Consider the following 116,362-nt stretch of genomic DNA (forward strand, 5'->3'; position numbering starts at 1 on the left):
CAACCATTATCCTAAGCTTTATATGTATATATGTGCCATAGTTTCTTCAAAGTTGTGTGAGTGGAGATAGTGAACGTATTGTCCACATTGCGTCATTACTGGTTAAAGACACTCATTCTCTCCTTCATTTAGTGAATGATCTCAGAATGATCCTGGACAGTAGTAATATGTGGCAGCATTAGTCCTACTCGACCTACGCTGCGCTTGACACGGTTGACCACAAGTGCCTGTTACACACATTGGAACATGAAGTTGGTGTCAAAGGACCAGCACTCAGCTGGTTTCTCCTCATATTTGGACCAGCGAACACAGGTTGTAAAAGTTCAGAATCATACATCTGGACAACGTAGAGTTAATACGTGGCGTGCCCCAGGGCTCGGTCCTTGGTCCCATTCTCTTCTTGCTATATGTAAACTTCTCTTCCCGCGATTATCGACTCTCATGACTGTGGGCATTATGCCTATGCTGATGACAATCAGGTTACCAGGATTCTTAATCTGCAATTCCAGTGACTGATCTACAGATCGTTTCCGATATAAAGACCCTGGATTAACACAAGGAAACTCCAACTGAATGCTGACAAAACGGAGTTGCTCGTCCTTGGAAATTCCAAACAGCTACAGAAAACCTCCATCTGCAATGTGAAGATTTCAACATCCTCACATTCAACCTTCCCCTGTCACTAAAGGATCTTGAGTATATCTTGATGCAAGTTTGTCTTTGGAACCGCAAGTCAACCATGTTTATAAGAACTGTCTCTATTATCTGCGAACCATCAGCTCCATCAGAAATCTCATCACAACAGAATGTGCTCATTCTTTGGTTCGATCCATTATACTCTCCCGACTCGACTATTGTAACAGTCTGCACTTTGGCCTCAGTTCAACTCTCATCTTCAGAAACTTAAAATTACAGAACTCAGCAGCCTGCATCGTCTGCCTCAAGTCCAAGAAAGATCATATCACACCCTTCACTGATGTCTCTACACTGGTTGCCTGTCAAATTCCGGATTAACTTCAAGATTCTATGTATCACTTTCAAAGCTCTACATGGACAAACACCTGAATACCTCTCCAATCTTCTGTGTCAGTACATCCCAACCCGACCATTACGATCCCAGAATCACCAGCTACTTGTCATTCCTAAAGTTCGACTCTCATCCTAAGGGAAAAGATCATTCCAACACGCAGCCGCCAGTCTCTGGAACAACTTGCCCACCACATCAAGAATGCTGAATCTTTGGACACATATAAATCATCTCTAAAACACACTTTTTTCGTCTTGTCTATTACTAGACTTCTATGTTCAATTGTCTCTCTGTAAATAGTTTTACCTATTTTCTTTTCTCCTATAGTATTTTAGCGTCATGAGCGGGTATTAGTACCTGGATGTAGCGCTATATAAATACCCACATTATTATTATTTATTATTATTATGTGATCTAGGGAAAATTACAACATGGCCTAGTCTCTAGAGAGTCTCTATTCCACAAATGGGTAAGGTTTTATCATATGTTGTTATATTTCCTTTGTTTAAATGTACAATTTTATTGTAAAATTACAGGGTTACAAAATACTTATCTAGTTGTATCATAGATTGCATCGTCTATTGTCAGGGCTCGTTTGACTAATTAACTATCTCAATAAACCGCACCTCACCTAAACAGAGTGTCATGTGTTGCTCGGCGCCTAAACAGCTGTAACCTACAGCTGTATGATTATCAACATGTCCTCAGCATGCACCATGTATTATTAAAATCGGAAATGATTTGATTTGGGGTTTATAGAAACTCTAGATATAGCAGATTTCAAGAATAGCTTGGGCACCAATATAAATAGACATTCTAAACATTGTCGAGAAGTTCACCATGTTTGTGTTGAAAACACATTGAGCGGCTTTACATCGGCAAGTCACGTTCGTCAAATTTTGTCTTTTTCAATGGAAGTTATTTTCAAATGCAAGGACACAAGACAGCGCTGTATTCAAAATGTCCTCGGTAAATCAGCCCTTAGCCTTGGTTGTCTTAAGGAAAACACATACATGGGACTCTTTTTATGGACTGATATAATATATAATATATATAATAATGATAGTAGCAAATACACCTTAAACTGAAAAGAAGCCCCAGTGAGAAAATCTAGCCTTGCTTCATTTAGGGTTTTAGGATTGCAGGGAGGGCTAGGTAGTAGGGAAATTAATGTGGTTCAGGGACAATGAGACAGGCTAGTACAGCCCCATGCAACACAATATCCCATCTCGCATCTACTGCACACAGCGAATGACGGAAAATCACGTTATTGTGTAGATGAACGCACGCAGATGAACGTAAACAAAGGAAAATGGCAGACACTCGCCGCTCCACTATCACGTCACAGCACGAAGCTATACTTTGTCTGGCCATATAAAACATGTTAAGAAGTTTATCTTCAATATGTCTCCTTTAACGAGCAAAAACATGAAACACTACTTTCAAGATATTAATAGCTGGTGTATATATATCCACATTACCAGTAGTATATACAATGATTGTCCGAGATCAAGTCCAACAAAAGCCTCTGCAAAGCCTTATTTCCCAAATAAGGCTTTGGTCGGACCCTTAGCTCTTGCTACCATTGTATCTACTACTTTTGAGCCCCCGTTGATTTCCCGCCCACACGTGGCACTACTGTGACACTATGTCACGTTGACATCGATGAAACAGTTTAATGTGAATCGCCTATGATCTCTTTGGTGTTCGTAATAAAGGCTTGCTGGGCTTTTTGTATCCCCTGTTCTATGTACTTTTTTTCTCGTCCTCGCTGATAGCAGACTTACGAGACTTGGATCGAATCTCTTGTTTCATTTTGTTATATTTTGTGAGTTCAGAGAGGATTGAACGAAACTCCTCCTCTGAGATCTTACTGTCAGTGAGTGCCGTGGAAATACGCTCACTTACCGTGTTCAGCTTTGCTTCGGCCAGAACCCTGATCTCGTCGTGTTTCAACGCCTTACGATGCAGTCTGCGGGATGCAAACTTAAGCACCAACCCTAACACCCCTGTCACCCCAGCTGTTATTTCAAGACCTAGCACTACAGGTGCAGCCACGATGGTAGCTAACAACCCAACACCTGCCGCCCCTAGTCCCATGCTGGTTGCCATAAGGGCAGTATCAGTCCCGTCCACGGCATTGAAAGCTCTATGGTACTTCTTATATAGTGCTTTCCGCGCGCGGTCTTGTTCTAGTTGGTGTTTTACATCACATAACTGCCTCAAGCGGAACCCGTCTACGGTTTCCAGGGTCTTCGCTACTTCCTCTACGACTGGGTACAGCCCCATCCTATAATATATATTACGAAAGATATTTTAATTGGGTTTCATTTAACCTTCGATTAATGTACTTAAAGCTGATAATACTTAGATTAGCGTGCGTGTAAAAAAGCAGGGTCTTAGCTCTACTTCCATTAAAGGAGACGAACTCCATCAAGGCTTGCTAAAGGTTCGTTTCCCGATACCTTAGTAATACGACAACGTTGGTTATTACACCTGGTCTTCCCAATTTATCATCATATCATCTATAATGTAAATATACTCACTAGCTATATCTCCGAGATAGACGTCTATGATGAATGTGTAGTTTTCCGCGACACTTCTATCTAATCGGTAACTGTGAAAAATGAGCTCTGTCTTTACCTCTCTCATTGAAAATAACATGTTACTCGAGAAGTCCGGTACTGGCGTGATTAGTAAAGAGAGTCCGGAACGAACGATCCTAGAAGCATGCCGTTGTTCTTAATCTCGGAGATAACATTATCTTTTCTTTCAAGGAGATATAAGGTGAGGTGAGGGTTGTTGACTAACCATTCAGGCTCTTTAAAATCTGATAACGGCATCCGCCTATACACGTTGTCTTTGAAGTGCAGGATGTATAAGGTGTCTTCCTCACCAGGCTGATCGAATCCCTCCGTGTCCCCTAGGTCGTTAAGCGTAGTGTTGGGGCGAAGCCAAGACATTGCTATAATACTATTACGAGATAATTTCCAACTGGTTTTCTGATAATAGTTCAGGGGTGCACTTCACCCCCATGAAGTGTATGTTGTCGGGTAGGAATATCTTGGTTAGTGATATCGTGTCTTCCACGATCACGGTGACACCCTGCAGACTGGTTTTGGAGTCGACACTCCACCCGCACGTAAACGTTGCAAACGTGATACTGGTGTTGTTTCCCCCACCGGAGTTTGACCCCCTTCACGATCTCGACATCATCCCGCGATGGTTCCCCTAGGTAGACTTGGATGACCAGTGTTGAGTTCGCCGGTAGACTCTCCAGGATCTTGACCACGCCTTCGAATTCAGACACCAACTGCAATACCACGTTTTGCATGCCCGGTTTACTCGATAGCATATGGGCTGCCATACTGGCGACTGGGCTGATGACTACGCTACGTCTCTGAGTCGGGACGTAAGCCACTAGCAGGGTTCCGTTGTTCACGACTTTGTTTAGGTAGTTGTCTTTGTTATCCGTGAACACGTAGGGGGAGCCGAGCCTAATATTGAGAAACCAGTCGTCTTTATCGGGTAACAACACCCACTTGTCATCATCGGTGAAGACGAGCGTATATGGTTTGTTTCGGGCGACGGTAGTGCTCTCAACATCGTCTAAGTCGAACAGTTTGCCCCCGAACGATGGGTATATCATCCATTTATCATCACCGGTGTTGACTAGGGTGTACTTAGTGTTGACGACCGCTCTTGAGGTATCTACTATATCACTTAGATTGCTAGTACCACCGATGGAGGGGACTTCAACGCGTTTGTAAATGTTGTTTTTCAGTTGCAAGGCGTACAATTTACCATCTACTCCGGGGTCGTCGAATCCGCGCGTGTCCCCGAGGTCGGAGATCCCCACATTGATGCATTTTTTCAACTTCATTCCAGGGCCTTGTGCGCTGGTCATTTTATGTGCAGCGTTATGCTGAGGTATCCTATATTCACGGGATTATGATTTATATCTAACACCGATATTATCAGCTCAGGGATGTTGCCCTGAGTCAACCTCTTATACTGCCGCGGTGAAAACGACTCAGTTCTACCGTCGTTGTATTTCTCCGTTTTCACCGGTATGGCTCTCAGTATAGTGGAAGGGTGACCCCCTTGAATGTTGTCCGTTGTGCTCACCTGGTTGAGATGAATGCACAGCTCTCGGTACGGTACTAGGTCGGGTAACTTCGTGCCTGTGACGGTAGTTGTTGGTTTTATCTCGTCAGGCTGCATACCGAAAGTGTCCTCGCCAATGGTCGGCTGAGCCTCAAGGGGTTTCTTCCGTTGTTGATTAACACCACTGTGCCGCTTTGAGTCGTTAATCTTGAGTTCGGCCCCAGGGGCTTGAAGACCTCGTCGCTTAGCGCAGCACACGCCTGTAGTAGCCGCGGAGTTATCTGGTTGCGAAAAGCCACCGACGATCAGCTTATTGTTGTTGGCGCTGATGTTAGTCCATCGCGTAGGTAGGTGATATCGCACAGTGCTACTTCGAGTTGACCCGACGTGTTATCGATCGCGTGCGTCAGCTGAACGGCCTCACCGCTCGTTATTCCTGGAAGTGTTATGTACATGTTAGAGTATATAAACTCATTATATAATAGTTTTAAAATGTACTCCCCTGGTGTGTTTTACCCTAAACTGGACGTAGATTTCCCCCACATGAAGATCGTGGTCGCTGCTGGGTTGTATTTCGACGCCCAGTTCATAGATGTGTTCGACCAGTATAAGTTTTCGGTGACTAACGCTAAGGTAGTTCACGCTTGGTTCAACAAACCGATGCAGTTCTGGCAGAATCAACTCAACTTCGCCGTGTGGTGTGCTACAACGGGGTGTGGTGTGACATTAACCGACACTCGGCGTGGACCGCTGAGTCAGTCTGTGTTCACGTTTCACGTGTACTACCAGGTCAGGCGTATCCTCAAAGAGATCAGCGCCCCGCTCCCACAGGAAAAGGCGTGGAACCCAGTAAACAACCAGTACGATAGACGGGCCTACGAACGTATTTGCAACGAATTCGAACTAAACACGAAGACGGATTGGCGTTTGCCGGGACCGAACCACGGGTTGGGTATCCCCATCGTTCACAACATGCCCCTCGTGGAAGCCAGCGAGAAGTTGAAAGAATGGGGATACAAGTCGTATCATCACCTAACAACCAACGAGTGGGATGACCGTTACATGGCTTTCGACAACAGCAAGGATTACCGAGTCTGGAGGTTCGAGCAGGGGGCAGCGGATGACTGGAAAAAGTTCATGCTGGACACGTCGAGAGGGTTCACTCGTGCCGGGTAATCAGGTTAAACGACTCGATTCGAACGTACGTGTGGGCGCTGTTGGGTGCGCAGACGCAAACGCGTTCCAATATCCTAGGTAAGGGACTGCTTTACGACGCTCAGAAACAGTTCGTTGTCAACGTTGAGGATGCTATCAATGCTCCAGTTGATCTCCCGAGTGCCATCAAACGCTACCAAGACGTGTTGGAATATGCCAGGTCGAAAGTCGACTACGTCTTCGACGTGGGGCTGTACATGGCTCCGAGCGATATGCAACTGAGAGTAAAAAAAGTGGTGGGCTACAACAACGAAATAGTCATAGCCACGGCGGGCCAAAAGTTGGGCGTCAACCTCGATGTTAACACCCCCACGTCCCACCACCCACGACCGGTGAAACGGGTATAGTGGCGCCACCCCCGGAGCCTAGGGTTCAACCAACACCCCCACAGCCCCAGCCTGCAGCAGGCATCCAATCAGCAGCACATCGATCGTAAAACAGCCCTGGTGGTTGGCGGGTCGCAGTCGGGTTGGGGCTCATTTGGTTAAAAATTCCTTAGCCGCTACGTACACCAAACCCGCCACGGCGACGATGGCTGCCCACAGGTTTTGACTGAGCCACGTGGCAGTTTTAGCCAGAGCGCTCAGCAGCCACAAGACGATGCTACCCAGGATGCCGGGCAGGGCTTCGGCAGCCTTACCAGCCAGTTTAGCCAGGGCTTCCCCGAGGGATTTCAGGTGTTTTTTTATCCAGTCTTTGACACCCCCACCACTTGGTGGTGTTGGTGTTGGTGCAGGCGTGGGGGTACCCCCACTCAATGACACCACCAGGGTTGATATGATGAAGCCCAATGCAGTCAGAATGCTGGCGATGGTGATCCCTTGCTCCCGGAACAGGATCCGAATCCTGTCAGCTAACGTGGTGTCTTGGTGGAGGACTCGATCAACGGTTTCCCGCACACGGCTGACCTGGGATCGAAGCTGGTCTCGGAAGGAGGATGCCGTTTCCAGCCGGGTCTTCCTTTCCTCTTCCAAATTACGTATTCGTTCCTCGATGGTGGCTTTCAGAGACTCGTCCTCCGTTTCACCGAGTTTGACCTTTTCATGGGCGATGTGGTCGTCTATCGCGTCCAGTTTGGCCGTGTTGTTCACGAGATGTCCGCGAATGGTTTGCATGGCCATGTCCAGCCCCCGCAGTTCCCGAGCGGTAAATTCGAACCCGGGTAAGGGTTTGTCATGGTAGGTGGCCAACAGCTTTTCAATGTTATCAGTCATGTCTTGATCCGATGTGGCGCCCCTGACGTCTTGCAGATCTTGAACTGCCTCCTGGGGAAGGGCTTTAGGTCGTGTGCCACCATAATCTATGAAACCTAGTTCATCGCTGATCAAGTCACCCCCATGGCGACTGCCTAGTGTTGATAAGGCAAGCCGTTCTCTTCCGCTTATTCATGAGATCGACCTCCGGGTGAGCCCTCAATCGCAGCGTGCCCTTGCCATCGACAAAAACTTGGAATAGTCTCGCCCCCACGGCTCTACGTGTAATTTTTATCCCTTTTAAACCATCATAAAACCTGTTGACGGCCTACTTCACAAGTTTGTTGTTTTGTGCGTGAAATCCCCGAACCCTGGGCAAATCATCCCACATATCCTCCATAGGGATGTACTCATAACCGCCTTCAGCCATTATTTAGTATTAAAACTTATATATTTCATTTATATAACAATGTATGGTAGAAAACTAGATCCTTTCAGAAGATCAAGAGAGCCTCTAGGTGTCAGAGCTGTGCGCCAGTCGGTGACCATCACCAACAATCCCAGCAAGATAGACCAGAATCAAACGCTGCTGGTTAGATTCCCAAACCTTGGCGAGAATGACCTCATTGTACCAGGCACGGTTCGACTGGCGTTCAACCTCACGCTGACCTCCGACAATGACAAACGCGAGCTAGTGCGGAACATAGGTCGAGCCATCATCAAGAAAACCACCATCAAGATCAGTGGTAACGAGGTGCTGAGCATCGACGACAGCGACGTCTTTCACTGCTACGGGGACCTCTGGAAAAGCGAGGGAGAACGCGTCAATGACGTGTACCAGGGCATCAGCAAATCGACCAGGTTGCGATGATTGGGTATGCCTTCACGGCAGACCAGTTAGCCAAGATATCGGACGGTGACAAAGCCATCGCCAAGCATACGGAACAGGTTCTGCGTGCCGCTCGACTTCGAAGTTGCTCACGCCACACGCCGCTTTACCAGGCCGCTTGGGAGATAGGCTTGAATATGAGCCAACGTTTAACGACTACAGCAAAGTAGCGCGACGCCGAACGGTGATGAGGCCAGTTACACCATAGACAACATCTCTCTGGAGTTCGACATGGTCACAAGCCCGGAGCTGGCCAGGCAGGTTCGAAGCCAGTACTCGGGGAAGGTGGCCATCCTGTACGATCGCATACTGAGGCATAGATCAGTCGTGCGGGATAAGAGCGACACTGTGTGGAATATCAACCTGAACATGCCGGCGCGATCGATGAAAGGCATCCTGGTCGTCCCCGTGGAGGATTACGAGCCATTCCAGAGGGACAGCGAGAAGTTTTTCAACCCCGAGATTGAAAAGGTGGAAGTGACCATCGAGGGCGTGCCCAACCAGCTGTTCAGTCATGGTATGAGGGCATACCAGCAGTGGGATGAGATAAAAAAGCTACCGGCCATCAAACAACACCCATACATAACCAAAGACCTGACCTATCCTCCGCGCAAATCGGGTGAATACCTGACCACCAAGGCACGCTGTGGTTGGACATGCGATCCACGGATGACGATAAACTCCACGGTAGCGGTCACCCGCCGATAGACAACGGCAGCGAGGGGATAACAATCCAGATTACCAAGAAGGCTCAACCCGCTGGCAAGTTGAAATTATATCTGTACGTTATTATGGACGCGCAACTTAATATAGACAATGGGAGATTCGTGCAAGCCATCTACTGATGGCGGCAAGCCATCTACTAGGCCACTGCCTGCTGATTTACCCCGCTGACCCACACTGCGCCATATAGTGTGTGGGCAGACTGGTTGTGGGAAGACCGTTTTTCGTGTTGGATATGTTGGAGGGTACTACAGGGATGTGTTCGACAACATCGTTATCATGTGCCCTACTCTGAGCATGAATAAAACGTACACGGAAAGACCTTTGAGTGATGACGGACCCGGACGTACACAAGAGTCGACCGGGAACACGCCTGCAGGACTGGTTGAAAGCTCTTCACGAGAAATTTAAAGGGGAGTCGACACTGTTCATACTGGACGACTGCAGCGCTAATCGCGAGATAACAAAAAAGAGAGACATGCTATCGTACCTGGCCTTCTCTGGCCGGCACGCAAATCACAGCGTCTGGGTGCTAACGCAGAAGTTCAACTCGGTGTTGAAAGACCTAAGGGAGCAGACGCGATGGGTGGCCTTATTTCACTGCAAGGACAGGGATTCGTTCGAGGAGTGTTTGAGAGAGAACGATGTGATGAGTAAATTAGAACGGGAACGGGTGAAGAAACAGCTCGCTGAAACTAAACACGCTAAGCTCGTGCTCAAGACCGACCAACCAGTGGCTTATAGGGTGTTTTAGCTTAGCAATGCTTAGCAATGCTTAGCAAAAGCTTAGCAAAGCTTAGCAATGCTTAGCAAATGCTTAGCATTTAGTTATAGCTATGGTATTTGAAGTGTTCGTCGTGTGCAACTTAACCTTCATTTCTCTGTGTTTTGCCTGCATAGGGTATTATATTGTTAAAACTAAAACTTACTTGTTACATTATAAGATGGAGTGTGAGGAATTGCTAGAGCAACTGTTGGTGCCAGTGGGTGATGATAAGCGAGGGGACGATGATAAGCGAGAGAAACTGGTGGCGTTATTGCTGGTGGCAAAGCCAAACATTACTTTGGGGAGTACACTCCCGATAAAATTCACAAAATGTCAGCCGAAGAAATCGATAAGCTGCACGCTAGATACGAAGCTAGACTCGGTGCCGAGATGGTGAAGACAATAGGATCGGCTATGACCCAGATATACACTGGTATTGCGTCATACTTCCTTCCCATCCCCCAGAGCGCCGACTTTACCTGTGGAGGACCTCGAGAAAGACCCTTTTATCGAACACGCCTTGAGCTCCATCAGCTGCGTGCTGTACCACAAATATGGTATGTTGTTAGCCCCGGTAACGGCGGCGATTATCACGGCAAAGCATTGCCAATTTAAGGAGGGGAAAAATAATAATAATAGTATACAGGATGGATGCTGCACAGGAGGAGACGGGGAGACCCCAACCCAGACCCCTTCAGAGGAGACCCCACAACTGGGGGGGGAACCCCAGACCCTTCAGAGGAGACCTCCCACAGTCACCAGGCAGAAGAATCCTAAGAGAGTAGCTGCCGGTAAAAAAAGGTGGTGTAACCAACATAAAATTATCACGGTGACTCACCCGACTCGACTCTTGTTGGCTGTAGGCGTAACTGCTGCCGTGGTTATCTCATGGTTATATACACGACACAGGGATCCCCCCGGAGAAAGCCCCACAATTAGAGGTCAACCCACATATCATGTTATAATTTAATATTTTTATATCATATACATAATGTCTGAGGGGAAAACGTTCGTCAACGACGCATACCACGCCACCGTGGTCGCCAGTCTAGCCGTAGGGTACGCTCGGTTGACCAAAATGGTGCTTAAACAACCGACTATCAAGCTAGATTTCAACCTGCAGGATATGGGTATGCTCATAATGAACCTTGGTATGGCGATGGCCACAAAGGACATCCTAGTAAAACAAGGGATACTACCTGAAAATATTATGAAGTAAATATAGGATGGCTACGATCGCCATGATGGTTGGTGGGGCGTTAGTAAATGCCCTAGCATTTTCCAGGAGTAATTTCCTCTTCTCGAAACTACGAGAGTCACACGCGGCTGAAATACAGGCAGAGAGAAAACGACACGACCTCGCTATTGAGAAATTACAAACAGCACAATCCGAGTACGCTAAAAAACGTCTCCAGAGGATCGATTACATTAACGAACAGCTCAGGCGTGAAAACCATGCCGTTCAAACATTCCACGATGTCGACGACGCAGCGAGAGAATACTACCTACTAACTGGTAAACAGTTGGAACCACTCAATAAACCCACACTCGCTCAGTACTACACACCATCCAAGGGGCAAATGGACCGTGAACTGGTCTTCATAGCGCTGGGTATAGCAGCGACTGCGTTGGTTGCAAAACAATTAGACTAAGTACTCATATAAGTATGCTAAACATGAGACCTGCTCCATACCGATGCGAATACATACTTATGGGGAAGAAAGAAGCCTGTGATAGGAGATGCAGGACTGAGGGGTACTGTTGTTTCAACATGGGAAGCCCTAACTACACGTGTTTCTGTGTGTGGTATAGGGTTAAAGGGCACTACTGCCTATGTAAAGCTCACGGGGCGAACGTAGTCAGACATCATCTCATCTACGAGAATAAAAAGGCCTACATAAAAGAACGTAGGCGACTTCTCAGGATAGCAGTGTGGAGGCTGGTCCCTTGCCAGTGGCCCAATTAGAGGCTGTGCACACCTAGGTATAGCTATGTTTGTGGAAATTGAGCCCAGGGAGATGGATGTGGGGAAAAGTATAGAGTAATACAAAACACCCTACTATGCTGTGGTGGGCCGATAAGGTGTATCTAGATATTTACTAATTTTTACCTTTACTGTGGTCCAATTAGAGATTGATCTTCTTAGGTGTGTAGGCAACTATGACTACTGTTAGTGAACTCAAACGGATCGCCAGGCAGAGAGGTGTGATCGGTTATTCTCGAATGAGGAAGCCAGCCTTGTTGAAATTACTAGGTTTAGAAGCCCTCCCACGGTAAAACAATTAAAAGTCCAAGCAAAACAGCTTGGGCTCACGGGTTATTCAAACCTGGGAGAGCCGGGTTAGTCGCATTGTTATCACATGACCCGTTCACCGTCAGCTCCCCACTGTAAAACAATTAAAAGCCGAGGTACGCAATTTGGGTTTAGGTGGATATTCCCGTATGAGGAAGCCACAGCTTGTAGAACTATTACGGCAGAATAGAGCTATTGACCTACAGTTCGTGCGCACTAATGCGCGCTGTAGGCAACTATTTGAGAGGCTGGTGCATGCATGTTGATAGGAATATAGACATCACAGATATCAAGCCTCTGATAGCTGATAAGGTCAACCAGGAACTAAACGATCTGGGAAGTATCAAATTTCAGATCACAGTGAAAATGTCACTCGATAAGCAGGTAGGGGAACCCCGCTGGGGTCACTGAGTACGTTCAGCCTTACTTCCGAGGTAAACAAGAAATCGTCACGCATACAGAGACCATAGACGCATCAATCGATACCAGTTTTCAGCAGATACGAGAATACCTAGAACGCTACACACACTTGGGGTCCGGGTGGGCTGTAGATAAAATCGATAATGTCTATCTAGACATAGCTAACTACGTGCCGTTCAGAGGCGGGTCATACCTAGACTTGCCCCCCTACTATAAGAAAAAACAGGCCATGGTAAACGTCAAGAATAGAGGAGACGATTGCCTGAGGGTAGCTATCAGGTCAGCCTTGTTTCCAGCTGACACTAATTCGAACAGGCTTTCTAGCTATCCCCAAGACAATGGGCTCAACTGGGATGGTATAGATGAACCCACCCCCATATCTCAGATCACTAAAATAGAAAAACAGAACGATATAGCCATAAACGTCTTTGGGCACGAAGGTAACACAACAATAGTGCACAGGGTCAGTCCAGTGTTGGGGAACCCCAACTGTTGGGGACAGGGGAACCCCTCGCGTTATCAATATATTCATGATCCAACGAGGTGAAAAGTATCACTACACGTGGATAAAACATCTCAGCCGGTTGTTGCACGATCAGTCGAAACACGTTGGTAAAAAACACTTTTGTGTGCGATGCCTGCACGGTTTCAGCCGAGCTGATTTATTAGAATCCCACCGGGAGGATTGTCAAGGTGTGGGGCAGACGGCCATACGAGTCGACATGCCTAAGGAAGGTGCCAATATCCTAAAATTCGACAACCACAAGAACCAAATGTCTGTGCCTTATGTCATCTACGCCGACTTTGAAGCCTTGGTCAAACCTGTTGAGGCTGCTGGGGGTATCCCCACAGGCGAGAGCTGCACACTCAAAACACAGGAGCATGAAGCCTGTGGGTTTGGATACGTGGTCGTCCGTTGTGATGGGGAAACGAAAGCTCCGGTAGTTTACAGGGGTCCCGACGCGGCTGAAAGGTTTCTAAAGTGTTTGCAGGAGGAAGAAAAAATTATTAGGAATGCACTGTATACAATCGCTCCCATGCGTATGACCAAAGCCGACCGGCTAGCTCACGCCTGTAGCACTAATTGTCACGTGTGTGACTCACCACTTAACGGTGATTCGGTGAGAGATCACTGTCACGTAACCGGTAAGTATAGAGGCGCCGCTCACAGCGCGTGTAACCTCAAGCTTAGAATCAACCCTAAGACAATAAACATCCCCGTGGTCTTTCACAACTTGAGAGGGTACGACTCTCACTTGATCATGCAGGCCATCGCGAAAGTCGACGGCAACCTAACGTGCATCCCCAACAACATGGAGAGATACATCTCCTTCAGCTTAAATGGCCTGAGGTTCATCGACTCGGTTCAGTTCCTCCTGTCGTCACTCGACAGTCTGGTCAAGGCCAACGATACCTTCCCTATTACCGATCGATACACAGACGCCGAGACTAGACCCCTGTTGATGAGGAAGGGTGTGTACCCCTATGAGTACATGGATGGTTGGGCCAAGTTCGCCGAGACCAGACTACCCCCCATCAGAGAATTTTACAGCAACCTGACCGACTCGGAAATATCCCAAGATGATTACTCACACGCTATTAATGTATGGAATAAACTGGGTTGTAAGAATCTGGGTGACTACCACGACCTGTACTTGAGGACAGATGTACTGCTGTTAGCCGACGTGTTTGAGACGTTTAGGCGGACATGTTTCAAGCAGTATAAACTCGACCCCGCATGGTATTACACCAGCCCAGGTCTGTCGTGGGATGCCTTGCTTAAAAAGACCGGAGTTAAGTTGGAATTGCTCACAGATTATGACATGCACCTATTCATTGAGAAAGGCTTGCGAGGTGGGATCTCCATGGCAACCAAACGATACGCGAAAGCAAATAATCAATACGTGAAGGGCTACGACCCAAGCAAGCCAACCAATCACATTCTCTACCTCGACGCCAACAACCTGTACGGCTGGGCTATGAGCCAGTATCTACCCACAGGGGGATTCGAATGGGCGTCACCCATTGATGTTATGAGCATCGCACCAGATTCGAACAAAGGTTATATCCTCGAGGTTGACTTAGAATACCCCAAGGCATTACACACATCACACAACAGTTACCCCCTGGCCCCCGAACGTATGAGGGTTAACCCAGACTGGATGTCTGAGTACCAACATAACTTGTTAGGTGGGCGGGTGGCAGACGTTGAAAAACTCGTGCCCAACTTAATGAATAAGACCAAGTACATCGTTCACTATCGCAACCTACAGCTGTACCTGTCGTTGGGTATGAGGCTGACCAAAATACACAGGGTGCTCATGTTCAACCAGAGCCCATGGATGGAGCCCTACATCAGAATGAACACAGACCTCCGAAAGCTTGCCACCAGTGACTTTGAGAAAAATCTCTATAAGCTCATGAACAACTCGGTGTTTGGTAAGACTATGGAGAACCTGAGGAAACGCGTGACCGTGAAGCTGGTTCGGTCGAATGAGGAAGACAAGCTCAGGAGACTGATAGCCAGTCCGGCATTCAACCGTAGCAAGATATTCACCGATGACCTAGTTGCCCTACACATGAAGAAAAGCCACATAAAATTCAACCGGCCTGTTTACGTGGGGATGAGCATCCTCGATTTATCCAAACACCTGATGTACGACTTTTTACTACAACAAGCTTAAGAAACAGTACGACGACAGGTGTGAAGTGCTGTACACTGACACGGATTCCCTGCTGATGGAGATTCAAACCGAGGACGTGTACGAGGACATGAAAAAACACCTCGATTTGTACGACACCAGCGACTACCCCAAGGACCATGCCATACACAGCACGGTAAATAAAAAGGTCCTAGGTAAGATGAAGGACGAGTGTGCTGGCACGCCCATAGCCGAGTACATAGGTTTGAGACCTAAGATGTACTCCATCCTGAAGGCCGACAATAGTGAGATCCGGAAGGCTAAGGGTGTTAAGAAGTACGTGGTTAAACAACACATCAAACACGCCAGATTCAAGGAAGCCCTGTTCAAGACCCGTACCTTTAGACATAAAATGAACACACTTAGAAGTGATGGGCATAGGATATACGGACTGACTATAAACAAGACGTCCCTGTCGCCGATGGACACTAAACGTTGGATAGCTATTGATGGGATAAACACGTACGCGTACGGGCATGAGAAAATTGAACCAAGAACATAGATATATATATGTCACGGAACCAGAGAAAGTTTGAGGCTATTTACTATAGCCCGCGTGGGTACTGGAAAGGAGCTAGCGCTGTAGATAAGCTGGCTAAAATGGCGCGAGTACCCCCGGAGGAGGCCAAAGCGTGGCTTGAAAAACAAGCCCTGTGGCAGATCTATTTACCGCCACCACGCTACGTGCCTAGAAGGAAGTTTGGTATTAACATACCTAATAGCGTTCACCAGGCAGACCTCCTATTCCTACCCCACGACAAGAGGTACAAGTATGCCTTAACCGTCGTGGACGTGGCCAGTCGCTACAAGGAAGCCGAACCCTTGACCGCGAAAGATTCTGCCCAGGTAGCCAGAGGATTCGAACGCATATACAAACGCAGTCCGCTGACGTGGCCAACAGAGCTGCAAGTTGACCCCGGGCGGGAGTTCATGGGTGTCGTGTCACAACTGCTAGCCAAACACGATACAAAGGTCAGGCGTGGCACGGCCGGAGCCCATCGCAGCCAAGCCATAGTTGAGAGATTTAATAGGACTTTGGCTGAGCGCTTATTCGGGCATCAGTATGCGAGGGAGATGGCCAACCCGGGGAAGCGATCGACTGAATGGGTCGCGAGGTTACCTAAGGTGGTGTCGGCAATCAACCATGAAGTCACCCGTCTCACCGGCAAGAAACCGGCAGACGCTATCAAACTAAAATCAATAGTGGCAGAGTCGGCTGCTCCATTGCGTGGGAAAGAGAAACAGATACCAGATAGGGCCCTAGTGAGGTATCTATACCAGCCGGGGGAACACGAGGGTGATAGCCGTAAGCGAGCCACCGATCCTATATGGTCAGTCAAAACTTACAACATAGATAAAGTGGACATGAAAGCAGACGAGCCTAACTTGTACTACTTGAGGGATGGGCCAGGGAGAGGGCTCGTTAGACAGGAATTATTGATCGTACCGTACGGCACAATGTTACCTCCTGTCAACACGGCATAGCGATGATGCAATGATGCAATCCCAGGATAGACCCGTTAAACCGAGATACTCCAGCTAAGTCCCCGGTAGCTCAATCGGTTGAGTGGTGCGGCCCATTATGTATAGTTTGCGCGAGCTATACATGTGGGTTCGTATCCCGCCGTTGCCTCAGGAGATTCCTTGCAACTTTGTGTGATGTGAGGTGTTTCGGTAAGGAATCAAGACCATATCAGTTGGGTCGCTGAAAAGGACTTAGCTGAGTGGGGCACTCTCATGGCGAGAGAAAGGCAGCCGACGCAATTCCCCTTGGGAGAAGCGCAACATCATCTTTCGATTTCACCCTTGGGGAATTGTGGCTGCCGGGGACTTTTACTACTTTTTAGAACCTTTCTATCTTTCTATAGGTATAGCAGTGTAGTGCCACGTGTGGGCGGGAAATCAACGGGGGATCAAAAGTAGTAGATACAATGGTAGCAAGAGCTAAGGGTCCGACCAAAGCCTTATTTGGGAAATAAGGCTTTGCAGAGGCTTTTGTTGGACTTGATCTCGGACAATCATTGTATATACTACTGCAGGGTTCCCGAGAACAGAGTGACATACTGCGTTAGCACATATTTCACCTGTTATAGATACTGACTGACTGAGTTTAGTTTTACGCCGCTTTTTAGCAATATTCCAGCAATATCACGGCGGGGACACCAGAAATGGCTGTTATAGATAACATACTATCATTCCCATTAAAATAGTGCTCAGATAAAAGGTTTTAGTCAATCAATCTGTCAATCAACCAACCAACCAATCAATCTTTTCTGTTGTTGGAGGCCATATTTTGAAACAACATATTTTATATGATTTAATGGACGTTAGCTTGCCAATATCATGTTGACGAGACTTGAGGAAGATCATAATGAAAGTATTAAATAATAAATAGCTAACAACCTGCAAGTAACAGAGACAAGTCCACCAATCCGCAGCTGCAGGTAATGTCCAAGCCCTCACACTTGCTGTACAGTTTTGTGGCTATGTTTTAGGTCACACTGAATGTTTAGACATTGGACCAAATATGAAGCAGTTAGCGTTCTAGCAGGTGGTTAAATCAGTGTTAGGGATTTGAATATTTAACGTCACTGGACCATACATGGGCACCATGATACGTGACAAATGCCCCAGGGGACAAGCACTGAAGTTTTGTCACACTGGGTCCTGGTGTACAAAATGGAAAAAATGTGATGTTTTACGTGCAATGTTCTGAGATTACAAACATCAAACAAGTCCAGCAAAAGGTGTATCCTACTCACAGTTGTAAATACAGGTGTACGAGACTATTCAATAGTACAGATGTAAACATGCGTATATAGTAAAGGACAAAATGGAGAGTGCCCTGGACAATGGACTGATTGATGTGATGACAAACAAAAGGGTAATTATGCATGTTCATGTACGGCGCACAGTTTGGATGTTTAAGTAGACATAAAGCATTATGGACATAATACTCGGGGTTCTTAAAGATATTGCTATACTGTTTGTGTAAGGCGTCAATAATAGTTGTATAAGATACGTACACAATGTGGTCATATACAGATACTACTATACTGGTTGTGTAAGGCGTCAATAATATACTGAGTCAAAAAAACTTCACAAAATGTAATTTTAAAAATAATGAATATTTTTTCTCTGATGATACATCTATGTATCCGAAATGGGATCCATATCTTTCGACTCTAGAAAACGTAAGCAAAACCCACTCAAACCCATCCATTTGTCGTGCAAATGACGTTAGTGCCAAATCAGGTTTTGCACGTGCAGTCGATCACGTGATCTTCGCATCAGAGTTTTCTTTCATATGCACGTGTTTGCATTGGCCTAAAGAATTGAAAAACACTTTTAAACCACAGTTCTAACGGTACTTTTAAATGATTGTCAAATGTGCAACGTGAACGTGCCGTTGGCATGTTGCAAGCTGGAAGATCAGTTATTGACGTCGCGAGAGCAATGGGATGCAGCCGTCGTACTGTGTATGACTTGCGAGGTCGTCTACAACAAACTGGCACCACTTCTGATCGCCCAAGGTCGGGTCGTACACGTGTGACGTCACGAGCAGAAGACCGTCAAATCGTCCTATGTCACCTACGTGACAGATTTCTGTCGGCTACACGAACCAGGGCTGAGATGTTTAGAGGTCGACTGTCCTCACAGACCATTCGAAATCAATCGGTTGCGGGCTGCCAATCTTCATTCTCGACGTCCATATCGTGGGCCAATATTGACGCCGTTTCATCAACGTCAACGTCTGCTGTGGGCCCAACGTCACCTCCGATGGACCCAGAGAGACTGGAATCGAGTCGTCTTTAGCGATGAATCCAGGTTTACCCTCAGATTCGCGGACGGTAGGCATAGAGTCTGGAGACAACGTCGTGAACGGTATGTACAGGAAGTCGACAGATTCAGGGGCGGAAGTTGCATGGTGTGGTTTGCTTTCTGTTCAAACAACCGTTCCCGACTTCTCGTCATCCGTGGAAACCTCACAGCTGCTGCTTACCGCAACCAGGTGCTCACCCTGAGCTCGTTCCTTTCATGGAGGCTCATGGCCCAGGTCTATAGTTCCAGCATGATAATGCTCGGCCGCATACCGCGATGTTGACATGAAATTTCCTTCAAAACGCTGGAATCAACGTCATGGACTGGCCATCGAGGTCCCCTGACCTTAATCCAATAGAGCACGTTTGGGATGCACTTGGGAGAAGGCTTCGTGGTCTTAGGAACCAACCTCACAATTTGCAGGAACTTGGCGCTGCCTTGCAAGAGCAATGGCGCAGAACCCCCAACCACGTGTTCACAAGCATCAGGCAGTCGATGAGGAGACGGTGTTTGGCAGTGGTGAATGCGCGGGGCGGCCATACACAATATTAAACTGAGAAATTTCGAATTTTTATTCTTGTGACTTGACATTCTGTATACCCATGTTTTGGAAGGGCGGTGTAGCCTAATGGAACTGATTATGGCACTGTCAGTGTATCGAGTACATCACACAGATCTCAGCAATGAAATAATAACATTTTAACCATCTTACCATCTCTTGTTCTTTTATAGTGCCCCGAAGAAAGAATGTGAAGTTTCTTTTTTGACTCAGTATAGTTGTATAAGGGAAGGTACACAATGTGGTCATATACAGATACTGCTATACTGTTTGTGTAAGGCGTCAATAATAGTTGTATAAGGAACGTACACAATGTGGTCATATACAGATACTGCTATACTGTTTGTGTAAGGCGTCAATAGTAGTTGTATAAGGAACGTACACCTTGTGGTCATATACAGATACTGCTATACTGTTTGTGTAAGGCGTAAATTGAAGTTGTATAAGGAACGTACACGATCTGGTCATATACAGATACTGCTATACTGTTTGTGTAAGGCGTCAATAGTAGTTGTATAAGGAACGTACACCATGTGGTCATGTACAGATACTGCTATACTGTTTGTGTAAGGCGTCAATAGTAGTTGTATAAGGAACGTACACAATGTGGTCATATACAGATACTGCTATACTGTTTGTGTAAGGCGTCAATAGTAGTTGTATAAGGAACGTACACAATGTGGTCATTTACAGATAATGTTGTCAGTAGAAGATTATTAACATTAGGCTTTTTGTGTATTTAACACACCTCACTTCCTGTGTTTCGGAAACTGTCCTTTATATCTCCCACTTTAATTCGAAGTAAGATCCGTGTATTTGATTTTAGAATACATCTTGTGGTATACGGTGCTTGCTGAACAAGTAAAGTGATTTGTTATTTTGGCAGTTGTGTAACCCTTCTTCAGAAGACATGCGATCTGGCTGGACGACATATCGACACTTGGTCTTCCGCGCATCCCTGAAAGAATGTATCAACACTTTCACATATATTCGTATCATACCATGATTGTATGAGTAATATGCCAAGACTAACTTAAAACGCTACAGTTTATAGTGTATGTATGTACATATATTCCCATACCTGGCGCCCAATAATAAAGGCCATTATGATGTAAATGAGAGCTGTAAAGGAAACTGTTTCATATACCTGTGTACGATATTTCAGTAGATGTGTTTTAATGTTTACTGTTCGTAAAGGGAGAACACATTTCCAAGTATTTCTGACTGTAGAGATGATCGAAATAACGTTCTTAGGCATTTAGGCATGCATGCTGAACAAACCCTCAAACAAACTGCACGACTCCATGAGATAAGACAGTAACAGTTTAGCTAGCTGCGTGTGGCCAGGGTATCTGTGTTCACAGATCAGACAAGTATATATATATATATCAGTTTATTGCATGAAGGCCAGATAGTCTAAGAGGCCCATATACAGAATAAATATGTATGATATGTACAACATATACAACATGCGACACACACGTTACATTGAATCTCTTCTCAATATAAGCGCGTGATAAATAAATAGAGCTACCTTATATTGTAATAGGGATGCTTTACATGAAAGTATTGAATACAGTTTTGTAGCATTAATATTTGATTGTAGCCATTGTGGAAAATACAGTTGCCTTAAATCATTATATGCAGGACAAAGAAATAGAAAGTGTAATTCATTCTCTACAGTATTACAAAATGGACAGAACCTTTGTGATTTTATAATAGATGAATATCTTCCTTGATTGATATATAAATCATTTAGGCCAAGTCTCAGGCGCATGAAAACATTACGAAGCTTTTACTACGTAAGTTGTATAGATAGTAAAGATTTAAACTCACGATAACATTCATATCTTGAACTTTCATATAAAGATGAATGCCAGTCTTGTTTAAAGATATCAATAGCCCTGGTACGAAAGAGTTTGATAAATGCATTAACGTCGCCCAGGGTTTGGGATAGCCAAACAAATCCAAAGCCGTATCTAAACAAAAGAATACGAATACGGGTTGCCCAAGTATTTTTACCAATATTATCAAGATGGACAATCATATTGTAGGTTTTTGGGCAGACGATGTTCTGGCATATTTATTACTTTACACCAGTACTTTAAACAGCGAGAGTAAGAAATTATGTACAAAGGAAATATCCCGCATTCACCGTACACCATATTATTAGGGGTAGACATCCCAACATTTAAAACCTTTTACATGCAAGAAGGGGAACCTTTTCAATGGCATAAACTTCCTTATTGCCCCAAATTTCAGACCCATAAAGAAAAATAGGCTGTACTTGGGAATCAAACAATTTGAAAAATATATTGGGACCAACAACCCCAACTTTGGTATAACAGAGAGCAATTGAAGTAGGGCCCTTTTCCCTCTAATTGCCAAATTAATAATGGATTTGTTCAGATTTAGTGTATGTGTAAACAGTATCCCTAGATATTTATATTCGTTAACAACAGTCATACGTTCACATTTAAAGTACCACTTTTCTGTAGCTGCCGTTGGACCACCCTTACGGAAAACAACAATTTTGGTCTTTTCAAGATTAACATCAAGTCGCCAGTTATCTGAATAAGATGAAAGTGTATCAATTTGTCTCTGAAGGCCAATAACAGTACTTGACATAAGGATCACATCGTCGGCAAAAGTAAAATAAAAAGTTCAACAAGATCAGGAAATAATTGGATGCCATGTCTGCCAGATTGTATAACGTCAAAATATAGTTCGTTGATAAAGAATGAGAAAAGTATGGGGCTTAGAACACAGCCTTGTCGTACACCAGTAGGACAATCAAAATAGTCACTGAAAGCATCATCACATCGAACACAAGACTTTACATTTGAATACATTGACCTGATAATATCAAACATTTTCCCTTTAAGACCCCTATTTCTAAGACATTTCTACATTTTATCTCTGTCAACAGAATCAAAAGCCTTTCTAAAATCAACAAAGGCTACATACAATTTTCTTTTACTAAAAGCTAAACATCGCTCAATTACTGAGTATACAGTAAAAATATGATCAAAGGTTGAGTATTCCTTTCTAAATCCAGCTTGTGAATCTGGGATCAAGTCCCTCATATTCGACCACTGTGTTAGCCTATTATTGATAATAGATACAAATGTTTTACCAACAACACTTGTCAGAGAAATCCCCGATAATTGTTAGGGTTATTTATGTTTCCATTCTTAAATAATGGAACAATTATTGATTTAGCCCATTCAGACGGAAAACATCTAGAATCAAATATCCGATTAAAGCTTTTAACTAGAAACGGCATTATCTCAGGCAAGGAAGTTTTGATCATCTCTGAAATAACACCATTCACACCAGCAGACTTTCCAACTTTAAGACGAGATACAGCATCAACTATTTCTAATTCTGTAATAGGAGACTCAAGTAGAAACTTATCAACATCACTAAACTCGTCACTTCCATTATCTGTATCTATTGTGTCATGTACATCATAGATAATATCGTCCTTGGAAAACAAGTCCCTGAAGTGGCAAAACCATTCTGTTTGTGATATACTTGATACGGGTGGGGAGCCTCTTTGTAGGGTGCGAATATTTTGCCAAAACAGCCTTGGACTGTGGAGGGTACTATTTAGTCGACATAGCCTTGAGTTTTGCACTCCACGCTTAAAAGCTCTACAAGTGATGTTTTCAGACCTGATATATTTACATTGATATCATCGAGACATTCTTGGCATTGATGACAAAGACATTTGTCATTTTCTTGTAAAATGTATGAGAAATTCGGGGATTCATGTAATGAAGCTGAGTTTGAATTATTCGTGATATAATAGGCGTAACATCGTTATATAATAGGCGTAACATAAAAGAAATAAGTGTAACGTGATTTTATAAACGTGAGTGAGTGAGTGCATGAGGAGTACGGAGTGATCATGAGTGAGTGAGTTTAGTTTACGCGGCACTTAGCAATAATCAAGCGATATGGCGGTGGTCTGTAAATAATCGAGTCAATCCAGCATCGATCTACGATTTTATAAACAGTATCTCATGGCGGAAAGTTCACTTTAGAGTTCGTTTTCCGCGATTCAGTGTCATCATACGACGCTTCTCAATAATCATTGGTGACTTGATACCAAACACGATGCCCGTGATCACTACTATTCTTGTTGGAACTTCAGTTCTTCAGTAAATGTTCTATATTGCCAACCATACCCTAAATAACACTGTGGATGACAAATGGTGAGAATTGCGGTGCTTTCAGTTGTCAGTGATTTTGCCTTCCTACAGTGCTTCATGTTCATGAAGTTGATCAATGTATTTGGTGTTTTGTTTCGACATCAAAGTATGAGCTTAAGGGGAAGCTATTGGTTTTACGATTAATGCAGAAAAATGGCAAACACAGAATCCCTGGAGATCTAGTGCGTGGGTTTGCTGAACGAAAATACTGATTGAAAGACAATCGACTAAAGATAAATGTTAAACAATTGGTTCTCATTGTATGCAGAATTAAAGACGTTGTTACAGTGTTTGAAAAATGACTATGTTTTTGAGTAACTGCACTCCGATGAATGTGAACAAATATCATTTAGCCACGCCCACCAATGCGGACTGCTTTCATAGCAACGGAATGTCGGTGGATCCGAATTACAGGCAAGGCGATGAGATACAGCCAAATCTATGCATGTGCCCAATGCCTGCAATGTGCAACACCGGTTGTCCATTGCATGTGGACACTGACGGGTATGAGTTTTAAAATCTTATTCCATACCAAGTTTTTTAAAAGATGCAATTTTATTTTAAAAGATACAAGTGCTGTAAAACACACAAAAATATGCAAGCAATGGGCAGTTTTACAGATGCACTACTCCGATGAAGCTAAAGCCATTTATATAAAAACATTCATTACAACTTCAAGTAGGACATAGTTGTGATTTTGTTTCACTTTCATTGATATTTTTGCTCTGTAAAGAAGTTCACTTGTACTTTTCTCCACATATTATCCAAATAAATATGTAACATGGACATAAATACAAATTCTTAGATACTTTTCGTGTTGTTTCAGATACTTTTGCAATTTATGTCTTCTAACCCCTAAGTATTATTGTGGAAACTGAGCTTCGGTATATGCCAGCAAAAGAATACTTTACATGTCAGACTTGGCCCTATGAGGTGGTGACAGCTAGCAGCTTTCAAGCTAGAGAGGAAAGATGATAGAGCTGTACAATAAATAAATCACATATTTCTGATGGCTGTGGAATATAATGTTTAACTGGTAATGACACTAGCAATGAATAGACCTGAAATAACGCTAAGTCTCTGAATATATATACTTTTGATTGTAACAAATAAACCCATTGAAATTGAAAAGGAGCCACAGGGTGTCCAGAGATTCAGAACGTGGGGAAATCTTGACTTGCTCCATTTATGGTTTTGGTATTGCATCGAGGGCTGGGCTGTATGGAAAATAATACGGTTCAGGGACTGTGAGACTAGAATATCCCTTGACTAATGCTTAGTCTCTGAATATATACAAGTTTAATAGTAACAAACAAGCCCATTTAAATTGAAAAGAGCCACTGGGAGACTCCTGAACCTGAGGAAATCTAACCTTGCTTTATTTATGGCTTTAGCACTGCAGAGAGGGCTAGGCAGTAGGGAAAATAATATGGTTCAGGGACTGTGAGACAGACTAGATGGCCTAAAAGTCGGGCCGGGCCGGGCCAAGGCGGCCAAATATATTACTGGCTTATAAACCCATTAACGAAAACCATGCCTCCAATTAATTAATGTAACATACACTCATAATAATAATGATCAATCGGACGCCACAAACGCGTACCATATTAACTTTATTACGAGTAAATCGGCTAAAACTCAGGAAGAGGAGAAGCCTGTGAACTGGCTGACCGAGGTTACGTCTATAAGTGGAATCGTTAAACGAAACAGGATTTAAAACGTATAAATAATTCAGTCAATTCCGATACACATTTCCGTGGGCCCGAAAATGTTTTACATCTATATCCAATCACATACCACCCCATAAATTCACTATTCCTCGTATTTAAAGCATGCCCACCTTTAAATGATACGATCTCTTCCCCACACTCTCAACATTGTCTCGGCCACAATTGTTCGGTCCGGCTTGGCTCGAGCCGTCAAAAGCATCTTAAACGTAACAAACGTATCTTGAAATGTGTTTAAATTCAAAGAGTGGTATTATATCTACCTAAATATCGCTTTGTAATGTTATAAAGAAAAGAAAACTGCTCCGTGAAAGTGAAGCCCTTGTCTCTCATTTTTCAATATAGCCTCAATCAAAAGTGTTTAGTGTCTGTTCAGCCCGGCTTGGCCCGTGCTGTCAAAAACAACCTAAACCTCACACATGTATCTTGAAATGTGTTTATACCCATAGATTAGTATTATATCTACCTACATATCACTCCACAGAGTCTCAAAGCGTAGTATTTGAAGCAAAACGCTGCTGAAAGTGAAGCTATCTTTTCTACATATTCTCAACAAAGACACTGTATCACAAGCGTTCGGTCCGCCTTGGCCCGGGCTCTCCAAAACAACTTAAACCCCACACATGTATTCTGATTTTGTGTTTAAATCCATAGATTAGTATTATATCTAACTAAATATCAATGTGTGATGTTACAAAATGGCACATGTAAAGATAACTGGTTCTTTTAAAGTGAAGCCCTTTTCTCTCTCCATTCACAGCATAGCCTCAATCAAAAGTGTTTAGTCTCTGTTCAGCCCGACTTGACTAAAGAATGCATACTTTATTTGATCCTTTATAACATATTACAAAATGTTGTGATTTCAAATATTTCTTTTTTAATATACATAATCATGTCATATTTGCCCATTGACACTCGCCGATATCCACGTCTCTTTAACATAAACATCCTGTGCTCATTCAGCATGAGACAATAAAGGTTAATTAGGGAACCCCAATATCTTAATTAAGGAAAGAAAAGCAGTCAAAACACTGTCACTTCCTGCCCAGGACCCAAGGATGTCACACGCTAAGAGAAGTAAGCAACCTTCCCTCATAGACATATCAATGAAAACACATAACAACAAGACGGTGTCTTTTCTACGGGAATCTCGGTATGTAGTCATTGTTGTTGTGTGGGTTTTTTCACCATTAACTATACATTTTCAATCAAACTATGCATTTGTGAAGAGGCAGGAGAGTATCGACCCAAATGTGCAGGTTTTCGTTTTAATATTCTGCAATCCATTTTTAGTATTACCCGGTGGCCCGGCCCGGCCCGACTTTCTTGGCCCGACTTTTAGGCCATCCCCTAGAATAGCCCCAATGCAGATGTTATTAGTCTCTGAATTTCCTTCTCATGCGGCACCCATGAAGAGCCACCTTCTCGTGGTGGGTGCTTGGTAACGCTAAGAGCAAATCTGGTGGTTGAGGGCACTGGAACCATGACCAGGTGTTCCTGTTGCCCAACACACCACTTCGGCCCTGACTTCACCTAGACGGGTGGAAGAATGGGTCCGGTTCTATCAATCGGCTGGTCATGTCTAGCCCTGTGCATTGCTTGTATCTGCACAAATTGAATTATGAACTATATTTTGGACTTTAGGTCTTGGCTCTTTGTGTTTGCAAACCATCATTAGATTTTCAAATATGTTCTGTTTATTCTTCCTAGAGTCTTCTGCCATGAAGGCGGTGGCTCATGGACAAATCTGGTACAGTGATTAATTGCTTAATCTTTCTGCTTGAGTATAACCATCCCAGTATCCTTGGCGCTGCCAGTGGGAGATCCACTTGTATATAGCATTGTCTTTATGATAGTCCATGGTTACAGTGTCTATCCACCGGACCCTCAAAGCAAAGGTATTGTCAGTGGTAGGGATCATCTTTTAGAAGACATGACAGAACTTGATATCATGCTAGAACTTAAAGATCAAGGTGTCACGTAAGTGAATCGATTTACTCGACGTCAAAAGTAAAACCAACGAATACATACCTGTTCTCATTTGTATCTCTGCACCAAAATCATTCAAAGCAGGGTATTGTAATCTGCAAGATGAACTGTACATCCCAAATCCGTTGAGGTGCTTTACATTTGGTCACGGAATCAATTCTTGCTTAAATCCTATAATCACACATGACAGAAGACTGTGAAAGCAACGATAAAAATGTGTCAACTGTTCTGGCAAGCATTCTCTATCATCAAAAGATTGCCCAGTATGGAAGAGGGAAGTGGAGGTAAGTAAATTAAAGCATACTCAAAACATTAGCTATGCTGATGCGGAGAAACTCGTACCACCCTTCAATCAAGTGAGTCTTATGCTTCAATTACCAAAAGAACATCTCCGACAACAGCCTCAGTTGAATGTCAGGCAGACTCTAACATGGACAAGATCAACCTCTCCGGAACTTGTCCCAAAAAAGAAGACCTTGTACAACGAGGAGGATCTGCTACACAGACTGACTTGTTACCAGCTACATTGATGTCATCTCAATCTCGATCTGTGTCTTCTTCACAGAGGGTTCGGCATACCTAAGACACAATCAGATAAAAGGAAAACTAACAGTGAAACTGCTCATGTAAAACATAAAACAGGTTCGTGTTCCTCCAAAACTGGAGATGACACTCCGGTTAAACAAACTGTAAAAGGAAATCAAAAGTTAAAACAAAATCAACCAAAGTGATAGACTTGCTAAGGGTTCAAAAAGATGAGATCCAGCTTTATAATAAGTTTGGATCCCTCGAGTGAGTGAGTGAGTTTAGTTTTACGCCGCACTCAGCAATATTCCAGCTATATGGCGGCGGTCTGTAAATAATCGAGTCTGGACCAGACAATCCAGTGATCAACAGCATGAGCATCGATCTGCGCAATTGGGAACCGATGACATGTGTCAACCAAGTCAGCGAAACTGACCACCTGATCCCGTTAGTCGCCTCTTACGACAAGCATAGTCGCCTTTTATGGCAAGCACATGGGTTGCTGAAGACCTAGTCTACCCCGGATCTTCACGGGTCTGATCCTCGAAGATATGGATGTATCTGAACACATCCATCATCGGACGGGGAGTTTATCGCCTACAAAGCTGAGACGTGGTAGGTCGCCAATAAATGCCCCAAGTCATGACTCATTCGCAAAATATAATACAGTGGAATTGTAGAGGACTTAGAAATAATGTTAATGAAATCCAATTGTTACTTCAGGATTTTATACCGTTGGCATTCTGTCTACAGGAGACCTATCTTAAAAACACACTGATACATTTGATTTAAGGCAGTACAAATGCCATCATTCATTTCTCCTCCAGGGATATAGCGACTCGAGGATCTACTATAATAGCAAGACAGAATATCATTCATAGTGGTGTTCATCTACATACTAATACCAAGCCGTTGCAATTCGGTTTACTTTGCACATTACTTTTACTTTGTGCTCTTTGTACATTCCGCCGTCATCTACTCTTCGGCAATCTGATCTTCAGATTCTGTATGATCAGCTACTTAAGCCCTGCATTATCATGGGCGATTTGAAAGGGAACAACCCTCTATGGGGAAGTACAAGTACAAGCAATAAAGGCAAGGTCATTGAGGATTTTATTTCTAATGATGATTTATGTGTGTTTAATGATGAATCAAGCACCTATTTACATCCTGCTACAGGAACCTATTCTTCCCTTCATCGGTCCCTTGTAGATTCGAATGTTTACAACGAATTTGAATGGTCTGTCATGATGACCTTTGTGGAAGTGATCACTTCCCTACTGTCCTAAAAGCTATCAAACCGGGTGATGATCCACCTTCATCACGATGGAATCTTTCGAAGGCCAACTGGTCCTTGTTTGAAACAATGTGTCTGGAAAAATTAATACCGGACAATTTTAAAATGTATCAGAACCCATACATTTCTTCTCCATTCAACTGAATGAAATTGCTGAACAAACAATACAGGCAAATATATCAACAGTGCCGAAATGCTACCACCTCTTTAATCATCTCCGCTTAAAGGAAATATTGTCTTCACAGTATAGAGAATAGTATGGGGAAACATGTTTCCCTTTACAGGTTTATGAATACCCTGCTTGGTAAAGGAGGTGATGGTGATAGAGTACCTCCCGGACAAAGTCACATGGGACTCGCAGATGCCTTCAACTCATCTTTCATTTCAAAGATTGATACCATTCGACAAGGACTTTCAGCCAACGAAGTTGATAGGTTTTTCAGTGAACCTCTCTTCACAGGCGATCCACTAACACAGTTTGCGCCCCTCACCCCCAAGGACATTGAATCAATTATCCGCTCTTCAAAGCCTACCACCTGCGACTCCGACCCCATACCAACTAAGCTTCTGTTTCAATATCTTGACTTGTTGCTGCCAAGCATTACCAAAATTGACAACTGAAGTTTGTAGAGTAGTGTGTTTCCAAACAGATTCAAGCATGCTGTAGTCAAACCTCTGCTAAAGAAACCTGATCTTGGCTCTCAGAATCTTCAGAACTTTCGACCTGTCTCAAATTTATCCTTCATTTCCAAGATAATTGAGAAGGCTGTGCATGTCAGACTCAAAGACCATCTCTCTAAAAATCTTCTGCTTGATGAATTCCAGTCAGCGTATCGGCAATACTATAGTACGGAGGCTGCCTTACTGCAAGTGACGAATGAGCTTCGTTGTGCTGTCGACGATGGTAGGATTGCTGCTCTAGTGTTGTTGGACCTCTCTGCAGCCTTCGACACAATCGATCAGCATAGACTCTTGTCCAGGCTCACACAACAGTACGGACTTGAAGGTCATGCCCTTCAATGGGTGACGTCTTATCTGTCTGCCGTTGGCACTGAGAGATCAAAAGGCACTGTAATCACATGTGGGGTGCCACAGGGATCAGTCCTTGGTCCAGTCCTGTTTGTGTTGTATACCGGATATGTCGGAAGGATTACTACAGACCACACAGTTTCTCACCATGCCTACGCTGATGACACCGAGCTCCTGAAAGCATTTCATCTGTCAGATCTCTTCACGTCTCTTCAATGCATCGCTGAATGTACGCAGGACATCAAGTGCTGGATGACAGGAAACATGCTTAAACTTAATGACACAAAAACAGAAGCAGTTCTCATTGGTACAAAGCAACAACTTAGCAAGGTCAAAACCGACTTCCTTACAGTCGCAGACGCTGACGTCAGATTCTCTGATGTTGTTAAGGATTTGGGTGTCCACATCGACTCTTCCTTGACTCTGGATGCTCACGTTAACCGTCTGAGCAGGACCTGCTACTTTCACCTGAGATCCATTGGTAACATTCGGCAATACCTGACAACCGCTGCAACTCAAGCCCTTGTTCGAGCTCTTGTTACATCTAGGCTTGACTACTGTAAGAGCATCCTTTCAGGCCTCAGTTCTAAACTCCTTGATAAGCTTCAGAAGATCCAAAACACTTCCGCCCGCATCATCAGCAAGACTTCTAAACGTTCCTATATAACACCGGTGTTGAAAGAACTGCATTGGCTACCATGGCCAGTTAGGGCCAGAATTGACTTTAAGATCCTCTGTCTGACATACAAGTGCCTCCATGGTTTGGCTCCCTCCTACTTGTCTGAACTCCTACATCCGTATGTCCCCGCACGCAACTTGCGCTCAAACACACACAATCGACAGGTCATCCCATCCTACAAACTGAAACTTTGGACACTGATCATCCTCTTTACTCTGCACCTGTACTTTGGAACTCTCTCCCATCTGCCCTTAAAAGCTCTGACACAATTGACATGTTTAAGTCCAGACTTAAAACCCACCTTTTCTCAGTATATTATGTATAACTTCATCTGTAAATACTCCAGTGTAAATATTCTGTAGGGCTTTGAACATGCCTTAGGTGTGGAAGAGGCGCATTATAAATATGCATTTATTATTATTATTATTATTATTATTATTATTATAAACCAATAACCTTATAACAAATATTCAATGTGGTTTCAGGAAAAATCGTAGTATTATTGATCGTTTGTTTTAAATTTACATAATTTTGGTTTAAGGGGACGTTTACCTCTTTTTATATCACAGTTTTGTGATTTTGTCTGTCACACTGTTTAGCATTTAGATCAACAGTTTATCCAAGGTTTTAACTGATTCAATCGATTGATCATTATTTGTGGATGATTTTAATATTTCTTGTCGTGGTAAAAATAAGCATACTATTGAACGGCAACTGCAATTGTATTAAAAACTAGAATAATATATGTGTCTTGAAAACGGCTTTACATTTTCTAAATCGAAAACTGATTATATACACTTCTGCCGTAAATACTAAACCGCATAAAGACCCTGAACTATTTCGAAATGGCACACCCATCAAAGTTGTCAAGGGGCTAAGTTCTTGGGTCTAATTTTCGATTCACATTTAACCTCTTTGCCACATATTATATTCCTTAAAGCTAAATGTCTGATTCACTCGATTGGTTAAAGGGGTTGTTTCTAATTCAAAGTGGGGAGGGATCAAACTACCCTTATTATATGGATTATTATAATAGATCATTGTTGCGATCTAAACTTGATTATGGCTCCATCGCATATGGTGGAGCCTGCAAAAGCAACCTAAAACTCCTTGATTCTGTTCACTACCAAGGCCTAAGACTTTGTCTTGGGTATTTTATAACTTCTCCTGTTGACAGTCTTTACGTCGACACCGATGAGCTATCTCTTAACCAACGCCGTATAAAATTATCCTTACAGTATGTAGCAAAACTATATTCTCAAGACTCTAACCCAACATTCAACTGCGTTTTCAACCCTCTTTATGACGATCTGTACAACAAAAGTCTCTCTTGTTCCGCCTCTGGGACTAAGAGTCAAACCTTTCCTTTCTGCTGCTGGCATTGAGCTAGAAAATATAGCTCCTGCCCGTCTTCTCTTCTTCTCCTCCTTGGCAATTGGTGAGGCCACAAGTTGACCTAACACTGACAAAGTTTAAAAAATCAGAAACTAATGAGTTACAATGTAAACAAGAATATAATCAATTAAAAAGTAAATATGAAACATACAAATCCTTATTTACAGATGGATCCAAGGACGGTGGTGCAGAAGCGTGTGCCACTGTCAATGGATCCAGAATATCACCTCGATTACCAGATTACAGCTCAATTTTCACTGCAGATGCAAACAGCCTTAAAATATATTTTAAAACAACCTCAATACAAACAATATATCATATTTTCCTGCCTTCAGGCTATTGAGAACATATCTTGTAAACATCCACTTTTAATTGAAATTATTGAGTTATATAATGATCTTCAACTGGCCAATACAACATCGTCCTCTGTTGGTTATCCAGCCATGTTGGCATTTCTGGTAACAAGATATCCGTGATTTGATGCAGAAGAAGTGGGACGCCCAAGTAGGTATTAACAAATTGCATGCAATAAAACCCTATATTGGTTACACCTACTTGGGTTGTCAGTCCAGATTTGAAGACCATATTGCATTGGCCATACAAGATATACTCATGAATATTTGTTAAAAGGCGAAGATCCTCCATTTTGCATCCCGTGTGATGAAGTAATCACGGTCAAGCATGTCCTGCTTGACTGTATAGATTTTTCCATCACAAGAGATAAATATTTTAATGTCAATACAGTGAAGGATCTTTCTTATAATGTTAAAATGATCATTTTATTATTGAATTTTTAAAAGAAATAGAATTACTTGATAAATTTTGATTGATGTGTTTTTTTTATAGATCTATGTTTTATTATGGGTAGTTTGAATTAGCAACTTCGATTGTTAGTGGCTGTATCCTCACAGGGGTTGAAGTATTGTAAAATGATTGTCCTCCTGTCCTCCACGTAATTCCCAAAACATTCAAGGTAAATTTTTACTTACCAGAATTATTAAGCGTAGTACGTTTGTAATTTTAAATTATGGCTAGATTTGACTACAATCGCTAGTGGCTGGAGGGATGGTGTAAATCCAGCTAGGGTCCATGTATAGGTAGCAAAGGCACTGTAAGTCCCCATGGTCCCAAGTATGGTGATCTACCTTCAGTTGCTGGTGATCTATAGCCCATGTTTATACTGTATTGTCCAAAAGTATTTTTCTACTTGAAAAGATATATGCTAGCTAGTTTTACCTCATTTTGTGATAATTTAGTAATTTTACTGTCCTTCGATGACAGGGTTTTATATATTATTTTTATGTATCATGAATTTAGAACTAGTTTTAGTCACGATATCGCTGAGATATTGCCAATGGGACTTTAAATCTTAACTCACTCACTCCCTTCTCATGCACTGGGGCTCCTTTTCAATTTAGTAGATCCATTCAGAGACTCGCCCGCCCGTGTTTCACAAATTTCATGTCTTTGATTTTTGTCGCATTTTTCCAACTGTACAGGTTCTTCAGGAAATCTTTGTTTGAATCCGCCGTTTCCCTGACATATTTGTTCCGGTTTGTTACAGTCTGTATGTTGTGTTTCTTATCGCATCGTGTCTTGATTGACAGGTGACATGAACGTTGTTTTGAAGCTGCTCCCAACTGATTGGCTTGTCTCGAAGAAGGGCATGAATCTTACTAAATGTTAATAGATTCTTACACAAGATCGAGTTACTTTTCCCATTAAACTGAAAACTAATATCCAATCTATTCATACACTTTGACGGCTATAATGTGTTAGGATGCAGAAACGTAATATATAAGCAAATATATTTAGTTCTCTAACAGACATTAAAGATAGATTTAGGGGAGAAAATATGAACAAACTCACGAATCACACTTTAGCTATATCCTATTGCATAATGCGCCACTCTCGTGGAATTCTTTGATTGTTGGTCATACTTGTTGCATTTGAAAGGGCTTCTCAACTTCTAATTTTTCGCCTAAAGTGAGCAGCTGCAGGACTGGCTGTTTGACGGACAAGTACTTCGGATTACCAATTGAAGGCGATATGCGATGTAAAGTGGATAAAGCAGTCTGGAGGAGTTGTTTAGCTGACGAAATACTGACACTTTCAGTCAACAAACGCTCTATGTCACCCACTGTGGAATGAATACGACCAAGAACCTGTTGAGAATCGTCAGGACCGCCCGCCATGATTATAAACATTACTCACAGCAGGGAGACTATATAACGTTGTTGTACATTATCCCTGCTCACAGAACCGGAAGTATTTACGGATATGTAGCCGGAAGTGTTTGAAGATGTCTTGAAATCATTTTGAATATCTCTATTCAAGATATCTTTATTAATTCATTTCAAAATATCTCCAATTCAATTAACGATAGCTCTAAAAAAAACTTACGATATCAGTAATTTCTCAATACATTATCTCTGTTTGAGATATCCTTAAATAATTCCATTTAGTATTATTTGGCTAAATGTCGTTATTGTACGCTCCATGCATTTCCAGAATTCCTACAATTATTCTCATTCTACTGACAATTACATGTAATTTCTTTACAGCAAACACAATAAATTCCTCGTGCTCATGTTTACAAACACCCAAAGATGTGCATTTCATCACATCCGCTTACATTACGTCATCACACAATTGGAGACGTCATCATAATATTTATATTACGTCACTTTCTTTCATTCCTCCGCCATTTTAGATAACCCTCATTTTATCAACCACTTGTTAGCAATTTCATTTTATCATCTTTTTCTCAGTTTCTTTTTCTCAGTGTAGTGTGGTGTAGTGCAGTACAGTGTTGTGTAGTGTAGTGTAGTCTAGTCTAGCGTAGTGTAAGTACACTGTAATCACAGTGTAAGCAGCATTTGTGCAACGATACCTCCTAAACGTAAAGCGTCGCTTAACCATAGACTGGTCGGACTCAGCCTGCGGCAAAGAAACAGAATGCGGGCAGGTCGAATACAACAAAGGCGCCACAAGATAATGCAGGTAATGTTACAGACAATGGCATCATTACTATTGATCCGGGGGTCATATTGCAATCAAATCAAAATATGAATCAGTCTCAATCTGCGATACCGCCGGGTAGTGACATGCACTGCGCTCTAGCCTGGTTATCACAGCTCGCATCTCAAGGTAATTTCCCATCTCCTCCACCCGCTGCTTCACGTACAAATATCTCCTCACCCTAATCTCTCCAAAGTCAGTTACCGCTCACATATCCCGTGGAAGCAATAGGCTCACACGTAAAGGAAGCCGTTCGGCAAAAAATCCTCAATGGCGAGTATGTTGACTTCCGTAATTTGCTCCCATCGGATAACCAACCTCTCGATGACCATGTCCCGCTTAGACTTGTTTCAGATAGCAATGGTCAGGTCTTGTTCAAGCCATATGAATCTCACACTGCACGTCCACTGACTATTAGCGCATGGACGACTGCTTTCCATATCTTCATGGGGATATACGTAAGCAAGCACGCAGACCGAGTGCAGGAATTACTGTCATACGCTGAAACAATCAGGGAGCAGCCTTCAAGCGCGGCGGAGATTCATGGGCGACCTACGATTATCACTTTCGTCACAAAATGGCACGTGACCCAGCCAGGTCATGGGGTAAGATTGACGGTGACCTTTGGTTAAAGTGTATGTTGCCAGGTAAGAAAACCCTGTCACCAAGCATTCCTTCTTTCTCCAAAACGTCAAAGGGTGATGATAATGTATGTTGGGATTTTAATCGTTCTCAGTGTACAAGATCCGTATGCAAGTTCCCACACAGGTGTTCCAAGTGTCTGAGTTTCAACCACGGGGCCGCTCTTGTCAGTCGTCACTTTTCGTTCCCGAAACGCACCAGGCACGACCCAGCAACACCACAAGTACCAAAATGCCAGCACAGCCGTCACAAGTACAGCGGGTAAAATAATTGGCTCAGGTACCAATAAATCTTACTAATCTCTCTCCCTGGCTATCTCTATGGTACTGTAAATATGTCGGATGCACAGTTGTTGTTTCAGGGTTTTTCTGAGGGTTTCAATTTGCAGTACACTGGGCCTAGTGGACCAAGGTTTGCACACAATCTCAAGTCAGCTACCCAACTTCCACACGTGACAGCTGAAAAACTCAACAAAGAAATCAAACTGGGGAGAATAAGTGGACCGTTTGAATCTCCTCCCTTTCCGGATTTGATTGTATCACCGATAGGTTTGGTAGGCAAAAAGGTTAGCAGTGAATCGGTGCCCACAGACGATCACTACAGGCTTATTCATCACTTATCTTACCCAGAAGGTAGGTCTATTAACGATTTTATCCCCCAGGAGCTTTCGTCGGTGACCTACACAAAATTCGACGAAGCAGTTACCATGGTACAAAAGTTGGGTAAAGGTGCCGAGTTGGCCAAATTTGATGTCAAATCTGCGTTCAGATTGATTCCGGTCCGCCCCAAAGACTTCTAGGAATGTGTTTTCAAGGTAAATATTACTTCGATAAATGTTTACCATTTGATGCTCGATTGCCTGTGCATTATTTGAAACGTTCAGCACATTTCTTGAATGGTGCATCATAAAGAAAAGCTCCTCGCATTCCTTAATTCATTACCTTGATGATTTCTTGTTAGGGGGCTATCCCTTTACAAACACATGTTCTGAATTACTTAAACTTTCTATGGACATGTTTCAGCAATTTGGTGTGCCGATTGCAAATGACAAAACTGTCGGACCCTCCACTACAATCCCCTTTTGGGCCTGACGATAGACACTGTAGCTATGGAGGTGACAATACCGGCGGAGAAGATAACAGAGGTCACCCGGCAGATACAAGCAATCCTCACGAGCAGTAAAAAGAAAATACGGGTAGTAGAGGTGCAATCATTGATCGGTAGACTCCAGTTCATTACACGTGCTATCCCAGCGGGCAGAGCTTTTGCAGGCGCCTGGACGACGCTATCAAGGGTCAGGTAAAACCATATCACCGAGTCAGGATTACCAGGGAGTGAAAGAAGATCTTAAAGTCTGGCAAACATTTCTCCTCAACCATAATGGTACATCTGTGTTTCAGAATGAAGAGTGGATCACGTCAACCCAAATAGAGCTTTTCACAGACGCTGCCAGTTCGTGCGGGTTCGGGGTATACTTCCATGGAGTTGGGAGTATGGTAAATGGCCAGGCGAATGGGTGAGAGCGGGTTACATGAAAGACATGACTTTCCTGGAATTGTTTCCCCGTCATCGTAGCAGTACGTTTGTGGGCACCTAAGTTTCTTACCAACAAGGTAATGTTTGTGTGTGACAACCAAGCTGTCGTGTCCATCATCAACAGACAAACATCCAAGAACCCCAAGGTGATGTCTCTCGTGCGTTTGCTAGTAGCTTCATGTCGGAATCATAATATTCTGTTCCGTTCCAGGTACATTTCTACCCATGATAATGTTATAGCTGATGCTATTTCGAGGTTTCAGTGGGATCGTTTCCGGGAAGCAGCACCACAAGCAGACTCACTACTACACCACTACCACCGGACATCTGGGACATCTAAGACTGGAGTCGGATCGTTTACTGGACCTGTCACTATCCAGAAACACTTGGAGGACCTATCATACAGCGTTACAGTCTTTCAACGAGTTCAGAGTGTCACATTGTCTCCCATCTACATGGCCGGCACCGCTTGATCATATTATGTATTACTTGTCAGCATTGTCATTGCAGGGTAAATCGTCTAGAACGGCCAACGCCTATATCTCAGCACTGGGAACCTGGCACAAGTGGCACGACATGCAGGATGCATCCCAACATTTCTTGGTGCGGAAGACGCTCTTAGGATTCAGCAAAGCAGCTAGGGCCAAAGACAGTCGACGCCCGATCACAGCAGAAATATTATTATCAATTTCCAACGTTCTTCATATTGTTTGTTCTTCTGTTTATGAATGCAATCTTTTAAAGCAGCATATACACTGGCCTTTTCGGTTTCTTCAGGATAAGTGAGTTGGTACCTACCTCCCTTTCTGACACGTCGCGTAGGTCTCTCACTATTCATGATGTAAAGATTACAGGTAACGCAGCGGCCATGCATGTCACCCTTCAATATTCTAAGACTGATCAAACAGGTAAAGGTACTTCTATCCACATCAAAGCTATTCCATATTCTCCGCTATGTCCCGTCGCTGCCATGGCAACATATTTAAAATCGCGACCGACTGCTTCCCCATATCTTTTCCTTCACTTTGATGGCAAACAACTAACTAGATTTCAGTTTCAGGCAGTGCTGCCGAAAGCCATCAGTCATCTTGACGTGGGGCATCTTAAATTCACTTCTCACTCTTTCAGAATCGGGGCTGCTACTACGGCAGCTACGAATGGTGTTGATGCAGGGGCCATTAAGAGATTTGGTCGATGGTCATCTGATTGTTATCTCCAATATATAAGAATGTAAACCGCTTCCATAATTATAATGACAAATTGCGTAATCGTTGTAGGTGTGTGGGTAGTTGGCGACAGCTACCTGGCCCGAGCGAGACCTGCGCTGGCGGACACCCTCGGCAGCATGGGCCCGGTGGAGTGGCGTGTCAAGGGGGGCTGGACATGGCGCCATTACAGGCCGGCAATAGATGATCTGATCGCCAACTCAGCCCGTCAACCCCGGATCCTAGTATTACACCTGGGCTCAAACGACCTCGGAGTCACCACCGGCCGGGAGCTCTTTGAGCAGATCATGGAGCAGCTACTCTACACTCGGTTGCGGCTTCCCCACACCAGGCTCCTGTGGTCCAATATGTTGCCGCGGTGTTGCTGGCGATATGCTAGAGATATTAAGTGTGTTGAACTTGGCCGTAAGAAGCTGAATAGGCGTGTTGCCAATCTTATGAGGACAATCGAGGGTGAAGTCATCCGCCACGACTTTATCTACCCAGGTGTAGATCACTACATCAGTGATGGGGTGCACTTGACTCCCGTCGGGTTGCACATTTTCTGTGATGACATTCGCTGCAGCATAAGTTCATCATAAGTTCAGTTATCTGGTACTTTCATTGGCAAACTTGGTGGAGTCCTCCTGTGTTTTTCCCTCCATAATTTTACATTATCAATTCTACCAAAACATAACATGACATAACACTTTCTACTTTATTTCGGTGTGGATGGCGCAGCACTTTCAGTGCTCGGTGGCGAGGTTCGGGGCGGACGCGGGACCAATCTCTCGCTCGATTTATACTTCGCTGCTGCTGCTAGGCTGTCTATTTTTCAATAGAGGCTACTTCCAACCTTCTGGTGGTCAAAATAGCATTTGAAACATCGCCGCTACCTATCTCGTCTGTTCAGGGTCCAACGGAGAGCAGGTAATTAAATCGCTTTGGCTTGGCCCTGCGTCCGCCTTCGCCTTCCACACCTGGCCTTTGTAAATCCAATTCTCTACTTTGTTATCAATGTGTTTTTACATAGTTTATAGGAGAGTCGGACAATAATTTCAAGATATCTCTAATTCAATTCAAGATGTCAGCGGGGCGGTGGGGTAGTCTAGTGGTTAAAGCGTTGGCTCGTCACGCCGAAGACCCGGGTTCGAATCCCCACATGGGTACAATGAGTGAATCCCATTTCTGGTGTCCCCTGCCGTGATATTGCTGGAATATTGCTAAAAGCGGCGTAAAACCAAACTGAGTCAGTCAAAATATCAGCAAATATTTTCAAGGTATCATAAATATGCATCAACATATCCTGAATTGATTTCGCGATATCATGAATTTTATTGGAGATATCTATAATTATCTCAATTCGAGATATCTTCAATTCAATTCAAGATATCTCTATTTTCATTCACGATATCTGTAAAACAATTGAAGATATCAGTATTTCTAAATAAATATGAAACTGGCTTGCCATATATCTAAACGACCTTGGCACTTTACCATATAGAGGAGTTCCGTCCCTTCTGTTGACAACACACTGATTACCGGAGAGATATTTTGGTAAAACTATGGATTAATAGAAATGTTACCTCAACTGTCGTTGGTAGTACAAGTTCATACTGACACAGGGAACACGTTCGGAGGGCAATATGGTGTCGATTGATGTTTACCGGGCGAGAATCGGCAGTTTCTCCCAGCCGAAGGGGACACGGCAAGTGACGCTACACAAAGAGTGTGAGTACTCGCCACTCGTATCAGGCTCAGATGTCCACTTCAGGATACTTATTTGTACATTGCTCATGTCTATACATCTGTCTTCATCATACGCCTTGTTCGGATGGATAGAAAATACTAACCCCGAACATATTTTGCCCAAAATATTTACATGTGTCAAACATGTGACGTCATTGCTGACCCAGTCTTGTCTATGTACATACACCATGCTCCATTTGCACGTGGGATGTGCTTTCTCGGTGGCGACGTGCCGCCCGTGAGTGTTGTTACTCAGGTTCTATTGTGTGCAAATGATATCGAGACCAACCCAGGACCTGTTTCTCTTGAGCAAGTGAGAGATGATATTTTAGCAGAAATTCGTGACGTCAAGTCGGATTTGTCTGCTCAAATTAGTGCCTTGAAAACTGAAGTGAGCACAATCGGTTCTAGATGTGATCTACTAGAAAATTCTATGACTAAGATTAAATCAGATATCGACAGAACAAATCAAAATTGTGATATCATACATGATGATGTTGACGCCGTCATGGAGAGAGTTGACGCTATCGATGAACGTCTGGTAACGGTGAATGATGAGTTGGACAAGCTTGAATCCTTCAGTCGTCGTGATAACGTTGTTATCCATGGCGTTCCGGAAGGAGAAAGGGAGAAATCTATCTCATGCAAGGATACTATTCTCTCTCTATTCTCCGCTCATTTGACGTTTAAAACCTGGCAACCATCTGACGTTGTCCGTGCCCACCGCCTTGGACGTAAGCGTCCAGACTCTGCCAAACCACGCCCGATCATTGTGAAAATGCAAGTGTCTGATGATAAGGTCCGAGCACTGAAAGCCAGGCCTATTCTGAAGGAAAACGGATATGGTATATCCAGTGATTTGACCTCACGCCAACGTCAGCAGCTGCAAGCTCTTAAAGGAACTGGCCAGTTTGGCTATTTCAAGAATGGAAAACTTATAACTATCCGTAGTGTGAACGTCCAAACGCCGTTACATCCCCTGACTAGATTTACGCAACCCAGACCAAATTCTGCAACTAAAGCTAACCAGGATATCTCACAAGCGCCGTCAAACAACGCCATTGCATAGGAACCCGGCCGAGGCCCGGAACATTTACCACAGGGTCACTGTTCGACTGACACCGGTAGTAAACATAATCGTCATGCACGGACTACCATTGACAATGAGACACTCACTTTTCTGAGCTGGAACATTAATGGTCTGAGAGATAAGGTTGATGACATCGATTTCTTAAAATACCTGCGCAATTTTAACATAATATGTTTATTTGAAACATTTGTGGAAAGCATGAATTATAATTGGCTTGAAGGTTATGATATATTTTATAGTCCTGCAATCAAGCTATCAGACTATGGCAGACATTCCGGTGGTGTTTGTATATGTATCCACCATGGTCTTAGAAACTTATGCGAACAAATAACAACTGATCTCGATAACTTTCTATGTCTCAAACTTGCTAAGGAATTGTTTTCTCTCGATAAAGATGTCAACCTGATATGTACATACATCCCTCCGACAGGATCAACTTACTATAAACATAAGACTTATAACTGTAATATTGAACAACTAGAACAATATCTTTTAGATAACCTTCAAGGCATGACTGAGTGTTATACTCTTATTTGTGGCGACTTCAACGCACGTACAGGTAAAGAAAATAACTTGACTTTGTCTAATGATGATGATGTGAATAATGTATTTCATGATGTTGATGATGATGACTACCCTATTGAAGATCGTAATTCCCATGATAATGTTATTAACGGTTTTGGTAGATTGTTGTTATACTTGTGTTATGCCTTCAAACTGTTCATAGTAGTAAAGAGTACACGGAGACGAACAAGGCGAATATACATACAATGGCCAGCAGGGTTCAAGTGTCAACGATTATTTTGTTTGCTCACCTGACTTTTTCCCATTTATACATATGTTAAATGTTGGCGAAAGGGTGGACTCTGATCATTTACCGTTGGAATTGACTTGCCAATTACCAGATATGATAAATATGAGTGACGGTTGTACAGATGTCTATTCCAAAGAAAGATATATCTGGAAGGAGTATTTTAGTAAAACATATTTAGATAATTTGCAGAGTAATATTAGTTCTTGTTACGAACATCTCCTGTCAAAACTTGATTGTGATCTGAACAGTGCTTTAGATGATTTTTTCCACGTTATACTAGAATCAGCAGAATGTATGAAGAAAACACTTAAGTCAAACAAACAGAGCAGTAAGCCAACAGTAGATAAAGAATCAGCAGAATGTATGAAGAAAACACTTAAGTCAAACAAACAGAGCAGTAAGCCAACAGTAGATAAAGAATCAGCAGAATGTATGAAGAAAACACTTAAGTCAAACAAACAGAGCAGTAAGCCAACAGTAGATAAAGAATCAGCAGAATGTATGAAGAAAACACTTAAGTCAAACAAACAGAGCAGTAAGCCAACAGTAGATAAAGACTGCAAGACTGCTAGACGAGATGCTCGCAAAGCACTGAGAAGTTTTCGGTTTAGACGCACTGAGAGTAACAGACAATATTTGCCAAAATGAGAAATAGATACAAAACTTCATGTAGAATATATAAAGGTAGGTTGCGTAATCAAAACCTAAGAAGACTTAATGAGTGTGTCCATAATCCCGCTAAATTCTGGAAACAAATCCGTTCCTTTAGAAATCGAACTATTCCTAAAATAAATATTTCCAAACCTGAGTGGTTGATTCATTTTAAGAGAGTGTTCTCAAATGATTCTATTCTTCAGAACGACAACATTGTTTTTGATGATGATGTTCGTGATTTCAATCTTGATATGGAATATGAAAGTATCGATAAATTGATTTTAGAAACACAAATTTCTGATGATGAAATTAAAAATGCGATTACTCATTTAAAGACGTTGTGATTGAAATGATAAAATGTTCTCAGGTCGAGTTAATGCCCTTCCTACGGAAATGTTTCAATTCTATATTTGACAAAGGTGTATTTCCAGATAACTGGTCTCGTTCAATTATTGTTCCATTACATAAAAAGGAGCTTTAGACAACCCGGATAACTATAGAGGTATATCGTTAATGAGTATTTTAGGCAAGGTATTTACAACCATATTAAATAACAGAATTTCAAATTGGTCAAATATGAGAAACCTGATTCCTGAATGCCAAGCCGGTTTTAGGAAAGAATATTCAACTGCAGATCATATTTTCACATTATATGCCATAATCCAAAAATGTCTTTCACGAAGTAAGCACAAATTATATGTTGCTTTTGTTGATTTCAAGAAAGCTTTTGACTCTGTAGATCGTTCCAAATTGTGGTATTGTTTAAAAAAATCTGGTTTACAAGGAAAAATGTATAATATTCTAAAGTCAATGTATTCTAACATAAAATCGTGTGTACGTTGTGGTGATGATGTAACCGACTTCTTTGATTGTCCCATAGGGTTACGACAGGGCTGTATCTTAAGTCCAATGTTGTTTTCTTTCTTTATAAGTGAACTGTATTACGATATTACAATCTCTGGTAAACACGGCGTTCAAATGTTTCCTGATATGCTTGAAATTTTGCTGATGATGTGATCTTGGTGTCCGATACTATTACTGGCTTACAAAATCAACTCAATATCTTAGAACGTTACACAAACGACTGGAAACTCTTTGTTAATTTCGAGAAAACAAATATTGTAATCTTCAGAAGAGGCGGTCCTGTCGCTTCAAAAGAGAAATGGTTTTTCAATGGCAAGTTACTGACTATCGCTAATCACTATACCTACCTTGGTCTTATGTTTTCTCACACGATGAATTTTAAAAAAGTGTTCTTTATTTGCAATCACGTGCAAAGAAGGCTTTCATAAATGTTATGTCTGTTTCTCAGAATATAGGTGCCTTCACTCCAAACATATTTTTCAAACTATTTGATTCACAAATTCAACCGATTATGCTTTATGGGTCAGAAGTTTGGGGGTTTCAGCGTCAAGAATGTCTTGAGAAACTTCATCTCTTAGCTTGTAAAAGATTTCTAAATGTTGGACAAGCAACGCCAAATTGTATGGTTTATGGGGAATGTGGGAGATATCCAGTTTATATAAATTCACAAATCAGATGTTTGAAGTATTGGCTTAAGATTCTGGAAATGCATGAACAACGAATACCTAAAATAGCTTATAATATGCTTGTTCATCTTGATAGCATGGGCAAGACAACTTGGGCTTCACATATTAGAAATCTTTTATTTTCTCATGGCCTTAGATTTGCCTGGTTAAATCAGACAGTGGGTAATGTAACTCTGTTTCTTAAACGTTTCCGAGAACAGTCAATTAATATGTTCCATCAAGAATGGCATTCGACTCTCGAAAATAGTTCAAGGTATGATCTATATAGGTCCTTTAAGAGCCTTATCCAACCAGAAATATATTTATCTGTATTGACATCAAGAAATATCAGACGCACATTTGTTCAGCTCCGACTAGGTTTATTAGATTTAAGTATTAATAAAGGTAGAAGATTGTCTATAGACAGAAATATGAGAATTTGTCCATTATGCACTTCATCTATTGAAGATGAAATTCATTTTATATTTGTATGTCCATATTATGATGACCTTAGAAGAGAATATATTTCAAGTAATTATCTATCAAAATATCCAACAATAGCCTTTGTCTCGATTCTCACTTCCAGAAATGAAACTGTTATCCGCAACCTTTCTCTATTTGTAAAACATGCTGTTGTCTTGAGAAATGATAGGATATCTAAGCAATAACCATTATAATTGCCATTGTCTTATGTACTGTAGTTATGTATATGTATGTAACTCCTTGTATATGGGCCGGAGGCCTTGAATACAATAAACTTGACCTGACTACCAGATTGCAGTGATACATTTATGAGATTAGTAATAAATGAAAGCAAAGGCTCAACACATTCCAGAAGAAGCGTTTTATTTATATTTTCTTACTTGTAATAAAAACTAATTCATAATGAGCTAGCGATGTGTAAAGGTGTGTGTTGTAAGTAAAGATTAATGCACATTATATTCGGTGATTTACCGATTGCTTGATTGAACATGTGATTGACTTAACAATATGGAATAAATGTTACCTCCATCCCGTGCCTGGTGGATTTTACACACGCACTACGCAATTCAAAGAAACGTGTGATTATAGATAAAATTTACCTTCAGCCAAGCAAGGCCAAAATTTCGTCTGCCTTCCAGGAGTAAACGTCAGGAGTACATTTAACGTATTTGGACCAATTCCAAGTTATGCCAAAATATAGTAAGCTATTGAGTGTTACATAATTTCCATTTTAAACTGAATTTATTATCAGATTTCCGTTTTCGTTCGGGTTTGACTTAAATTAAAAGATAATGTAAATCCGTTATACTACCTCTAATTTCAAGACATTATCCTATTCTAATACCAACTGCATATATAATGATTTTTTTGTTTTTGTCGGATACGTTGTGTATCACATCGAGTGAAGTCTGAAAACCGAAACAGACCATTTTCATCGGGCTATTGTCTCTATGACTGTATCACATTACAGAATGCACTCAAACAGCGACACAACAAGTTGACACATGACGCCAGTGTCTGCTGGCATATTAGATCTACTTTAATTCTGTTCAAATTAATACGGATAATAAACTTTTTTCGTTTCTTTTTCGTATTCAATTCTATACATTATTACTGAATAGAATTTAGATTCGAGCACCGTAACTAATGTTCAGAGAGAAGTTTAGGGATAGTGTCAGGCAAGTCAGTCAAGGCTTGAATAAAGTCATTATCAAAGGGAAGCAACTGTCGTTTTGTGCCATAATCAGACGAAGCTCGCTCCAATCACGGGAATTGTTACATGATCTGTTCGCTTCAATGCACCAATCAAGCTTTCTCTTTCAAACGTGTGGTTATTGTCCTTGACGACATGGCGGATTAAAAGATGACTGTCAAATGTAACGGTGAAATGTTGCACCAAATGTAAGTGTGCCCGGGCGCCATTTATTCTCCGTGTTGAGCGATCGCTGTGACATACGTAGAATATTCAAAGCCAATGCCATTATCAATACACATGTGCCATATGTAGCAGGGTTTCATACACGTCAGTTGGTGGGCACCTGCTTTACTGTCGTACAGTGGTACATTAATTAAGTCAAGATCATCTCTGGCACATTTCCGATGTTGTTAGGGGGTAAGACACGGGGTATTTGCAAGAGCGGCTGGGAGAAACAATTGTTAATAACTACTTTAAAAAAATGCAAAACTGAATAGTAAAACATATTTTCGCACACGCACACACAGTGAGGATGGATACAGTCGATTTCACTTTGTCATAAATGTCTTACTGTTCGACGTTTTTTCTGAAATGTTTACAATTATATTGTTGGGCAATGCTACAACTTTACATTGTGTTTGCCTCTTATGAACACAATAATTGTAAGGTTTACAAATCATCCATGACATTATCATCCTAGAGGTATTAGGAATCATTTTACATTTCTACATTGGAATTTGAAGAAATATGAGAGAGGCGTATTTGATCATTCAATAATCTTAAGCACCAGTTACACTTAAGTCTGTCCCAAATTTTAATTATGTTTGTATGCTTATCTCTGCATATTGATAAAACTCTAGCCTACAGACTTCATGTCAACCTCAACCCAAGAGTTGGGTTAGGTTTGTATGATTATTGAAAAGCATATAGTAAATATGCAGCAAGAATGTTCCAAAGAATTGTCAGTCAGCATTTTTTCTGTTTATATATATTTGACTAAATATGTTAAACCATGCATTCCTTTAAGCCACCATCAAACAGGAACATGCGTACTATATCCAGGGCTCCAGATAAGGGTCGTATCGGTATATGTACGGATAAAAAATATGCATGATACGATAGGAAATATTTTGGAAAATGTAGCAGATATGCACCATAGCAATGGTGTACGGTCTTAGAATCATTTACAGTCGTATTTATCTGAAAAAGAATTTTTTTATTGTTCATTGACCTGTTTACACAAGAGTAGCAATGTTGTGGTGCATATATGAAACGAAACACAAGATTACTGATACTCCATTAAATTCCATTCAGTACTCTAAATGTACTCTTCAAGTTTTCCAGTACTCTTATATTAAAAAAATAAGGAGTACATACTCCTGATGTTGAAAAATTATCTGGAGCCCTGATATCCTTCTGGAAATGACTCCATACCCTTGCCTTTAAAGTACCTTGAGAAATAAATGTAATTTGTTACCATGACCCATCAGAAATCAGCCTTCAAAGGATCGGTTCATGACTTAGATTTGTTTCCAGAGATCAAAGAGTTCATATCTTAGTTCAAATGATGCAATTGACATCAAACTGATAATAGTTTCATGGCAGCTACCTTTCTTTTCCTTTTCTGGTGTTTTCCTTACACAATATAGTTGTTGCAAAGGAAAGTATGAACTGTCAAGTACATTTTCAGATTACTGAAGGGTTACTTATTAGATAATTACATTTTTGTCAGGGAATGTGGGTCAGGGATAGTGCAGGACTTATGGCAAATATTTGTTATGCTGTGACTTGACCCGTCCCAAAGTATTACTAAAGGTCAATTTGAGATGTGAGCTTTCCTGCAAAAAATATAAATTGGTCATATGACCCTTTCGAATATATGTATTGTTACGTATGATTCCTCACCATTCATAATTTATGGCAAGGGGGGTGAAATATGGGAAAAGGGGTGTGTGGTGAGGAGGTCATCGATTTTGTACATGACAAGCAAGGGGGTCACTTACTTTGTGCATAAATGTTAGGGGGGGTCATTTACATTGTACATGCTTCTCCATAAAAATCATCATCAACCCCCCTAGCCATACATTATGAACAAACCCTAAGTAACAGTTAAAAACTGCATTAATCAAGTTGAGGTGAAGTTGCAGTGAAGGTATTACAGCTACAATAGTATTGACATAGTAAGACAAGCAACTTTTCATTCCTATAAAGTCCAGACTTCCTCATACTGATAGTTGTGAGCAGAGGTTGTTATGGATGAGCGAAGTATGTCGGATGTTCATATCATCACTGGATACTCATATGGAACCATCAATGTTATTTTTAATACACACAAATGGAAAATTTGATAGAAACATTTCTATTGTATAATTCTGTTGATGCTGCCAATTGTTTTGCGTGCCATAAATGTTAGCTATATTGACAGTTTAACTTGTCCTTGATGTAATTCCATCTGAGTCTTGTGAGATGCCGTAATAGATAATCAGTTCAAGCTCTGCAACACTATTCCATACTCATCCCTTTGCAGCCCTACAGGAATAGAGATATTTCAGGATTCCATGATACTCAAGGGTTCATTTTCAGATGTAATTATTTTAATCCTGCAGGTCTAACCTGTTGACTTCATCCAGCCAAACCCCATTACTAGCCCTTCCCTGACAACCCCCACCCCCACCCCCACCCTCCCAATCTTCTCTCACAGAAACCCTACCACTGATCCCAGTCACAGTTATCCTGTCTCACATTCCCTCCACAAAATGTATTTCCATTCTGCCCAGCTCATTCAGTAATGCAGAAGTTTTAAATTAAGTAAGTCTATATTTTCCTCAGGTTCTGAATCTCCCACCTCATTGGGAGGAACCCTCCTTTACATTGTTTTACATAGTTTTTAAATGTCTATGAAAATTATAAACTTTCAGAGACTAAGTTTAAGTCTACCTCCCAGTGAGTGGCTACATGTAGCCGCTGTTAACAGTTCCCCTACAGCCTCCCCTTCCCAGATGCCCAGCCCCAGCCACAGACTCCACTGCCATCTTGCTTCAGCCAGATACAGATCAGGTTACGCTGCTACTCTTACAGTTTACTCCACCATTTTGGTTACCCATTGTCTGTGTCCCTCCGAGTTTTCTCCACCTCGCAGCTCTCCCTGCCTCAGTGACAGTGTTATAGTACTCACACATTCAAAACTGTGTTCTATATTCTTTATGAAATGAATATTTGGAATCAGTCATATTTGGACAACTTTGTGAAGAAGACTCAGTTCTGTCAAAAGGAAACTTGACAGTTGCATATTGTACATTTTGATTTCATGATAACACAAAGGTTCAGAAGTCAGACACAAAAATTATCATGCAGATTGTGTATTAATTCGAGAAACAAACTGGACATTGAGTACTACTGTGAGGGGGTTTAGGGATGTGCTCAAGCAAGGATGTTGTCAGAAGACAGTGGCCACTCCCTGTATGGGCCTGTGGGGTGGGGCATATCCTAGGTGTTGTGTATGTGTTGTGTCACCCCCAGGGTCCTTCACACCTACAGGGAGGAGACTAGTAGGGTAGGTACCCACCATTCTGTATTTGCTTGTCCAGTATGTACCCTCCAAATCCTGTCTTTTGTTCCTAGGTAAGATCCTCATTTTACAGATTTAAATGTTTACAATCATTATCACAAGACAGCACAAACATGCTGCCCAAGCAAAGATCTACTTGCACAGTGTCTTCACGTTGTTTTCTGTAGATTGTATTTGTTAGTATATATTTGGTTACTGTAGATTACCAGACTGAACATGATTGCAGCTCCTGCTTCAGACCGGTGGCTAAAGTTATAGACTTCATATACCAATATCCATAGTGGGAACTGTGTTAATTCACTCCAGTTATTGTTCATTCCAAGTCAGCAGTTCATCTGAGGTCTGACCAGGTTCTTAAAGATATTGGACAATATTGTACATCAAAATAAAATTACCATAATCAAGGAATGATGTGTCAGAATCTATTCTGACTGAGATTCAGTATAATAGGTTTTTTATTAACATGATTTATATATAGCGTCTTGTCACAAGTGATGAAAAGTTGTAGTACATGTATATTTCTGAGGTTTGTTTCATAATTTGATAAAGCTTGCACTTTTTACACAGGAAACACTATCTACGTTTACAATAACAATCTGAACACTTCCAGGTTATTCTTTTTTGTCAGTTTCTCAAATATTTTCAAACAGGTAAAATGCTTTTTTTCTTTCTTTGTACTCCTTCCCATGTGTGTATCAAATCTTTGCTGTATCAGGTGAGAAGATTGATCCAGATGAATGTTTCAGTGTAATCCAAGATTTGATGGCTGAGGTGGTAGTGTTATGTTTCAGTGTAGACTAACAACCCAGATAGCATTCGGATGTTGGCCCAACGTTGGCAATGTTCGCAAAACCATTGCCAACGTTGGGCCAACGTCTGAATGCTATCTTGGAACTAGTCTCTGAAATGAACATATTTTACCTAAAAAAGTTCATAGTAAAAAAAATATAATATAATGAAAAGGAGCCCTGAGACTTTCTTCATTTTCAGATTTGATGGCTGAGGTGGTAACGTTATGTTTCAGTGTAATCCAAGATTTTATGACTGTGGTGGTAACATTATGTTTCAGTGTAATCCAAGACTTTATGACTGTGGTGGTAACATTATGTTTCAGTGTAATCCGAGATTTGATGGCTGAGGTGGTAACGTTATGTTTCAGTGTAATCCAAGACTTTATGACTGTGGTGGTAGTGTTATGTTTCAGTGTAATCCAAGACTTGATGACTGAGGTGGTAGCGTTATGTTTCAGGTGTCTGTAGGGGAGATGACAGCCGTGGCCGGCCCCTCCAGTCATGCATTGTCACAGGTAAATGTACAAGCATTCAGATCAAATCCTCTGTACACTATACTTGCCATATGGTGATGAAGTAGTTTGGTGCTCATGTTGTCAACCACTGGTATGCTTCTAAAGCCAAATTAAGTTATCAGTTAGCCTTGATATTTTTCATGCAGTTGCAACACAGATGGAGAGGTTTGGTTGCACTACTGATCAATGCTCTCTGTGAAGTAGTGTATTGAACTCCCTGTGAAATTCTGCTGTATCTGCCAGGTGGAGACCCCGAAGAGCCCTTTTGCAAATGGTAATGGCCGACTGGAGAGCATCACCCAGCTACATGCAGCTGCTGTCAATGGCGACAAGCCCACCCTCACAAGGCTTGTTGCAGGTATGGGATATTCAGTCATTTATTGGCAGATAGTAGTCGGGAACCAGCTTAGCCATAAGCGAGCAGATGAAAAACGCCTGGATGAGTACCGCAGGAAAGTAAAGGGAAATAACTCTACTCACCTACACTATGCTTGAGCGAAAACTTTTAGAGTAATTGCCCTTGTTACAATTGACCCGTGTTACGATTGACCCGGTCTCCCCTACACCTGTAAAAAAGATTTGGTTCCCCCATAGTAGGAGTTGCTTTTTGTTGTTGTTTTTTGGCGGGGGATGGGGGTGGGGTGGGTGGTGGGGTTTGAAAGGATTCAAACCTACGGTATTTGTTCCATGTGGAACAAATCTTGTGGCTATCAAGCAGCATTTATCATGTGTGAAAGTTCCTCATAAAAGGACTCAATATAGTATTGTCGTCAGTGGCTCCATTTGTCTTTTTTTGTGGGAATTGGTTTCATCTTTTGTTATGGCTATACTCAAATTGCCCAAACTGCCATTAGATATGGTTCACCTTTCTTTAAAAATCTGTGCATCTATTTCAAATTATTATTTCAAAGATGTATGTATAATATCTACATGTCGGGTGATAAGGGTCCTGATCGAAATCCGGACAATACCGAAGAGTTGTTCAAATATCGATTTATTTTAATTTGATCTACAGTTTTGGTAAACGTACAGTGATCAATATGGCACATTCTGATGGTTGCTAATTTTCTGGTCACAAGTTATGACAAGCTTCAATGGAGCAGACTTATCCTTGATCTCGTCCGATACATAGTACACTGAGCAGTGTTTTCCTCTGCCTCCATAATCGGTCTGATCGATCTCTGATGTATTTATAAGTATGACCTATATATATATATAACATATCTTATATGTTATATATATATAGGTCATACTTATAAATACATCAGAGTCGGGCGCTTATGTATTGCACCTCCCTGCTGTGTGTGGCAAATGGCCACTCGTTGATTTGATTTTCACCTAGATCTAACGTGATTCACGTGTATTTCGGGCTTGAGAAATCCCGGATGTTGACAAGTTGGACGAGTCTATTTTGCATTCAATAATGATTGGAATAGGTTAGGCCTACAGTATTTGTTCCTGTTCGATGGAATATTTGCCGTATGTGCGGAATTTATATTCGTGTCATCCATTTTCTATTTCACGGCATTTATTCCGAACCGGAACATTTACTACTTGGAACTAAATCATGTTTACACATGTAGCACAGTACACGATGTAGTTTGCCGAAGCCTTGCGTACAACGGTTCTGTCTTGTTTCACATGGACCTCTAGATCGTGACAGATTCTTCACCTGCCCAGTCATGCTGTGTTTGCGAATGAGCCGGCTGATGACTGCATGTGTTTCTGTTTTTCCCTCTGTGACAGGCTTTGGGTGTCGAGGCTGTGATAATGAAATTAAATAAGTATTTGTTTTTACAGTTTCTCCATTTCTCTTTGATGTGAACCGTTTAACATGAGTGACAGTTTGATTTTGTAATTCTGCAACCCGATTCGATTTCACACATATCAGCTAGCCAGCGGTCTGTCTCTCAAAATGCCTTTACCGCTGTTCAGAGACTTGTGTGGTGAAACGGAAACTGCAGCATTCATAAGATGTTTCGTGACTAGACCCTTGAAGATCCGGGTTAGAATTGAATTTCAGTAACCCATGTGTCGTATCCCAATTGCGTAGATCGATGCTCATGCTGTTGATCACTGGATTGTCTGGCTCAGTCTCGATAATTTACAGACCGCCGCCATATAGCTGGAATATTGCTGAGTGCGGCGTAAAACTAAACTTACTCACCCACTGTTTTGTGACTAAGAGGCTAGCTGATTGCTCTAGACTTTGAGGAGAAATCCAGATCTAATCTTTTTAACAGCTTGAACATCACCAATAATGTCATGAATAGCTTTAGATGTGGCAAACGGATTTATGCGGTGCTCCATCAGTTGAAGATACCACCCAAAACTCTGCTCTGTGTATCCGAGATCTGTTTGTGGTACTGCGCTCATCAAAGGACAACACTCATCCAGTGCTGTATGTTTTTTCGGGTTGAACCATGGTTGATACGAGAAGGGTCACCATCTCAGCTCCCCACCCACCACGGAGTATCACAAGGGCAATGCTATATGCCAGTGGATCTCCGACTGGCAAGACCAACGATACTTAGATGGTATACTCCAGTAGAAGACATAAGTGAAAATTATTCAGTCCACCAGACTGGCCCCTGAGCCACCTCCTTCTGGACAGAAGACTCCATGCAAATGTCGTAGCAACACATTACAAAATCAAGAGGTGTTAAATGAACAAACGTTGCCAAGGCCAAAAAAGAAACGACAATTTCAAATCATATTTTGTGCAGTTGCACACAATCAATACAGAGCGCATGGCATGACAGCCGACTGATAGAACCGGACCCAATCTACCACCCGTCTAGGTGAAGTAAAGGTCGAAGTGGTGTGTTGGGCACCAGAACACCTTCCTCCACTGAGGAACCACGGCAAACAGGCTGCCCAGACAGTCGCCTTTACCAGATCCTTGTGTAATGTTAATTCAAGACAATAATGACATATTTGTATATGTGTCAAAAATAGATAACACAGGTAATGAAATTGTCGATATGGAACATCTTTAAACTGGCAAACCAACTCGAGCAATTTGTTTTAATATCGACCGTCAGGTATGCTCTGTTTGAGGAGTTGCCCTGTCACCTTTGTTAAAGCAAATGATCGAATTCCATTACAGATAGAAGAGCTTTTACTAGCCTGTTTACACTATCTTAAACAAAACGCCAAGCAATTGTAAACAGGTCATTCACCACTGAGACCAATGTAAATGTTTTTATTTCTTTGTACAAATATCGATGAACACAGCAAACGGGACTATTATCCATAACTATTACTTGCAGAATGTGTCGATTATTCACATGTTGCCTGTAGGTTTACACACCTTATGAATTGCCGTGCGTTCGAACGTATATTTATACAACCGACCTAAAAATAGAGGAAATTAGTGATGGCGATAGTGAAGGTGTAATGAACGTAAATATACAGTTAATTCCTTGTGGTTTGTGTGGTGTGTTCCCTATGTAGGGAAGACACATTGATAACACACTCTTAATTTGCGGTTGGTTGTCCTTGGATTTGCTCTCCATTTCGACCGGAACACCACTTCAAGCTGTACAATGGGAATTTGTTAATCACCTCACCACTCATTTATAGGGGCGGTGGGGTAGCCTAATGGTTAAAGCGTTGGCTCATCACACCGATGACCAGGTTCGATTCCCCACATAGGTACAATGTGTGAAGCCAATTTCTAGTGACACCCGCTGAGATATTGCTGGAATATTGCTAAAAGCGTAAAACTAAACTCACTCACTCATGTATGTATATATATTTGGAAAATATCGACATCATCCCATTCAGTGGTTTTTCAGTCACATAAGCGTGGGCAACTATAGATTAACTCAAACTCGGTTGATAAACAACTCTCGTGGCGAACTGTCTGCCTAGCCATTAGCTGCGACACCTCCCGAAAGTCGTATCCTGTGCATTTGTCACAGAACAAAAACGTGCATTTGTCACAGAACAATACTGTATTGGTGTAACCCGCGGTTACTTTTTCACGAGGTGTCAAGGAGGTATAATTTTTTATAGGGACTATATCAAGCTTGGCAAATGTATAGTATCACTTCTCAGTTTTAACTGTGGACTGAAACCGTGTCCGTGGGAGCAAGTGATTATCTATCGTTGACTAAGCACACGCGACTGTGAATCACCAGAATCACATGGACATGCCAGCATTCACAATACTGACAGCTTCAGTCCGCATTAAGAGGCAATTGATCAACGTGTAACACCTAGTCCAGAAACTCCATGGACGCTACCTAGTGAATGTAGTATACATTGACTATTATTGACAACACTGACATCGATCTCATCTCACGATACTGATTAAATGGTTTGTTCCATGATTCCTGACTCTTGTTGATGGGTGCGTGCTGGGTGCGTGCTTACTGCGTGAGAACCCTCCCATGTGCCTGGACGCTGAAGACGCGGCTTGGCGTTTGGCTAATCATGGCTTCTACAACATTCTTAGCTGTAGTCTTCTCAGGGGTAAGTCTGATAAAAGGTTAGTACGGAGATATTATTCAAAGTATATTCGACAAAAGCATAATGTTTACTTATGTTAAGATGTACATTGTTAGACAGACGTGTGGCTATAACAATGGATACTAGTAGTTTCCTTCCTATTACCTAATGCGGTTCACTGATATATTGGTCTTGGTAATTTATCAACCATTAAAAATATCCATTTCAGTGTTTGAGCAAGTATGGCTTTTGTTATTGAAAATATTTGACAGATATGTTTTTTCAATCAGATACGACAATAATTAAACAGGCTCACACGACTTTTGAGTATGTGTTTCGTGACAGTATTTCGGTCATGATAGTTCTGGGATTGTGAGTTCCTGCTTATGTGCTTACACTGGAAGCACATTAGTGTGATAAATAACCTCTTCACCCCGACCATCTGAGAATATAAGGAATGACCATTCTTGGGATTTTAAGGGACTTCTGAGAAAATATAAATGAAAGTAAAAGACCAAACATAAGGTAAAAAGGGCATCTTAGGTCACAGACTGGCTTATTGGCTCATGGGTACTTTTATTCATTGCACAGTTTGAAAACTCGATTCTTTCATAGTGGTAGCCATACTTGTCAACTTATCGTATCATATTGTCTGACATATGAATCTATAATTTCCATAACAATGTTTCAAAGGCGGCCTTCTACATTATTCCTGTTGTATATAGTATGTTGCGCATCTGACCAGCAGTGTAGGTTATACATATGCTGAATAATACTGACAAATGAACTGATTGTATCCATACATCTAGTACGTAAGATCAATACATCACGCCAGTTTCATAACGTTATGTTATCCACCTGCCAAACTAGTTCTGGTGAGTGAGTAAGTGAGTTTTACTCCAGCAATATTCCAGCTATATGGCGGTCTAGTTCTGGTCATACTAGAGGACGTCATGGAAAGTTCAAATGTTTAAACTTTACTGATTTCATGTGTTAAGCATAAACTCGCACACATTAAAATTCCATGCAATATTACTAAATCCGTCATGACTGTGAAAACAATTTTAATCATTTATACCGGTTTTGATAAAGGTAAAGCTATCAATATAATATATTGAGCTTAAGGAACAACACATTGTTATGTACCATTCAATACGCATCCATCTCAACATGAGATTTATCAGCATGTTCCACAAAGCGACCGCAGCTATGTAAAAATAACTGGAACTCAATAATATTGACAGTTATAGCCCTGTGATTGATTTGTTAAAAATCGGGTTTCTATACACAAACAGCGATTATTAATGAAATATATGAATCTAGATACATGTATTACGTTAGACTTGGTAAGTTGTTATAGTTTCTGTCCAATACATTGTCCGTCAGTAAAGTCATCAATCACATAAATATATTGTAAATGCTCTGTCGACTCTCTGTACTGTCTGTCGCTGAAACTATGTGTCCTAAGGTGTCACACTCCATATTTACAGGTAAAGTTTATTAACGATATTCTATCGACTAATAGAATTATGTTGTCTTATACAACACAAAAAGGTACACAATATTTAACTACAATCGAGAGAAATGTGGACTTCAGAAGTCTCTATAGAGACTATAAAAAGTAGGCGATCTTCACTAAAAGGAGATGTTTTATATCTTTATTGAGATAAATAGCTGAACAGTGTACCAGGGACATATCACTGAGATTTGCATAGATTAGTCTTCGATCGTCAGATGACCATAGGTTTTGCTAGATGAATGGCCAAAGCGCCCTACTGTCATTTACTAAGAAAAGTCAAACTCATTAATATGACGTGAATCTACCTCTGTTCTTAAGACGATCCTGGACTCGACGTACCATATTCCTAATAAAACCCCGTCCGATGTCAGCTGGGTTCATTCCATCCCTTTCTTCCTGCAGCACAGTGCCAAGTTTGTTGAGAGTGGTCGGTGGTTGTCGATAATGTGCGCGACGTGAACGGATATCCCGGACATGTTCGATGGGTGACACGTCTGGACTGAGAGCTGGACATGGTACAGCGATTGTGTTCTAGTGTTGGAGGTACTCAGTAACAATACGAGCTCGGTGTGCTCCTGAAACAATATCCATGTCGGCGTGTCCGTGCATAACACATAAAGGTGTTCTGCAAGTTACAGAGACCCCCACCCCACACCATTACTAAGCTATTCCCAAAATTCTCATTCCGTGTACGCCACACACTGACAAGGAAGTCAAAGTATACCTTGAATTATCCGGTACGGCAATCAGTCCGACACTGCCGCTCCTGACGCCAACTACGTCTTGCAGTAATGTGACGGGTCCGTCAGTCGCGCGATAACAGGTTGTCACTGGGCATGCAGGTTCAATCTGTATACAGTCCGTTTGATTTCATTTGAGACCGATGAATTGCTCACTATACAAAATCTAATAATTTCAACAAAACCAAATTTTACACAGTCGCGTGAACTCGACAGACCAACTCTGATGATTTGTCTCATAATTTTGGCCACCCGAATAAAACAGTTGTTTAACAAACGATCATTATTTTGCTATCACTTATCGCTATTTTTTACTTTCTGGCAAAAACATGGACGATCGGCCCGTTCTCCAAACAGAAATTAGAAATGATGCCTTAAGCCACACCAGCAATGTTGCAGCTATTCGCAGCTATTTAAAGAGATGACAATGAGTTTCGATGAACACTGAAATATTTGGCAACTTCGTTTTGCGTCGTTCCTGTCTGCAGCGTAACCACACCGTATAGGTGTTGCCCTTTTAAGAAGCAATTTCATTGTGTAAGCGAGGTTTACGGTTATACAAACGTTAGGAGACCTGATAGCTAACCAGTGAGTGTGTATGATTATCATACTGCCAACAAACATGTAAACATCTATCTTGTGCGCCTTGCATCAACATCAACAATCACGAATATGTATTGAAATATGATGTACTTGTAGAGAACAATCATCGCACTGAACCTGACACGACGCACACTTACCTTATCGTCAGTATATTTCCTCTCCGCAGCTTCCTCACAATTTCGAAAACTTCCATGCCACGTCACCAACCATGCCCTGTCTAACACCAAATAGTTCTTTTTACGTTTACGTTTACGCATCGACAGAGCACCTCACATAGTGCCTTTACTTATCAAACACTAATTATAACCATATGATGATAATATATGATGTAAGAAACAAAATGATGTGATTTGTGTAAAATCCAATATCATTCTTTACTACAGAATGGTATTTAAAATATTCAGAGTTATTCAAAACATTTCATCTGCGTAGTAATACAGCGTGGCTAGCTGTACATATAGAGGCAAACAACGTTTGTGGTGTAACATTTATTTATTAAAGCAGTACCAACAATATTTTACAAACAAATGTCCTCTATCAAGTCTAACTAAAACACGTCATCTGCATCTTTGATATCTGTATGTTTGGGATATATTCAACTATTCTCTCGAGGTTACTTCCGCTAATTAAGTACCCGGCTTACGTCGAGATCAATTACACAAAAAGATAAAGTACGTACTAAAAATATACTTGGCACAAGGACACAACAAACAAAGTTAGAACATTTGAATTTTAGGGAGACATCCAGCTGCATCATATCACACTCGATTCAGTCTCGAGTCGTGTTATGTTGGCTATGTATATTCAAATAAATGAATACTCTTGAGAATGCTCCTGACATCGAAACCTTGTCATTATGTGCTAAATACATTAAAGATACCCTCTCTTTAGTGCCTCCATGCTTCTAAATGTGTTTGAACTACACCTTCTGTATCTTGTTATTGTAACACCGCTTTGTATAAAACATATGTACCTGTGCTGTCTGTAGACTTATACAGACAAACTCTTTACTTTCATTTGCTATGGTGATTTAATTGAAAGGCATATATATTTATCAAAATCTCGACTAATGTTACCAGTGTGTAGATTTTAAATGAAAGATAAGAGTACACAGGCTGTTGCCACTGATGGTGGTACAAGTCAGGTTATATGTAAAACAGTTTGTTGTAACAGAACATATACCTTTAATAAAATATAACTAAAATCTGTCAACAATACAGAGCGTTTGAGGGGCACGCATCCCTAATGTTTTGCGACAATTAGTAGCCATGTTATCATTTGCCCGAGAGTAGAGTAAACTTAGGACAGGATGCTACCGACTTCCTTTTCGATACACACGTTAATGCTAAAATAGTCACGAGTGCAAGTGATGTTCTTAAACAACGTGTAATTTACAAGTATATTAGGTGATGATAAGTACCAGTATCGCATACCAAATACCACATCACATGACGTCCATGCAAACACAAATTATGATTATTAATTATATTTACAGTAACTAGACAAACACCCTTCGAGTTCATACAATACACTGGGATGAATGTAAAATATTTAAACACCATACTAATTGGCTAATACGACTGTATGTTCAGTAAACTGTTGGCACCAAATAATAGCCAATTTACCTTGAATTACATCATGTCATCTCTAATGATAAACATCACAGACCATATAATAATAATATATGGTCTGTGTAAACATGAACACATTGTTTGAAAACTATGGAATAATAATTGTTTTGAAATACATTTTGTTCTTAGAGAGAAGGTTGATTACGTGTAATTATCTTACTTTCAATATTGATACATATCTAACCTGCAGATTAGGACGATCACTCCCTCATTTCTAACTGTAACTGGCAAATTTCGCTGGCCCGCTTTTTATCAAGCTGTGGGAAAACTCCATGAACCGTGTGAAGTGTGGGATATAAATAAAAAGCCAACTATTCACATGGCCACCTGGCGGGTGTGTTACGTGCTGTGTTCGATATGCATCTAGAACTGGTTGCGATAAAGTTCCTTGAAAGTCGTTGGTATGTGTAAGGTGAGAGGGAGGCACGAGGAGTGGAGGAGAACAGTGGGGAGGGGGAGGTAGCAGAGGATATGTGGGATAGGAATATGCAATAGAAATAGCAAATCTTACTTTTACACACAAAAAAGCTAAAAACGCGCTTATTGCCAACATTTTGTTTACATCATTATGAAATACCTATAGTTCTTATGAAGATTAAATGATAATACGTTTAAATGGAATTGCAGCAACGAAACACGATTCCAACGTATAGGGCAATGTTTGACTTTCTGCTACTTTGACAAACACAACGTCTATCAATATCACTAGAATGATATATCACCTAGCACTTATATCACTTAGCAGGATTTTTTCCGCCATAAGGAATAATCCGCCTTCCTACATTAGAGATATAGTCTTGCTTGTCACTCAATATTTGAAGATTTGCTAGAAACTGAGGAAGGTTATCGTCCAGGACCTCCACAGAATCCTGTTACTCACCTCCTGTACACGGATGACCTTGAACTTATCGTCACGGGAGAATCAACACTGACAAAAAGACCTAACAGATTCTTCTTGAGGAGTCCTTCTCCAATGATGACTTGGATGAGTGAGTGAATGAGTTTACCTTTAAGCAACTTTCAGCAACATTCCAGCAACATCACGGCGGGGGAGACGTGGATGAAGTCGCTGGACTGAATAGTGAAAGTGAAGGCTCTTTGTTTGCTGTCAGGGATCACTCACAAGAGATTTTGCATCAAAATGTAAATATGAATTGTCGACTGTGTAATGAATTTAAAGAAAATGTCAAAGATCACGTCACTGGATGCCCAAGCACTGGCACAGACACAGTATCTTAAGCGACACGATGACGTGGCTTCATCCTATTTCACCATCTTCGTCATGCTTGTGTTTGTGACTCGGGGGTCCATCCATGGTAAGACCCAGATTATGTAATGGTGTCATGGAAAGTGACACTTATTTAATTATTTGCAATAGCTCCGTTTACGACCTCAGACGTACCCTAGTGAACTACCTGACCATGGAGTTTTTGATTAAGCCAATGAACATATATCATTGAATTGTATGTCCCATTTGACAAGATTCAAGAAACATGGCATATCACGGACTTTGATTAAGAAACGTCACGCTTATATCCCAAGTACCAAGTTGTAAAACCAAGTTTGTGATGAACTTAACCAGCCTGTCTGTGCCAGGATCGATCCTTGCAGCATGATTTTGTATTAATCGACAATTAATTATTATTGCACCATGACTACTCCATAACGCACACTCAAAGCGCTACATTACGTCACCGGCAAATGGATCAGCGACAGTATTTCACTTTCAACTCTCCGGGAAGTATACAAGGTACTATTTTAATAGTATTGAACACATGAAGTGATATCGGTGAATTAGTCATTTCATATGACAAAACAAGTCCATGTTAGATTTCGTAGGAGCATCTAATAATACTGTTTTCTCAGTACTGTTTGTGTTGCACGTGGGTACATTTTGCAAATATATGACAATGCAAAGAAAACACTTGCGGGCAAACATTGATCTCATCGTGATGCATTCATGTGCAGTCGCTGAGCGCGTTCCTCTTTAAAGGTGTCTATCCATGACGGTAATCCATACGGAACGTTTTATTATTGTATAGCTAACGATCCAACAAATATATCAACTTATTCTTTTGGCAGAAGGTTAATGTGTGAACATCTTGTCAATAAATGCACATACTATGCCTCTGCAAGGATAAACATTTCATTGTATATTGTATCATATATTTAACTTCAAAGTGTGTCCTAAGGTACCGTCAATAGACTACTGCATAAAAGAAGAACCTGTTAATGGCGTCGTATTTCCCAGAGGGAAGTAGCTGGAAATAGATTCAATGAACGACATAACACCAGCTTTAGGTGATAGTTGGAGGTCGAGTGAGTTGAACGACTAAATACAACCCCAAGAGTGATATTTGAAAATTGAGTTAATGAACATGATTCAGCCTCTAGAGTGATAGTGAAAAATCGAATCTGGACCAGGCAATCAAGTGATCAACATCATGAGCATCGATATGGGCTAATGGGATACAATGACATGGGCCTGACCACCCGATCCCTTTAGTCAGCATGGGTTGCTGAAGTCGACCATCTCCGACGGACAGAAACCAAAGAGCTAATTTGATAGATATGCATAGTTTGTGTTCTGTTTAATCAGCAATATTTCAAGTGTATGACGTCGGACTGTAAATATTCGAGACTGGACAAGACAAACCATTGATTGATATTGTCATCAACATGCCAGGCATTGTAGTACGATGGCACGTAATGAAACCACTTATCGAGCCTGATACAGGTAGCATGCTAGTGTCATATCCGGAATCACCACAGGTGGTCTTCATATGCATGGTCTTAGGAATGTGGTAGTTGTAATATCTACTGTGATTCAGTTGTAAGATGTAATAAATATTGGTGTAAATATTTGAAATATGGAAGAAAATTGATTCCCTTAACAATCTTTCCTAATGCTAAAAAGAAAGATGAAAATGGACGCAAGTCATGGGCAACTGTAGTTAACATGGAATCATACCTTGACAATAGACAATAAAGATTTAAGATATATATCACTTTTAAGGTTAGGTGAAATAAAAAAAATGGAGAATACTGGTAGAAAAAAAGGTATACCTAGCAAATCAGGATTTTGTCCATTTTGTAAGACTATCTTAGAAGATGAGTTATATTTAAATAGGTTGCGGCTAAACTATATGATACATATTGAATATGCAAATAACGATTGTCTAATATATCTTCTTCAAAATGCTAACCCTAAATTTATAGCTATTTATGCAAACTATGTTACTCATTACTGTCAATGTATATAATAATAGTAATAATAGCATATTTGTACCGCGCATATCTGGTATATCGCATGCTCAAAGTGCACAGTCACAATGTGATTGTTATTACCCCGGACAATGTATATGTATATGTTTTCAACGTAGATGCTGTGAATATATGTTATACATATATTGCTGTTGCGAACCTAAGCACCTTGTATGTATACATCTTCCATTCATATTGTATAGTATGACCAGAAATTATTGAGAATTTTAGGAATATGTTTAATTGGATTTCTAGTATAAACAACCTTGACCAGCTATCAAGTGCTTGGTTTCATTCAAGAGAGACAACTCCGTTAATCGTTTTTCATTAGTTTGTGAAGAGTTATCCCCCTTTGTTTACTTGCTAGCAGACGACATTTTCAGTGATCCTCAGCATGGATGATTTAGAGAAGAGGAAGTTGATTTTAGAGTATTATAACAAGGACATCAGATCAGCTAAAGTGATTTCAAGTAGAACAGGCATCCCTTTGTCCACTGTTTATCGTGTTTTGAAAAATATTGCAAATGGATATGGCTTTGAGCACCAGGGAGGCCCAGGTAGGCCCAGAAAATTGACTGTCGATGACTGGAGGCGAAACCTGAACAAAAGGAGCGAAGATTGAACTGGTGCTTACAGCATAGAATGTTTTTTTAACTGGGACAATGTGATTTTCTCAGATGAAAGTTCTGTGTGGCTGTTTCCTAATACACTGAAATTTTGGACCAAACAAACTGAAAAACCAGCGCCCAAAGTACAGTCCGAAATTTATCGTGTGGGGTGGCATATCTGTGTTAGGGGCAACGCCCCTCTGTGTATTTGAAGGGAATATGAACAGTGAGCGTTACACAGATATTCTCGAGGGACATTTACTTCCATCTGCTCACGTGTTCTGTGGAAATCTTTGGATTTTCCAGCAGATCAACGACCCAAAACATCGTTCAAAGCATTCACAGGCCTGGTTTCGGACCCAAAATATGACATTATTAGATTGGCCAAGCTATAGCCCTGACCTAAATCCAATAGAAAATGTTTGGGGACTTATGAAGGAAAGTGTCAATAAGAAAAATCTGACAAATATTGCTAAAATGAAAGAAGAGGTGGTCCGATATTGGGACAGCATGGACGACGCCTTTCTAACTTCTTTGATAAGTAGTATACCCCGCCGCATTGAAGCCTGCATTGCTGCCCATGGTGACTTGACAAAATACTAACTGTTCACCTGTCTTTGAATCTGGAGTTATGTTCTGCTAATATTCACATTTAATACGTGAGTAATGAGTGAAAAAAATAAAAAAGTACAATCTTAAATTCTCAATAATTTCTGGTTGTACTGTACTTAGGCCTGTTGCCTTTATACTGAATACATCCTTCTTCTACTCTTAGGAATTGTATGGAACCGCTGTTCTGACAAAACTGAGGACAGCACGACAAGTATACCAGCATACGTGCAGATCTAAGGCTGTTGTAAAACAACCCTGACCAGTCACACACAGATGCCGGTTGTTATCTTACACACGATGGCGCGCCTATCTTCATGTCCACGCATCCATCACATCCATGTTTCAATGTCCTCATCAAAAGCATTCCAGAAATAAGTCTATTATCTTTACACGTTTGATTATTTTCAGGGAAGTAGTGTCTTATACACGTGTATTGATTAAGCAGACTGATACTGTTCATCGTTTAAAACGGTCAGCATTTATTCTTAAAGAGCCATTTTGCATGAACGTGGCCCACTATGCCATGCATACAACACTGGTTCATAGTGGCCCCGGGTATCGTATTAATGGCTCTCCATGGCGTTCTCGTGTCGGTTTCTTTTGGTAATTACAATATCATACACGTGTAGTCAAATCGGAAGTTGGTACTGATCCTTTTAAAGGTGAAATGATAACTGGTTATCCCTTTCAGTGATGTACTGTGTGTCTGTGGTGAGGTCCCAACAGGCCTTCTCTCAGGATGAATACAACCTCCGGATGATGAAGCTCGGGCCAGGAAGCAATTACAGCCATATTGTCCGACCCTCCAGGCAGGTCCAGACACAGATACGGTTCAACCTACTCACCATCAACGACCTGGTAAGATCCCACTCCATACACATGTGCATTTACGTTCATTTTATCATATTTAAGGTAGTGCGATGTAGTGAAAGTAATCATCTATTCTTCCTCAGTATCATACCATTATTAAAACTATTTACATTCGTGAGACAATTCTCATGAATAAGTGTCATACAACATTTCATATTACCTTTGAAACAACAAGACACTGTCCGGTTGAGGACGATGATTTAGAGATTACACTTGCGCTTTCCAACAAAATGCCAATTTCGCACACGGGCCCAGCAGGTCATTTAGTGTTTGATCAAATGAGGGGTGATTTGACCGAAAGATATGGCACTCTGAAGGGGGCGTTAGATTTGCATAATTAAAATTGTATGAATTTTGAATTTAGAAATTTGCCAGAATTGGTAGGGGGAGCTGAGTTTTTATGGGTTTTTTTTCATGTTATGTGGTTTGTAGTTTATTTATTTAAATTTGTTTTTTGCCTTTTTATATTTGAACTTTTATGGGTTTGTTGTGTGGAATTATATGCGACCTAGGAGGCCAGTTTTGATTAGAAATATACCTACATATATATAAATAGATAAACAGTATATATAAGGCTTTGAAGGTTTGGGTGTTACTTGGTGGGCTTAGGTGTGTTTGTAGTGAGTGTTTTTTGGAGTAGATGATTTAGTTAATAATTTTAATTTTGGCATTTACTTTGCCACTTTTGGAAGATTTTTTGTTTTGATCTCGTTTTTAGATAATGGTATGTTTAAGTTAACCTCTGGGAGTTTGGCTGCTTGGTCGGCATGTTCGTTGCCAAACACACCGATAATAAAGACTCCTCTCTTGCAGAACACCAGAGGACAAACCATGACGACGACAGGATGGCTTACAGTTGTAAGTTGTTTCCGGTTTGTTATACAACTGGTTTGTTGGTCAGTTAAAGGACAATGCACAAGGCATTTCAAATTAGACTCAAACTTATTTCCAAATGATGTTGTGAGGGTCATGCATATGTTATGGCCAATTCAACTTAATAAAGACGTTATAGGGACACAAAAGTCGACATAACTTCACTTGCTTTAGACTGGGATTTTAGCAACTCTCAGACTAATTAAGGTTCGAGTCGCTTGAAACCGTTCTTCCTTGGAACCGTCTAAAATATGTCCAGTGCGATATCAAGGAACCTGCCAACTGACGTCCCAACTAACACACAACGTTTTTGCAACGTTGTGGGAAGGTTGTAGATTGGTAACGTCATGACACAAAGTTGTGACAACGTTAGTATTACGTCATTTTATAACGTTATGTCACAACGTAATAGCAACGTTGCAAATTTACGTTAGGGAAACGTTATGCTTCGGGCTCCTCACCGTTATAACAACGTTTCTTGAAACTAGGGTGTCACGAGAGTGTTTTCTGTAAAAAAACCTTTTACTTTGAGATTCTTTCTTCACTATTCAGCTATGTACAGCTTCAAAAACACACGACCAAAATAACATGCACATAATTATTGACGAATAAACACTGAAGTGAATTGCTGCTTTGTTTCTTATGTACTGGGAAACTAAACAACAATTAACGTTAAATAGAACGTTAAGACAATGTAAAATACGTTAGCATCAAACAACGTTAATCTTATGGCGATGTAAAAATGAGGTATCACAACGTCAGCCCATATCTATATTATTCAGTAATCCAGGGTGCGCTGAAGATTCCTAAAAGCGGGTATTTTCAATTTGATAGACTTATAGTGATTTTCCTATTTAACAGAATTTGAATGCATAAGTACGTTGTTTCTGTCGGAGGTCTACAAGATGGTGCGTAGATCAAAGCAACATGACGCCCAATGACGTAAAACTGATCAAGTTTCATCAGTTCCTCAGAGGTAGATGTATCAAGAACATGAAAGAAATGCTTTCCTGGACCATCAATAACTAGGGGAATATTTACTGAAATACACATACACTTCTACATCTGCACTGAATTGTATTGCATCGGCGACCTGTCAATTTCGCAAGTGAACACAACGCGCTATCAGCTTTGCTCTACAAAAGAAAGAAAAGAAATTGAAATTGAAATTGAAAAACGAAGAAAACAGTTTTGTCCTTTTGAATCATTTAGTTTCAACTTAAGACTTTGCAGAAAAAAATAATTTGCTACACTGACAATAATTTATAACACTCTAAAGCGTGGCTTCGTGAGGCAACAGTGTTCAAAGTTGTATCGAGTTGAAAATAATTAGCGAAATGTCACTTGATGTGAGGGGGTCTAAAACCCAGCAGCAGAAACAATCTCAAGAAAGCTTCCAAGTGCTCATAGATACAGTTCATTTTAACGGTTGATAATGCTTACCCAATGCCGTGGTTCGCTGAAAATCAACCAGTACCCGCCACGGGTTTGCTACAAACAGGAATGGTGCAAAACGGAGTTATATATTTACATGTTCATCGAAACACAATATCATCTCTTTTAAGACGTTATCGAGAACAGTGCAAGACTCACGACTTTCTACTGAGCACGTAAGCAAGACAGACTTATTCCGTTGACAGAACTACGGAATCGATACAAACTTCAACATTTACAGCACGGACAATTCCTGGGTGTGCGTGGATGAGTGTAATGGTATTGGGTAATATCCCAAGTCATGGGAAGAAAACAAACCATAATTGTTAATGTCAGATTGAAATACATCGGTCAAGATCATCTTCTAACCTTTTTGTGCAATTCCAAGGAAATGACGTCACGTGTAGTTCAATGCACGCCCACATGTTGCACGTGTTGTAACAAACATTTGAGTATTGGTCGGCAGTTCCCCCGAACCTCGGCTCGATAGACCATGACTGAGATGAAAAGGCCACAGACAGGAAGAGAACCACTGTGTAATGGTAGTTCTGTTGTACCAATTGTTTGCTGACCTTAACGTTCGGCACAACATCACCCATATTACGACATTGTGTAGCTGAGTTGTTACACCACCCGTCTTTCAGGGCACTCTGTCTCCAAATGCAGCTAGTATTTCTAGTATTTCTAGGAAATGGTAACATCACCTATCACATGTATGATCCCACCTGAAGAACAACGAGATGACGTCACGGGTGTTTTAGACCAGAATAGAAAACTGTAATAATTTAGAAAAAATACTAAATCTGTTGACCACAATGTTGTGAAACTAACCAGATTACATATATACCAATTAACAAAACCCGTAACAATAATAGTAATAACAACAATAATAATGTGCATATTCTTAATGTGTCAACGGTCAACGTTCTGTCCCAGTTCCACTAGGAGTATTCGACAAACGCTTCTTGTTACCATCTCACCCATTCACTGCTGGGTGAATAGAGGACCAGTTTGAACAAAGTCTCCTGCCTAGTATGTCACCACATGTGTTAAATGTTCTTCAGTGTGGAGCAGGCAGAAGTCACATACACTGTCACAGGCGTCAAGCTCCCTGACTCCGTCAACTTTCAAATTACACTACAATGTGATGTTCTTACTTCAGAAATGGACAGATCCACGTCTGCAGTGGACACCGGCATCACATGGAAATGTCACGTACTTGTTTGACACAGAGAAGGTCATCTGGCGACCGGAAGTAGTCATTGACAATGCGTAAGGCAAACTCTGATTACTGCAGTTCTCTCTGTTGTTGAGGTCCATGTACCAGGGTACATTTTTGACATAATAAATATCATTCCATTCTTTGCGGCCCCATACATACAACTGTAACAACATAATGTGTGTATACAACGAGACCTTTATTGTGTAGTGTTAAATATGGTGCTATGAATGTAGTGCAAACGTAGAAGATACTTCACGACTATGTAGAGGATATGTCTTCTTTGCCTAAATGATAATGACTTGTTTTTTATTTTTAACATTCAAATATCTTTATTCAATTATTATCCAAACATTCAATAAAAAACATCTTTCAATTAAAAGTTATTGGAGATTTCTTTTCATTTTATGTTACGTTTGCACAGTTTGATCAAGTTTCATTTTCCAGTTCTACGTGCTTGTTCCTGCGTCATACACCTGCTCCTCTCACTTTCAGAGTTAATGCAAATCGGCGTCATAGAGGACGATGACCTTCTGATACGTGTCAAGCACACCGGGGAAGTGACATGGGAGCCGCCAGGGCTGTTCTCTACGTCCTGCGACATTGACGTCACGTACTACCCCTTTGACCGCCAGGCCTGCACTATAGAGCTCACGAGTTGGAGCTATAACATCCACGAAGTTAATCTCACACAATTGTCATCTGAAGTCTTCTCGGGCGACTTCAGCGAAAATGGAGAATGGGATCTCAAGGTAATCAGACTGAAACCCATAACAAAATACTTTACATCCGCTCATTTTGCCGTTCAAACATCTTGTTACGAATCGATAGAGAGAATGTTGAACACTGGTCCCCCAAAGTAATAGCGCTTTTGACCTTGCTTGTGTGAGTTTTTGTATTCATCGACATAGGCCATCAGAACCGCTGGGTGAAAGATACTGGTTGTTTCTGTTTGCAAATTGACCCCAATAGCATGGCAACAAACGGTCGACTTACTTGACTTGGTTGAAGGCGAACCAACCCTCTCCGGTAGAGTGGATTGCTGCTCAGTGGGTTATTATGTAAGATGCTGTCATATGGTTTGAATATCGCTGAGTGGCCGTGAAATAACCCACATACACACTCAGTCTTCTCTCTCGGTCTCTCACTGTCTACAACGTCTCTATCTGCCTGGCAATGTCATTGCCTTTCGTTGTTTAACGGTTTTGTGAAGCTCTCGTGAAAATATTTACATTTACCATCGCCGGAGTGTGGCCAGGCTGGTAGGTTTCACATTTTCACACTACCCCACAAGTCGAAACGTTTCTTCGAATCGTAGACACTGAATTTCCAATAACTACGATGTAAGATTCTCGTTATGTCCGCAATGTCGTTACCTCAGGTATACAAAGTGTATATGCAAATATCAATATAGATTTGTGTGCGCCCACAACTGACGTGAAGTGTCATATGTCGGGATTACAAGCAGCTGAAAGCTTACTTTCAATGTAATCTTTTGATTTATTTGATCTCTTATTTTGATCTCACACCGGCCGGGTCGTCGAGGTCGAGGTCAAGGTCGAATGGTACTGAGGACCGATTTCCCCCTTGCCGGACACCGACAAGTCATGGAAATTGTATACTCGTTTTGAGTGAGTGAGCGAGGGATGGAGTTGGGTTTCACGCCGATTTTAGCAATATTCCAGCAATATCATGGATGTATCACTAGAAATAAGCTTCAAACATTGTATCCATGTCGGGAATCGAACTCGGGCCTTCATCGTTACGAGCGAACGCTTAAACCACGAGGCTACCTCACCGCCCCTATACACGTTTTGAACACACACGTGAATGAATGCCATCTTACATGATAAGAATAGTTCGAATACGCTTGTCATCAATACCTTGTGCCAATAACATTTTCCATGAACCTATGCGCCAAACATTGCCAAAAGTATTCTGAAACTCAATGAATTTTTCCTCTCTTATCAAGGGGATCAATAATAGCATTTGAGGTAAAAATATCAGGTGCTGCAATTTGCTGGACGTAGCTTAGGTCGTTGCCCAGTAGTGGTCTCAATTCGAACTGCACCAAGGGCGTTGCCTAGAATCCAAGATTCCCCCGATTATGATCCCTGGTTAGTCAGCACAGTGGTAGATCTGACTGATTTACTGTAACAATACGCTGACACCCAGTGATAGGGCTGTAATATGTGATCCACGGCCAGGTTTAATGCAATAGTGATTAATGTGTTTTGAAAACGACATATTAGAGTTAATCTTAAATAAGTAATAAGAAAACATATGAAACAGTAATTTAGAAGATCAATGCTTCATCTTCTACTGGCGTCCTGTGCGTTGGAATCTCAGTTAGGATTGTTGCTCTGTACTCGGTATAACATTGAGTGAAGTTTAACGTCGACAACATATGGGTTTTATCACGTCGGCCGGTAGACCTTCGAGTCTGGACCGGACAAACCAGTGGTTGAAAATCTCAGCACTAATCAGACATGTCTCTGAACATGGCCACCCGATTCCCATTTGTCAGCTCTCTTCACAGTGAGTTCAGGACATATTGGGAACCTAATCAAAACCGGAATCTCAACAGATAACCTCTTATCAAACACCATTTGGTACTTACAGTCCACCTCAGTGACCCCCAAGACCCTGGTAGAGGCTGAAGGGACGTTCTCCCAGCTGGACTTTACCCTCCATCTACAGCGGCGTGTGACCTACTACATCCTTAGCATCATCCTCCCCATCGCCCTCACCTCTATCCTGAGCGTCATCACCTTCACCCTGCCCTTCGAGTCGGGGGAGAAGGTGAGCTACGCCCTCACCGTCCTGCTGTCTTACGCCGTGCTGATGTTGTTGGTGTCAGAAAACATCCATACCCACCTCAATCACCGTCTCCGTCCTCGGTAAGTGTTGAACAGAGAGATGACTCGCAATAGGGCCTGTAAGTCTCGCGAGTCGCTACTTCCGGTACTAAGCTGGTTCCCGGCTCCCTTTGAGTGTGACAACTTGCGATATGCAAGACTGGGCCCAGCTTACTTCCGGTACCAGATTTCCGGTGACAAGCCACTCTCCAACCCAGAGTTCCATGCGGCAAGCCAGCATAGTATCTCTGCCACAGGCCAGAAAAATGTGACGATTCGTCACATCTTGCATCGTCCATTCAATATAAGGTACAGATTTCTTTTACTCTTTTATTTTGACGAGTCTACACATCTAACTAAACATCTTTAATAGGAAGGTTAAGTTTCACTGAGAAAATATCCAAAAACATGTAACACTATTTCGATTTGCGTAGCGATCCTTTGTTAACATAGGTTGTACGGCTCCACGTGCTGTCATCGAAGCTGATGGAGAGAAAACGATGCAGCCAGTTTGACTTCTAAATATGTACTGTCATAGACCTTACTGTCGCAGTTGTGGAAGAATATATATGTAACAATGTCAAACAATATGAAGAGAGCGCCGAAAAGCTTTCGTGAGTCCAGTCTCTTCTTATTATGAATATGCGCGTTTGATTACAAACAAGAGAAAAGTCCGGTCAGGTGATATGCAAATTAGCCTGTGGCAGTGATGTTATGTTATGTCATCGCTGTGGCGGAGTGTGGTGACAAGCACATATTCAAAAACCAGTTCTGGTTCCAAATTGGGCGACCGTCAAATATGACTTTTCTAGACCGGACCAAGCGTACAACCATGCTTGGCTGTCACAGCTGTTGACAGTCGTAATGGTTGGCTAATTTTGGGATGGTTAGATCGGAAATTTGTTATTATTTGTATATTTGTTACATTACCATGATGCCTGGTGTCACCCAACCTACTGTACCTCCATTACCACCTCCGTCCTCGGCAAGTGTTGGACAGAGAGATTCCACGCAATAGGCTTGATCACTACGTCACCATGATGCTTGATGTACCCAACCTACTGTACCTCCATAACAACCGCCGTCACAGTATGATAATTCGAATCCTTATATTATTCATTTAAAGGACGTACTTTAAAAAAACCCTTATTTAACTTTTGGTTATTTCCGCATTATCAACCTCATGGTCTCCATAGCGCTTGTGCACTTGTCAGAATTCAGGATCGTAATATGTCATACAGGAATTCTTGATGCCATGTGTAGCATACCCGTCACTTTGCCAGGTAAGTATGACAGCAATGCAGCTATATTTGTTAAATTAACTCAAATAATTGTTGATTGACATATGGTGACACATCTCTTGTTTCACTTCTTTCAAGGTATATATTTGGCACTTATCTTGTTTGTTGGAGCAAGCACGACCGTCATCACCGTCATCAACATACACCTGTTTCACAAACGGTCCAAGCCACCCGTCTCCAAAACAGCAAGAGCTTTTGTCTCCACCGTCCTCTTGAACATGGCCGGCTGGAAAACCCCGGAGCAGCGCGTACAGAAAGCGAGCTCATCTTCAAAGGTGAAAATCGTTCCCTACGAGGACACAGAAATGAACCAAAATCCGAGCAAGCGCCAGGCCGATAAACCGGGCACCGAAGCGTTCTCGAAGGATGCATCATTCTATTCATGGCAAGAAATTGCCCTGATGTCGGACATCATGTGGTTTCGAGTGTATGCCGTGTTTGTGGTGCTTGTCACTATTGTGTTCATGATCTGCCTTCCCCTTGGGGGCCACCTAAACTATGTATGACTCAAGGACATGATGAAAGGTCTGATTTTTCTCCTGTCCATCCATTTGCCGTGAGAAAAGGATAGCTTTATTGCGATTCAAATTCATTTTAATGTTACCATACCATTTGTTATAATAGGTAATGGAAACCAAGCAAGCATGTATCTCTTTTGAAATAAAACACAAATATCCCCATTCTTAGTTTGCATTATAATTGTTTCAAGTGAAACATTGAAATGAGTACTTATCTAGTTTTTCTCTCAGTCTCAGCTTACTTCATGTCCATGCGAACAATAATATCAACTGGGTAATTAAGGTTAAATAGGTTTAGACTCCCGATCATGTCCAAAACGTGCTCAGTGGCAGAAAGATGAGGACTTATGGCTCGCCATTGCACTGGTTTCGCTGCTGGTGGTTGTCAGGTATAATACCTACACGGTGGGCAGACCATCGTCACCGTCACTGTCCTGTGATCGATCAGCACGATATGCATCACTATCTGCGTATGTCTCTGTAGTACTGTCCTGTGACCGTTTACTGCACGATATGCATCACTATCGGCGTATGATATCTCAGTAGTACTGTCCTGTGATCGTTCAGTGGACGATATGCATCACTATCGGCGTATAATGTCTCAGTAGTACTGTCCTGTGATCGTTCAGTGGACGATATGCATCACTATCGGCGTATGATGTCTCAGTAGTACTGTCCTGTGATCGTTCAGTGGACGATATGCATCACTATCGGCGTATGATGTCTCAGTAGTACTGTCCTGTGATCGTTCAGTGGACGATATGCATCACTATCGGCGTATAATGTCTCAGTAGTACTGTCCTGTGATCGTTCAGTGGACGATATGCATCACTATCGGCGTATGATGTGTCAGTAGTACTGTCCTGTGATCGTTCAGTGGACGATATGCATCACTATCGGCGTATAATGTCTCAGTAGTACTGTCCTGTGATCGTTCAGTGGACGATATGCATCACTATCGGCGTATAATGTCTCAGTAGTACTGTCCTGTGATCGTTCAGTGGACGATATGCATCACTATCGGCGTATAATGTCTCAGTAGTACTGTCCTGTGATCGTTCAGTGGACGATATGCATCACTATCGGCGTATAATGTCTCAGTAGTACTGTCCTGTGATCGTTCAGTGGACGATATGCATCACTATCGGCGTATGATATCTCAGTAGTACTGTCCTGTGATCGGTCAGTGGACGATATGCATCACTATCGGCGTATGATGTGTCAGTAGTACTGTCCTGTGATCGTTCAGTGGACGATATGCATCACTATCGGCGTATAATGTCTCAGTAGTACTGTCCTGTGATCGTTCAGTGGACGATATGCATCACTATCGGCGTATGATGTGTCAGTAGTACTGTCCTGTGATCGTTCAGTGGACGATATGCATCACTATCGGCGTATGATATCTCAGTAGTACTGTCCTGTGGTCGTTCAGTGGACGATATGCATCACTATCGGCGTATGATATCTCAGTAGTACTGTCCTGTGATCGTTCAGCGGACGATATGCATCACTATCTTTGTATGTTGTGTCGGTAGTACTGCCCTGTGTGTGATCGTTCGGTGGTCAATATGCATCGTACTATCGGTGTATGTTGTCTCAGTAGTGCTGTCCTGTGATCGGTCAGTGGACTATATGCATCACTATCACCTAGGGACGTCTTAGTAGTACTGTCCTGTGACCGTTCGGTGGACGATATGCATCACTATCTTTGTATGTTGTGTCAGTAGTACTGTCCTGTGATCGTTCAGTGGTCGATATGCATCGTACTATCGGTGTATGCTGTCTCAGGAGTAATATAAATTATTTCAACATATGTTGGCATAAAAGAATTCATCAATTTCGCACATAACTTCACGCATCACAGTGAGTCAAGTTTATTCTATAGATTGTAGTTTGGTTTTCAGGAACAGTTCAGGGCAGAACCCATAAACTGTCTTACTTTACTACCTGACGTCAGTCTTCTCATGTTATGTCATATAATTTCTAAAAATACTTGTATGTATATTCCTGTTAGCGTCTAAATATTCAGTCAAAAGATGGCAGCTATTCGAACATGTTGCACTATATTTATTTGAAACTTTCGCCAGCACAACAACACAATTTCTTTTGCATTTGTGTTTACAACGCCAAGATTGTTTTAACATTTTAAAATGCAGTATTACAAGTAAATCGCCTTGGGCCTGTGTCAGTCTTTGTTTTGTCTGCCTGTGATGCGGATCTGTGTGGAAAGTAAGGTTTCACATATGAATACACAATGCCAATTATTAAGCGGTCAAATCTAACATACGTTATATACACAAAGAATGTAGTTAAGCACCCCCTGACATGTCTCAGGATTGAATGAGCCCCGATCTGAACCCTTTGGAGCATATTTGGGACATGATTGGTCGTCGTGTGCAATAAATGGATCCTCCTGCACAGAACCTGGCCCAATTGGTAGCTGCTATACACGAGGAATGGCATAGACTGCCCTTTTAGAGGATCAGGAGACTGACAGGGGGCATGAGGAGGAGAGTGCTGACTCACATGGAGGTTACACTCGGTATTGACCTTGAATCGTGTAAGACACGCAAACATGACATTTTGAAAATTCACATTCACCAATAAATTGAATATTAAACATTCCAGGGCCATACTTGTATGGACATGGTTTTGCATTAAAATCAGTGTTGTTGTTTTTTTAAATGAGCAATTATCATCATAAAATCAATATGGATTCCAATCATTTTGTGGTTTTGTATGTATCAAATGATCATACGGGTCAGAAAAACTCAATTTCTATCGTGGTCACCATGAGAGGTTTTATAGAAGAGGTGCTTAATTAAGTTCTTTGTGTATATTTGGGACTACACTTTCTGAGTAAAGTACAGATTTTAGCACTATTGAGCAGACTAGGAGTCTAACTTGTGTGCTGGCGAGTCCCGCATGAGACTCATCCCAACAAAGGTTCCAGAATCTCCAGGTTCCCATTGTCAATTGCTGTCAAAAACCACAATTCATGAATTTAAACATTAACAGAGCCGGTTGCAGAAGCCATAAATTTGTTGTTATGTAATAATTCAGTAGAAATGGATTGTGATTATAATGCTTCAGGGGGGGAAAAGAATTAAAAACATTGTTCCTGAATGTCCCAGCTATATAGACTTTGATAGATATATCAGAATGTGTTATGTGTGTCACGTTAGTATCAATGCATACTACATTGCTCTGTTCATTCCCTTGTTCTCTTTAAGGAAACGTATCCCAGTAGCATTGTATTTACCGATATGACTGTAAGTTAATCAAGTGTCCTTAGATAAGGAAGTGTTTTTCTTATCTATGTGAGCAGTGATAAATATTAATCTTTCCGCAAGTACACTGCTTTGTTCTTTCCTGAATGGAATGTAGCATCTCCAAAAGGGAAAAATCCGACGCATTCGTCGAAATACAAATTATCTTCTTACAGGATGTTTTTCTAACTTGGCCTTCGATTCATGAAGGGCTGTTGAAGATCCACGTTAATTCAGAACTATTAATATGTGTTAATATCCGTGAAGCAACACGTGAGAGCCTACAAATGTTATAACGCTAAAAAGACGTCAGATTCACTGAAGACAATATCTTCTTCCAATGGCTGGCCACAAGAACTGCCCCACAGTTCATAGATACAATTGAAATACATTCCTAAAGAATACCTCCACGCCAACCAGGTTCTAATCCGGCAACGGAAAGATTTAACATCATTAAATGTGCACTTAACAAACACATGATATCGGTGAAACTTAGTACAAACACTGGTTCAGACACACTTGATTATCTTCCTGCTGATATCAACACCATTCGTGACCAACTCGTGTTATTCCGGGACAAGCTGAATAGCGACTCGTGACCTTCTGGAAGGATTTCATATATTGGCGCATGATCATCAGAACTACTTTTAACAAGAACGATAACTCTATTCTTGTTTGATTCCAATGGTACTTAATATCACCGAAGTAATCATACATTGTATTGCTGTTTATGTTTTTAAAGAATTAAACCTTTTTGATACAACTAAAAGAAGGAGAAAAACTTATTTGTTACAGACTTATTCTGACGTAATTACCAGATGTTCAATTTTCGAATTATATTTCTAAATAGGGTTTGATAATCACAAATGGGATTTGTTTTATTTAATATGTAAATAACATTACTAAAGCTACATTAAATCCGAAAGCAGAAACTCACAAATGACTTTAAAATATTTCTCAAACTGAACATTCGTGTAACCTTGCTGTCATACCCCAAGTTGAATTTTGAATGAATTCGCTGAAAAATATATGAATGACCACAAAAATACAGTCAGACTAAAAATATTCCCAAAGATGTGAAATATATGTTAAAGATTAAATTTGATTAGTTACATGCAGATATATGTCTAATATTATTGTTTTGAAACTCGTAGCGATTTATAATTACAGTTCCTAAAATTGTTGGAAGCGCACGTACAATCTACATAGCAAGCCTGCAAGATCGTCAGAAATACCCTCAGTTGGAAACGTGAGAGCCGTAATGTCAACAAACGCACGTGCGTGTATTTGAATCTCTGACCGTCAATCGCATGATTCTTATCGAAAACTTCATACCAGGCAGCAAAATCCTGTTTGCTAAGTTCTTTGTACTTTCAATGTGACGATAATATATTTTTCATGTTTTTATAAACAATGACATAATGCCATAAATGATTTAAGTACTCGGGATTATTTTTACCAAAGCACCGCAATCATTTACGCGCGTTCTGATTGGTTTGTCGTACTTTCGCACATAACAAGCATCGAGAGGGGGACGAGTCTTCTTGGAGTTCACGGAAAGGGGCGAGTGGTGACGAATGATATCAACACCACATTCTGTGATGGGAAACAAGCAGAAACAATTCCACGACAAATCGGACCTAGTGAGAAAATCCAAACTTCTTGTACAGTGTCACTACACATGTCGAAAAGTCGATAGTCTATCTCAAGTCGATCAACAGTATAATTTTCCCTTCCTTAAGTTTCAGGATTGTACAGTCTCACTGGACCTCCTTTGAAATGTAAATGGAGATACTTGTTTCGACAGCAGAATTGTAGTATATGTTACGAATGTCATGTTGAAATATTAACTATACAATGACTTCTTTCTTCTACCCATATGGTAGAAAAACAAAATCATATTAATGACAAAACACAACTGTAAATGGTTTGTTTATTAAACATTCATGTTGCCAGTGCTATAACTACAAAGCGGTTTCATTAACATGCCTGGAAAAACATTGTTAGAATCAGTCACGACGGGTGGTGACATTCTCGAAGTAGTGTTACTTCAAATCAGAGACCTCTATTATATGGTCTCTGTTCAAATGCAGCGGAGTGTAACCGATGGCCCCGCTGTTGGATAATAATCAACGTGAACACGATATTGGTTATCTATCTATTCATTGTCCCGATCCGTTGAAAAGCATGCATTAGTGAGAGCTTTCGTGTCACATTACCCGTGTAGCTTGGGCACAGCGGTAGTGTTGTAGTTTGTAGTCTATCTGCTGCCTGGAAAACGGATGACCCAGTCATCGTCTAAGGGCTAGGGATCCAGAGTGACCATGCAAGTGATCACCTGTGACTGGGTGTAAAAACCTTGGAGTCAACTTTGTGTGCAGACTCTTTCAGTGTTGTCACAACCCCTAGTGTACAGTACACTCCTCGTACCTCGTAAGAGGTGAAAGCTGCCATAACTCGGTGCGCCAAGTGGCTGCAAGAGATTGATAATACGATGTGCCGTCGAGACTGACATCTAAAGGTCGAGGGGGGAAACATACAAGCACCTTGACCATGTACTAGTTGCGTGGATATGTGCGCTATATAAATATCCTATAATACTAATAAAGTAATCTACGTCAGGTCGATGTGCTGAGTTCTGTGGGCACACCAGAAACCCATGTCCGGAGGTTGGAATCCCGGCACCATACCCAGCAAAGTTAAAAATCTGAGACCTGCATAGCTTCGAGCTTTCGTTCGTAAGCATATTATTACGCAAAGTATGCTGTAAGTGCCACTATCACAATTATCGAACACACGACACCGCCACCAATGGCGATTTTAATCCAATGTTCCTTTATATAATCTATCCAACCACGCTCCAGTTGACAACAGTGGAACAGCAGACGGTGAAACATGTATTTGTTGTCCATGTCATCGTTGAGAATCTGTCCATTTTTTATGAAAAGACGCAAGATGTCTTTGACGGTAGATTCCAAGTCTCTTGGAAGGTCGATGCTTACTTCAGAAGCCTTTCCAACTGATGCAATGATCAATATAGCCGAAAGCAAACCTGAGGGAGAAATATGATTATGTGATAGAAAATATATAAACATTTATAATCAATTGTAGTTTTCTGGAACAGGGGTCAATTTTATAAACTAACACAATCGTCATTCTAACAGGATCAAATTATGGTAGTCATTTTATATTTATGTTGTTCAAATATATATATCGACTTTTACTGTAGTACTAAGCCTTCATTCAACATGTGGAAGCAATCACTCTTTTCATTCTGTTGAAATACTAGTCTATACACTTGACAGACTTGTGAAAATGATCTACCTCTTAATTTGTCAAAAATGAGTCCCTCTTCATCTTTAATGCGAGATGAACATAGATATATGACGATGAAGGGGACATCCTCCCTCAGCTTTGATCCTTTCGCTCTGTAACGTATCACATTTTGGAAGAATTCTTCTCGAATTGTGCCGTGTTCGCCCTCAGGGATGATGACAGTTTTCTCTCTCAGTGTTCTCTCTGAAAGATAAATGTCACTCTTTGTAGGTGACGTGTGGTGGATATTGTATTCTATATATAATACTTTCATTTCATCTTACTCTTATTTGAAAGTGAACTGCCGGGCATCAGTCCCTTGTAAGACAGTTGAGTTGAGTTGGGCTTTACGTCACATCGGCATTATTCCAGCCATATAGTGACGACCTTGTAAGACAAATGTGAGTTGACATGGACATGTAACAATAATCCCACAGCACAGATAGTGAGTGAGTGAGTTTAGGTTTACGCCGCTTTTAGCAATATTCTAGCAATATATCTGCGGGGGGACACCAGAAATGGGCTTCGCACATTGTACTCATGTGGGGAATCGAACGTCTACGTCGACGTGACGAGCGAACGGTTTAACCACCAGGCTACCACACCGCCCAGATAGCACAGATAGAAGAACTTGTTATTCAGCATCTAGTATGAACTGTGGTTGAAGTCAAGGACATATCATGCACTCTCATCACTGGAGATGGTTTATGGTCAACAATACTAAACATGTGTTCCGACTTACCCATGTCGCTCTGTCCATTCATTCCGATGCTCCTGTATGTCACTGGTCCGGTTGAAACCTTTGACATCCTGAAAACTACAACATTTTTATGTCAACATCGTTTATGTCTATGTCTGTTTGTATGTATGTATGTATGTATGTATGTATGTATGTATGTATGTATGTATGTATGTGTGTGTGTGTGTGTGTGTGTGTGCGTGCGTGCGTGCGTGCGTGCGTGCGTGCGTGCGTGCCTGCCTGCCTGCCTGCCTGCCTGCCTGCCTGCATGTGTCTGTGTGTATGAGTCTCATGTCTGCGTGTATGCGTATCTGCCTGTCTGCCTGTATGTGTATGTGTGTATATATGTGTGCATGTACGTGTGCATGCGTGTGTGTATGTACGAATCTTCCCATCAACTCAATATACTGTGATAGTTACGCCATTGTCAGATACACTACTGTTTTTCTTCCAGAAGACATGGGACCGAAATATTCCACAGAAAGCCACCAGTGTGTTGGTGTCGGTGTCGGTGAGAGAAAGAGGTGGGGAGAGGGAGAGTGAATGTAAAAAGTAAATTTAGAGAACATATTGAAAGACGTTCAGTATGAAAACTTACCTGTTTCCTGCTACCCTCGCTACACATCTGTGTCCACGGTTCGTCAAATAGCAACTGCGCATAAACAGGTCCATAAAAGGTGTTATCAGCCTCGGTTTCATGCATGCGATATCTGCGCCTTAGAGGGTAGGGTACCCGTTCCCAGCGACAGAGCGCACACATCTGCAACGGCACAGACAGCTCGACAGCTGTAAGTATAAAGTAATAACATTATTTGTTCATCACACTCAGAAATATCATTATTATGAGTAGGTCGTAATATTTAGAATATATAAAAGTTGTAAACTACCGAAGGTTGCTATGATATGAAATGATACTGTTTTGAAATTAGAAAGCGGTGATAGCTGCAGACACTGCTATTAATTATTTTTGGATCAATCCTGACACTGGAGATGCTAACCTTAAACTATTGTAATTGAACTGACATTTTTACAATTGATATCCCCGGACCGATAAGGTGTGTTGTTTACGCAACACTACATTAAGCAATATACCGTCTTTATTGTGGTGATCTGAGAATAAAACAAACAAAAGCAAACAGAAGTACTTAATTGTCAAACCCTACAATGGCAAAATGCACCAGTTTAACACTTCCTTGGCGTGTGCTTGCGGTTTCACGCAGAAATATCGAAGGGTTTATAATAATGGGTAACATGCTTACCCCGGGACAGGTGGACAGTTTATATCAATGTCATGGGATAATTAATGTTTTATCGATTTATTAAAATTAGTAATTTTTATGAAAATTATATTTCTCACAATAACATCAGAGCATATCGCATTGCTCGTCCTATTTTGGAATAAAGGACACTCCCACCCCGAATTAATACTTCATTTACTGATAACGTTCCAGACAGACAGATGTATTTAAGTGAAAGGCCGAAAGACCCAAAATACAGTCTTTACAGAATGTCTGACCCATGTGCAAAGTACTGAAGTAATATTTATCTCTTTCCTTAATCTTTGGACTTTCTCCAGATAATGACATGCTTTATAAATATTATTATTATTTGCTGAGGACATCAAATGTACAAAGTGTTGTACAGGTTGACAATCTTTCTGTGTAAATTTACAAAGTAAGTTTTTCTAAGTGAACTGTAACTATTACAGATAAACATAACATGGTACTCATCTTCGATATATAATTCCTTATTCAATTTAGAAAATGGACAATACCTTTCAGAGTACAATTTCTATTTCAATTTCTACAGTCAAACCAAAATTACTATATCGAAATCTTGATAGGGTGCATCTGAGTCTTAATGGAAAATTACATGTGAGATAAGATTCAACATTCAGTAATGACTTAAATTGTTTATAATACCTACACTTTGATTAGTTCGATAAATCATTCAATCGTTCTTGCTGAAGGTTATCACAAAGTGTCTGCCTAAACAAGGATATAAAATATTTAACATTTCCAACTTCCTGTGATATTCATACCAATCTAAATCCATACCTAAGTAATATGTTTTCTATGTGTGTGACCCAATTAGAACTTTTATCATTATTAAGTGACTTCAGCTCCTCATAACACCGGAAAGGTAGTCTTGAGTTATCTAAATGAATAAGTCTACACCAATATTTCATAGTTTTATTCATATATACAGCCATGAGTTGGATTCTGACACCCATGCAATCTGTTGTCTTTCGACCAACCTGTAAATAACATTTACAAAGATTAGCCTGTATCTTCTCAATTTCTTTGCAAGAATTAACCCCCCATAACTCAGAAATAACCTGATAAAACAATGTCAAGAAATTTACCTTAAATACCATCATCATTAAGACTTTTGAAAAGGACATCATGCTTTATAGAATCAATAGCTTTAGAGAAATCAATAAATAGACAGTAAAATCTTCCATTTTTCTTATAAGTATAGTTATGTTTAATGACCTGTAATGAAAATATGTTTTCTGTGTTTGAATAATTGGCTGTAAAGCCAGCCTGTGTTTCATCATTAATATGTTATCATTATTGTGCAACCACAACGCCCAACTACTTCTGCATACATGTCGTCATTAGCGTGCAACCACGACAACGCCTAAATACATCTGAGTACATGTCGTCATTAGCGTGCAACCACGACAACGCCTAAATACATCTGAGTACATGTCGTCATTAGCGTGCAACCACGACAACGCCTAAATACATCTGAGTACATGTCGTCATTAGCGTGTAGTGCTCCATTGTTTACACATTTACGGGCGCGTAGCAAGCCATTTTTCTTCGTGTAAGCCCTATAGGTTGCAAAGCTTTATATTTAGATATTATTCAGGACTTGTCCAACCTTAGTAGCAACAATCATGTGTAAGCCCGGGATACTTTTTTCGTAATGGTAGCTACGTCCCTTGTTTACCCAACTTAGTAGGTCAGCCTGACCAAATATATAGGACATATGGTGTTTTCGATAATGTAAGCTTGCTGCGATACAATACAGCCATCAAATACAAGGACAGGCACACACACGTTTGTTTACATAAGTCATGATGTCTCAGAACATCCTAACATAAGCAGAAATTGAAGCTTTGATAATGTTTTGTCTGACATTAGGTGTTGTAAACCTTCCTTTATCCGTCCTTATTTACGACAGAGAATACCTATAGCGATAATATATATTCAACCTGTTGTTGTTGTTTACATGTAACCGTGCTTTCATTATTCATATATGTCATCATAACTGAATGTTTAGTCTCACACAAGTTGGGGTATAACATAAGGAACATTTTTGATAAGGAAAAGAAAGTTACAACACAATAGCAATTCTCAGTTGGCAATGTTTTGTTGCTTTCATGTGAATATGCATGACCAATGTAGAAACCCAATAGTATATAAGTAAATATAAGCACTGCGCTATCGCAAAATAAGTCTCGTGCATTTGAGTGTATCTGACTTCTGTCTCACTCAAACAATATACCAAGGGTATTCAGTAAAAATTCTTTAATGGAGCTCTATACATCAAGAAGGAACTACTCGAAATAGAGATTTCAGATATTGTTGTCACATACAGAGAGAATCGCTTATTGATATATGCTTTGAATGGCAGGGTGTCGGTGGTTCTTCCACTAAATAATCAGGCTGAAGTGAAGTGAAGATGATGTAGGTTATGTTGTCTGCCCCTAGACCAGACGATATTTTCCCATCAAGACTGTAGGTGAACTCGTGCATTATTACCGGTGTGTTGTTAGTCATGTGGCCTTGGACGGCTGTATGGCGCTACAGAGGTGGTGAGAGGTTTGCGTGCAACAGACCAAGACGAAACATGTACAGACTTGAATGTTTAAGAGAACATGACGAGACTTATCCATACATGTACATGTCCTTAGTAGTATATACAACAGGGGTACGAGATCACTTCCAACAAAAGACTCTGTAAAGCTTTATTGATTAAATAAAGCTTTTGTCAGTCCCTTATCTCTCCCCGCTAGTGTGCATGCCACTTTTGAATCCCCAGCCAAGCTATGACCGCGAATCGGCACTTTCCTGGTCACGTGCCACTATTGTGACCGCCCTATACAATGTTGATCTCAGCGAAACAATTTAATGTGAATCGCCTATGACTTCTTTGGTTTTCGTAATGAAAGCTTGTTGGGCTTGTTGTATCCCTTGTTCTATGTCCTTTTTTTTCTCGTCTTCACTGATGGCATTGCTTTTACGAGACTTGGACCTAATCTCTTGTTTCATTCTGTCAAACTGAAACATGAGTCTCACTAACTTATTCAGACAATGACCTACTTATCAGCCGATTGGAATTTTCTAGTGTGAACGTGAAAATAGACATCACAAACAACTATGGTTGCACTGAATTCCAGTTCCTTGTTTCATATGAAAATGGTATTTACAACTGGATTTCAATTTTAGACTTTAATAACATTGTATTTCTATATTTTATGGCGATGTGTAGGCAGCATGACTTTAACTAAGACGTCTCAGACTGCCCCAGTTTGATGAGGTCGTAAAATGATTCACAATGCATCTGGCTCACTGGTTACACCTGTTATGTGTTTTTTGCGCTTATCCAGTGTAGGTTTGTTATGCACAATGTGATTGATATAATATCAAGTCCGTACCAGACCGCCAAACTTTTCTAACTGCAGAGCCTCGTTTTGAGATTTCCACGATTTCCAGGTTTCTGTTTGTCAGTGCTCGCTGTACGACAGAGCATGCTGCTCAACATGTTTGCAAGGATTATAAGGAGCGTAGTATTGTAATATACAAGTGCTTAGATGTATCAAATAATACTGATTAATATTTATGTATCCAGTTACATGAATTGGTCTAAAAAATTCTGGACTGGTTATTGTACTAAGTTGCGCAATAGGGCGGAACCCAGTCAACAGGAAACGAGACTGTTGTGTAATCAATGTTTTGACTTGATATTTTGCGAGTTCAGAGAGGACCAAACGAAATTCTTCCTCTGAGATTTTATTGCCAGTGAGTGCGGTGGAAATATGGTCGTCTATTGTGTTTAACTTTGCTTCGGCCAGAATTCTAATTTCGTCATGTTTCAACGCTTTACGATGTAACTTGAGAGATGCAAACTTAAACACCAACCCCACCAACCCTGACACCCCAGCTGTTATTTCAATGCCCAGCACTATGGGTGCGGCTACGATGGTGGTCAACAAACCGACACCTACTGCTCCTAATCCCATGCTGGTTGCCATAAGGGTGGTATCAGCCCCATCCACGAAATTGAAAGGTTTATGGTATTTCTTACTTAATGACGCCCGTATATCGCGATCTTGTTCTAGTTGGCGTTTTACGTCGCATAACTGCCTCAACCGAAACCCATCTACATTTTCCATTGTTTTTGCTACTTCTTCTACGACTGGGTACAGCCCCATCCTGTGTGTATAATATATTTTATAAGATATTTTTTAATTGGTTTTTCATTAATTTCTTTTTAATGTATTTGAGGCTTATAAGTTTTAGATTATTGTACACGTAAATAGGTGAGACTATAATTGGTAAATCTTGGTCTACACGAACCCCATAGAGGTTTACTAAGGGTTGTGATATCAGTGAGGGTTCCGGTCCCCATTCTATGACGATACGGTAACGTTGGTAATTGTGTTTACTTTCCCAGTGTATTGTCAACCCAGGTAAAAGTTGTCGTTCTGAACCATAACGAACCTCTCCGAGGAAGATTTCTATTACGAGTGTGGAGTTTGGTTTCATAGTAATAAAATGCGATTGGTAATCAGGTAAGTCGGACCTTAAATATGAATCCCCGTTCAAAACTAACATGTTACCCATACCCAGTGTTCGTAGAACTTCTACATCATCAGAATTCGGAATGAAAGACGTGAGCAAGATACCGTTGTTCCTAATTTCGGTGACATACCTATTTTTGTTTAAAGAGATGTAAGGTGCGGTGAGGGTTATGTTGATCAACCATTCGGGCTCTTTAAAGTCTGCTAACGACACCCGCTCGTACACGTTGTCTTTTAAACGCAGGACGTACAAGGCGTTTTCTTCGCCGGCCTGATCGAACCCCTCCGTGTCTCCTAGATCGCTAAGCGTGACATTGGGATGATGATTCATCGTCTATATAACATGTTATAAAATAGTTTCCAATTGTTTTTCTGATAATTTCTCAGGTGTGCACTTCAACCCCATGAGATGTATGTTGTCGGGTAGGAAAATTTTGGTGAGTGATATCGTGTCTTCCACGTAACGGTGACTCCCTGCAGACTGGTGTGGGAATCGGTGTTCACCCGCAGGTAAACAGAGCAAACGTGGTATTGTTGTTGTTTGGTCCACCGGAGTTTGATTCCTTTCACGACTTCGACTGGTGATGGTGGTTCACCGAGGTAGACTTGGATGACCAGCGTGGAATTATCTGGTAGACTCTCCAGGATTTTGGCAACGCCGTCGAATTCAGACACCATTTGCAACCCCACGTTTTGCTCCCCGGGTTTACTCGATAGCATGTGGGCTGCCATACTTGAGACTGCGCTGATGATTACACTGCGCCTATGCGTCAGGACGTAAGCCACGAGCAGGGTTCCGTTGTTCACGACTTTGTTTAGGTAGTGGTCTTTGTTTTCGAGTGTTGCTGACAGCTCTTGATGTATCGACGATATTGTCTAAATTACTGCCAGATCCACCGACGGCGGTGACTTTGACGCGTTTGTAAATATTGTTTTTCACTTGCATAGCATCAGAGACAGCTATATTAACGCATTTTTTCAAACGCATTCCAGGACCTTGGGCGCTAGTCATTATCGTATGTGCAGCGTCACGCTGAGGTATCCTATATTCACAGGATTATGTTTTATATCTAAAACAGATACTTTTAATTCCGAGATGGTGCCTCGAGTTAATTTCTTGTACTGCCGTGACGAAAACGATTCGGTTCTGCCATCGTTATACTTTTCCGTTTTCACCGGTACAGCTCTCAACAGCGTGGAAGGGTGTACACCTTGAACGTTGTCCATTGTGCTCAGCTGATCGAGATGAATGCACAGTTCACGGTACGGAACGAGATCGGGTAATTTCGTGCCGGTCACGGTGGTTTCCGGTGGTATGTCATTCCAAGTAAACACCGAGCGTTTTAGTCAACGGCTTACTGAGTCTCAAGTCGTTTTTCCCGTTGTTGGCTAACACGACCGTGCCGTTCAAGTCGTTCATTTTGAGTTCGGCTCCCACGGGTTTGAAGATTTCTTCGTTGAGAGAGCACACACTGTAGTAGCCGTCCGTTATTTGGTTGCGGACATTGTTAACGAACAGCCTGTTGTTTTTGTTGTTGATGTTGGTCCATCGTGGGTAGTAGGTGATGTCCCAGAGTGCGACTTCGAGCTGACTAGTGTTATCGATTGTATGCAGCAGTTAAACGGTCTCAATGCTTGTTATTCCCGGAAGCGTCACGTACATATTGGAAGTACATATTATATATTATATAACAATTCAACATGTTCAAACCGGGAGTGTTTTATTCTAAAAGCGATACTTCCGATTTCACACACATGAAGATCGTGGTTGCAGATGGGTTGCATTTCAAAGCACCATTTATCGATGTGTTTAAAAATGACAGATTTTCGGTGACGAACGTTAAGACGGTACACGCTTGGTTTAACAACCCAATGCAGTTCTGGCAGAATCAATTTAATTTTGCTGTTTGGTGCGCTACAACGGGGTGCGTTGTGACGTTGAGCGACACTCGGCGGGGCCCGCTGGGTCGGGCTGTGTTCACGTTTCACGTGTACTATCAGATCAGGTGTATCCTCAAAGAAATCAGCGCTCCGCTTCCACAGGACAAAGCATGGGATGCGTTAAACAACCCGTACGAACGACGGGCATACAAAAGAATTTGCAACAAATTCGAAATCGATCCGAAGACGGATTGGCGTTTGCCGGGTCCAAATCACGGGTTGGGTATTCCATATGATGGGGTGCGATCCGTGAAAGAAGTAAGTGATGATTTACTGAAACAAGATTTACTACGTCAGGACTTTGCTTTGTCGAGTAATGAATGGCGAGATGATCATATGAACTTTAAAGGTGGTGTTGCTTTCACCGTCCAGAAAGTGGAGCAGTCCAAAGACTCTGTGAACGATTGGAAAATGTTCATGCTGGACACGTCGAGAGGGTTCACTCGTGCCAGCACCGAACGCTTGAACGACTCGATTCGAACGTACGTGTTGGCGCTGCTGGGAGCGCAGACGCAAACGTGTTCCGACATCGTTGGTAAAGGGACGGCTTACGACTCGCAGAAACAGTTCATGTCAAACATTGAGGATGCTATCAATACTCCAGTTGATCTACCAAGTGCTATCCAACGCTACCAAAACGTGTTGGAATATGCCCGGTCGAAAGTCGACTACGTGTTCGGAGTGGGACTGTACATGGCCCCGAGCGACATGCAACTGAGAATCCATAAAGTGGTGGGTTACAACAACGAAATAGTCATCGCCACCACCGATCAAAAGTTGGGTATCAACCCGGGTATCAACGTCTTAAACGGGGAATACTGGTGAAACGGGTATAGTGGCGTCATCCCAGGAGCCAAGGGTTCGACCCGCAATCCCACAACCCCTTCCACCACACAAGGTGGCTGAAAATAAAGAACACCTCGATCGTAAAACAGCGCTAGTGGTTGGCGGGATCGTGGTTTGACTTTGCCTCATTTGGTTAAAAATTCCTTAGCGGCCACGTACACCAGCCCGGCCACAGCGATGATGAACGCCCACATGTTTTGACCGAGCCACGTGACAGTTTTCGACAGCCTTCTCAGTAGCCACGAGACAATGCTACCCAAGATCGATCGATGGTTTCCCGCAGTCGTTCTTGATTCGAGGAAGCGGATTCAAATCGAATCCGTCTCTCGTCTTGTAAGTCGCGCAACCGTTTTTCGATGATGGTTTTCAGAGACTCGTTTTGGACCTGACTGAGTTTTATTTTCTCGCAAGCGATGTGCTCATCGATTTCGTTCAGTTTCCCCATATTGTTCACGAGTTCTCCACAAACGGTTCACAAGGCCTTGTCTAGCCCTCGCAGTTCTCGAACAGGAAATTCGAAACCCGGCAAAGGCTCGTTCCAGTACGTGCTCAACAGTTTTTTTATACTGTCCGACGATTCTTTGGCGTCTCTGGCATTGCTGAGCTCCCTGACGTTTTGCAGATCACGAACTACTTTGGGTGGAAGTTGTTTGGGTGGTGCACCGCCGTAATCTCGCATGTTTAATTCATCGCGGATCAGTTGCCGCCCCATGACGACTGGCTAGCATAGACAAGGCAAGAGGTTTTCTCGTGTGTTTGCTCATGAGATTGATTTCTGGATGAGCTTTCAATTGCAGCGTCCCTTCATTGTCAATTTTGAACTTGGAATAGTCTCGTCCCAACGGTTTGACATAATTTTTATCTCGCCTCAATGTGTTGTAATATTCGTCTACGGTCTGCTTTAAAAGTTCGTTGCTAACGGTGTGGCCCATGAATGAGGTGTCTTCATCATAATCCCCATCATCGAGCGCACCACCCAGATCATCCATCGGAATGTCCATTATATTAAACTTATATATTTCATGTATATAACAATGTCATACGGAAGAAAGTTAGATCCTTTCCGAAGATTAAAGAGCTCTCGGCGTCAAAGCCATGCATCAGTCGGGACCATCACCGTCAAAGCTGTTGGTTCGATTCCCCAACCTGGGCGAGAATGACCTTATCGTCCCCGGCACAGTTCGACTGGCGTTTAACATCGCGTTGACTTCCAACAAAGACAAACACGAACTCGTGCGGAACATTGGTCATGCCATCGTCAAGAAAACCACCATCAAAATCAGCGGCAACGAGGTGTTGAGTATATACGACAGCGACGTGTTTAGCTGTTACATGGATCTCTGGAAAAGCAAGGGCGAACGCGATAACGATGTGTACCAAGGCATCTGTTCACAGAACTGTAAATCAACCCGGTTGTGTGTGGGGTACGGCTTCACACAAGACCAGCTCGACAAGATCCGGCTGGTGAAAAAGCCATCGCCAAAGCGTACGGGAACCGGTTTTGCATGCCGCTCAACTTCGAGTTGCTCACGCGACACGCGCCGTTTTACCAGGCCGCGCTGGCGATCGGCTGGAATACGAACTCACGTTTAACAACTACAGCAAAGTCGTGCGTACTCCGAACGGTGATGCTGGTCGTTACACCATTGACAACATCTCGCTGGAGTTCGACATGGTCACGAGTCCGGAGCTGGCCCGGCAGATTCGAAACCAGTACTCGGGGAAGCTGTCCATCCTGTACGATCGCATACTGCGGCATAGAACGATAGTACGGGACAAGAGCGACACGTTGTGGAACATCAACTTGAACGTGCCGGCGCGATCGATGAAAGGCATCTTGATCATTCCAGTGGAGGAACACGTACCATTCGAAAGAGACAGCGAAAAGTTTTTCAACCCCGAAATCACGAAAGTGGAAGTGACCATCGAGGGCGTGCCCAACCAACTGTTCAGCCAAGGCATGAGGGCATATCAGCAATGGGACGAGATAAAAGACCACATCAACAACAACGGAAGTCAACAACGTCGCTAAGGACCTGGATCTATCCTCCGTGCAGATCGGGGAATACCTGACCACCAAGTACGCGCTCTGGTTGGACATGCGATCCACGGATGACGACAGGCTACACAGCAACGGCCCCCGCGTTGACAATGGCAGCAAGGGGATCAGCATCCAGATCACCAAGAAGGCTCAAACCGCAGGCAAATTAAATTTATATTTGTACGTGATTATGGACGCGCAACTTAATATAGACAATGGAAGATTCGTGCAGGCAGTTTATTGATCTACCTCGCGATCCGCACTGCGCTATAGTGTGCGGGCAGACAGCCTGTGGGAAGACCGTTTTCGTGCTGAATATGCTGGAGGGATACTACCGGGATACCTTCGATAACATCGTTATCATGTGCCCTACTCTGCACATCAACAAAACGTACACGGAAAGATCTTGGGTGATGACGGACCCGGACGTGCACAAAGTCGACCCGGGAACACGTCTGCAGGATTGGTTGAAAGCTTATCACAACAAATTTAAAGGGGAGTCGACGCTGTTTATCCTGGACGACTGCAGCGCTAATAAAGAGATAACAAAAAAGAGAGACATGCTATCGTATTTAGCGTTTTCTGGCCGACACGCAAAGCACAGCGTTTGGGTGCTAACGCAGAAATTCAACTCGGTGTTGAAAGACCTCAGGGAACAGACGCGATGGGTTGCCTTATTTCACTGCAAGGACAGGGATTCGTTCGAGGAATGTTTGAGAGAAAACGACCTGATGAGCAAACTAGAACGGGAACGAGTGAAAAAACAACTCGCCGAAACGAAACACACCAAACTCGTGCTGAAAACCGACCGACCCGTGGCTTATCGAGTGTTTTAGTTTAACAAATGCTTAGCAAATTCTTAGCAATGCTTAGCATATTCTTAGCAATGCTTAGCAATTTTATTTTTTTGGGTGGTAACATTGTGTCGTGAGGTATGATCAATAATTCCTCTCTGACGAAAGCTCTCGGCGGCCCGTCTTTCAAATAGTACAAGTTCGGTTGGTCGTCTTTGATGTCCACTTTAAGGACATTGTAAGTTTTGTGTCCTTTCGCGTACGTGTTGATTCCGTCGATGGCGATCCAACGTTTCGTGTGCATCGACGACAGGGAACGTTTTCCGTGTTCATTCTAATGTAGGGGCTCAATCCACGGACTCCGAACTTGGAGCACCCTATGAATTTTCGTGAGTTTCATTCCCATCACAGTGTGGTACAGTTGCAGGTTGCGATAGTGAACGATATATTTTTCTTGTTCATATGTACGAGTTTTTCGACGTTAGCCGGCTTATTTTCCCCAGCAAGTTTCATTGGTAGTCGGAAATCCAATCTGGGTTAACCATCAATTGTTCGGGAGCGAGTGGATAGCTGTTGTGTGATTTGTGTCATTCCACGGGATATTCCAAGTCCACTTCGAGTATGTAGCCTTTTTCGAATCTGACATGATGCTCATGACATCAATCTCCTCGTGTGTCCACTCGAATCCCCAGGTGGTAGATACTGGCTCATGGATATCATGAGGATATGGGTGGTGGGTTGATTCGGATTATACTTCACGTACTTGTTGTTGGCTTTCGCGTAGCGTTTGGAAGCCATGGAAATCCCACCTCGAAAGCCTTTTTCGATGAACAGGTGCATGTCGTAATCCGTCAATAGTTTGAGTTTCAAACCAGTCTTTTTCAACAAGGCATCCCAAGAGAGACCCGGGGAGGAGAAATACCACGCAGGGTCTAGGTCATACTGTTTCGAGCACATTTTCTGAATATCTCATACAAGTCGGCCAACAGGAGTACATCTGTTTTCAAGTACAGGTCGTGGTAATCACCCAGATTCATGCAGCCCAGTTTATTCCAGACGTTAATCGCGTGCGAGTAATCGTCCTGGGTGATGGTCGATTCAGTCAAGTTGCTGTAAAATTCCTTGATGGGGGGGTAGTCGTGTCTCGTTGAACTTGGCCCAGCTGTCCATGTATTCATAGGAGTAAACGCCCGAGTCTCGGCGTTGGTGTATCGATTGGTGATGTGGAAGTCGTTCGGGTCGTTGGCCTTGACCAAACTATCGAGAGACGACAGTAGGAACTGAACTGAGTCTATGAACCTCAGACCGTTTAATGAGAAGGAGATGTATTTTTCCATGTTGTTGGGGATGCACGTCAGGTTGCCGTCGACCTTCGCGATGGCCTGCATGATCAAGTGACAGTCGTACCCTCTCAAATTGTGAAACACGACGGGGATTTGGATGGTTTTGGGATTGATTTTGAGTTTGAGGTTGCACGCGCTGTGGGCTTCACCTCTGTACTCTGTGATGTGACAGTGATCTCTCATCGAATCACCGTTCAGCGGTTCATCGCACACGTGGCATACATGAATGCTATCGTGAGCTCGCCGGTCGGCTTGAGTCATGCGCATGGGAACGACGGTGTACAAGTTTTTCCTGATGATTTTTTCTTCCCGTTGCAAACACATGAGAAACTTTTCAGCCGCGTCGGGACCTCTGTACACCACAGGAGCGTTTGTTTTCCCATCGCATCGGACCACGAGGTACCCGAACCCACAGGCCTTGTGCTCCTGTGTTTTATACGTGTTTTTGTCCATGGACGGACAGATGTCAACGTGTTTAATTAAGGCTTCGAAGTCTGCATAGATGATGTAAGGTACGGGCATTTGATTTTTGTGATTTGGTGAATTTTAAGATGTTGTCACCTTCCTTGGGCATGTCGATTCGTACGGCCGTCTGTCCCACGGCTAGGCAATCCTCCCAGTGGGATTCTAATAAATCAGCTTGCGTGAAGCCGTGCAGGCACCGTTCGCAGAAGTGGTTTTTCTCTCTGTATTTCGATTGGTCGTACAACAGCCTGCTGAAGTGTTTTATCCACACGTAGTGGTACTTGTCACCTCGCTGGATCATGAATATATTGATCACATGGCCCTCGGTCACTGGGCTGATCCTGTGCACGATCGTTTTGTTGCCTTCATGTCCAAAGACGTTGATGGCTATGTGGTTCTGTTTTTCGATTTTGGTGATCTGAGATATGGGGGTAGGTTCGTCTATACCGTCCCAGTTGAGTCCGTCTTCTTCTGGGTAGCTCGAAGGTCTGTTCTGAATTAACGTCGGCCGGAAACAATGCGGATCTGATCGCTAACCTCAAACAATTATTACCTCTATTTTTGATGTTGACCATGGCTTGTTTTTTCTTGTAGTAGGGGGGCAAGTCTAGGTACGATCTGCCTTTCAACGGCATGTAGTTAGCTACGCTCTAGATAGAGTTTATCAATTTGTCCACGGTCCACCCCGAACCCCTGTGCATGAAGCGCTCCAGGTATTCTCATTATCTGTTGAAGCGAGGTGTCGATGGGCGCATCTACCGTCTCTGGTTGAGTCGCGTGACTTCTTGTTTACCCCCTGAAGTAAGGCTGAACGTTTTCAACGGCACCGTCCGTCTGCTGTTTAATCGAGCAACATTTTCACCGTGATTTGAAATTTGAGGCTTCCAAGGTCGTTCAATTCCTCTTTGACTTTGTCAGCGGTCAGAGGTTTGACGTCGCCAATGTCTATGTTTTTGTCTACATTCATCCGCCAGCCTCTCAGATAGTTACCTATAGCGTGTTCAGTGCGCATGAACTGTAGATCGACGACTCTGTGCTGATGCAACAGTTCACCAAGCTCGGGTTTCCTCATACGGTAATAACCTACCAGCCCCAGCTCTTTCGCTTGGAGTTTGAGTTGTTCCACCGTGGGAGGAGGTTGTAAGGGGTCGTGCAATAGTTCGACTAGCCCGGCTTTCCTCAGGCGGGAATAACCCGTCAGCCCCAGCTCTTTCGCTTGGAGTTTGAGTTGTTTCATAGTGGGCGAGGATTGTATGTTGAGTAATCTCAACAGCTGAGGTTTCCTTAATCGGGAGTAACCGACTACACCTCGCTCTCGTGCAATCCGTTTAAGCTCTCGGACAGTAGCCATTGTTATACTTAATTGCAAAGTCAATCTCTAATTGGGTGTTCGGTACCAAGTAAAAAAATGAAGCGCACATATTTTTTTTTTCACCACGAATCTAGTCCCCCGTCCAGCGCTATATTCAGAATAACCGTATCAATTCTGGGCTCAGGATAGCTTTCCCGTTTTATTATTTCCAGATCGTTGGGGATACACGTATATATATTGGCTGATTCAGTCAAGAATTGTTCTCTGAAGACATCCAGCTTTGTAGTAACAACCGTCATTTGAAAGTTGATGTGCCCCAATTCGTTTATTTCCTCTTCGAGTTTGCTAATGATCAGAGGTCTGATGTCGTCAATACTGCGTTTACCTGGAAACATCAACCAGCTTCAGACTAAAAGATTTCAGGTGGAATTCGAATGAATTGAAGATTTCATTGTTGTGGGTGCAAGCCAATCTCTAATGTCACCATTATGTAAGGGAGGTAACTCCATCAGATCTGCCAGGCAAAAAATGAAGTCTAAATTTTCATTCTATACCAAATAATCTTTTTCTTGACTTAAATAAGTTGGTTCCGAACCACGTTCGCCCCCGTGGGCTCTACATAAACAGTAATGGCATTTCACTCCAATACCACACACAGAGCATGTGTAGTTCACGAAACCATTTCTTAGACTCCTCATGTGAAAACAACAGTACCCCTCGGTCCTGCATTTCCTACCACAAGTCTCGGTTGTCCCCATAAGCACGTATTGACAATGATACGGAGCGGGTCTCATCTTTGATATACTCATATGAGTACCTAGTCTAATTGTTTTGCAATTAACACGGTCGCTGCTAGACCAAGCTGACAAAGGCCAGTTCTCGATTTTTTGTTCGGGAAGGCGCGTAATACTGGGAGAGTGTGGGTTCATCGAGAGGTTCAAGCTGTTTACCGGTTAGCAGGTAATATTCTTCATCAATGTTCTTGGCGTCATTGATTGTTAATGAAATCGAATCTCTGCGTTTTTTCGCTACTCGGGCGTGGTTTGACTCCTGTAATTTCGAGAACAGATAATTACTCCTGAAAATGCAAAGGGCGTTGACTAAAGCCTCACGACCATCATAGCGATCGTAGTCATCCTATATATATTTATTTTACTTTAAAACATTTTCCGGTATGATTCCTTGTTTTACGAGGACGTCCTTGGTGGCCCTCGCCATCCCTAAATTCATGATGAGCATGCCCATATCCTGCAGGTCGAAATCGAGTTTGATCGTGGGTTGTTTGAGAACCATTTTGGTCAACCGAGCGTATCCTACAGCTAGACCGGCGACCACAGTTGCGTGGTATGCATCGTTAACGAATGTTTTTCATTCAGACATTATGTATATAATATAAAATATATTTTTAATTATAACATAATATGGTTTTAATTGTGGTTGCTGGTTGGTGGCTTATTATATAACATAAATAATGTTGTCATGGCAGCAGCATCTGCGCCTGCAATCCACAGAGTATAATTTTTTCGTGGTGCTTAGAGAAACCACCTTTCTACCCGCGGCGACCCTTTTAGGAGTTCTTCTTCTTGGTGACTTGTGTCGGTATTTCCTCCCCTGCTCCTGTGTTGGAGTCGGAGTCATTTCTTGCTGGGCAGTTTCCATCTTGTATACTATTATTATTATTTTTCCCTCTTTAAATTGGCAATGCTTTGCCGTGATGATCGCCGCCGTCACGGAGCTGAAAACATACCGTATTCATGGTACACAGCTGGACGGTGCTCAAAGCGTGTTCGATGAACGGATGTTTCTCGGTGATCTTCCCACAGGTAAAGTCGACGTTCGGGGAATGGGAAAGAAGTACGACGCTAAACTGGTGTAGATCTGCGTCATGGTCGACCCTATCGTTTTTGTCTTCGCCCTTGAGCCGGGTTTTCAATCTCGCGTTACAGCTTATCGATCTCTTCGGGGAGGCATTTTCTGAATTTTATCGGGTGGTGGTCACCGCCCAAGTATTGTTTGGCTTTGCATGGCTCTTATAAATAAATCGGCCAATATAATCTAATATAATACCCGATGCAATTCTACAAAACATAGCGAGATAAAAGTTAAGTTACACACTATACGTAATTTCAAAAGTCGACATTGTATATATCCCGTTAACAGTAACCAGGTTTAAAGACAGGTCCCAGACATCCTTTGCGCTACTGTAGTAAGTATAGACGGGGCGAGTTAAGAATGACGTCATAAAACTGGTTCCAAACTTCCTTTGCGTTATTATAGTGCCGGAGCCCAGCTTTGTAGGATGATGCAATCTCAGGATAGACCCGTTAAAGCGAGATTGTTTGGCTAAGTCTCCGGTAGCTCAATCGGTTGAGTGGTGCGGCTCATTATGTATAGTTTGGCGCGAGCTATACATATGGGTTCGTATCCTGCCGTTGCCTCAGAGGAGCACTTACAACTTTCTGTGATGTGAGGTGTTTCGGTAAGGCTCAGGATCATATCAGTTGGGTCCCTGAAAAGGGTCTCACTGAGCGGGGGCACTCTCATGACGAGTAAGGCAGCCCGACGCAATTCACCCCTGGGGAGAAGCGCAACATCTTTCTATTTCACCCTTTGGGAATTGTGTCTTTTGGGTATATTCGCGGTCATAGTGACCAGGAACTGGGCTGGGGATTCAAAGTGGCATGCACACTAGCGGGGGAGAGATAAGGGACTGACAAAGCTTTATTTAATCAATAAAACTTTACAGAGTCTTTTGTTGGAAGTGATCTCGTACCCCTGTTGTATATACTACTTCCTTCATACGTTTTTTTTTAGACCAGTAAGTCCTTTTTTGAAACCTCAACTTTTCTAATCATAAGCTGTACAAAGTTACACAGAATTTGGTTAAATGTGTGTAGGTTTGATTTCCTTCTCTGGTCAGAGTACATGACACATCTATTTTAGATGACCATTTTATCCATATTTACCCCCACTAAATGGTCTGAAGAAATATGTATATTAAATACTTAATTTTATGTCCAAAATAAATCATTGTTTTTTTAGCGTTTAAGTCGATATAAGGCTTGTAATTGTCTATTGCGAACATTTCATAACTACTTTACCATGAGAGTAACATATATTATACATATTGGAAGTATAATCGTTGTGGCTTTGACACATTAGGATAACGTTAACGAGAAGGAATTTTAGTATTTTTAGACTTTTTTCTAAAGTGCTCTGAACGTTTCATTTTATGCACGTTATATTTTAGATCGATCGCGACCATGTGCATTAGCTAACATCGCTCATTTAAACGTTCGTAGTTTAAAGGGTAAGAATGAAGCCTAATTAGTGCAGAAGTTCAAAATAATGATGTAATAGGTCTTTCTGAAACATGGTTTAGAAATGATTTTTCATAATGAATAATTCACATTCCTGGATTTTCTCCTCCTTTCAAGAATGACAGACTCACACGAGGTGGTGGGCTTGCCGTTTACGTTAGAGACTATTTAGTTTGCAAAGTCTTAGATGACCTTTTCTACCCGGATTTGAGGCCATTTGAATTCAGTTAAACAGAAAACAAAACAAAACTAAATTATTAATAGGATGCTTTTCTCGAGCTGATAAGAGTGCCTTTATTGGAATTCAATCGAAGAATCAATTGGTAATGCTATCAATTTTAATATAGATACTGTTATTCTGGGTGATTTTAACATAGACACACTTTCAGACAGTACAAAAGTCTTCCTTTGGCCTAACCAAATATTTAATGTAGCAGCTAGAATCACTGCCACTAGCTGCTCATTCGCTTGGTCTTATACTTTTTTCTTGCTCATCAAGTGTCAGCTGTTCAGGAGTCCTTGGTCCTATTTGTAGTGACCACCGTCCAGTGCACGTTAGTGTTCAATATTCAAAGCAAAAGCAACAATGTCAGAAAAGACGAATCTTTAACTATAACTTAACGGACGAAGACAGCTGGAATAGACGTATAATGTCCCATGATTGGCAGTTCCCCCTCCAATCTGAACATGTTAACAAGGTTACTCACAATTTCATTATTTTGCTGACACATTAATCCAAACTTATATTGCTAATAAAGTAGCAACTATCAGAAAAAATGACAAACTATGCATTACAAATAATATTCGAAATTTGATTAGAAAGAGAAATATAGAAGAGCTAAACAAACAAACAATCCCAACGATCTACAGAAGAGAACCCTTCACAAGCCTTTTACCTCAATTACTCTCAACAAACAAATGTCAAATTAAACGAAATTATGTTAACTTCTAACGAAATTCTAGATGTGCTAAACTCTGTTAATACATCTAAAGCATCGGATGCAGATGGAATTTGTAAACACATTTATTAAAGCTACGGCTACCAGTCTAAACATGCCCCTTACAAAAATCTTTAATTTATAATTACATTTCCTTCAGTCTGGAAACATGCGTGGGTTACTCCCCTTTCACGCTTGATCCAATTATAGACCAGTGTCTGTTATTGAACGCTGTGTTTATAAATATGTCTACAATTGCGTTAGAGACAGCAATATGATTACTACTTTTCAGTCAGTCTTTACTCGGGTGACTCAACTTCATACCAGACCTATTTGTAATGATTTCATTGCAAAAAGCACTTGACACTGGTAAAGAAGTTAAAGCTGTTTTCCTTGACATCAGTAAAGCATTTGATAAAGTTTGGCATGAAGGCTTGATTTATAAACTAGTGGAAAAAAATAGGGATTTCAGGCTCTTTATTGAAATGGGTTCAAGGGTATTTGGTAGACAGAAAACAACAAGTTGTTATAAATGGATTTTGATTTGATTTTCTTAGTGTTAATGAAGGAGTATCACGCAAGGTTCCGTTTTAGGGTCCTTTATTATTCCTGATATACATAAATGACTTAGTTGTTAACATTGATAGCGATATCCGTTTATTCGCTGATAAAACGTCCATTTTACGTTATTGTTGATAACCCTGATGTTACTGCTACCTACCTCAATAATGGCTTAGACAAAATTGTTAATTGGGCTAGAGATTTGAATGTCGTTTTCAATCCTAACAAAACTCCGAAAGCATACTTTTTTCACGCAAACAACCACCTACTAGACCTCCTGATCTTCACATGAATAATATCAACACTAAAGTAAACATCTTGCAAAGCAAATGTAATTGGCATGAACACATTAGCGATATAATCAAGAGAAGCATCCCTGATGATCAACTGCCTAAGGTCTCTGAAATATACATTATCACGTAAGACCCTAGACTTTGTTTTGCAAACAATTTATTCTTCATCTCTTTGACTACTGTTCTCACATCTGGGACAATTGTAGTAAAGAACAAAGCAACTTCCCTTTGAAAAATTACACCTTGATGCTCTACGCACAATATACGCGGCACCAGAGAAATTATTTTTAAACCAATTTTTTTACGCATTGGACGAAAAGAAGATCTATTCAGAAATTTAAGCTGAGGCACAAAATTGTATACCCCGACCTACTTTGCAAAACTTAATCCCATCTAAATCACAAAATGGTAACTGCAAACTAAGAAATTTGGGATAAATTCGCAATATCTAATGCTGATCTACTCTCTACGCTAGATCCTTTATATCAGATGTAATCAGACATTGGAATTATTTGCCACTATCTACAAGTTCTGTTAATAATCACACTGATTTCACACGTTTACTATGTAGGCGCCTCGTATTTTCTTTGACATCAATATTGGTAATAGGCAATGCCAAATAATCCATGCGCGCATCAGGCTCGGGTGTGTAGCGATATAAATTCCCAAAAAAGTTCGATAGACACATCTCTTCAAACCTGGCCTGCCCTTGCGGGTCACCTCGAGAGAAGACAACATTCATTACTTGTTCACCTGTCCGTTGTATAATGACTTACGTTTCTCAATGTACATTTATCAAAACGGATACCACATAAATTCAGTATTATATGGTAATTATAATGTAGACTCTGAAACTCACAAAAAAATTATCTCCTCTGTTCACTATTTCATCTACTTTTCAAAAGATTTAACATGGCTTAAGAAATTATTCTTAAAGTTCAACAATTAAATACCATATTTTATTCAACGAGCAAATGTGTGGTACCAACACATTCTATTACTGCATTGCAACTGATTTGTTGTAAATAGCTTCCGTAAATATGTATATGTTCGAGAGAGGCATTTATATAAGCCCTCTGAGCTTGTTTGCCAATCCCTTTCTTTCTCCTGAAATACAATGTGTTTAAAACAAACATCGCTTTGGTGCCATGCCTTTGGAACTGAAAACATTATATACGTTATACACGTCCAAAACCTCCGTATTTAAAATAAAGGCATGTAAAAATATTGCGTCACTTGCGTGTTATTCGGATGAGTTGGTAGGAATGGATGTATAAAGGTATTATAATATGTTTCTTTTTAAACTAAAGTGCATTACTTATACTGTATATGTCCATGTCGTAATTTATGTAAAATTGAAGTATATAAGTGTTGTTGACTCGTAAGCCACGGTTAACCGGCCGTAGCGCACATTACACTTTACGATAATAGCCAGATGCTTCAAACATATAGAAGGCCTTAAACATGGTTCAAAGTGGACATAGTTTGGTCGCGAACCATCTCCGTCTATAGAACTGAACCCTTGATATTTTGAGTGGTATTTAGCAATCAGTTAGGTTAAATACAAATTCTACCATGACTTCAGTAAACACTAGATTGTGATTGGTTAATTAAAGTCATTCAGAGGTATATAATCACGTTATACAGGTCTCTGTTTTCCGTGCGCAATCATACATGGTTTACGGTAATGCACTATTTTTGTCTGCCCACTAACATGGCGGACAAAAAAACAACCTACCGATGCATCGATAAATTACGGCGATTTTACTGTCGGAAATTACACATATGTCTTTAAAGATGGATTTAGCGATGACGGGCACGACTCACTACTTGCGTAAATCACAGCAATAGGTGTTTATACATACAAAAGTACTTCGAAAGCATGGAAACAAATATTCAGTCGAACAAGATCAAAACATCGTGTGCTTTCCGAATAAAAATTCAGCAAAAACAAATATGTTTACGTTGATTCTATGTTATGTCAGAATAGATCCAGCAATAGACTGCTACAAAATTTCCGTGTTAAATTTATTATCAGCTTTCGTCAACGATATCGCCACTGATCTTGATCCGGTAACGGAGGATGCATTAACATCGAACGCCGAATTTTAATTTTAATGCCTTCCGTCCACATAAATAAACAGTTGGGTTATCTTTTCAAACAAAATGATATTTTGAAATTTGTACTGTTTCAAATTTAGCGGTAGTAAAACACAATTAGATCTACAGAATCTGCAAACCGTTCTGTTTAGCCCAACATATTTTTTTCTTAATGTATAATATCGTTGAAAAGTTATTTAGCTTAGTCATGATCCCTCTTATCCATTACACTGCTTGATCTAAAGTAGTCTATTAAAGTATAATTAATTACCTTTACCTTACCGTGTTTATGCCAGAGGTACACCCTCGTGTCCTGATCCATCCTTTCGGAAATATCACCACAAATCTGGCTCTTTGTCAACAGACTCGCGAACATGCCAGCGAATCCGATTCAATTTGAATTCACTACACTTTGAAGCCACTATAGGTCACAAAACACTTTCCAAAATGTAGAAAATAATATCCGTAGAATCGAATTTGAGCTATCAAAGTACACACATGAGTGTGTAAGAGTCACAACAGCTGTCGCACGCAGACGTAGAGGTGCGTGAAATCGTCAGAAGTTGACAGGGCGCAAAATTCAACAGTATCTAAATTCGGTACAACACGGACTCTCTCGTTACAGCAAAAGCCCTACTCTTAAATTTTGTACCAGTACCAGTAATTAGATATCAAAGACTATCTCAGTCATACAATCAGGTTAACCTTGCGCAAACTGTCAGTGGCTCTCCTGTCGCATCTTTCCAAATGTAAACAATGACTTCGAGAGAAAAGGTCAAGGCCATGAGGTTGCTGCCACTATTCTGCAGGTGGGGAAAGAGTCTACGGTGGAATTTTCAAATGTGAACCAAGCTTTTCAAACTTATTTTTGATATATGTTTTCCAACTTATCAGTTAATGATTGGTGATTGATGCATTGAAAAACAAAACGTGATTTGTTATTACTGAATCTGGAGTTTGTTAGTCATTGACGGTTTGCCACCAAACACCCCGTTTCGGGCGATACCACTTGAGATTGGCATGCGAGGCCGCTTCACGTATTGACTCGTAACCGAAGAAGAGCTCCACCTGAAATTGTTCATAAAATTGTCATAGAATGGAGATAAAACCTACTGTGTTTGGAAAATCAGAGGTATATAACAGGGAGTATAATAGCTCCTAAATTGTTCGTTTAAAACCTCACGCTACGCGTTCGGTTTTAAATGAAATTATTATAATTTATTATAATTTCTGATTTTCCCAATACGTAGGTTTATCTCCTAAATAGCCTTAACTAGTGTTTCCGTCACTCATCATGATGTTAAAGCATGGCACCAGACACTGTGACCAGTGCTACAGTAGTCCCCATGGGAGTGCGTTCTGCTCTAAATCCTTAAAAAGAACATATTGCACTTCAATTGTAAACAGACTGTGTCTTTGTATCTGATAGAAATGTTCCCTGAATCCACTTGGTATGTGTGGACACACGTATGACATTATAGATTATGGTTGTGACATCTGATACTGTGTCAGGTGACATGCTTCAGTTTGAGGAAAGTGACACATACAAATCGTCCCATCAACTCAATATACTGTCCCGATATGTGTGTGATAGTAACGCCATGATCAGGTACACAACTGTTTATCTTCCAGAAGTCATGGGATGGACACAGTCCAAGGAAAGGCCCCCAACTCCTGTAAGTGGCTGACAGTCTCATCTTACACATGTAGGCCTGAGGTGTGCTGTCTCGTTGTAACATGTGGAAATCGATGTGAAAGAATAGACACTTTTTTCTTTGCATATCATGATCACTAACACGGTAACAGCTGAAAGTATATGTGCAATTCATATGCATAATAATATATATTATGCGCGCCTGCGTGCGTGCGTGCGTGCGTGCGTGCGTGCGTGTCTGTGTGCGTAACGGCGTTAGGTGATGGCTGGGTATGTGTATCCCTGTTTTAATTTGTAAAGTAATTTCTAAAACTGGGTGGCTCTATATATGTATGCTTTTCTATCACATATGTATGGTAAACTATGTTTGCTGATTTGTTAAGTGACATTATACAAAACTGAAGATTTACCCAACCATTGTTGTTCCTAGGATAAAGGAGATAATAATGACATTTGGGTATTGCTGTCATGTTTCAGCCACCACCGACGGAGAAATGTGGGAAAGATGTGACATTGGTCTGTACTCCAGAGGTATTTCTGATAGGACTGGGACATAATGCTGATACGCCATGCGTCAGTCACCAGTTAGTGACCATCATGTTGAGGTGGTGTTTCTGATAGGACTGGGACATTATACTGATACGCCATGCGTCAGTCACCAGTTAGTGACCATCATGTTGGTGGTGTTTCTGATAGGACTGGGACATAATACTGATACGCCATGCGTCAGTCACCAGTTAGTGACCATCATGTTGGTGGTGTTTTCTGATAGGACTGGGACATAATACTGATACGTCATGCGTCAGTCACCAGTTAGTGACCATCATGTTGGTGGTGTTTCTGATAGGACTGGGACATAATACTGATACGCCATGCGTCAGTCACCAGTTAGTGACCATCATGTCGGTGGTGTTTCTGATAGGACTGGGACATAATAGTGATACGCCATGCGTCAGTCACCAGTTAGTGACCATCATGTTGGTGGTGTTTCTGATAGGACTGGGACATAATACTGATACGCCATGCGTCAGTCACCAGTTAGTGACCATCATGTTGATGGTGTTTCTGATAGGACTGGGACATAATACTGATACGCGATGCGTCAGTCATCAGTTAGTGACCATCATGTTGATGGTGTTTCTGATAGGACTGGGACATAAATACTGATACGCCATTATACGACATAATACTGATACGCGATGCGTCAGTCACCAGTTAGTGACCATCATGTTGGTGGTGTTTCTGATAGGACTGGGACATAATACTGATACGCCATGCGTCAGTCACCAGTTAGTGACCATCATGTTGGTGGTATTTCTGATAGGACTGGGACATAATACTGATGTCTTGTTGTTTATTACTTATAAAGGGATCCAGCATATATGTTACTCACTGTCGGAAGAACACTTTCACCAAGTCTAAAACACAAGTTTTGTCAACCGAATGACCGCCTTTGAATATCATCACACAGCTTTTATCTGCATTGTACGTAAGGCGCCATTTAATAGCGTACGATTGCAGAGTGGTCAGCATGGCCTGTAGTCCGTTTGGCTGAGGACTGAGCAATGTTGTGTCGTCTGCTAGTAGAATGCTTTGGATATGTTCATCTCCAATGACGAGGCCTTTTGAAAGCATATCCAGCTGCGTGATGAGGTCATTAATGTAGACAAGGAACATGAAGGCAGAAAGTACTCTCCCTTGACCTACACCTTGCTTTATGTTGAGCGCCCGGCTCTTGTACATCCGTTATGGAGTACATATGCACATGAGTGTTCATAGCTGTGGTTCACAAGGTGCCAGACACGGCCTTGTACTTCAAGATCAAACAGTTTCACTAGAAGACCATTATGCCAAATGCGGTCAAATGCTTTCTCGTTGTCGAGAAATGCAGTATATACATTTGATCCTCTCTGTGTATACTGGGAGATTATTCTCTTCACGACGAAGGTTGACACTGCAGCGTCGTATCCTTTTCGAAAACCCCATTGAAGTCTATGTGAAAAATCCAAATGGACACTCTTCAGATAGTTTTAATGCGATCCAAAAGTACCTTCTCGAATATTTTGATAATGCTGATGTCAAAGTTATTCCTCTGTAATTCGAGGGGTCGGACTTCACTTTATTGTTGCCTTTATAAAGAGGTATGATTGTACCAGTCCTGAAGCAGTTTGGAGTATAGGAAAGCAGTCTTATCATGTTGAATAAATTCGTGAGATGTTTTAGGAAGAGTATCCCCCATTTTGTAATGTGTTCATTTGTTATGCAGTCTGGGCCTGGTGCTTTTCTTAATACCATTGTTGTTCTTAGGATAAAAGAGGTAATAATGACATTGAGTATTGCGGTCATGTTTCAGCCACCACCGACGGAGAAATGGGGAAAGATGTGACATTGGTCTGGACTCCAGAGGTATTTCTGATAGGACTGGGACATAATACTGATACGCCATTATACGACATAATACTGATACGCCATGCGTCAGTCACCAGTTAGTGACCATCATGTTGGTGGTGTTTTCTGATAGGACTGGGACATAATACTGATATATGCGTCAGTCACCAGTTAGTGACCATCATGTTGGTGGTGTTTTCTGATAGGACTGGGACATAATACTGATACGTCATGCGTCAGTCACCAGTTAGTGACCATCATGTTGGTGGTGTTTCTGATAGGACTGGGACATAATACTGATACGTCATGCGTCAGTCACCAGTTAGTGACCATCATGTTGGTGGTGTTTCTGATAGGACTGGGACATAATACTGATAAGTCATGCGTCAGTCACCAGTTAGTGACCATCATGTTGGTGTGGTGTTTCTGATAGGACTGGGACATAATACTGATACGTCATGCGTCAGTCACCAGTTAGTGACCATCATGTTGGTGGTGTTTCTGAAAGTATGAATTCAACACTAAGAGTTTGGCGTTAAACTGTAGATCTAATCCTTGAAAAGGTAACTAACTTATCAAGACAAATACATGTTGCCTTCAGTGACATGTGGAACCTACTTGTCGACCTATGTATGGAACTATATTGTTTTGTATATCCCGAGACTTGTTTCATTTCAGGGAGAAGTGAACCTTCGCCGTGGCATAACCCAAGTCACACAGAGAAACGGAATTGTCGTCATTTTGTTTGGACAGACTGGATTTGGTAAATCCTCTCTTGCAAATGGAATTCAAACCGCCATGAGAGGGAACAGGAACGTCTCGAATTATTTTCCTGTGGGAATTAGAATTCGAACAAGTGGAAGCTACACTAAAACTGTGAGTTGTTGAATGTGATAATTCCAAGGTGAAATAGAGATTACTAAACGAGTGTCTGTCGAGATACCATTTATCTTACAACGAGTTGTTTCAAAACGCATTTAACGAGCGAAAGCGAGTTAAATATGCCTTTTGAAACAACGAGTTGTAAGATAAATGGTATCTGACAGACACGAGTACAGTGATCTTTTTCTACACACCATAAAATCGCACCATTTTATGGTCGAATAGATTCAAATTTCATGTTTTTTTCATCGTAGGTGCGCAATAATACACAACACAACGTTTATGAATGAGTGACGTCACTTGGCTTTCTAATCACTACTCATCCCCATGGTGACCCTCCACAAAAAGGTTTCTGCCACCTCTTCGCATCATCAAGGCAATGGTGATAATGATAACTAGATAAGATCACAGAAAATTAATTAAACCCTCTAAAACGATGATGTTACCATGCAAATGTGGATGATTTTAATTCTTGCAAGCGTAAAATATTTGAGCGAGTGACGTCATCGTTATCGCTTGGTGGTTGTCGTCATCGGAAGATTGTTTTGGATATCTCTGCACATTGGGGATCTGTACTTGTGTACCAGTTTACGTTCAATGTTCTCCCATCTTTTGAGTGTGTGTAATTAGGTGCACCCAGTGTGCTTGAATGTGACATTGCTGAGGTTACGTTCACTATCAATGGGGGACTACTCTTCTTCGCCACATCCTTCTCGTTTTCCCGAGCCAGAAACTGCCACTTGGAATGTAATGGAATTTACGGAGTTTTCAGTATGAAATGTGAGTTGATTACATCCTGTAAGTTATCAAGACATAAACTTTTCATTATCATGCGTCGGAGGAATATCTTGAGCAATGACTTATGTGTAGATCAACCGTTCCTGTACATGTTCGATTGAATAGAAAGGACGTGTGCCGCCATTTGCACTCATGAAGCCTTGCAAAACGTACCATGTCGTACATTGTTTCAACGAGTGTGTTTTGGTTCTGATTGTCATGAGTGAATTTGATAACATTGGAATCACATAGTATCTCGGAGCTGGAAGTGGGTCTTCATCATGTGTATCAGTGAAAAATGTCATCTTCATCAATGCATCAAAGAAACAACGAGGCAAATCGATCTCACAATGGACAGGCACTGACGTTATCGTGTCAGGTATTTTTGCAAGACGACACATGACACTTGTCGCATCTCTCCAGTAAAAGTACCAGTGTTGTACATTTTGAATATTCGAAGGGAATCAAGGGCTTTATCTCTAACGGTGATTTTCACATAATTGTTTACACAGGTATCACTGATTGTTGGAGCCATTTTGAATTCATGACTAGGAATCAAAAGTTTTAATAAAAGGAATTAGAAAATAAATAGATTCGTGTTATATTTATTCTACTTGTGACTCATTGTATAAATACCTGTTTATGTTGCAATCGCGAAAATAACAGGTAGGTGTAAAGGGTATTTTTTACCGATTTCTCTTCGATTTAAGCACGAGTAACTTATTAATGAATTTTAATCAGGAAAGTAGTCCGTCATAACCTGACCCTAGGTCATCACCATGGAGTAGCCAATCACGGGATTAGAAATCGATCTCACACATATATGTGATACCAGTTTTCTCACATGGGTTTCTCACCCACGGGTGTGTAAGAATATGCATGTTCATTTTACCCCTTAGAGGTGCACCAAGTGTACAGATACACCAGTGTATGCATGTGTGCGTGCGTGCTTACATGTGTATAATTAAAGAAATCCTCAGTAGTATATTCAACTATTGCCACAGCATAGCCATTATGGTAATCTTACTGTTTATGGCAACCGTATCAATCTTTTCTTGGTGGCATGATATCCATAGTATGGCATTCAAATAACAAAATATTCTATATGTGACATTGTGACAAAGGTTTGTGATAGAAGGAAAATAAAGTTAAAAAAGTAAGACACCTACTTGCCCAGCATTTGAAAAGGAGTGTTTTAGCATCACATGCTGTGTTTGTATCGTGGTTGTTTAAGTAAATCTTGGTTGTGATAACCAAGTATGAATGTATGCGTGGCGCGCCACCAGCCTATCAGACAGAAGGAAGTATGTAACTGGATTCTCTGATTATGATAGATAGTGATTCCTGTTTGCGTTTCGCAGTTGCACCGAGACGATTTCTGCCGTCAGTCATGTCGAGAAAACTGCACTTGCGAGCCCTACTTTTGGTTGATTGACATGCCGGGCGTATTCAACAATGACAACATCACAGATGACAGCATTGAGAAGATTGTTACGGGAGCGGTTCCTTTCTATGAAGAAGTAAGTACAATGAACAATGTCACCTACAGAGCGTGTACGAGGCTGGTGCACTATGGCAAGATTGTTGACAAGTATTTGTGTTTGTCAGGTAACACAATGAGCAGGGTCATGGTGTAGTTTTACAACATTACCCCGCAATGGGTTGTTTGTCAGTAACCTTGGCGCATTAAATTTGCCTTCATACAAAGAATGTCCTTCGTGACTCACACGAGTTGTGCCAACCTTTATTTCGAAGCTAAAAGGAACTAGTACATGTTATACTGAACCACACTGAAAACGCAACAGTAAGAAATCTTGACATATCACAAAACGGCTTGAGCTGTAACCAATTTTATTTAGAAGAGGAATACATAGATTATTAAGAAAGACAACAAAGGGCATACAAAAAAAACACACAATGATTACATTTACGTCACCAGTGTATGGAAGACACATGGGGTCAAAATAAGAAGTCAATATCGGGCATGTCCACCATTGGCAGCAACGCAGGCCATGCAATGTCTCCTCATTGACCCAGTGAGTCTTTGAACAGTGTCCTGTGGGATAGCATTCCACACCTGACGCAGCGCATCTTCAAGGTGGCGACGAACTGTATAATGGTGATCTCAGAGAAGTATCTGTACACTGTCTGCTCTTATCTGATCTGTAGTCTGAGGATGGTTGCATGGTGGCACTGAAACCGCTGCACAACAACTCTACTTGACATGCCAACTTGAAGCATGCCCAAGACACGTTCACGTTCCTCCACTGTCAATCTTAGCATCTCTTGTGTCAATACCCTTCACGTCAACAGCAACAAGTGATGTGGCTTTTAAGAGACAGTCGTTTAGTCTTATTCTGAATGCTTTTCCTGACAAAAGACAACACATTTTCCTTGATGTGCACGCACTTGGTTGCGTTTTGGTGATGTCGCTCACGCAGTGGATTTAGGGATGGTTTTTTCATCATGCTTTGTCAAGAACATTGTGTATGCCTCATTCGCTGATATATTTTCAGATGAATTACGCCCAGATAAATATACATTTTACTGGTGGTGCGTTTTCAGTCTATATTAGCATAATAAAAGTAATGAAGTGCCTTTTCGGTTTGAAATCCGCAGAAAACTGCCAGAGGTGTCAGAAATTAATCTTTGACCCAGGCAAAGACGATGCAACATAACCTGTGCCCGAAGTTTTATTGAAGATGTATTCTACTTTCCATCTTTGCTCTATTATCTGTGTGTTAGTCAGTTTCATTTTGTCTGGCTTTTCAAAGACTGTGTGAAGAATATTGTTTTCATTTATGCTCAGATCAAACCAACGCTAGAAGCTATGGATAGCTCCAGCATCCTTCCACCACAGGACAGGGTCAAGGCGTCGTGTGTAGTTATTGTCCAAAAGCAGGGGTTACAATAGCCGATCACGTAAAGGGAGAGATAAATGTGCTGAGAGAACTACATTCACGAGGAGGTAACTGTACCTTTTATATAGTGCTTATTTATTTAGAGATGAAAACTGCAGTTAATATTGTACTTACCTGAAAATATACAATCAGCACATCACTTTGACCAAAATAAGACTTTTGCCGGAACTATTTTCAGCTGCGCCATTCAACAAATTAGCATAAATGTACGTAACAGAGCTTATTTGTTGATTGATCAAACGATCAAAACTAGATAGTAAGGTTAACTATTTTTTTTGAATGCTTAATATTGTATGAAACCATCTGCCAAATGAAATGTACAGCAATATTCAAGAACACAGTTTATGCTTAAAAGTGTTCTACATTTAGTTTCATAATTGAACCATCTTGCTTGACAAGAGTATTGTTCCAGCCCAGTTTAAAAATCAGATACATTGTTCAGATATTAACTGTTCTAATTATACTGAATTATTACTCTTAACTGCAAATAGTTTAAGTCAATTGAATGCAGATGATAGTATTTCTCTACCAATAACAAATCGCTGCACCCATGACCTGACTGTACCTGATCATTCAACAATAAAATACCGGAGAACACGGGAAGGATACATGCCGAGACCTACAAGGGGAGAGCAGTTGGTATGGTCCAGTTGGGAGCAAGTTAAGCTCACGTCGCAAGAATTGCTGGACATATTATGTCATCATTGGGCAAAGGTTATGTTTTCGGGTGTATCAAGGTTACGTTTGACGTCTTTGACAGGCACAACAGACGAAATTAGAGTTTAACGTTAGACAACGCACGTGGTATTTATTACTCAAATTGCAATATGATTGCTCACATCCAGCAACTTATAAGTAATCAAAACGTGTTTGTGAAGATGATAGCCTATTCAATAAAAGTTAAGGTAAATACTACATTTAAAAAAATAGGCTCAATTTTCAAAACGTCCTTGGTGTGTAAAGATGAATGATTTACATGAGAATGTTTCTCTTCAGTTCTGTCGGTTCACGTGATCCTGACACACCTTGAAGCAGTTGAACCACTCTTGAAGGATTCCGACAATATTCCATACGTGTTTGGCTCTGAGGAGGTTCGGAAAGCGGTGGAGTATGCTTCTAAGGAGACAGGGTTGCCTCAAACATGTATCAGTGTTGTGAAGAACTATACAGCAGAAAAGTTCACCAACACCAACACCAGCATCCTGTACCTACACGCAATGCACAACATCCTGCTCGCTGCCAGGGACACGTCTCAGCGGGATGAAAAAAGGACAAGATGCGGACAACGCTGTACCAACGGAATCCACAACCGCAATGAGCGAGAAGATATACTTAAGGCTCCCCATTTTCTGATGAGTGAATTTAGCTCAACGCTGCTTTGAACACTATTTTAGAGTTAGAGCGACCCTTATTGCGGATGGTTGCCTCTTAATGAATCAGGGGAAGATAATTATGGAATTCAAACCGAGATCCAAATCCACGTAGAACTGATTCTAACCTTGTCTTTGTTCATTCGTTACAGAACGTTATTGCTTCTGATGAGCGGAACAGCTCTTTCTGACCTTACGTGTTCTGATACTCTGATACATGATCAACATGTTTTACCAAAATTGGACACCTGCTCTTGAAAACAGGTCACGTCATAAGTTATATACAGAATATAAAACTCTTCTTGAGCCAGAGGGATATCTGTCTTCCAATTGGGAATATGCATTATGTAAAGTATTGATCAAATTCAGAGCTGGTGTCTTTAAAGAATGACGTAGGAAGGTGGCAAAATATTGAATAACAACTTTACCAATCTAGCTCGTTTTATTTCTTATGCATATGAAATGAGAGTAAAGTTAGAAAAACAGAAAATAGGTTTTACAATTCTGAAGATTCCAGTACAGCTATACATATGTTACTAATATATTGTACTGAGGGTCTATGCAGGTAGACAGGTAAATGCTATACATTTTGTGAAATTGTTTCCTTTTTTCGTTCACTAATACATGTTTGGAATATGTATATTAATATTTACATAGGATTGTGGGCTTCACACGTAATAAAGATTTTGACTCTGTCTGTGCAAATATTGTTATCTCTGCCATATTTAACCATACTAATAATCATATACTTCGTCTGTACTAACCCTGTGTTGCTTCAATAACACATTAAACAATCATATCACTATTGCACTTACATCTACATCTATGACGTTCAACTGATCGGAAACAATGTAAAACTATATTCACACTATCTTCAGCATTTGAATTGTTCTTATTGGAAATTTAGTAGATTGAAAATCCCCGACAGTGTAAGTGTAGCAGTGGCATTTTCATTAAATTAAAGTCAAACTTCACGTGTTATTGTAGGTACTCATGTAAAGCCCAAGAGCATTATAATTTATGATTCATGTTCTGTTTTAACAACCATTATCCTTAGCTTTCTACATGTATAATAGTGCAATAGTGTTCTTCCAGTTGTATGAGTGGAGATAGTGAACGTATCGTCACATTGCCACATTACAAGACACATGTGATCTAGGAAGAATCACAATATGGTCTAGTCTCTAGAGCTCTATTCCACAATTTCCTTTGTTTTAATGTACACTTTTAGAGTAAAGTTTCAGGGTTACAAAATACGTATCTAGTTGTATCATAGACTGCATCGTGTATTGTCGGGGCTTGTTTGACTTATTGACTGTCAGAATATACCGCACCTCACTTATACAGAGTGATGTGGTTACTTGGCGCCTACACAGCTGTAACCTAAGTATGATTATCAACTAGCCTCAGTTGTTGAATCGGTTTAAGAGTCCTTGACCATTCCAACTCATTTCATAAATTTTACACATATTTACAAATATATCCTAAACGACCTACTACACTAGAAAAGACAATATTTACGAAGGTGAAAATTGTAAAAAGTACCATCTCCACATACACCAAAAGTACCAACCACACATATACAAAAGTACCAACCACACACATACCGACGGTACCAACCACACATATGCCAACAGGTACCAACCACACATATACCAATAGTACCACCTAAACATATGCCGACAGTACCATACACATATGCTAACAGAACATAACACACGTATACCGACAATATCAACCACATATAACGGTACCGAACACACATATCCCGACAGGTACCAACCACATATATACCAAAGTACCAACCGCACACGAAATACGCTCAATTACTGTGTTCAGCTTTGCTTCGGCCAGAACCCTGATCTCATCGTGTTTCAATGCCTTACGATGAAGTCTGCGTGATGCAAACTTAAGCGCCAACCCCTAACACCCTGGCCACCCCAGCTGTTATTTCAATGCCTAGCACTACGGGGGTAGCCACGATGGTAGCTAACAACCCAACACCAGCCGCTCCCAGCCCCATGCTGGTTGCCATAGGGGCAGTGTCAGCCCGTCCACGATATTGAAAGCTCTATGGTACTTCTTACATAGTGCTTTACGCGTGTCGCAGTCTTGTTCTAGTTGGCGTTTTACATCACATAACTGCCTCAAGCGGAACCTGTCTACTGTTTCCAGTGTCTTCGCTACTTCCTCTACGACTGGGTACAGACCCATCCTATAATATATATTACAAAAGATATTTTAATTGGGTTTCATTTAACAGTCGATCAACGTACTTGAGGGCTTATAAGGTGTAAATCCTCATGTAGGCAAATAGGCGAATTTAATAGGTAAGTCTGCGTACAATACCCCCATAGGGAGGGTTATTGAGGGTTATAGAACCCGTTAGGGGGTCGGTTTGTATGATGATATGGTAACGTTGACTAGCACGGTTCGGGGATCCCATAATACTATCACCCTAGGTAAAAGTTGTTGTTTTCATATTATTACGATTAACTCTTTCGAGATGGACTTCTATGATAAGTGTAGAGCCTGGTACCATAGATGGAATCCTATGTGCCCATAGCAGTCATACCTTAACTCACCCCGTGGAATGGCTGTAACATATTAGGTAAACTCAGCTCAAGTATAATCCTTGTATTAGGGCCCGGAACCAAGAAACACGCGGGCAAGATACCGCTGTTCTTAATTTCAGAGATAGAACTATGTTTCCTTTAATGTGATATAAGGTGAGGTGAGGGTTAAGTTGACTAACTATTCAGGCTCTTTAAAATCTGATAACGACACAGCCGCCTATACACGTTGTCTTTGAGGTGCAGGATGTATAAGGTGTCTTCCACACCCAGGTTGATCGAATCCCTCCGTGTCCCCTAGGGTCGTTAAGCGTAGTGTTGGGGTGATGACTAGCCATTACTATAATATACTACTACGAGATAATTTCCAACTGGTTTTCTGATAATGGTTCAGGGTTGCGCTAACCCCATGAAGTGTAATGTTGTCGGGTAGGAAGATGCTTAGTTAGTGATATCGTGTTTTCCACGATCACGGTGACGCGCCACCAGACTGGTGTTGTTGGAGCCGACACCCACCTGCGTAAACTGTTACCAAACGTGATACTGGTGTCGTTTCGCCCACCCGGGATTTGATCCCTTCACGATCTCGACATCATCCCGCGATGGTTCCCGATGTAGACTTTGATGATCGGTGTTGAGTTCGCCGGTAGACTCTCCCGGTATCCTGTCCGCGCCTTCCGAGATTCAGGCCACCAACTGCAATGTCACGTTTTGCATTCCCAGTTTTACCCGATAGCATATAGACTGCCATACTGGCGACTGGGCCTGATGGCTACGCTTACGTCTCTGAGTCGGGACGTAAGCCACGACGAGGGTTCCGTTGTTTCCTGC

General features: G+C 41.4%; 3 protein-coding genes across 4 annotated transcripts; 2 read left to right on the top strand and 1 right to left on the bottom strand.

The window, feature by feature from the left end:
* Positions 1–49,497: 49,497 nt before the first annotated feature.
* Positions 49,498–74,033, top strand: LOC124273033 (neuronal acetylcholine receptor subunit non-alpha-2-like). Its single transcript, XM_046708246.1, is given in 10 exon segments — positions 49,498–50,045; positions 51,310–51,366; positions 51,610–51,724; positions 65,490–65,656; positions 66,482–66,526; positions 69,138–69,247; positions 69,619–69,946; positions 71,817–72,068; positions 72,070–72,094; positions 73,432–74,033. Coding segments are annotated over 10 exon segments (1,581 nt in total). The 5' UTR covers positions 49,498–49,991; the 3' UTR covers positions 73,860–74,033.
* Positions 74,034–79,062: 5,029 nt separating this feature from the next.
* Positions 79,063–81,890, bottom strand: LOC124273034. 2 transcript variants are annotated; one of them, XM_046708248.1, is made up of 4 exons: positions 81,796–81,890; positions 81,201–81,275; positions 80,468–80,662; positions 79,063–80,195 (listed from the first exon to the last, which is right to left on the bottom strand). In XM_046708248.1, the coding sequence occupies exons 2-4, from the start codon at positions 81,265–81,267 to the stop codon at positions 79,894–79,896; spliced, it is 564 nt and encodes a 187-aa protein (XP_046564204.1). In that variant the 5' UTR covers positions 81,268–81,275; positions 81,796–81,890; the 3' UTR covers positions 79,063–79,893. The 2 variants fall into 2 exon arrangements, with proteins under 2 accessions (XP_046564204.1, XP_046564203.1); XM_046708247.1 differs by having other exon boundaries at positions 81,201–81,268; positions 81,796–81,884.
* On the top strand, positions 81,799–113,653 carry LOC124273035. The gene is made up of 7 exons (XM_046708249.1): positions 81,799–81,985; positions 104,599–104,642; positions 106,974–107,026; positions 107,687–107,884; positions 110,029–110,187; positions 111,477–111,635; positions 112,585–113,653. Exons 2-6 carry the CDS (start codon positions 104,609–104,611, stop codon positions 111,579–111,581), a joined length of 549 nt encoding a protein of 182 aa, XP_046564205.1. The 5' UTR covers positions 81,799–81,985; positions 104,599–104,608; the 3' UTR covers positions 111,582–111,635; positions 112,585–113,653.
* The last annotated feature ends 2,709 nt before the right edge of the window (positions 113,654–116,362 follow it).

The sequence above is a fragment of the Haliotis rubra genome, unplaced genomic scaffold (assembly GCF_003918875.1).
Source record: "Haliotis rubra isolate DU_JTF1 unplaced genomic scaffold, ASM391887v1 Scf1754, whole genome shotgun sequence".
Classification (NCBI taxonomy): domain Eukaryota; kingdom Metazoa; phylum Mollusca; class Gastropoda; order Lepetellida; family Haliotidae; genus Haliotis; species Haliotis rubra.

Coding starts and splice junctions, on each gene's coding strand:
- LOC124273035 (XM_046708249.1), top strand. CDS start 104,609: ATGGACACAGTCCAAGGAAAGGCCCCCAACTCCT. Junction 107,885..110,028: donor GTGGAAGCTACACTAAAACT/GTGAGTTGTTGA, acceptor TGCGTTTCGCAG/TTGCACCGAGACGATTTCTG. Junction 110,188..111,476: donor CGGTTCCTTTCTATGAAGAA/GTAAGTACAATG, acceptor ATTTATGCTCAG/ATCAAACCAACGCTAGAAGC.
- LOC124273034 (XM_046708247.1), bottom strand. CDS start 81,869: ATGGACCTGTTTATGCGCAGTTGCTATTTGACGAACCGTGGACACAGA. Junction 81,269..81,795: donor GCGAGGGTAGCAGGAAACAG/GTAAGTTTTCAT, acceptor TGTAGTTTTCAG/GATGTCAAAGGTTTCAACCG. Junction 80,196..80,467: donor CATTTTTGACAAATTAAGAG/GTAGATCATTTT, acceptor TTTCTCCCTCAG/GTTTGCTTTCGGCTATATTG.